At 35.5% G+C, this 139491-nt stretch overlaps 1 protein-coding gene and 1 pseudogene across 2 annotated transcripts; one reads left to right on the top strand and one right to left on the bottom strand.

The window, feature by feature from the left end:
* Positions 1-20963: 20963 nt before the first annotated feature.
* MROH2B (maestro heat like repeat family member 2B) lies at positions 20964-112777 on the bottom strand. 2 transcript variants are annotated; one of them, XM_074202545.1, is made up of 42 exons: positions 112207-112776; positions 109443-109504; positions 102663-102773; positions 102352-102511; positions 101217-101315; positions 98983-99134; positions 97413-97556; positions 96766-96858; positions 96604-96673; positions 88303-88416; positions 86721-86794; positions 83485-83607; positions 82502-82615; positions 75416-75569; positions 75212-75252; positions 72981-73122; positions 71505-71548; positions 68244-68351; positions 66423-66539; positions 64803-64910; positions 57932-58084; positions 55070-55096; positions 54550-54672; positions 53904-53983; positions 52983-53118; positions 52418-52513; positions 51572-51661; positions 51118-51238; positions 50161-50258; positions 46612-46764; positions 41570-41727; positions 35678-35804; positions 34894-35081; positions 32356-32496; positions 31248-31362; positions 30534-30680; positions 29510-29692; positions 26539-26694; positions 26053-26187; positions 25330-25432; positions 23213-23278; positions 20964-21851 (listed from the first exon to the last, which is right to left on the bottom strand). In XM_074202545.1, exons 1-42 carry the CDS (start codon positions 112220-112222, stop codon positions 21748-21750), a joined length of 4746 nt encoding a protein of 1581 aa, XP_074058646.1. In that variant the 5' UTR covers positions 112223-112776; the 3' UTR covers positions 20964-21747. The 2 variants fall into 2 exon arrangements, with proteins under 2 accessions (XP_074058646.1, XP_074058647.1); XM_074202546.1 differs by lacking the exons at positions 20964-21851; positions 23213-23278; positions 25330-25432 and having other exon boundaries at positions 26095-26187; positions 26544-26694; positions 112207-112777.
* Positions 112778-137440: 24663 nt separating this feature from the next.
* Positions 137441-139491, top strand: part of LOC141499039 (rho-related GTP-binding protein RhoC pseudogene) — a 3021-nt pseudogene continuing 970 nt past the window's right edge.

Here is a 139491-nt window from a genome sequence, read left to right as displayed (position 1 = left end):
AGTAAGTTCTGGGGGATACAAAGGCCAGTAAAAACACTCTTGTTGGGGGCAGCTGGGTGACGCACTGGATACAGCATCGGCCCTGGAGTCAGGAGTACCTGAGTTCAAATCCGGCCTCAGACACTTAATAATTGCCTAGCTATGTGAACTTGGGCAGGTCATTTAACCCCATTGCCTTAAATAAAAAAATTAACCCCCCAAACACTTTTTGTCCTTAAGGAGTTGGCATTTTATTAGGGGAGAAAAACCTTGTCTAGGTATATTCACAATACATACAGAATATATACAAAATAACATTAAAGCTACTAGCTCAGGGATTACTAAGGAAACTAGGAAAGACCTTTTTATAGAGGACTGATGAGTCTCAAAGGACACTAAGGATTCTAAAAGTTAGAGGGGAGGAGGGATGAACTCCAAAGGGATGTTGATATGAATGAATCAATCAAACAATAAATATTTATTAACAATCTGTTGTGGGCCTTACATTGTGAGCTAGGTACTGAGAATAAGAAGACAAAAATTCAGTATTTCTGGCCCTCAAGGAGTATACATTCTAAAAGAGAAAATAATATGTGAACATGTATATGTACAAAATATATATGAAGTAAATATAGTGTTATTTTTGTTGAGAAGACATTAGCTATTGATATGACTGCCAATAAATGAAATTGGACCTTGGACTTCATTAATACAAATAAGTCATCAAGGATGAGGGAGGTTATAATTGCACTCTATCTACTCTTTTACTTCTCCAAAGGAGATCATATCAACTTTGCTTGAATGCTATCAGTAACAAGGAACTCAGTTCTCATTAAAGCAGGCTTTCCCCCATTTTTTGGAAGACTAGCAATTAGAAAGTTCTGTCCTATAATGAAACTACAGACACCATTTTGTAACTCCTATCCCTTGGTCTTTTTCTGGAACCAAACAAAATAAGTATGATCTTTCTACCTCTTGTTTTTTTGTGTGAGTTTACACTGTGTCTGGAATTCTTTGCTCCCTTACTTCCTCCTTCTTGGTATCTCTATCTCTCTTTAAATTTCATCTCAGTTGTATTCTTCCTCCAGAATAATTTTCCTGGAATATTCCTCAAAAATTACTTTTTTGTTGTTTATTTTAGACCTATGATTTCTTGAACTCTGGGTTAGGAAACTATTAACTAGTACAAATCAATATATTTTTCCCTGCAATTTAAAATCTCATATGGTTGTCCAGGGTCACTGCAAAGTTATGTTGACTGGCACAGGGCTACATAACCAGTATATGTTAGAGATTGGGTTTGAATCTATATCTTCCTGATTTTTTTAGGTTTTTTGCAAGGCAAATGGGGTTTAAGTGGCTTGCCCAAGGCCACACAGCTAGGTAATTATTAAGTGTCTGAGACCGGATTTGAACCCAGGTACTCCTGACTCCAGGGCCAGTGCTTTATTCACTGCACCACCTAGCCGCCCCTGTCTTCCTAATTTTGAGGCCAACTTTCCATCCACTATGCTATGATTTAAAAATTTTTTTATATATTTTCAAATTATATATAAACATTTTTGACATTCTTTAAAAAAAATATGAATTCCAAATTTTCTTCCTCCCTCTCTTCATCCTTTTTTTGAGAAGGCAAGTAATTTGATAAGGATAATACATGTGCCGGCATACAAAATATATTTCCATATTAGCCATGTTGCAAAAGAAAATCCAGACAAACAAAAATAAAAACAAGAAAGCTAGACTAAAAAAAAAGAATTTGCATTTTGACTTTATCAGTTCTTTCTCTGGAGGTGGATCATATTGTGAATATTTTATATTTATCTATGTAAATATATTTAATAAATAAACATGTTGTATCTCCTTAGAATGTAGGTTCCTTGAAGGCAGGGAAAATTTCATTTTTAACTTTCTATCTCTAGCCCTTAGCTCAGTGACATACATACATAGAGTAAGAGCTTAATCAATACTTGTTGAATTGAAACAGATTGAACATCAGATTACAAGCCTTCATATATTTGCAGGTATTTGTCTCTTCCTTTTAAGGTGTATTCTTTTTTATGTAAATCATCTCTATCTTGGTTGCCTTCTACTACACAAGCTTCAGTTTGTACTGGTCACTCTAGGTTGTATGTCCAGACCAGAACATACTCCCCTGTTTTTATATACTGACCAGGGGAAGTTAGGTGGCACAGTGGATAGAGCCCTAGCCTTGGAATCAGGAGGATGGGAGTATGAATCCAATCTCTGACACTTACTGGATGTGTGACCTTGAACAAGTTACTTAATCTTGATTATCCTGCATCCAGGGCCATCTCCAGTCATCCCGATCCATACCTGGCCACTGGACCCAGATGGTTCTGGAGAAGAAAGTGAGGCTTGTGACTAAGCACCATCCCCCCCTCACTCAAATCTAATTCACATGCTTGTCCTTGCATTACCTCCTGATATAATGTTCTTCTTCAAAAATGGACAAACATTGTTGTTGTTATTATTATTATTATTATTATTATTATTATACTGACCTGAAATAAAGTCTAATTATTGTCTCACTTTAGATCCTCTATTTCTTTCTATCACAATTTCTTCCTATCCCACTTCTGTATCAACAGCAGACTTGAAAAAGCAAACATTTTAATCTAAATTATTCTTAGACAAAAATAACATTTACAATTTTTTTCTTTTCAAATATTCTTTTATTTTACTCCCACAGAAGCCCTTTAAGGTAGGTGCTATTATTATCTCCATTTTACAGATGAAGAAACTGAAGTAGAGAGAAATTAAGTGACTTATCCAAGGTCACACAGCTAGTAAGTGTCTGAAGCTTGAATTCACTTCTGTGAATAGAGCTCCTAAGCTCTATTCAGTGTATATCTCCATTTGATCACTTCTCCTTAATTTAATTTGCCCAGGTCAAAGCAGCAATAATCAGAACTGAGTATTCAAGAAACAGAATGGCAGGGTGTAATAAATGTAGTAAGGGACTTGGTCAATAAATTATTATTGTTCCATCATTTTCAACTTTTCTTGGCAAAGATACAGGAAACCAAGGTAAACAGTTAAGTGACTTGCCCAAGGTCACACAATGAATAACTGTCTGGGTTGGATTTGCACTCTATACTTTGCAGATATGCACTATGTTGCCACCTAGCTGCCCCTGAAGTCAGGAAGACCTAATTCCAAATCTCAATTCTGGCATTTACTAGTTGTGGAACTGCAGCTGTGTTATTTGATCTTTCTGAGCCCTTCTGTCCTCATTTGTCAAAATGATTGGGTTGGTCTAGATAACTTCAAGAGGTCCCTTTCAACTCTAGATCTGTGATTCCAGGACACTTGTTAGGATCTTCTATAATAATATCTAACATCTGATGATGATGATGATGTTTACCCTTCGTTCTTGAAGACCATGACATCAAGGAGGAGATGTCTCACATGCACATGAATTGGTTTTGAATGAGAGGGTGCTGTGCAACATCACCAGCCTCACTTTCTCCTCTGGTGCAATTTGGGTATAATGGGTAGATATCTGTAATCAAGATGACAGTAGATGGACCTGAATGTGAGACAATCAGGATTAAGTGACCCGTCCAAGGTTCAAAATAGTAAGTGTCAAATGTTTGAGGCTGGAATTGAACTTAGGTCTTCTCCATTCCAGGGATGATGCTCTACTCACTGTACTACCTAACTACCCACTTAATCTTTTTTTTTTTATTTTTGGCAAGGCAATGGGATTAAGTGACTTGCCCAAGGTCAGCTAGGTAATTATTAAGTGTCCAAGGACACATTTGAACTCAGGTCCTCCTGACCCCAGGGTCAGTGTTCTACCCACTGATTTACCTAGCCACCCACTCTAACATTTTTATAGCACATTAAATTTTGCAAAGCATTTTGCTCACATTATCTAATTTATTCCTCACACCAGCCCTGGGAAGTAGGCGTTAATATTATCTCCATTTTACAAATGACGAAGCTGAGAAAGACAGAACTTAAGTGATCTTCCCAGGGTCATATAGGCAAGATTCAAATTTAGGTCTTTTTGTCTCCATATCCAGTACACTGTTCCCTATGCTGTAGTCAGATATGCTTCCCACTTCTAGCCTGAACTGGATTATCATATATTTGACAAATATTTAAGAAAATAGATTAGAGAGACAGTGAATAAAGTGTCTGGCCTGGGGTTAGGAAGACATCTTCCTGAGTTCAAATACTTATTAGCTGTGTGACCCTGGTAAGTCATTCATCCTGTTTGCCTCAATTTCTTCATCTGTAAAATCAATTGACATAGAGAATGGCAAACACTCTAGTATTTTTGCCAAGAAAACCCCAAATAAGGTTGTGAAGAGTAAAGACAACTAAACAAATTATAAAATAAATAAACATACAATAAAGCAGAGATATTATATTTTAAGACTGTTAATAGATGACCAGCCAGGAATCTAGTATAGGGATTAGTGGATATAGAGCTGGATCTGGAGTCTTAAATTCAAATTTAGTCTCAGATGCATATTACCTATATATCCCTGGGTAAGTCACTTAATGGCTGTTTGCCTCAGTTTCCTCATCTGTAAAGTCTACATCCATGAGTCATTGTAAGGATCAAATGATTGTAAGTGGTATATAGTAGTATGATACTGGTATATAGTACTATAGTAAATAGGTATATGGTACTAAACTGATATAGTGTACTATAGGATATAGTTACATAGAACTATAGGGGAATATAGTTAGCTGCTATTATTGTTGTTGGTGATCCCAGCTTCTCTGACAGTGTTTCCTTATGCCACTTTTGCAGCCTATAAACACTAACTAATTTCTATCTTGACACCTGAGACTGTCAAGCTGCTTCCCAGGCTTGGGACCTTGATTTAAGGGAGGCTCCTTAGAGATAAAGGAGAGGCATCCCCATTAGAAAAGGACCAGAACAGAGACTAAGAATAGGATTCACTGTTAGTTCATTCATGTCTTAGTGGAAGAAAGAGGCAAGAAATTCCTAAGAGGTGTTGAAGACACTAAATTGCTTCAGTCAGGAGCTGCTGAGAAATTCCACTTGGACAGCAGCCTGTTGGGGAATGGATGAAAAAGTGGCAGATGAAACTTAGTTTGTATAAATGGCAAGTAATGCAAAGAGACTAAAATAAACCAGTTGAGCCTGATTCATTCCCCAAGTGCACTGGTGGGAGTTTTTCTCTTGAATTACAATGGAAATGAATCAGCTGCACTGAAAGCCATGATCAGCACGTGTTCAGAACTTTTCTGAGAATAGAGACTAAAATGTGAGCTTGTGATGAGGAAAGCAGTTGTCTGAACAGTAGTTATGTGTTGTTCAGTTGTATCTGATTCTTAGTGATCCCATTTGATATTTTCTTGGCAGATCTAATGATGCCCTTTTCTTTTCCAGCTCATTTTACAGATGAGGAAACTCAGGTAAACAGGTAAACAGTAAATTGCCCAGGGTCATACAATGAGTAAGGGTCTAATGCTTAATTTGAGTTCAAGTCTTTCTGACTCTAGGCCTAGCACTCAATCCACTGTGCCACCTAACTGGCCTGTGGTAAGGTGTATATAAGCATAGTTTTGGGGACACTTAAATCTTTTGTCTCATGTAGTTTTCATTTATGATTTCTTGAAATATAGTTCAAAAAATCAGACTTTGATACAGCCTATTAGGATTCAAAATGGAGCTACTTGATTATGCTTTAAACTCAAATCAATCTGGCTTTCACTGATTGGCCAATAATAGGTTCCAGCTCAAGTCTCACTTGCCCATTGTTCGGATTTTGATGGTTCAGAGCAATTTTTGACCATCAACTCTGAGGTTCTTCCCCTCCCAAAATGATTCTTTTGTGAAGGCAAACTAGGCCATCTTTTTTTTCAATTATTACCTAGCATTTAATTATTGAGTAGGAAATGTCAAGGTCTCTATATACAGGGTCATCTCTAGTTGTCCTGACCTATGTCATGTCACTGGATTTTGATAACTCTGGAGGGGAGTGGGGCTATTGATTTTGCACAACTCTGCCTCACTTAAAGCCAATTCACTTAAGTGCAAGTTAATACATCATACTTCTGATGCCTTTTGATCTCTTCCCAGAATGAAGTTTAAACAAACAAATAGCATGACTGCTCTTGGAACTTGTATACAAAATTATATTTTAAAGAAAGCCCTCACAACATCCTAATTTCAATACTTCGTCTGGGAATGAAGGTGACTTTGGATTCTCAGGATTATGTCAACAGAACTAAACTTTGATAAGGTCATAACACACTAGAAAGGTTTCAGAGATTGAGAATTAGAATTAGAAAGGATCTTAGACCATAAGACTCCATTGAATCTAACCCATTCATTTTACTGCTGAGGAAATTGAGACTCATATAAGTTAAGTGACTTGCCCACGGTTTCAAGTATCTAAGGCAAGGTTTGAAGCTAGGTTTTCCTGACTCTATGTGTAATGCTTTCTATTCACTATACCACATTGCCTTCAAGTAGGTGGTTAACAAAAAAAAACTATTTGCTTTCCTAGGAAAAACCTAGCTAAGTATGAAAAAGCTTGTTACATATAATTCATCATTTGGTTATGAATTCTTTGGCAAGTTATGAAACCAAAAAAATGCCAGATGGATTTGAGTTCTGTGATGCTTTTTTCCACTTTGCAGTGATGGTGGTAGAGTGACATATAAGTGGGAATAAGGTTTAAGGAATTGTTCAGTTTTTAGAACATAGCTTTTGTTATCCAGAATGTGAGTTCTTTGGCCAAGATCTCACCATGTTTATTGCTAGTGATTTTTTTTAAAAAAATACTTTGATATACTACTGAAACTACAGCCTTAAAGTATTTGCTTATGATTATGATTTATGATTTATATATATATATATATATATATAGTTGCATTTAATTTTATGATTTCTTGAAAGATAAAACAAAATATAAAGTTTGGTTCTATGGCCTCTGATATTTAAAATCAGGTAAGAAATAAAACAGGTATTTGTATCCTTGCCAAAACTACTATCATTGGTACTATAATGAAGTACATGGATCCTGATGGCAAATAGGGAATGACATTTCTTATTTAGTTAAGGGATCCTCTAGATGATCGTCTTTGAGGATACTATGCTGGTTGCAACATTATGCCATAGAGCCATCTAAGTGAAATCATTAATCATTCAAAAGAATTTGACCCAATCATCCACACTACAAAAATCCAATTAATGAATATTGATGATCTAGTCTATGATTTGCAGTTGAATGAACAACTCATTGGACTGATTCAGCAGCACATATATCTTGCATAGACTCTCGTATCATCAATAAAGTTGTTTCAGAATTTAATTGTATCAGGAAAGTAAAATGGATTGCTTTTGGAAAATTGTGCAGTTCTTTTAATGACCCTAGGATTTTCTCTTAAATAAAAATCCATTTTTTAATATTGCAGTGTTTTTCTAGTGATGTTTATACCTGTTAACCAAAAGTTATGGTAGGCATAAGCAGGCTGAAACATATTGCCAGAGAATAATTTTTCAGAAAAAGCTGTACAAATGATTCCATCAGACAAATTTATGACCTAAAAAGAGAGACAGTAAATTTATTTCCACTGGAAGTCTTCAAGATAGATAATCACTTGGCATCAATACTGGAGAAGGGATTAGGGTTTTTTAAGTTGTTGGTTTGTTGACTTAGGTGTCTTTTGAGATCCTAAGTCATAGATTTTTTGATTCTACGACACACAGATTTTTTATTTTTCCTAACTCTGTGACCTAGCTCTGTGACAATAGATAAAATAGTTAGCTATAGATTAAAAACTATGAAAACACATTTTCATCCAAGATACCCTAGATGCATGCATAGACAATTCTCATGAAGATTTTTAAAGAGATGAGAAAGTAGGCATTAATTGGATAATTAGTGTTTTATTTTCATTTTCTTTTTTGGTGCAGCAATACCTTAATGTTTTCCTTTCTTGTGTCATATTTTCCCTGTGGAGCTTGAAAAATCATTAATGAGTACCTTTAAGATTGTGCTCTCTTAAAACTTGGATTTTTTGGGGGGTGGCTAGGTGACAGGTGCAGTGGATAGAGCACTGGCCCTGGAGTCAGGAGTACCTGAGTTCAAATGTGGCCTCAGACACTTAATAATTACCTGTGTGGCCTTGGGCAAGCAACTTAACCACAATGCCTTGGAACCCCCCCCCCCAAAAAAAAACCTTGAATTTTTTTGCTTCCATTTTGTCAACTCCAATACCTCTATCTAATTTCAATTTTTTGCGTACCATTTCTACTTTCTCATATATAACAGATTTCATACTTGGATTTAGTATCTAAATATGTTTTCATCACCATCATTCTCAAGAATAGATCATCACTATAGGAAATGGTAGATCTGGTTTAATGTACATCTGTTTGCTATCCTTCTTGGATTACCTGTAATTTTGATTCTATGTAAGTCATGGTTCACCATACTGAGATTCATGCTAAGCTTCTTATAAGCTTTTTTCTTGTCAATTTTTACTGCTTCATGAAATGGATCATCTTAATCTTTTCTTTTGATAAAAAAAAGTTTTTGCTCTAACCAGTTAACTGATTCAAAGAGCTGATTCTGAAATAATTCACATCTTAGATATAAACTATTCCTTGATTATAAAGCTTTATTCAGCTTCTTTTTTGTGAGTGATTTTATTTTGCTCTTTTGCATTCTTTTCCTGAAGAAAATTTTCATAATACATAGACATGAGGTTTCTTAAAAAATTTGATTTTTTCTTCATTATGAATCATCTTTTTCAATATGTTTGCCCTTGCCTTTGTCTTCTAATTGATATCACTGAATATCCATCAAATTACATGTTGTATTAGTTTGAAGGGTGTTATCAAATTCCTTATAGGATTCTTCCATTAATTCATCTTCTGCAGCCCAATTTTGATATACTATAAATTATAGCTATGTTTGTGGTTCTTTTGGGTGTGCTCAGCGACACTGCTATAAAAAGTAAAATATTCCATATAGTGATATTGCTTATGGACTTCCTTGGCTCTCTGTAGAGAACTTGTGAGCCATCCTTCTATATGCATGCAGTTTCTTTATGTCTTCTAATTTGATTTATTGGAAATGTTTATGTAGGGATAGTAAATTGATAGGTTATTGTGTCTCACCTTTCAAGTACCAACTAATGTTTATAGGTGGTATAAAAGTTGCAGTTTTTATTATTTTATTAAATAATTACTACAATATTATAACCAAACAAACCTAGAAATTGCTCTTTTATACTTTTACCACTATTTATGGTCAAAGTACAAAGAAATCACATAAAACCAAAGGACATGTTTTTTACTATTTATTAGGTCCATAATGTCCATCAACTTGTTGAGGGTGAACATTGAAAATACAAAATATTTTTGGCTAAGATTGTGCTTAAAGCTTTTTCAGCTTGATTGAACCTGCCAAACCCAGAACATGCTTTCCTTTCCATTCCTTTCTCTTCTTTCCCTTCCCTTTATTTGATTTGGTGTCATTTGGTAAGTTGTTTCCACTATAACTAACATTTATATAGTGCTTTAAGGTTTTTTTTTAATACAATCTCTAATATTGACTTCCAAATAGGATTAGTCATGGAATTCTATAAATGGAAGTTCGAAAAGATCCTTAAGGGAGATCAGTGGCCAAGAAAACCCCAAATAGGGTCACAAAAGGTTGGACATGATTGAAAAGACTGAACAACAACAAGAAATAAATAAGCTCAGAAAAGTAAGAGCACAATCTTAAAGGTACTCATAAAAAGGACATGCAGCCTTTCAAATTCTAACTTGGCTCTAATTTTAGATGGAATTCTTTGTTCTTTACTAGACCTTGCTTCTGTATGTTTCCCTTCTCCATTTTCATTATAGATTAAAGATGTTAACAAAATAAAGTAAATTAATAGCAAAGGAAAAAAATCAAGAAGTGAGTACCCTCCATCAATAGTACACCTATCAGACTGATGCCCCTCTTTGGGACTTTCAGTGACTTTAAGAATCACATTTTGTACTTATTTTTTTTTTATATTCTAGAGAATTTATTTAAGGGATGTGAATCAGGTGGGTGTGGCTAGGCTTGAAAACTTCTTCCAAGAAGAAATGTCTTGCAGACTTAGTCTCCAATCCATATTTTAGTAAACAGAATAAACAGCTTCAAACAACTTTTCTGCATATCCAAAGATGCTTTTTTTTTTTTTTTAAAAAAGAGCTATATGCAGTGACAAAGACTGTAAATGACACACTGTAAATCTCCTGTAGCTTTCTGGTAAAAATCAAGACTTTTAAAACATATTGGTAAAAATGATGACTTATTTTGGCAAGAGAAAAAATTCAGACTTTCTATGTCACAATGGCAGTGAACTGCTGTGCTATCGTACTTCTATATTGGAGAAGGTTTCTAGATACCAACTGAAGGAGAAATGATTATAGTAGCTTCCAAAATGTAGGGTTCATGCACATTTAATACTGTCAAACCAGGTAACAATGACAGATGAATGAAGATTCAGATGCTGGAAGTCACATCTCAGCTAATCCTACAGGTCTTGCAAAGGGGTAAGAAGGACGATGAATGACTGAAAGGGAGAGGACAAAGTCACTTACCATATATATCCCAATTTTGAAACTCGAATTACAGTGGAAAAGCTTAACTTACAAAATTATATAGGTAATACTAAATTCTAGCTAATAAAAAGGATTTTTATTTTATTTTTAATTATGTTTTTGCTATTTAGTTTTTATTTTTAAGAAAAGGAGTTCTGTTAATATTTCTGTCACTGGTAGTTATGGAGGTTTCTTTCATCACCCATAGGTTCAGTATCTCCCAGCTTTATTACTAAAAACAGTTTGATATATATATATATTATATATATATATATATGTACTTCATGGTAGTTATGACTAGTTAGTGAAGTTAGTTACAGCAAGATCTGCTGTATCCTTTTTTAAATTTAAAATTTTTAAAATATTTATTCTTTTTGTACAAATAATTTATACATTAATAAAATATTCTTGTTTAAGAGTAAACAGGATACCTCTTCCCCCATAAAATATAGATTTGCTTGAGTGATAAAGTACAGGGGAGAGAAAAAAATTAAAATTAAAAAAATAATAGCAATAATTGTAGGTATGGCCAGGTGGCACAATGGACAGAGCCCCAGCCCTGGAGCCAGGAGCACCCAAGCCCATATGCAGCCCCATACACCCAACAATCACCCAGCCGTGTGACATACAAGCCACCCCAACCCCACTGCCCTGCAAAAAACCGAAAAAAGAAAAAAAACCCCAAAATAAAATAAAATAGTAATAATAGTAGGGGTGGCTGGGTGGTATATATCCCTAACCCAAGCATTTTGTACTTATCTTAAAAATTCTTTCTACTTGTAAGGATTGTAAAGATACAATAGAGCAAACTATGGGTTAAGTAATGTTATCTGGAAACCTCTGCCTGTAGACAGTTTCTGCCTGTTCCACTTAGTTTCTACTTGAAGAATAAGAAAAGGTTCATTTTCATGTGCTTTTATTTTTGGAAATGATGAAAAATGTATACAGAAAGACCAATTAAGCAATAGTTCTGATTTCTTTCTCTGGACCTTTGGTCTCTTTCCTGGTAGAGTTGCCTTTTGAGCTAGGTCAGCCAAACAAAATGCTTATGATTTACCAGAAGGCTCCTATCTTTCACTGTGGGGGTTAAAGGGGAGAGTGCAGAATTACAAAATACCATGAGGGCAGAGCTCTCTGGACTTGGAAGCTGTGTGAATATAGACAGCACAGCAAATCCAATCTAAACATTATTTATAAACTCATTAAAGAGCTAAATAAGATGACCAGCAATAATACAGACTGAAAAACATATGACTGCTCTTCAGGAGTAAATCAATATGGTAGCCTCTGTTTATAAATTTCAGCAAAATTCTTATGGAATTCTTATATTATGGACCTGGAGGACAAATAAATCTTGCTTTACAGATGTCTTTGACACAAAAGTCTCAGTTTTTTCTTGGGAGAAATGTCATTTTTTAAAAATTGTCCTTATAACCTTGGGAAAATTTTCCCATTGGGCTGCTCAGTAGGTTGTTACCAATTCCTGCTTATAAGGAGGTTGACTCTCAGATTTGGAAAGAACATTTTATTAAAAGGAAAGGGAAATCAACAAGTCATCTCTATTCAAGAGCACTGGAATTTGAGGCATAAGAACTTGAGTTTGAGTCCTGGCTCTGATATTTATTGTCTGTTACCCAAATGAGTTAATTAGGCTTTCTGTGTTTTACTTTTATCATCTGTAAAATGGGGATAAAAATATTTGCATCACCTGTCAACTATGAGGAAATGTGAAAATCTTAACATTACCTGAAGATATTATTTTAATCCTGAAAATAGTCTCATTTGAATTTATAGTCAGTATTTTCAGTATCACATATTATGTTTTTGTTATTTCTCTGAAATTCAGTACTCTGTGCTGATCCCATGGGATCTGTTGCCATCAGATGTCAAATCCACATTTGCTTTCCCTACTGCCTCTCTCAGGTATAGACATCTGGACACCCCAGGTACCAGTAGAAGAAGCTATGACTTTCTTTCCCAATTTTTTTCTGGAATTATAACTATTCCCTAAAAAAGTTCACTTTCACTATATGGTGCCTAATAGAGGTTTTATCTGCACCTCTTTACCCACTTATTTACAAGATTGCTTCCAAGACACCCATGAAAGATATACTAAACTCTCAGCATCACATCTAATTTGAGTATCATATCTAATTTTCTCTCTATGTAGATGTAAAAGGCTGTGGAAGTATTGAAGAAGTATCCTCATGGAAAGAAAGAGAGGAATTAAAGATGTTCTAATTTTCTGATCTTGTGACCTGGGAAAATAGTGGTATCATTTAAAGAAATAGATGGACAGCTAGATGGTGCAATGGATAGGCACCAGCTCTGGAGTCAGGAGGACTTGAGTTCAAATATGGTATCTGGTATTTGTCACTAGCTATGTGATCCTAAAGCCATTTAAACCCAAGTGTCTCTCAAAAAAAAGAAATAGAAAATTCAGGGAAGAATTGGACATCTCATTTGACTGTTATAACAACCCTGAGAAAAAGGTGATACTTATTACCTTCATTAAGGTAAGGAGACTGAATCCACAGAAGTGACTTACCATGACTCAAATAGCTAGTAAATATCTGAGGCCAGCTTAGAGCTGTCTTCCTAAAAGTTTTCCTGAATTTAGGTTCAGTGCTCTATCCATCGAGTCACTTAGCTGCTTCTAGGCAGTAGGATATTTAAGTAAAATGTTTAGCAGACTGTTAGAGATACAGCATGAAATGTGACAGGTCAGAGCCAGAGTCAGAGATTTAAAGTCACCCACATAGAAGTGATAGTTGAAATGGAGAGAAAAGTGAAAGTTTAAAGGAAATGAATCAAGATAGAGAAGAGGAGAGGATTTAAGACTTCAATTTCTCCTGTGGTCATCATGTGATTGATGGAGCTTCAATGCAATTCTTGCTCTTGTCAGTTGGCAAGAAAATTTAAAGAGGGAACCATGTGGCATGCTCATTTACATCCCTGATTCTCACATCTCATAGATTCCTGATCCTTATAGTGGCTGCTTCTGTAATTGAGAGTGTAGGAAAAGTTACCAGACACAAGTTCTTTCTCAGGCTTAACTAGAGCCAAGTATTCCAACGTTACTATAAAGAGTGCAACTATGATGGGATGGCCATGTTGTTCAAATGCCAAACTTATGCTTGCTAAAAAGACTATTTTATGGAGAACTCACACAGGGCAAATATTCACAAGGGGGTCAGAATATAAGGGTCCCCTTTGGAATTGATTGTGCAGCATGGGAGACATTTGCACAGGACTGCCCAGCCTTGGCATGTCCTCATCAAAGAGGGTGCTGTGCTTGATAAGCAAGACAGATTTGAAGCAGCTCAAAGCAAATGTGAGATGTGCAAGTATAGAGTACCCACCCAAGGTTTTCTCATGGACTATTTGTACCCAACCTGTAGAGCATTTAGAACCCATATTGGTTTGATCAGCCACAGTCAGACACCCATAACTTGTCTCTAACATAGTGATGTCATTCCAATATTCTTTGATAATGGACAAGAACCAACCAACTTCAAATCTGAGTTCATATATATATACTAGCCGTATAACCCTGGGAAAATTAATCTCTGTCTGCCTCTATTTCCTCAACTGTAAAATAGGATAATATGCTAGAACCTATTTCACATAATTATTGTGGGGTCCAAATGGGATAGTATTTGAAAGCATTTAACAAATGGGGAAGCTAGGTGGTGCAGTAGATAGAACACCAAGCCTAGAGTTCATCTTACTGAGTTCAAATCTATTCTCAGATGCTTACCAGCAGTATGATTCTGGACAAGTCACTGAACTCTGCATCACTTATAGTTTCTCAACTATAAAATGAGTTGGAGAAGGAAATGGCAAACTACTCCAGTTTCTTTGCCAAAAAAACCCCCTAAGAGTTGGACATGACTGAACCACAAAACAAGCATATAATAAATATTTTTTTATTGTCTTTTTCTCTCTTTGCATTAATGGTGTCAGCTCTCATCAATCCCCTCCTTTATCATTTCTCATTCTCAGACAAAGAATTCTCTTCCAAATGTTGTTTCAGATCTCTTAATTTTTATTTTGATGTTTCCCAGAGCATCACTTGGGTCCACGTGCTCTCATGTCTCTCAGATGACAGAGCATTGTCAGCATCACAGCTGGTCTTCTCCACCATTTTATTCTTCCTATTCTCAGGAAGATAACTTTGCTTTTCTGAGACTTTCTTTAAGTAGGAATTGAGAGATATGATCTCTAAGTTTCCTTCAAGTCCTAAATCAATTATCTTATGATCTATAAAGGTGGGAGATATGACTTTGATTTGTGTGTAATCAACCAACTGGATGATAGAAAAAAAGGGTTTTTTTCTATGACTGTTTTTTTTAGGTTTTTGCAAGGCAATGGGGTTAAGTGGCTTGCCCAAGGCCACACAGCTAGGTAAATTATTAAGTGTCTAAGACTGGATTTGAACCCAGGTACTCCTGACTCCAGGGCCGGTGCTTTATCCACTGCACCACCTAGCCACCCCTATGACTGGTTTTTAACACAACTACATTTTCTTACATCTCCCAATTATTCACTCCCTACTACCTCTGTGAAAGCTCCCAGTCTCCACCTTCCTAATATCCATAGCAGAAGTTTCCTGATTCCCAGCAGGTCAACCCATAACCTCCAGATCACCGTGTAGCTTTAGCAGGTACAACTCACAGGGAGACTTGTCCTATGGGAAGTGACAGGCATAAATTGAGCAAACTGGATAGAGATCTAAATTTCTCATCTCATTACATTATGCCATAAACCCACTTCTTTTTTGATCTTCCCTGTTTCTGTTGAGGACACTATTCTTCTAATCATTCAGATTCAAAAATCACAGTGTTATCTTCTTCCCCTCACTTTTCTTCACCACCTATATCTAACCATATGCCACATCTTCCTATCTATAACTTCATGTCTCACACTGCCCTTCCTTCTTCTACTCACACAGCCTCTCTACTAGTTCTGTCTTCTAACATTTCCTATCCTTGAGTCCCTCCCCATTCTAATCCATCCATCCTCCATACATCTGCCAGAGCAATTTTCCTAAATGACTGTTGCTTTCCTAACCCAGTCTTCTTCTGATGGCCACATGGTAGACAGTTTGTGCTCACTGTTGTTTTTCTGGCAGACCTTGGTACATTGAGGCTGCTGAGTATGGGGACATAAGTGGCAATGGGTGAGATTATCTCTTTCTTATAGCATCTATCACTAACTAAATGGGTGGCAGGACTTCATTATGCTGTGCAAAGATACTTGTTGGTAGCCCTGTTTGTAAGGAATTTAACTGTGGCAAGTTATACTGATGTGGGAAGTCCTTTGGATAGCTTTGTATGGTGGTGCCTCAAGATTGTCATGGATCAAAATCAAGGTCATCTCTAATTTTTTCCATCTACCAAACCTTGTTTGTCCTATACCCTGTATCCAGGGAACTTTGTGTCTAATGTTGCAACTAGATAATTTGTTACAGGAATATTTTTTGAACTTTGATTTTGTTTTACCTTTCGTCAAATTAAAAAAAACAATTTTAAACAAATTTAATAATTTTAATAAAAACATTTTCTCTCTGTTGGGGAAATGAAAAAAAGAAAGCTTTTGTAACATATTTGCATAGATAAGCAAAAGGAATTTCCACATTATCTAGACCTAAAAATATATATGTCTTATTTTGCAACTTGAATCCATAAATTGTGGATCATAGGTGGGTAATATGTATACTTCATTGTCATATGCCTTGAATTGTGAGTGATCATTAGATTTATCAGAGTTCTTAGGGCTTCATTTCAACTGAAGCCTAATTAATTTTGATTCAGTCCCTCATTTTAACTTTGTGGGAATCTTTCAAGAATGTTTCTTATAATCAACATGTTGAATTATGGTTTTTAATCCGGTCTGCTATCTTTATCTGTTTAATAGGTGGATTCATTCATTTTACATTTATAACCATGATTATTGTATAGTGCCCTCCAACTCTATTCTTTTATATCTTTTCTTCACATTGTTTTCCTCCCTCTTCTTTATAAATGAGAAGGTGGTAAGATGGAAGGAGTATGCTTAATGTCAGTGCTCTTTGATATAATCTGCTTCTGATTTCATTCCTTTTTATCTTTCTCTTGCCTAAATCCCAATCACAGATTACTAAACTTTTTTTCAGGTCATTCTTCAAGATCTACTGTCCTTAGAGTTAGCTCCCCTTTATTCTTTTCTCCATTCCTCCACCCATGTTTCCCCATTGGGTGAAATATATCTTTGTACTCTGTGTTCTGGGTATGTATGTACACATATATCTATCCTCCTTTTGGCCATTTTGGATGAGAGTGAAGTTTTATGGCTGATTTTTTTTCCTTTGAACTGAAATTCAGAATTTTATTTTTTATTTTATCTATAACATTCTTAGGTGTTCACATTTTGAGATTTCTTTCAGGAGGTGGTGGTAGGCCCTCTGTATTCTATTTTTCCAAGAGATATAAGTAGGTTTAAAAAAATTCTTGAAGTATCTCTTTTGAGGAGAGGAGGTCATGATGGTTCTTAAATGATTCCCTCTGCATCTTTTTTTCCAGGTTGTTTGGTTTTTTTTTTGTTTTTTTTTTTTAAGGTTTTTTTGCAAGGCAAATGGGGTTAAGTGGCTTGCCCAAGGCCACACAGCTGGATAATTATTGTCTGAGACTGGATTTGAACCCAGGTACTCTTGACTCCAGGGCCAGTGCTTTATCCACTGTGCCACCTAGCCACCAAGGTTGTTTTAGTTTCAAGACACCTTATGTTTTGTGTGTGTGTGTGTGTGTGTGTGTGTGTGTGTGTGCGCGCGCGCTTATTTTTTCTTTTGACATATTCTTAATGTCTTATTGAGGCATTGATTTCTATTTCTATTCTATTTCTATTTTCAGGGAATCTGTTCCTTGGATACACCTCATGTCAAGTTGCTAATTTTATTTTTTGAAGCTTAGTCTGTAGGTATTTTGCCATTACTCTATTTTTGGGTGTTTCTCTTAATCATCCCTATCAACATGATCTCTATGATGGTATTCCTTTGCTTGCTCATTCTTCTAGCCTATTTCCTGGTTTGGATTTTGTTAGGGATGAGCTAAGTGTACTTCTTGATTGGACATATGGCCTGAGTTTGTGTCCCCCAAGTTCTACTGCTGTGTTTCTGGTGTATTGAGTGTAGTGTTACTTCAGGATTTGAGAGATAGTTCAGGCTTGGGACTGCCAACTTTTAGTACTTCTAAATGATCTGATCATTGCCTTCCTGATCTGAACTCTGTACATTCCTGACCGGGCTTCGTTCTGAACAGCCCATCCATGGATGTGCTTATTTTAGGAGTTCCAGTAGACTGCTGCTGGAACCTGCCACTGTCAGCCAGGTGCAAAGTTCTGTTATTTCAGAATGACAGAACACTTTGGTTTCTTGAATTGCCTATTCCATCTGACTTCAGACTGGAACTGAAAGCCTTGTTCTGATTTGCTACCAGTATTAGAGTTTCATGGCTGATGCTTGCTTCAATTTACTTCTTAGTACATAGTTTAAGATCCACCATTGTACCTTACCCTGGAATGCCACTTCTAGACAAGACTTCCTTCTTCAGTTTCCCCTATTTCTCTGTCCCTGAACTGAATAATGAGCGACAAATTGGCAGCTGCCACCTGTTACTGTATTTTGCACAAGGTCAAGCTCTGAGTCTGGGATCTTTTCTTACCCTGCTTTATAACTTCAGTTTTCTTTCAGTTCTTGTACTAGAATAGTTCTGACTAGACTCTATTCCAAATATCTGAAGACCTATTGGTCCATCTTCTTATGCAAACCTATTGTAGAAAAATCACTCTCTGTATTTTTTCTTGGATTTCCTAATCAGGACTCAGTCTGATGGGTTTTCTTGATCTTTAGGGGTTGTTATGGAGGAAAGCTCAGCTGTTGGATAGCTCTTCCTGCTATTCTGCTATCTTCTGGCCCCCTAAAGGGTGAGAATGAGTTATTATCCACTGTAGGTCAAGACTTTGGATATATAATATAGTCATATTGTCTGCATCTGTGCCCTGTTAAGACCATAAAACTGAAAGCAAGACAAAAAATACAGAAATGTTGGATTGTGGGTGATGGGATGGAAATGAGAGATGTGGGTCAGCTCAATATTTGAAGACTTTGTGGGTCAAAGTTGGGAGGCATAATGGTCAAAGAAATTTCTCTTTGGGTTCTCACCTGTCCTAAAGTACATTATATGACATTACTAGTAATGAACAACTGTGGAGGCACTGGAGTACTGTACATTTAGTCCATGAGCATTTGGGCCAGGAAGCAGTCAGAGAGCAAGACCCACATATTTCTGGTAGACTGTCAGCTCCATGAGAAGTTGTTTCATTTTTTGTTTTTGTATTCCCTAATGCTTCACATAGTCTGGGATAGAGTAGGAAATATTATTGAATGATCGATACATTGATTATTAGTTGTTCAGAATACTGAAGGGAAAGCAGGACCACCAGGACCTGGTTTCTGAATTCCCAACTGACTTGACTGTGGAGTCCATGAATGGGAAAACTTTGGGAATATTGGCTAAATTCAGCAATGGAGACCTGGATCAAGGTATGTGAATTATGCCTAGGAACTCCTGGGTTTAGGGCATGTGTACATTGGCTGGCTATGAGAAGCCAGAAGGGAGCATGGGCATAGCCTCCAGAGTAGCTGTTTTAATAGCTTTAGATTATATGTATTTTTCTCCCTCGGCTATGAATAAAAACTACATACCATTTAAAAATATTTTAAAGAATACTTTTTAGCACTCCTCTCTGAAAGCCATGACAAGTTTGATTTTATCTCCAAGAACCTCTGGGGTCGAGTGCTCCAAGGCATCGGTGATATGGGTAAGTTAGGCAATCAGGAACAAAAACTTTAAATCTAGTGATCTTGCTTCTGATGCAATAATTTATTTTATTTCCACTCAACCTAAAGGTTTTGAGTGCTTGGGAAGATAGATATATATTGTATTATTTTTTCTGTGTTCAAATGTACAACCTGAGGCAAGTGATGTTTGTGATGGATCTGACCAAGAATTTGGATTTTTTGTTCTGGGTCTGTCATAAACGAGTTTTATGACTTTGGGGAAAAGTCTTGTAATCAATCTGAGCTTCAGGGTTTGTTTGTTTGTTTGCACATTTTGCTTTGATTTTTTTTTTTTTGCCTATAAAAGCAAAGACTGAAACAGGTGATCTTTAAAGTCTATTCCAACAGTAACACTCAGTGATTCCAATAGTTGATACTTCAGGCACTGGGTCAGACAGGGGCTTTTTTGGCTAAGGTTTAATTGTCTACATTGTGTTTGCCTGCTTCATGGGTTGTATGAGACCCCATAATGTACAGCAGTGGTATGAAACAAATAGAATAGGGTCACCAATCCATACATAAAGATCCCTTTGCTTGCATATTAATAGTTTTAAAATATAATATCTATGTCTTATTTTATTTTTATTTATTTTGTTAAGTATTTCTTGATTAAATTTTAATCTGATTCAGACCTCATTGGAGTGTTGTGGGCAGCCTTCATTCATGTCTTATGTTTGACATCTCTGGTTGAAAGTACTTTGTCTAGAAGAGTGATATCAAGTGGTATAATTATAGTCCAGGGCACCATAATCACATACAATAGCTGTGCAAAATAAAGCAAGCAGTTAATTGGTTAAAGTCCATTTTAATTCTATCATATCCCAAATGTCCTAAAGTCAAGTGAATGGTTTTGCAGCACAATGCTTTTTATTATCTAAATGGAATTGAAATCTGTAGGGAGAATATTTCTAGATCCTGGATTAGTGGAACAGTCTTTGACTAAAATAGACAGGCAGTAATTATTAATAGAGCAGTTCTTATGGGCTCATGACTATGCTTCACCATGGTGGGACTTACAGAAGAAACCCAAGTCATAGAACATGTCCTTGAGTTGCTTGCAGTCTTATGAGGATTTTTCTATTGTGTGATCCAGTATTCAGATGGCTCCCTACCTATGGAGTTTTACTTGGTCCACTGAAGGTTCTGGGAGGTCAAAATATTCCTAGATGCCCAATTAAGTGTGTACACTCTAGTAATACAAGTCTAAGAAGGACCTTAGGACAAAATAGGAAAGGAATCATCAATGATAAATGGTGAGGATTAGAGGAAAAATAATCTTGGAGGCATCAAAAAAGGTAAAAACAACACCCTCCAACCTACACCCCCCAAAAAATCCCTTACCAGGCTCTAGAATATAAAGAGGGCAGAAGTTTTGGGATGCAATTGAAAAGGAAGCCTATTAGACTGTCCTTGAGAACAGAGACTGTCTTTCCCTTGTGTGATACCCCCAATATTTAAAATGGCAATTGAAATGTGGTAGACGCTTAATAAATGCTTACTGAATGACTTTTAGATCAAAAAGTTTTTTTCATTGAAACAAGTGATAATTCTTAGCTTACAAATTACATCTGAGAAGAGAATGATGTGCCCAACTTGTTAGTCAGAAAGATGATGTGAGTTCAAATCCCATTACTTTACTAACCTTGGTCTAAAACAAATAAGCTTCACCTTGGAAAATTGCTTGATCTCTCTTGAGTCCCAGGCAAATCTGTTTTATTATGTCATAGTTTGTTGCTGTCTTAGAGGGAGCGTAGGGAGATCTCATGATGACAGAATCACAAATCCTTGAGCGACTGAAGAATTAGGGCAAATTAATGGTGATTGTAAGACTACTTGTTAAACGAGAGAGGTGTCCAGATTATGCTGCCTCCAGTGGGGACAAAGATGGAAGAGGAAAAGATAATGTATGGAGAATGATCACAACTTCCACTTGGGAGACTTAAGAACAATACTTTGATAATACAGAGTTTTCTGAAGTTTTCTGAAATTTGAACTTCCTGGGAGAAGGACAAATCTGACAAAAGCTTGTGGGAGAGGAGGTGTTACCAGGTGAGTCAAAGAAGTGACCCAGTAATGAAATGCTGGGGGGGGGGTGTGTGTGACACTAATCGTTCCAGACTTGGCATAGCTGTGCCTGAATCTGGAGAGAGAAATAGGCTCCCACTGGACAAAATCCCCAGTTCTGAAGTGCTAGTCCTTTCTTGGGCACAGCAAAATTATGAGGGATTGGGATGAAGATTAGATTCAGTCATATAAAAAGTCCAGTAGTTTATTTCCTGACAATTTATCAATGGTTGCCTTTTTCTCTACATCTTTTCAAGAAGGTCTGCATAGCAGCTTCAGCAGCTCTCTGGACACTGACACAGGGATCTTCCCTAAGTGCCTGGAGACCTGAAATAGAAGAAAAAGGAAAGGTCAATGAATGAGGAGACATTTAGAGGTCATAACTGTAGGGGCATCACAAAAGCAGATCCATCCAGTGCTGCCTTGCAGGGCCAACTCCCCTAACTCAGCTTATTAATGACAGTAATTCACATTTTTATAATTTTTTAAGCTTTGTGAAACATTTTTTCTCACAGCAACTCTTTTGAGGTAGGTATTGAAAGAGTGACCTCTATTTTATGGATGAGGAAACTAAAGCTCAAAAGTCATTCACCTATGGAGTATCAGAGATGAGATTCAAACTCAAATTCACAAACCCTTCCTTTCTCCTTTCAACTCTTCCTCCTTCCCTTCCTTTCTTCCTCCTCTACTTTGCCTTTTACCTTTCCTCCCTTCTTCCCTTCTTTTCACCCCCTTCCTTTTCTCTTTCTTTCCTCCCTCTTCTCACTTCCTCCCTTTCTTTTTCTTCTTCCTTCCTCTACCTCCTTTCCTTCTTTCCATTCCTCTCTTCCTCCCTTTTCTTCCCTCCTTTTCTCTCATTTTTTTCTATCTTCCCCTTTTTCCTCCCACCTTTATTTAAATTTTTTTTGCAGAAACATTTGCTAATGCTCCCTTCCTCCACCAACTAGAACCTTCCTTTAAAATAAAGAAGGTACAATGTAGCAAAATAAGCAAAACACTAAGAGTCTTAAGAAGACCTGCATTAATTGCATCATCGGTCTTGAGGAGTTAAGTTTTAACATTGTATTGATATGAGTTCAGATGCTTCAATATGGCTCTCCTTTACATTTTAGTGGTTACTATGTGATAGTCTTTCACATCATACTATCTCCCTGATAATTATTACAGTTCACAATGACTCACCACTTTTAGATTTGTAAAGCAGTAGTTATTTTATTTGTCCCTCACAGCTCTGAGAGATAGGTGTTCTTATTATCCCCATTCTACAGATGAGGAAAATAAGATCAGAGAGGTTAAGTGAATTGCTCAGAATCACAGAACTGTTAAATGTCCTACCTTTATGCATCACCTTATTTAAATTTGTAGGCTATGGTTGAAAGGATCCTCTGTTTATAGGTTTTGGGGAAGAGCCTTAGATCTCAGTAGTCTTATAGGAAATTAGAAAGTAGAAGTAGGTTGACAGTGACTCCTGGGAGCGGGGGTTGGGCGATTTACTCTTGGATTCTAATCTAAATTTAGAGTTCTTAAGAAACTTTACTCTCTAAGAATTCTCTAATTTTGATTCAAGTGCATCAAATATTACTATCTTTTACAGCTTCTATATTTACTCAGAGCTCAAGGAAGTATAATATTGCTTCCTTTTTTGAAAACAGCTTTGATCTAGGCAAAAAAGTATATTTGTTACATACATGCGTCCAATTGTTCTTGGTCCAGCATCTCCAAGAATTGAGGTGTCACATTCTGAATAATGGCATCTAAACTCAAGAGAAGGGAACATTAACTTCATTACAAGAGGAAACACATTTTAAAAGGGATAGTAACAGGGGAGGAAGAAGAAATGGATCTTATAAAAACCAGCTACAATACTGGTTATATGCATGGAAGGCAAATTTTCATTTTGTACTTCTCAAGGAGATGTGAGGATTAATGCTCTGGCTGTAATCACCCAAAAAATATTGAATGACTTCTTTATGTTCAGTTCTATGCTAGGTACCAGGGTGAATGGGGTGTGCTATCAAGAAGGGTAATAAAAGATCTCTGTTCTCAAAAGATGCCAGTTGAGTGAGGGAAGATTAGACTAATCCTTAGGAACAACCGAGTTTTAGCTAAAACCGTTATGGAAATTCAGATAAGGAAGAGATCAGTTTGAAGCAGTTTTTGTAAAGTTTTAGGTTTAATGGGGGAAAAAAACTAGAACTTGAATCCTAGAATTTTAGAACCATCAGAGACCTCCATAAAAGCATTCCCTACATCTCACAGAGAAGGAAGCTGAGATCAAAGTCATTTAAGCAATTTGTTCAAGATCAACAAATGGCAAGTGATTTTTAGAGAACCCAATCAGTTCATGAACTTTTATTAAGTGACTGTTATATGCCAGCACAGTGCTAAGAATACAGAGAAAGTTAAAAGATAGCTTCTGGTCCTGAGGAGCTCACATTCAAAAGGGTTGAAAGCATAAAGATGACTGCAAATTGTTTACAGGATAGAGATAATAAATAGGAGCATTTAGAAGAACCAGGAAAGCTTCTTACAGAACCTGGGACTTTCTGGGAAGTCTGGAAGTAAAGATGAAGAGAGAGAGCATTGCAGGCCTGGGTTTTTGCTGCTGAAAACACTAAGATTTGGGAATGAATTGTCTTGTTTGAGGAACAGCAAGGTGGTCAGTATCACTGGATCATAGAGTGTGTGCTATGAAGTAAGGTATAAGAAGATTAGAAGGGTTGAAAAGGGGGCAGGTTTTGATGAACTTTGAATGCCAGAGGATTTTATGTTGGATCCAGGAGGTGATAGGGATTGAATGATGCTTATTGGAATGGGGGTGACATGGTCAGACCTGTGCTTTGGGAAGATCAATTTTGACAGCTAAGTGAAGGATGGGCTAGAGTGGAGAGAGAGACTTGTGGTAAGGAGATCAATAGCAGACTATTTCAATAGTTCAGGTGTGAAGTGATGAGGATCTGTGCCAGGAGAGTGGCAATGTCAATGAAGAGAAGAGACTTCATAAGAAAGATGGACCTGGAAAAAATCAACAGGGCTTGGTAACAGATTGGATATGGGGGGTATGTGTGAATAGGTGAGGATGATACCTAGGTATCTTCCAGATACCCATTAGAGTGCTGTTGCCATAGTTAAGAGGGGGTGTCTTAAGAAGAAAGCCATTTTGGTTTGTAAGAGAGTTGAGTATGTGTGTACAACATGAATAAATTCAGAGAGATTGGAAGGAGTTTAGTATACCAGAAGAACAATGAAGAGATCAAGATTTAAGTTGAACTTGGAGTTCCCCACTTGGTAGAGAATAAGGACAAATATGTAAATTTGGGCTATTACATAAGAAACAAGACCCTTTGAGTAATAGCATTGTCAAATGATGGGTGGAAGGAACATTAGCACAGTCTTCATTTTGGTGTAGAAAAGCATTCCTAATCATTGGAACTGGTCCAAAGAGGAATGTTCTGCCTCATGGAGTTGTTCGTCATTGGGGATTTTCAAGCAAAGACAAGTCAACTGCTTGTCAGGTACATTGTGATAAAATGGCAATTCTTGTTTGAGGTTGGAGAAAGCTGTCTCTAGGTTTCCTTCCAAATTTAAGTTTCAGGGTTTCTCTGACAAATGGTACTTGCAAAGGGAAGCAGCCAGTATCACTTTATGGGGAAAGGAGATCTTGCCTATTTTTCTGGGGCAAGATCTCTTAATTACACTGGGGTTTTGCTAGGGCAGACAATGGGAAGGAAAGATTTAGAAAAGAAGGAAGAGAGGAAGGAGACATAAGTGGAGCATGAGAGTGACAGAGGAGACTTGACCTGACCTGTTAGTTTGGCTGCACCACTTCGGATACCTTCCCAGGAACTGCTGAAGTAGGCAAATGTGTGTGTGTGAAGGATCCACAGGAGGTCCTGGTTCTTCTTTGCCTAGAAGAAATAAATATTAAGCTGGTAGTATCTATAAGAGGAAGTAATTGACTCTCTTCCTCTCTCAAGTTCTACTAGCAAATATTTAAAGGGAATGAAAAAATAAGAGAACCCTTATATAGCCTTTATTTGTCACATCAAGTTCTTCACTACCTCTTGCCTCCCTGTCTTTCTAGTTTCCTTCCACTTTATTCCCCTCCACACATTCTAGGATGAGGCCGCATTCACATGGAGAATTATAAGACTATATGCTGCAGAGAAGGAAGTACCCTTCATTTGATATATATCTCCTCAGCTGGTAGTCTCCTCTAGCAGTGAAATCACAGGTGTTAGCCTATCCCTATACTGTCCTAAATTCAGTAGTGAAACCCTGGGGAGATAACATCCTAACTGAAGTTAGTATTCTTTAAGAGTGAAACAGTAGTGATGGCAAGGATGGAGAGAAGGGGATGACTATCTCTCATGACTGTTCTCATTGTAGTCAATGATTATCTATTTCATTTGCCATGCTGCAATTTTCCCAAATCATTCTGGAGAAGTATGTATCTTGTCCACCTAATGGGCCCTCTTTCCTTTCTTAGAACACAAATTATTTCTTGATAAACCTGCTCCTTACTCACCAACTTCATGCATAGATCTCTATAGAATTCCTTATTCTTTGGCATTTCCTGGCTGTCAACAAAACGATCTAATAGTGCATGTAAGTCTTGCACACCAAGAAATGGGATACAGGCAGTCAAGGCATCACGGCAGGCCTGGAAAACAAAGTTTCTCTCTTTATTCTTTGATTCCTAACAGAATATTTGAGCCCAACTGGGAGAGAATTTTGGGAAGCAATGGTTTCAGTAATAGGAAATCAGTGGCACCAGGAGTTTTATTGCCATTCATTGGTGCTTATACTAGTTGTAAAGATGGAAGAGGAAGCCCTGAACAAGATAGGGAGAGATCATAGATATTCGGGAAATGACTTTTAGATTCTGTGTCACTTGAGTGGCACCATCAGAGTTGGTTCTTCAGTTGAGCAGTGTAGGGGGGCCTGTGGGCTCTCTGTTCTTTCAGGGGAGAGGAGAATAAAGAGGGGTGAGTTTCTGTGCTATTTCACTTACCGTACCTATCTTTGGGTTGGGATCCCAGAGATGGAGAACAAATGAAATCATGCTCTTTTTAATTTCTTCAGTAAAAAACGTTTTCCACCTTTTTCCTGTTAGAGATGCCAGATCTTCAAATAAGGAGAATGCAGTCAGCCTCACATCATCCTGCTCCTGTAGCCACAAACACATCTAGGTAAGACTTTCAGCTCCTGGTCCCTCTTCATACCCATCTATACAATCTGCAAGGGAGGTACTAGTCTGGGGATTCTGACCCTTTTGTGTGAAGACCATAAATTCCCTTTCAGAATGTTTTCAAAAGCAAAAAAAAAGTACATAAGACTTACACATGAAGACAATTAGGTTGAAAAATACCTCCATTTTTTTTCTGTGTTTCTGTCTATCCTGTCCTGTCCTGATCTGTCCTGTTCTGTTCTGCCCTGTCTGTCTGCCTGTCTGCCTATCTATAGAAAATTCATGGACTCCAGGTTAAAAACTCCTGGAGTAGACAGGAATTGTTTCCTCCCCACATCCATAACTTTGCTTCATATGGATGTATAAAAACTGGATCTGGCTATTAGGGGTTGGGGAATGGTAGAAATGCGGGGTGGGAAGTGAGGTTTAAAAGGGAGATACAAGAGAAATAGGAAGCACAGTTTTTGCTTTTGAAGTACTAAGGAAAAACTTGATCATAATGATGGCATTCCATTGCCACAAGTGTAGCAAGATCTTGAACCTGAACTCTTGAATTCTCTGGGGTCTTTCTGATGTTGTGCTTGGTCCTGATTTAGCTGCTTTTACCATTACATTAAGGGGATCAAATGATCTAAACTGGTTGGCAAACAATCCTAAATAATCTTCAATAGGTGTCCAGAAACTCAGACAATGATTTGTGGGGGCTCAGTGAGAAAATAATTCATTCAATTAGACATCTGCTCCTTTCTAGAATGTGATTTTATGGATCTTCCTAAATTATAAATTATTCTTTGTTTTTTTGTGTAACATCACAGTCATTAGAACAATCTTTAACAGAATGAGGAATTTAGCAGAATAGGGGAAGGGCTTGTGTAGATCAAATTAGGATGCTTGTTTTGTTAGAAAAATTGTCTAGGTCAATCTACTGCACATAATTCTGCTTATTGTCTGCTTCCGTTGTCTGCTGATTTGCCTTCTTATTTATACCAAAATCAATTCCTGACTCAAGGTGATTTGCACAGCTGCCATTTTTGAGAAATCCTAGAGTACTAGGGCTATGGGTACTGGGGTAGGGACAGAGGGCATCATGTCTAGAAATTCAAAAAGAGTAATACAGTATCTATAATTTGAAAAGAAGGACAAATGATTCAAAATTACAGATCAATTTCAGAAGCTTAAGCAAGACAGTGCAAAATACAGGATGAAATAAATTTGGAAACTCTTTGAAGAAAGCAGCCTACCTGCATAACAAACAAAATGACTGTGAAAGCCCAAGGCCAATAAAAGAACTTAATTTTCTCGTATGGCAAATTGACAGCCTAGGGAGATCTAGGCTAAATGATAGGATATAATCTAGCTTGACTTCAATGAATCTTTAGATTCTTTCTCTTACAAGGATACTGAGGACATCTTTATTCTTGAGCACATAACTGCTTTGTAAATGCATGATTGACAGAAGGTCATACCCAGAGAATTATTATCAATGGATCAGTGTCAAATGAATGGGGAAGAGTATATAACAAGTAGTTCTCTGTAGGGGTCATTTCTGACCCTGGATTAAATTTGGTCATCAATTATATGTGTGAAAGAAGAAAAGAAGCATGCTCATTTATTTTGGAGAACACACTATCTTAGGTCTCTATTCTGGAGGATCTTGGTCAATTGGAGAGATAATTAAAAGCAAACAAAATGAAATTTATTGAGGCTACATAGTTTGGGGAAGAAAGTAGTTTCATGAATATAGACTGGAGGGCAGAACTGTGTAAGAACTGCAAATAATGATGGAAAGATCATAGATGGTTATGACTGATTGTAAATCAGGCTTAAAGAACACGAAATTAGGATGAAAAGGAATTCTTTCAATCTCTGTACAAGTAACCCTCTGATTGGCAGAGTGCTTGGAAGATGGCAGATACTTGCTGATTGATTGGAATTGTGAATTTTATCTTATGCATCGTTCAGTCCTACTCCATCTTTATCTAGATTATTTTGTCTATTTCTGGGCTACAGAACTAAAGACAGGCTTTGTGAATTTAGCAAGGGTTCAAAGGAGAACACTTGTTCTTCGGTATTTCCTGGCTGTCAACAAAATGATCTAATAGTGCATGTAAGTCTTGCACCAAGAAATGGGATACAGGCAATCAAGGCATCATGACAGGCCTGGAAAACAAAGTTTCTTGCTTTATTCTTTGATTCCTAACAATTAGAATATTTGAACCCAACTGGGAGAGAATTCTGGGATGCAATGGGATTCAGTAACAGGAAGGTTTGGTGCATGTAATGCTGGGGGAAACGAAAAGAATATGACACTTTTTAGCCTTTGAAGTAGGCAAATGATTTATACTTTTCAAATGCTTGTAATAAGGAGAGTGGTGATTAGCTGGTTTCCATTTCTACTGATACTAGCTAGGACAAGAGGAAGAAACAGGATTTGGGTAAGACAGATATATAATTTCCTGATGTTGGGAGAGGATAAACATTGGAATGGATTCCTGAGAGAAACTATTGAATCTTCTCCCCTGGTAGACTTTAAATATAGAAGGATTCTCGCCTGCCTGGGCTGATTCTGTGATATTGCCTGAAGGCAGGGACTTGGAGGAGTGAATATTTCTCCAGTGTTATGATCTGATGAAAACTTAGGAAGAGAAAGAGCTAGAATAAATTATAAGAAGGATGCCATTCATTACTCTGCCCTTCATCCTGCACTGAGCACCTCCAGGACCCTGTGTGAGGTGTCTCCACATTTGTCATCTCACTCTTTCTGGTAGAGGATTCCTGGATCTGAATCACTTACATCTTCAAAGAAGGTTCTTGTTTGGAGCACTATTTCTTTGAAGTAGAAGCTCACATCTCTGTCTGTGAGCAGTTCTAGGATTTTTTTCAATGCCTTCAAGCTTTCACAGATGACCTCTGTGCGAGTCAGATGGTAGAGACCCCTGATGACTGTTTCTAATAGCATCTGCTTATTCTTCTTTGCCTGTTGAGAAAAGAGGTCACTTAATGCTAACAACTGCCATAGAGTCAGGGACTATGGGGATTAGGGGGCAGGGGTCACATGGATTCACAAGCCTCCATTTCAGCATTTCATTAGCATTATCTTTACTTAATTTCTGGCAGCCAGCAGATGCATTTAAGAAAAACTAATAGTTTATTAAGCCATTCCTCAATTGATGGACATTCAAGTCAATTCCTAATTCTTTGCCATCACAGACAGAGCTGCTATGAATATTTTTGTACAGGTGATGTTTTTATCCTTTTGCATACTGCGGTATATATTATGTCATGGAACACTATTGTTCTATTAGAAACCAGGAGGGATGGGACTTCAGGGAAGCTTGGAAGGATTTGCACAAACTGATACTGAGCGAGATGAGCAGAACCAGAAGAACATTGTACACCCTAACAGCAATATGGGAGTGATGATCAAACCTTAATGGACGTGATCATACCAACAGGGCAACAGTCAAGCACAATTTTGGGATATCTGTGACAGAGAATGCCATCTGTATCCTGAGAAAGAATTGTGGAGTGAACAAAGACTAAAGACTATTACCTTTAATTTAAAAGAAAGTTATCTTATCATGTAATTCTACTATATCTCATATTTTCTAGTTCTTCCTTAAGGATATGATTTCTCTCTCACATCACGTTCAACTTAGATCAATGCATACCTGGAAACAATGTAAAGACTAAAATACTGCCTTCTGTGGGGATAGGGGGAGGGAAGCAAGATCAGGGGAAAAATTGTAAAATTCAAAATAAATAAAATCATTCAAAAATAATTAATAGTTCTCTTTAATTCTCATAGATTCTTTTACCTTTTGTGGTGATCCAATGGCCACATTCCCAAGCCCTCTGATTGCCATTTGTCTCAAGGTAGTATTGGTGTCCCAGGCACTTTGGTCTATTACAAATAGAGCTTCTTTTAGATTTCCCCGTTTCCAAAGAAGTGGCTCTTTCATGAGCTGAAATGAACATATTTATTATTAGTCTTAGAATTAGGTTTTATCTCCTTTTTTAGAAGAAAAGAAAGCAAAGGAGTCAACTAGCCCATAATTTAGAAATGGATTGTAATTACATTGGGGTATAGGAGAGAGAATAGTTGGGCCTGAGCGTATTGTCATGGGATTGAGGGTTCATATAGAATTCTTTCCAGAAACTTTTGTATTATGACAAGATTTACTAGTGTTAAAATCAGGAAGGCATGGCAGTAGATTTGCAGAACAGGAAGGCAACAAGAACTGCTGCCAAGAACTCCAATAAGGGCACCAACTTCTCTTCTCCTTCTGAGAGCATCTACTACACGGAAGAGATAAAAGCAGAAAAATCTAGATTTCTGGATTGGCAATAAGATGGCTCAAAATAGTTCAGCTTTGTGTTTTGGAGGGTGTAAAACCTGGAGAAGCAAGTGAGTTTTTTTTTTGTGACAGAAGAGCCCAACTTTGAAGAGTATGGATGTGTGTGTGTGTGTGTGTGTGTGTGTGTGTGTGTGTGTGTGTGTGAATGGCATGCTTTGAGTTGTGGGGTCTTGCCTCAGAGAAGAATGCTGTGCCTGTTATTCGGAAGGTCTCTGAGGATGAAGAAAGTGATGGAAACATGTACTCCATGATGTCGATCATAATCTCCTGTTGCCAGAAGGCTAAACTCCTAGAAAAGGCAAGGGCCACTTATTTACACAGAGAATGCATTTCTAAATAGCTAGGGCAGAACTTCTTAATTTAGGGTCCATGGATCCCTGAGAGGTTTGTGAATAGGCTTCAGGGGATGGTAATAAAGTGTATCTTTATTTTTTCCTAACTTCTGATGGAAATTTTTTATTTCCTTCAATTATTTAAAGACATTATTGTAAGGGTAGCTAGGTAGCACAGTGGATAGAACATTGGTCCTGGGGTCAGGAGGACCTGAATTTAAAATCTTGCCTCAGACACTTTACACTTACTAATTGTGTGACCTTAGACAAGACTTTTAATTCTGACTGCCTTGAAAAAAAACATTATTGTGAAGAAGAATCTATAAGGTGTCACCAGAATAGCAAGGGGACTTCGATTCAAAAATGGCTAAGGATCTCTGAGTTAGGGGAAGCATCAGATACCTTGGAATAGACAAACTTTCCATGAGAGTACCTTATGGAAAAGGAATTCCAGGCGTGGGATTTTTAAAAAGTTTTTGCAAGGCAGTGGGATTAAGTGACCTGCCCAAGGCCACACAGTTAGGTATATCAAATGTCTGAGATCGGATTTGAACTAAGGCCCTCCTGACTCCAGGGCTGGGGCTCTAGGTGTGGGTCTTCTAAATGACTTATCTTACAAAATTTAAACCAACTTTGTAAATAATTGCCCATAAGTAACAACTTTTTTTTTTCCTGGGTGGATAAATAGGTTTTTGACTATTAACTCTTAAGCTTTTCTGCTTCTTCCCACTCTTTCCATTAACCTACTGACATTTTTCTTTCTTGATCCTAAATGAGGCAACCAATTAAGAGTCCAAGTATAATAAGTTTTTCCTCCCTATTTTTATTCATTCATTTATTTAACATTTATCTAGCATCTAGTGCACATAAAGCAAAGTGGTGACAATAGAAATTTTATAATTGCTTCTTGTTTTTTCCCCAGCGCTAACCTTAGAGTATCTAACCATTACCTGGCCAGGGCACACACTCCTAGGTGGTTGGAATTGGGACTAGTCAGTAGATTCCATAAATTGTCTCCCTCTTCAGACTCTTTAGCCAGACCTTCTCTTATGGCTTGTTTCTGCACACATTTCAGAGTTATAGTTGCAAGCCTGAAGAAGACAGCCAGAAATAGAGAAATGAGTTGGCTTAGACTCAACTCTTTTCACAAATATAATTTATCATCCGGGATTAGGAAGTGATGTGTGGTAGAAAATACAACCAGACTGATCCAGATGGACCTGCTGAGATGAGAGGAGGCAGCAAATAACACCACAAGTTCTCACCAGCCTTAGAAGTCACCAAAGCTCCAAGGATGGAAAGAACAAAATATTATCTTTTTTTTTTTCCTTCCCTTGAAATTCTTGGTCAGTGAAATTTCGATGATCTGGAAAGTGGAAGAAAAACCAAATGCCAAGTGCTATTTCATGAAGAAAATCTTTTGTTGAATATTCCAAGTCCAAGTAAAAGAAAGGGCTGTGAGTGGGTAAGGGGAAAAGGAGAGAGAAGAGGTGAAAGCCAATTGTGATTTAATGATAATAAAGAGAAGAGGATGCTAAGCTCATCAAAACAAAAAAAAGGGAAACCAGCTGGATTTGCATTAAGCCTTGGGGGAGAGAAAGAAGGGAGACATTGTTCCATAGACTGGGTTGAGGAAAAAAAGGTCAGTGGTCATAGAAAAGGCAATTAAAAAGCAAATGGGTAGTTAAATGATTTGTAATTTATTATTTATCTCATATTATAGGTTACATTATTTTTTATTATATTTGGAGGCAACTAGGTAGTACTGTAGTTAGAATGCTAGGCATGGAGTCAGAAATACCTTAATTTACATCTGGTCTCAGACAATAGGTAGCTGTGTGACTCTAGGCAAATCCCTTAATCGCTGTTTGCTTCAGTTTCCTCATCTGTAAAATGGGGTTAATAAGAGCATACCTCTCCAGGTTGTTGTAAGGATCAGATGAAATATTATATGTAAAGTGCTTAGCATAGGGCTTAGCACAGAGAAGCTATTTTTGTTTATGTAGGATATAGTATTTCCTGTCAGTAATTAGTAAAGACAAATAATTACTAGAATTTATTCAATTAGAAGTATAAGGTAAAGAATGAAGCAAAATATCTTTATATATATACATATATACAAGCATATATGTGTTTATATATATTATATGCTATATATGTGTCATATATAATACATATTATATATATTACACAAGTTAGCATTATAATGAGGATAGAATGGTCATTAGGGCTTAACAGTGGAATGCAAACCTTGCTTGGGGATTATTCTCTCTTCCTGGGACACAATGAAATATCACAGTAAATCCTTGCAAGGAAATTTGAGCAGTATCAAATAACAGCGACTTCTGCAGACATGAAACAAATTCACTGGGTGATAGGGTTGTAGTATGATAGGTTTAGAGGTACAAAGGATCTTGGAGATCATCTAGTTTAACCTTGTTTTACAGATGAGAAAAAATGAAGGCCAAGAAATTTAAGGGACATACCCTGGAAACACATGGTAGCAAGTGGTAGAGATGGGATTTAAACTCAAGTGTTCTGATTCCATAACCAGTGCTATTACCATTTCTGGTCACAGAAGGAATGTACCACTGTCTCAAAAGGGTCAGACGCCTCTTAGTCTAGAAAGAACTGAGTCTTCTGGTGAATGAGCATTCCTGGGGGCGGGGTGGAATGGAAGGGAGCAATAACAGCCACTATCAAGGTTCCAGTTTATTGCAGAATCATATGCCTTATAGTCTTGGAGGAGAAACGAGGGTGCCCTGAGGAACAATGACTGTACTAGTTCATATGATCAGAGATAGTTATGCACTCTGTTTTCTTCCCCTTTAAAAATGCAGCACTTTTTAGTCATTTTCTCTTCTCTGCCAGGGTTCTACACAGCCAACCAGGTCTATGAAGAAAAATGATAGCCTGAGATCATCAAATCTGCATGAACTTAATACCAATTTATGAAGTGACTATTAGTACTAGACACTATGGAGACAAAGACATCCTAGCCTGAAAGCAGTCCCCAGGGTTACCATCTTGGTAGAGCTAGTGCAAACTATGCAGAGAATAGAATGGAGAAAGTAAATATGGAGTCAAGAAAACCAACTAGAAGATGACAACAGTTTAGGCAAGAGACAATGAGGTCCTGAATTCAACTGGTGGTTATGTGAGAGACCAGAGCGGGATAGATGGTAGAGATGGTGCATCATGCCTGCTAAATGAATAAACCCTTCTATTTGTTCTGTTCTCTGAGAGGGACAAGGCCATACCTTGGAAACAGCAGAGAACTTGTGTTTGAATCTAAGCTTTGCTATTTGTTGCCTATCTGACTTTGGGCCAGTCACTAAGCCTCTATTTCCTCATCCTTAAAATGAGGAGGTTGGATGAGCTAGATAATTCATATCTAAAATCCCTTCCAGCTCTTAATCTCATGGTTCTATGACAGCAATAACAGAAGCTCCCCCCCCCCCCCACCTTGCCACATATGTATTATTTACCTGCAGGGATTCCCTTCCTGAGGTCTCTGTTCCTCCTGTAAGACCCTTCTTCTCTCATTCAGGGTTGGAGTTGGTATCTTCTCACCTAATGTGTAGCTAATGAGCTTCAAGAGCAGATAGAAAATCTCAGCGTAGTAATCCTTGATAGAGATGCCTGTTGATACCACCTCAAATATAGCACAGGCAATCTAAGGGGAGAGAAAGAATCCCTTTGACAAGATGTGGGTGAGTTCTCCTGGGGAATTCTGAGGAAAGCAACAACAAATATTATTGAGGTTCCTACTTATCAAGTAGGACACTTGGACACTTTGGACACTTGGACACTTTCTGAATTAATCTTCAGACCTCCTAATATCCTTCATGATCATTTTGTGCTGAAAACACTTAATTTTGATTTTTTTCTTCTGAAAATGGTCTAATCAATACCAGGGGTTCTTCCCATTCCTTGAAATTTTGAAAAAGGAAGGAGTTTTGATGTTGCTATCCTTGTTATCATTGTTGGTTGGTTGGTTGGTTGTTTTTATAGTGTTCTAAACAAAGCAGAAATCACAAGTTTTTTTTTTTGTTCTGATGGAGAATTCGGCATCTCAATTTGAATTACAAGGGGCCTTTTCCCAAGTGAATCACTCACAGATAGTATTATTGCTACATTTGTTCCATAGATGCTGAAATTGGATCAGCACTCAAACAAGGGTATGAATAACAACAAACTTTAAGTAGACAAGTTTGAGGAGCTGATTGAACTTGGACACTAATTCAACTTAAAGGTGGTAATCTAACTTACTGCAGTGGTCTCTGAATCCGCTACATCATTCTCCAGTCCATTCTCCAGTTTTTCCATTAAGGTCTTTATAAGCTGGATGTTGGGGGAACTATCCTCAGCCAGTGCCTTCCACAGAGCTTTCATGTCCCTAGAATTGTGAGGAAATGGAAAATGCATAAGGTAACTCCTGAGTACCATAAAACCTACCATCAAGCTACTGATTACATTTTTAAATTAAATATTTTTAAATTATTAAGTTATTTTTCATTTTTTTATTTCCTTCCCTCTTTCCCCAGGGGAAGGGGAAGAAAAATCAAACACTTGAACATAACAAACATAATTCAATGTTGGTTAGCGTATGCCTTATTTCATATATTAGTTTATCACTTCTCTGTTAGCAGGTAGCTAGTACTCATCATTGGTCTTCTGACATTAGGATTAATTTTTGCATTAATTAGAATTCATAAGCCTTTAAAATATTTTGATTTTGTAGTAATTCTCCTGCTTCTGCTCACTTTACTTTGCTATACTTCATATAAAACTTTCCAGGTTCATCTTTAATTTCTTATAGATAATAGTATTCTGTCACATGCACACACACACACACACACACACACACACACATACATACAGAGTCAATCTTCAACTTTCTTAGGGGTAATATTCCTAAAAAATGGCACAAAAGAAAAAAAAATACAAATGTTGATTGAATCTATAGGAAATAGGGGGTTAAGTTCCTATAACCAGAAAGAACTATAATCTTTCACTATTCTTATAACAAAATATTAATTCTGGTAATATATAATTTTTCTTAACAAAGTAACCATGGACTAGCCATAAGATGCAGTATACAAAATAAAACTTGTAACATGCAAAGTATTTTTTCTTAAAAGTAATTCCCTAGAATTCTGTGACTTTTTGTGTGAAATTTTCAATATTCACTTTTCATTATACATGAAATCTATAGTATCATAAATACTGTACAACAAATAAAATTCTTAAAACTAAAGAAACCATTTTTAAACCTGAATCTTACCTTTTTTGGTGCCAGGTGAGGGCATTGTACTATATTTCTGTAAACTTCTCTACCTTGGTCACCTCTGAAAACCAAGGAAGAGGTTGCTGGGACTTTAATTGTTGCTTTTGGAAGATGTTGAGACTGGTGAGATCTTGACATTACCTTAGATACTAAAAGATTTATACTACACTTTGGGTACATGATTGCAACTCAAAATTTGAGTTTTAAAGCAAACAATGAAAATATGCAACAAATGTACAGGGAGCTCCTTACTCTAAAACAGTAAAGCATATCAGCCACTTAATAAACTTCCACACTTAACATTGCTCATATTTTTTCTGACTAGTCACAAATGTGCATAGTTGCCAACATAAAAATGAAAATGAGGTTACTAATGAAATCACATAAATGCTTAAAGTTACAAAAGTTAAATGTGTGAATGTTGAAGACTGATATCATAATTTGTTCAATCATTCCCCACTTTGACTGGCCCCCTCCTTCTTTTCCAGTTCTTTGACATAACAAAAAGAGCTTCTATAAGATGTTTTCATGAAGATAGTACCTTTTCTTCTTTGATTTTCTTATGTGCCAGCCCAGTCATTTTATCACCCAGGCAAAGGGTATATATAATTTATTAGTGAGGAAGAGATGGAACATGCTTTTCACATAGGAGATATTGAGGATTTTTATTTAACCACCCAGAGTGTTCCCAAGGATTATCATTTATTAACAAGAGATGATTAGGTTTATATGTCCATCCTTGAGGAACAATTATCAGTTATTAACCGCTTACTGCAAATCTTTAACTGGATTTCCCTTAGGTATCTTAAAATTAACATGTCAAAAATAGAATGAACTGTTTTTCTCCTCAGACCTTCATCTCTTCCTTACTTTCCTCTCAGTCTCTGGGCTATCTTTGATTTCATCTCTTACCTCATAGACCTAATGTTCCCCAATTTTTTCATTTCTATCTTTGCAACATCTCTCATATATGTCCCCTTCTTTCCACTCATGTGGCCACCTCCATAATTTAGGCCCTCATTACCCTTCAAGATTATTGCAATAGATTTTTAACTTTTAATTACTGATATAATAATTGTAGGATGATCTTTTCCCATTCTGAATCTATCTTCCACTAAGTTATCAAGGTGATTTTTTAAAAAGAGTATCATTTAACCATTTTGGCCATGTCACTACCCATTCAATGAACTCCAGTGACTACTTTTCAATAACTTCAAAATCAAATATAAACTCCTCTATTTGATATTTAAAGATCTTTATAAACTGGATCCTCCCTCTTTCCAGTCCTCTTACTTCTCTTATGAACTTATGATATAGTTATATTGATCTGCTATTTTTTAGCCTTTTAACATTTTATTTGTTTTTATATACAACAGTAATATGTACCTATCAGTTTTTAATAAGGTTTTGAATTTTAAAATTCCCCCTCCCTTCCCCCCCAGAAGGCTGTCTGATAGTCTCTACATTGTTTCCATGCTATACATTGATGTAAAATAAATGTGTTATAAGAGAAAACATAAGAATAAACATGCCCCCTCTCCCAGAAGATGAGAAACCTCAAGAATAGAGAGAGAAAAAAATTGTACTTTAGTCTTTATTCAGATTCAAATGGCTCTGTCTCTGGGGTGAGTTGATTTCTTTATCATAAGTCCACCAGAGAAGTTGCTTCAATATTTTTCTCACAGTTGGTATTACTAGCTGTCCCTCCACTCTATTCCTCCCCATGCTCATTTATTCTATTTTTCTCTCTCCTTTCATCCTGGCCCTGTCCAAAAGTGTGTTGAAACTGAGTACCCTCTCCCTTGATCTTCCCTTTCTTCTATCACCTTTTTCCCCTTTCCCTCCCCCCATTCCTACTTATCCCATCTCTTTCTTCTCATTTTTCTCTAGGGTAAGATAGATTTCCTCACCCTATTAAGTGTGTATGTTATTTCCTGTCTGAGCCATTTCCGATGAGAATGAAGGCTCACTCATTACCCCTTGCCTTCACCCTTTTCCATTCCATTGAAAAAGCTTCTTCTTGACTCATGTGAAATTTCGTAGTTTCTTCTTCATCTCCTTTTTCTTCCTCCCAGTACTTTCTTTTATTACTCCATCACTCCATCACTTCCATTTATGACTCCATCATTTTACTATATGATACCATTATATTCCACTCCTTCCTATGCCCTATCTATTTATGCTCCTTCTAACAGCTCTTATAAATGAGAAAGTTCATATGAGTCACCAGTATCTTCTTCCCATGCAGGAATACAAACAGTTCAACATCATTAAGTTCCTCATATTTAGTCCTTCTCTTCCACTCCCTCTATGGTTCACTAGAGTCCTGTACTTGGAGATCAAACTTTCTTTTCAGCTCTGGTTGTTTCAGTAGGAAAGTTTGAAAGTCCCCTGTTTCATCGAAAGTCCATTTTTTCCCCTGAAAGAGGATGTTCAGTTTGCTGAGTAGTTCATTCTCAGTTGTAAACCAAGATGTTTTGCCTTCTGGACTATCATATTCCAATCCCTACAAGCCCTTAATGTAGATGCTGCCAGATCCTGTGTAATCCTGACTATGGAACCTTGGTAGTTGACTTGTTTGTTTCTGGCAGTTTTTAGAATTTTCTCTTTGATTTGGGAGTTTTGGAATTTGGCTATAATATTTCTGGAAGTTTTTCTTTTGGGATCTCTTTCAGGAGGTGACCAGTGAATTCTCTTGATTTCTATTTTACCCTCTGCTTCTAGGATCTCAGGGCAATTTTGCTGTATTATTTCTTGAAAAATGAAGTCTAGGCTCTTTTCCTGGTTGTGACTTTCAGGTAGCCCAATAATTTTTAAATTATTTCTTCTGGATCTGTTTTCAAGGTCAGTTGTTTTCCCAAAGAGATATTTCACATTTTCTTCTAATTTTTGCCTTTTTTTTTGGGAGAGTCTTCTTTCTTCTTGATTTCTTGCAAAATCATCATCTTTTAACACATTATTTTCTTTAGTATTTTTTTTTAGGTTTTTGCAAGGCAAAGGGGGTTAAGTGACTTGCCCAAGGCCACACAGCTAGGTAATTATTAAGTGTCTGAGACCAGATTTAAACCCAGGAACTCCTGACTCCAGGGCCGGTGCTTTATCCACCATGCCACCTAGCCACCCCCTTAATTGCTTTTCAAAGTCTTTTTTGAGCTCATCTATAGTCTGAACCCATTTTCTATTTCTCTTCAGGTTTTGGATACAGAAGCTTCGATTTTGTCATCATTTCAGTATGTGTTTTGATCTTCCATGGGACTAAAATGATTCTCTATGGTCAGATTCTTCTTTTTCCTGTTGTTTACTCATTTCCTCAACCCAAGGCTAATTTGCAGCACTTCCAAGATTTGGGTCTTTTTTTGGGGGGGGGACACCCCACTGGGACCTTTATTTCTCCAAGGTCTTATGCTCTCTTGCCTGTGCTTTGATATGTAGATGTCCCTGTACTTCCCTCTGCCCTAGGGCTATAAGGAGGGATCCAGCTAGCTTAGTATGGAAGCCCAAACTGCAACCTGGATCTGAGTGTAGTCTTGCAGCAGAGTTCTACCCCGAGAGAGAGCAGAGAAATCTCTGCAGACTTCCCTTACTGTCTCTGGGGGGGTGCAGGCTGCTTTCTCCAGATTCTCACTGCAGATTCTGCAGCAGGTTCTCCTCACTTCACACTCATTCGGGTATAGCAGTGTTCTCTACCCACCCCTTCAAGCTGTTGCCGGTGATCTCTAGGCTGTGCTGTGCTGTGCTCTGCTATGCTGCACTGCAGCTGTAGCTTTTTTCCAACCCCTGGTCCTGGTGAAACACACATTTCCCATGGAATTTCTAACTTATCTTGGACTGGGAAAAATGTATCACTCAGTCTTTCTGTGGGTTCTGCCCCTCTAAATTTTGGCTAGAGTTATCATTTATTTGTTTTTTGGACTTTGTGGGGGGAAGGAGTTCCCAGGAAATGCAGCCTTCAATCCTCTATCTTGACTTTGCTCCTCCCCCACCTCTGCTTTTTCTCAAGCATAATTCTCCTTTTCTTATCTTCCTGCTTTTATATTAGTTATCTATAAAATTTTTGGAATATTTTGCCCCATCTTGTCTGTCTCCTGGTTTCCTGCCTTCCTCCCCCCACCCAGCTGCAGGAAGCCTTTTTCCTAACTGCTAGTGCCTTTCCTTTCTGATTACCTTTCATTTACTTTCTTTTTAGCTTTTATATAATTACCTATTTAGATGCTCTCCACTTCAGTTTTTGTTTTTGTTTTCATTTATGTCTTAGCCATTTAGTATAATCACTGGCACATAGTGAACTCTTTAATAGATTCTTGATTATATTTTTGGGGTGGCAAGGATGCCACCCACAGTTCAAGGTATAGAAATACAAATCCATCTCAAAACAAGAACTTCCTAACAATTAAAAATTCACTCAGTTCCCAACTGTTCAAAAGTGGCATGGACTGCCTTAGGAGGCAGTCAGTTCTCCATCATTGGAAGTCTTCAGGAGGCGGCTGGATGGTCATCTGTTTGACCATGTTGTGGAAGACTTCAGGAAGGAGTTGGACTAGATGAATCATGAGGTCACTCCTAACCTTAAGATTTTATGACAAAAATCTTTATCAAATATGGCACTAAGAAAGAGAAGGAACACATACTGCTAATGATCAATCTCAGCATGCATTTTTTACATTAAATCATATCTCATCTTATAAGAATATATATGAATTCTCTCAGAAAAGTATTATCTGCTGCAAATAATTTAGATGAAATATTTTAATAACTGAAAAGATTCCCCATATTTTGTCTATTGTTGTTTGTCTTTTCTCAAATTTTTTTTTTTTATCCTGGGGAGATAGATGTCCCTTATTAGGTCAGAAGACCAGATGTTAATTAGGACCTACCTGTCAAAGGGTAGAGGCTTTTTCAGGAGACTGCAAACAACTGTGTCAAGGTGGAAATTTGCTATCTGAGTGATAGCCTGTAGAATAAAATTGAAGTTTTGTTCCTTAAGTCTGAGGATGGGCATGTGTTGATAAATTAAGCTCAAGATATTCACCAACTGCAAGGAAAACAAATTAAAATATTTACCACTTTTTATAGGTGTAATTTTTACATCTGAACAATGAAAAATTTCTGGGCTTCTGAAGGAACCATCCTAATGAATAATAATTATTCATACATATGGTAGGTTTATTTTTCAGTCGTGGACCTTCTTCCTGAATCAACAGTGTGCATATCAAAGATACCTGAAATAATAGTCACTGAGATTATGACCCACCCCAAACTCCACCATTCTTTCCAAGATTCTTGAATATAAACTCACTTTACTGTAACATTCTTGTTGAATCATCTCTGCTGCATGTGATTTATAGTTGGCTTTGGAAGATAGCCATTATGCCATGCTTATCATTGGTTTTTTTTTTTTTTTGGTCATTTCCATCTCCAAACTGGATGTGAGATAATAATCTTAGGGGGCTTGTCTACCCCCCAGTTTCTTACCTTTTTACTTTACCTCTTCAACATTTCTTTTTAGTTCCAACTAAGGGAAACATCTTTAAGGATCTTAAAGCTTGAGATTGATTTGCAGATTATGCCTTATCTTTAAATAATAATTATTGCTTATTTTATGTATGCATATAGCTGGGAATTGGAGATAGTTTCTATTTAATTTTTCCAATTAAATGTTATTAAAGGTTTTCAACCTCCATCCACATACATAAGCATATTTATAAGTTACATAATTTCCTTCCACCCTCCCTTCCCAGACCCACCCCTTAATGGCGAACTGTCTGTTGAATATTTTACATATACATATGTGTTTAACATGTTAACAGATTAGTCATCTTCTGTATGAGGAATTAGAACTAAGAGAAAAGAAAGAACACCATGAGATAGGAAAGAAAAACATAAGAGAAAATTTTAACAAGTGAAAGTAGTATTCATTCAGATTCTGTAGGTATTTGTTTTGTTTTGTTATTCTTCCTTTGAATGTGGAAAGCATTGTCCATAACAGGTTTCCCAGGGTTCATCAAATCACAATGTTATTAATGTGTGTAATGTCCTCTTGGTTCTCTTCCCTTCATTCAGTATCAGTTCTTGTAGTTCTTTCCATGCTTCTCTAGAAGCATGGTTTCTTACAGAACATCTGTACTCCAAACATTCATGTACCATATTTTTTTCAGCCATTCCCCAACTGATGCTATGAATATTTTGGAACATGTGAGACTTTTCCCATTTTTTTATGATTTCTTCTGGATATAGGCCTAATATATGTATTGCTGGGCCAAAGGGTATGATCAATTTTATTGCTGTTTGGGCATAGGTTCATATTGCTCTCTAGAAAGTTCACAATTCCACCAATAGTGCATTAATGTCCCAATCCAGCCATAACCTCTCCAACGATTATCATTTTCACTTTTTATCATCTTAGCCAATCTGATAGTTGTGAGATAGTACTTCATAGTTGTTTTAATTTGCATTTATCTAATTAGTAATGATTTGGAGCATTTTTTCATATGATTATGTATAGCTTGAATTTCTTCATTTGAAAACTGCCTGGTCATATCCTTTGGCCATTTTATCAATTGGAGAATGACTTGTAACCTTTTAAATTTGATTCTCTATATATTTTAGAAATGAGAGTTTTATTAGAACCCCTAGCTGTGAAAATTGTTTCTCAGCTTTCCATTTTCCTTCTAATCTTGGCAGCATTGTTTTATTAGTGTAAAACTTTTTAAATTTAATATAGTCAAAATCATACATTTTGCAATTTAGAGTGTACTCTACTTCTTGTTTAGTCATAAATTTCTCCCCTTTCCATGTATTTTTTGATCTATAAATTGATCTATGATATCACCTTTTATGCCTTAAATCCTGTACCCATTTTAACCTTATTTGGTATAGGGTATGAGATATGGGTCTATGCCTATTTTTTCCATGCTCTTTCCCAGTTTTTCCAACAATTTTCTCAAATAGTGAGTTCTTATCCCAGAAACTAATGTCTGGGTTTGTCAGAGAGTAGATTACTGTAGCCATTTACTATTGTTTCTTTTAAATCTATCCTAATCCATTGATCCATACTTTATTTCTTAACCAGTACCAGGCAGTTTTGATAACTACTGCTTTATAGTATGGTTTTGGTTCTGGTAGAGTAAGATCACCTTCCTTCACATTTTTTTCATCAGTTCCTGTGATATTCTTGACCATTGTTGCTCCATATGAATTTTGTTAACTATTTTACCAAGCAAGGAAAAATAGCATTTGTAGTTTGTTGAAATGTCACTGAATAAATAATTTAATTTGGGTATAATTGTCATTTTTTTTTTTATTAAATTGACTTGACATAATCATAAGCAACTGACATATTTTGGAGATAGTTTCTACTGTCAAGAAAAAGTCCTCAGTGTCTGGTATTATGAGCTTCTGAAGGATGTCAAAATCACATCTCTTAAATAGTGTTATTTTCTCTTTGACATGGAGGAAAGGAACTCATGAGAAGTAGGTTGTACATAGAGCTATAAGGGTGAGAAGAGCTGGTTCACAATTTGAGTGAATTACTGAGAGAGATAGAGGAAGTTGCCACCACTGCCATGAATCACTAGAAGAAATATGATAGCTTTCTGGTTTGCCAGTTCTTGGAATTCTCTGTCCTGTTCCAGACTCATTCTCCAGCTGTAAACAGACTTCTGTTATTTCTTTTAGGTCAACAAGTAGCTGCTTTGGTATTCTGAATAAGGAGTACCAATCACCACCACTCTTCATTCTCTGCCTTTATTGAATGACCTTTCACTTGATGACAGAGAATAAGATACTGCTTCTTCCAAAAAGATCTAGCTCCTTGGAAGGTATATAGTAGCCTCCCTAACCCATTCTGTGTCTACGTTTTTCTCCTCTTCTTGATTTTCCTTTGAAACCTCAGGAAAACTCAGAATTTCTTGACTGGGAAACTGAGTTATCCTGTCAGAAGAAGACCAGCAGTGATGACCCAAAACATCTTCCTGTGTGCCCATTCCCCCCTTAGCTTCCAGTTTCCTGGGGGTAGGGTGCAAGTCTTCTGTTTCTATCCCTAATATAAATCAATGCAAGGCTCCTTGTTCCCTTCTCCCAGTGCCTGGTACTAGTAGATCCAGGTTAAGAACCCCCTAAAACTTTACCAGACTACTGATTTGGGGAAGGGTGTTTAATCCTTCCAAGGTTCCATTAAGGTATCTAATTCTATCCAGGACTCCAGAGAACCTAATCTGTCTCTTTCTCCTCATCTGTCCTTCATTTTATATTTTTATTTAATCAAGTTAACTTTCTTTACTATCTTGTGAGTTCTGTATTTCCTTGTATTGGACATTGGTGTTCCGAACCTTTATAAATCTGCATTAAGACATTCTTCATGAAAGTACAAAGTAAAAACTAGGCATATCTCAAAAGGTTACACTGCATAGCAAGATAAACTCAAAATGATTTAGATAGGTATTTAGACATAAAAGGGTTACAGAAGAAGCAGGTCAGAGGAAATTTTCTTTTAGAAACATAGAAAGGGGAAAAGCTCATGACTAGATATAAGGAAGTTCATAAGAAGCCAAAAGGATAATTTTGATACATCAAAAAAGGTTTTCCACAAGAAAAACCAATGAAGATAAAATCCAAAGAAAATCAGAAAACTGGGGAAAAAAATTAAAGCAAGTTTTTCTGATAAAGTCTTATTTCTCCAATACAGAGGGAATTGAGTCAAATTTTCAAGAATAAGTCACTTCCAATTAATAAATGGTCAAAGGATATAAATAGGTATTTTTTGGTTAAAAAAACTATCAATAGTTATATTTAAAAAAGGTGTAAATCACTAATAATTTGAGGTCTGCAGATTAAAACAACTCCGAGCCACTACTTTACTAGATTAACTAGCCAACACCTAGGTTAACTAAATTGACAAAAAAGAAAAATGACAAGTATTGGTTAGGGATATGGGAAATCAGGTATGCTGTTGTACTCTTCATGGGGCTGTGAATTAGTTACACCACTCTGGAGAGCTATTTGGAACTATTTCCCAAAAGGTATGAAATTGTACATATCCTTTTTTTTTTAGGGTTTTTTTTTGCAAAGCAAATGGGGTTAAGTGGCTTGCCCAAGGACACACAGCTAGGTAATTATTAAGTGTCTGAGACTGGATTTGAACCCAGGTACTCCTGACTCCAAGGCCGGTTCTTTATCCACTACGCCACCTAGCCACCCCTGTACATATCCTTTAATCCAGTGATATGACTACTAGGTCTATACCCCAAAGAAATCAAAGAAAGAGAGCAGCTCTTTCTATGATGGCAAAGAATTGGTAACCAAGCAGTTGTCCACTGATTGGAGAAATAGTTGAATGAATTATGGAATATGAATATGAGAAAATATATAGTGCTGTAAGAAATGATAAAGGTAGGGGCAGCTAGGTGGTATAGTGCATAGAGCACTAGCCCTGTAGTCAGGAGGACTTGAGTTAAAACCCAGCCTCAAACACTTAATAATTGCCTACTGTCATTTAACCTGATTATCTTGCCAAAAAAAGAAAGAAAGGAAATAATGAAGGTGATAGTTTCAAAAGAAACCTGGGAACACTAGTATGAACTGATACAAAGTGAAGTGTGCAGAACCAGGAAGAACAATTTATATAGTAACTTTGTGCCCATGCAAAAATTGCAGTACTGTAAGTTTATTCCTTAAAGAGATCATGGAGTTAAAGTTCAAATCTCTCATTTTACAGAAGAGGAAAGAGAGGCACAGACAGATGAAGTGACTTCTTCAGGATTAAACAATTACTAAGTATAAAAGATGGACTTTGAATCCAGGTTGATTTCTCTAATGCTTCTCTTTCTGACTCTGTCTCTAACTCTCCTCCTCCTCCCTCTCCTCCTCTTCTTACCATCACTCTCCCCTACCCTTCTCCCAAAACAGCTTTCAGGCTTACCTCATTTTCCAAGGCAGGTCCTTGTTCCTTTAGGACAGCAACTACCCACACAGCACTTGCCTTTGAACACTCAGGGTTGAGGTTCTCCATACCATTGAGAGATTCTTCTAGGAATCCCTGGATTTCTTCATTGGGGATATATTTGCTAATAATCTAAGATTTTAGTCAGAAAGATTGATTGGTGTTATTAATGTAGCTTTCTTCCTAGATTAAATCTTACATTGCTTGTTTTAGTACCTTAACATTAATTTATTTTTCTAAGTCTATGTGTATTATATACATATATGTGTATATTTACACACACACATAATTACTATGCAGTTTAAGAATTATTTTGCACACAGTTTTTCCTTTATCATTAAAGGGATGGAAAAAAAAACCCTGGGGTATTATTACATTCATTTACAGTTGACAAAACTGAGACTCAAGGTAGTTGGTCTCTGGCTCAGGGTCAGGAGCAGTGAAAGGAGTGGCTGATATCTTTAAATTACAAGAGATTTTTCTAAGTAGTTTTTCATAGAATCAGAGAGTTAGGTCTGGAAGGGAACTTTTATGTCATTTAGCCTATCCCTTTTTTTAGAGATGGGGAAAGTGAGATCCGGAATGTTAAGTAATATATCCAAGGCAACACAGTAGTACATAGAAATAATTGGTTACAAGGCACAGGTCTTCAGCCTCCAAATCCCAGATATAAGCTCACATTTATTGAAGTCTGAGAACATATTTAGACTGGACAAGGTAGTAACAAAGAGACTGTTTAGAAGAGGGAACTCAAAAAGAACTCAAATGCTTGGTAGCTTTAATTCTAAGCAGAATTCAGAGATTAATGGAGAAATAAGTATAATGAAAATAAAAAATTAAAAAGAGAGAGAGCATTGACAGAAAGAGAAGAAAAATAATTGAGAGAATGAGAGAAAATGAATACTTTTTTATCTTTCAGAAAACAACTCCAAAATTAAAAAAAAATAAACTAAGTAAGTTAAAGGGGAGGAGAGGGAGTGGGGTTTACTTGGCAACTTAACTGAGGAAACAAAGGGAAATAAATGGCCAGAATAGAGGAAAAAGTAAATGGAATTTTAAAAAATACTTCAAATAGGGAAACAGGAGAAAAACAAGAGTGGAGCCTGAAGGTAAAGGAGAAGCCAATGAGAACAAGTTTCATTTAAAGTTGATTAAGCAAAAAAAAAAGTATCATTCTTATAAAATAAAGAGGAGGAAAAATAAATTATAATTTTGAAAAAATCAACACAAATGGGAGGGAAAAATCTTATTCTCAAGACTTTAATTGTGTATAGATCAAACAATTTAATTAAATGGAAAAGTAACAGATTGGAAAAGGTATATTCCATATAGACTGGAGGCATAGATATATGGGTTCTTTAGTCTAAGCTCTTGCCTTTGGCAGATGAAAGCAGAATCCTGTGAACCTTTTAGGAGTCATTTTCAAATAGGCAATACTAGAGATAAGATAACAATTTCTTTAGGAGAACTGAGAACCTGTTAGAATATGAGGTTTGATTACTCAAGATTATTAATTTTAGTTATACCCTATCTAATAACAAAAATCAAGGCTAGTGTTGGGGTGGTTTTTACTCTACTTATGTATTAGCATTTACACAGCTCTTTATGGTTTGGAAAACAACTTATCTCATATGGACTCACAACAACCCTGGGAGTTAGATATTATTTTCATTTCAGAGAAACCTGAGGCTAAGAAAAATGAATTAATTGGGCTAGTGCCTGAGACAAAATTTGAATACAGGGTTTCCTGACTCCACTATGCCACCTAGATCTCTACTTCAGTGTTTATGATAATCATTAACAAATCAAGGACAAAGCAGCTACAATGTTGGATTGTGTGCACAAAGGACATTAAAGAATACTTGTTCCCCAAGTAGGAGTGTAGTGTTCTACTTCTTGGAAAGCTTTATAGATGAGAAAACAATTTCAAAGCACTTGGCATCTAAACACTAAGTCAGGAGTAGGGACAGAGAAAGAATTCATCAATATAACTCCAAGCAGCCTTCTAGAGGATAGGAGAATCATAGATTTAGAGCTGGAAGAGACATTGGCTCTGATTCTTGAATTTTATAGATGGAGGGGATGTGGGGAAATTAGTGCACTATTGCACTATTGGTGGAGCTGTGTATTGTCTAACCATTCTGGAATGCAATTTAAAACTATGCCTCCAAAGGTATGAAATTGTACATACCCTTTAAACCAGTGATATTGCTAATATCAAAGAAAGAGGAAAAGGATCCATTGTACAAAAATATTTGTAGCAGCTCTTTTTATTTGTGGTAGTAAAGAGTTGGAAACTAAGGGGCCATCATCAACTAGGGAATTGCTGAACAATTTATGTCATAGGTATGTGATGGAATGCCAATAAGCTTTAAGTAATGATGAAAGTTTCAGAAAAATCTGAGAAGAATTGCATGAATTGATGTAAAGTGAATTAAGTAGAATCAGGAGAGATTATGCAGTTATGGCAATATCAAAGAAAATCAACTCTGAAAGGTTTAGTGACTGATCCATACCACACACAAAATTCAGAAAAGCTTCTGATGAAACAAGCTATCCAGTTGAAATAGAGAGCTGATAGGACTCAGAATGCAGTTTGAAATGAATTTTTCTTTCTTTTTTTCTTCCTTTTTTTTCAAGGGGGGGGGAAATGGCTAATGTGGAATATTTTTGCAGAATTACACATATTTATATTGGGTTTTTGTTTTTCTTGCTTTCTCAATGGGTGGAGAATAATGTGGAGGGGAAGGGAGAGATTTGGAACTGAAAATAATTTTTAAAGAAGTATTCCTTTGTATTCAATAGTTAGGAAGTATTATACCTTCCATACTTTATCATTTTTTACTGTTTATCATGATTATTTGCTCACTGGTTCTGGCATGTACATCAACTTTGTATAGCCCTTAACCCTTGGGTGCCATCTAATCTTTATGTTTATCTTCTTTGTAATTTTCTAGTTGTTCCCTATAAATAATATCTCATCCTCTCCCTTTATGCCTTTGTACAGATGGTGCCCACTATAGGGGCTCCTGTGCTTTTTTATCTATAACTTTATTCAAAGCACAGATCAGAATTTATATTATATATAAAGTCTTTCATTGTCATTCTAGTTATTAGGATTATTTCCTTCTTAAAATTACTTTATCTCTATTATTTTGTCTTTATAGTTTTTTTTGTCTTTTAGTTTTATAGAGAATCCCCTCTCACTGGCTCCCTTGGTAGAATATAGGTAGACCTTTTGAAGTCAGAGACTATTTTGATGTCCATAGCATTTTGTCCTGCACACAATAGGCACATAATAAATATTTGTAGAAAGAATTAATTTTGCTTGCATGTGCTGGTGGGCAACCCAGTGCTTCCTCTTAAACCAATGGATCATCTGGAATTGGGGAATGATTACTAATAAAGCTGTGCTCTAGGTCACTTAGGGGTCCAATTTAAAAATGACTGTAGGTGAAAGAAATATCTTATGAGCTAAGGAAGACTTTGTTCCCTTAGTTCTCTAGCTCCATTCTTCCCCAAAATTACCTTAGCCATATTAGATACAGTCCAGAACTGGATTTGCCTATTAGTAGATTGCAGTCCTTCCTGCAGCTGCCTGAGTTTCTCTAATTCCTGGGGCAGATCTAAAATCACCAAAGGAAAAAACTGGATCAGAATCCAATCTGTTAAGAGTAAGTTAGAGTTCTTAACCTTTTTTTGTGTGTGTCATGGACACTCTGGCAGCAGACTCCTTCTCAGAGTCATGTTTTCAAATGCATAAAATAAAATACCTTGGACTCAAGCAACATGACTGTAAGGGAAACAACTTCTATTGTAATAGTTATTAGAATAAAAAAAAACAAACCAAAAACTAGGTACATGGATCCCAGGATAACAACCCATGGGGCTAGATGGACTATTCATAATGTGATTTCCCAGCTGTAGCAAGACTTTGGCATCTTGACTTAGGGCTATTTTTTCTGCTTATAATCTCTATTGGACACAATGGTACATATGAGACTTGTTTCAAAAGCATTAGATAAGTAGGCAAAGGTCATTCTGAGAACTGTTTTTCCAGGATATCTATCTATCTATCTATCTATCTATCTATCTATCTATCTATCTATCTATCTATCTATCTATAATTATACCTAGCTGTGTGACCTTGAGAAAGTCACTTAAGCCCATTGCCTTGCAAAAAAAACTGTGGAGAAAGAAATGTTTTCATATTCTCCTCTGAAATACATTTAACCTTTGAAAAAATAGTATCATTTTCTATTAAAGAAAACAATGTAGTAAAGAAAGTTATGAAAATATGACCAACTGTACTGTGCTTTAATTTGAAAGTCATAATATTTAATACATATTAATAGATATTTAGAATGCTTGGTTAGGAAGAGAAAGGAGGAGATGAGAAGAGAGAAAGAGAAAAGGAACATTTGAAAAGGAAGAAAGGGCACAGTCTTTTTTCATCAAGTGGTTCCTTCATGTCTTTCCTCTCACCTTTAAGAAAGAACAGACCAATAACAGCATCAGCAGCCCATAGACGTATGGTAGGTAGGGTATCACAGCAGTGAGGTGCAATAAGTCCAAGAAGAGGACCAATTCTAAATCTCTCTGGTGACTATAGAGAAAGAACAAAGATAACCTCAAAATTCTTCACATAGGAGAAATGACTTCAACCCAACTCCAAGGACTAAATAGGATTAAAATTTTCCCTTAAAAAGAAGTTTGTAGTTCCCTCTCACAGCAGAAACCACTTAAGGTCTATGGGAGAGTCATCTCATTATGACTTTGAGTTTGTCATTCTTGGGCTTATGAGTTTGGGGAAATCCTGTGTTCAGTAAAGACATTATTTCCTTTGCGGATAGAGATTTTAAAAAATCATTTTCTAAAAACAGACCTTTCATTATGTTTTCTTCAGATTTATTCATTTAAAATAGATTAGAATACTTACTTCAAAACTATTATTCAATGCCTTTGAACAGATGTGTAAGGCTCTTTCTCTTTCCCATTCTTTTGATGAAGTAAGCCAGATTCGCAGAAGCTATTGGTAATTTAAAAAAATAACATATATTTTAGTTTTAACTTTTTTCATCTAAGAACTGTTTCTTTTTCACTTTTTCTCTGGGTGTCTGTCTGTGTCTCTGTATTTCTCCTGTCTTCCCTGGCCTTGTCCTCTAACTGTAGTGAACAGAAAAGGCTCAGCATTGTAAAGTCCTGAGTATTCTTAATGTTCTTTGTATATGTGGAAGGAATCATCTGTCCTTCTATCACTGAAGGGAGAGGGTTGAGGCTGACAGCAATTGTTCTTTATATGAATGTATTATCTCTTCGTCTAAGTAGTGAGAATTGTCTTCTTCTAAGTAGTGAGAATTGAGGACAAGAACTGTGTTGTTTACTTTCTCTTTATTATTCATTATATGTAACGAGTAATATCAGGTTGAGCACAGAATAAAGGCTTAATAAATTTGTTTGTTGGACAGATGAGTGAGTGGCAAGGGCAGTGACATAATATGAAAGGAGGAGGATGCTATTTCTTCATTTTCCTACTAATCAGGGAAGCCTGTGAAATAGATGGAATAGGAAGAGATGAAAGAGAATTGAACAGAGGAGGACCATAAGGGAAATAGATTAGATTAGTTTCAACACCTTTTGTTTACCTAAAAAAAGCAAACTAGTATAACTTTTTATCATTCTTTACATACACATATTCATTAATTACATAGTTTTGCATAGTGGGTGGAAAGTCAGAAGGCATACTGAAAGAGAATATCCATCAACTTCAATGGAGCCAACTTACATGAAACATTTCTTGACATTCTTCTGGGTCTTGGCTATTCCACACCAGAACTCTCATAAGTTTCCCAAGGGCATCCATGGATCTTCCATAGAGAAACTGAAACCAGAAATGAGTCTATGAGCTGTCTTACCATGATTTCTCAGAGAATTCTAAAGAATATTATAAAAGCTAGGCTGCTGGACTTATAGTTGGAAGACTTGGGCTGAAATCCCAGTTCTTCAGTTTACTATCCATATGACTTTACTAAGTCACCTAACCTCTCTGGTCTCAGTTTTCTCTTTTGTAAGACAATGGGGCTGAATTAGAAATAGAAGGTTCATAATCTGTGGTCCATGAATTTTTAAAATAATTTTGATAATAGTTTAATGTAATCTTATGTATTTTATTTCATGAATTTAAAAACATCATTCTGAGCAGAGGTTCATAATCTTCCCCAGTTTGACAAAGGAGTTGATGACACAAAAAATAAGAATTCCCAAACTATAAGATTTCTAAGGTCCCTTCCAGGATTAATCCTATGATACTATTATCCTGGTTTGGGATCCCAGACCTCCTTCCTTCATACTTGGATGTGGGCTTTGTCCTCATCAGTCTGTCCATCTTCTATGATTTGAGTTAAATGAGGAAGAAGAATGAGACTCTGAAGACTCTCTTCGAGGATATTTAGGTTGTCATTTATAGGTAACTGAGGTTTCAGTTTGCTGAAATGAGAAAGATGTAGGGGGATGCTTGTTAGATGAGGAAGTACTGAAAGCAGGAAGGTGAGGCAAAATGGTTTTATAAGAGTCACTGCTCTGATCCAAAGGAAAAAGGATGTATTTTCTTATAGGTAGGGATGGGGAAGGAAGTTATAAGAAAAGGAATAAATATATAAATTGGATGATGTTTATGGAGAGAGACCTCAGATGATATTGAAGAGAACAACTGAATCCTTCTGCATTCCTCAACACATTTTTGTTACAGTTTATAGTTCTTTGAAGATAATTTTCTCATCATTGTACATTTTTTCTTGTATAAACAGATTATATAATTTAAGCAACAAGGATCCCTATTTGTTTTGTGTCACCAACTGTGCTTAAATCAATGTAATATACATTGTCAGTAATTAATGAATATGTGAATGTAAAGAATGATAAAAAGTTATAGTAGTTTTCTTTTTTAGGTAAACAAAAGTTGTTGAGACTAATCTAAAGGCACAAGAACAGGGCAAACATCTTTTAACCTAGAAGATTAAAGTTTGCTCCCAATTAAACCCCATAATGTGTATTTGTACTCTGTACTTTATTAAAACTGACTCTTCTGCCTGACTGTTTGCTTCTTAATAGTTATCCTATACATTTAATTTGTTCCCCTTTTGGATAGAGAAGCAATTTCTAATGCAAATGCCATTTATGGGATTCTGGTTGTTTTTTGACAAGGCTAAAAAACAAACCCATTGATCTGGGATGAGGAAGGTGGACAAAAGCAGTACTAGTAGGTTCCATACCTTAGCCATCGAATAGCAACTAATACTCTCCATCGGATAGGATTAGCTAAGGAATCCAGGGGTTCTTCTCTGATTAAATCCTGAAACACAAAAAAAACCAGGTGAAATGGATAAAGAATGTTTTTTATGAGTGGGTTCATCCCCTTGACTCTTACTTCAACCATCTCTGTTTTCCAGGTAGTACTGCTTCCTTGCAGCCTCAAGGAGGAGATATTAATGGGAACTGAGTAATGGGATTATAATTATAAGGTTCTTAGTCATGCTTGCAGCATAGTATTTGTGGGGATTTTTTGTTTGTTTGTTTTTTAGGTTTTTGCAAGGCAAATGGGGTAAAGTGGCTTGCCCAAGGCCACACAACTAGTTAATTATAAAATGTCTGAGGCCGGATTTGAACTCAGGTCCTCCTGACTCCAGGGCCGGTGCTCTATCCACTGTGCCACCTTGCTGCCTCGCAACATAGCATTTAACAAATGCTTATTCCCTTCCCCCTTTCCTCCCTTGACGCTGATCAGTGTATCATGTGTTATTTTTAAAATTTTTTATATTTGTTATTTTTAGAAGGAAAACCCAGAACTCATTAAACAAAAATGGCAGTTACAACAAACAAAAATCTAAGAGGTTTTCTAGTACACCTTTGTATACTTACCAGCATGTGTCCAAGGAGCACTTCTTTACTGGTAAAATTAAAATTCGATAGTTCTTCAGTGTCCCTAATGGCAACACAAATTTCGGTGATGCTTTTTGTAAAGGTCATTTGTAGATCCATATTCTAAAGGAAATGAAGCATCATGTATGTTCAATAAGACACTCTTGAATATAAATATATAACATATATATTTATATCTATGTACATATATATACACACAATATAAAATATATATTTCATGTCTCTTCCAAGAAAATCCAACTCATTCCTTTAACATATTGGGTTTGCTGCCTTGCTTCCACATAGAAGAATCTAATTCAAACTCTACTGAATGTTAAGGTTTGAAACCCCTTGCATTCTTTTAGAGTAGAATCAGATTCCATGACTCCAGAATAGGAGTCATCCCTAATCAGCTGATCCTATTGTTGGGAACCAAATCAAGATGATATATAATTTTGAATGATTTTTTGAATAGATCTTAACATAGATAGACCAACAAAAACAATGAAATAAAACTCACTTTGTTTAAAACAGCCACTCCCAAGATCTGAAAAGTCAAAAATGAAAACAAGTATTCAATGAATGATTATGAAATAATTAAGTCTTCTTGAATCTAGCTCATTTGCCTGAAGGGTACCCTGAAGAATAATTTACATCCTATCAATGGCTTTTCTCAGTCCTCTCAAATTTGGAAGTTTGAAAGTCAAAGAATCAGGGGCTAAGTACACTTCTTAGAGTAATCCTTGACTAACTAACTAGAGAATTGTAATTTTGAGAACTATTCTAGAACCCCAGAGATAAGAATCAGTTTATAAGTGTGAGTCTTTTGGAGTTTGGTACCATATGATTGGCCTAAAAAGCTATTTCTGATAAGGGGAGGAAAATAAAGGGTGTTCTTCTGTGGGAGGAAAAATGGAGTTGGAAGTTTATGAAATCTAATGTAATTGGGCAACTGAACAAAAGTAAACAAAACTGAAGTTATAGAATTATAGTGACCAAGCATGACCCCAAAGAAGAGACATGAGAATGTACTTCTAGGCCTTCTTTGCAAAAGTGGTGGCCTATAGTTATAGAATGATGTATGTGAAGTTAGACTTAGTTGCTGGGTTGGTTTTCTTCAAATTTTTTTCTTTTTTCTCTTTTTTGTTATAAAAGATGACCCTAGTAATTTTTGTTTTGTTTTGTTTTTTTGGAAGGCAACGGCCAAGATCATACAGCTAGTAAGTATTAAGTGTTTGAGTCTGAATTTGGATATAGGTCCTGCTGACTCCAGGGCTCCAGGGCATGTGCTCTATCCACTGTACCACCTAGCCTCCCCCTAGTAATTATTTTTTAAAAAAGCTGTAGGAATTGGGGCATCTAGGTAGTGAGTGGATAGAGCACTGGCCCTGGAGTCAGGAGGACGAGTTCAAATCTGATCTCAGACACTTAATAATTACCTAGCTGTGTGGCCTTGGACAAGTCACTTAATTCCACTGACCTGCAAAAAATAAACAAAAATTTTATTTTTTTTAAAAAGCTATAGGAATGTAGACTGTGGTAGAGGAATGACTTTTTTTTTGGAAACAGTTTTTGGAAACAGTTAAGGTTAAGTGACTTGTCCAGCATCATGTAGCTATTTTTCTTTTTTCTTTCTTTTTTTATTATTTTTATCATTTTATTATTTTTATTATTTATTATTTATTATTTATTATTTTTATTATTTAAGGCATTGGGGTTAAGCCCAAGGTCACACAGCTAGGCAATTATTAAGTGTCTGAGGTCAAATTTGAACTCAAGTCCTCCTGACTCCAGGGCCAGTGCTCTCTCTACTTTCCCATCTAAGCTGCCCCAACTTTAGCATTTTTGATGCCATAAAATTTACAGTGAAATTTCTCGTTCTCTCTCACTCTCTCTCTCTCTCTCTCTCTCTCTCTCTCTCTGTATGTGGTAGAGCATGATTTCTTCAGGGCTAAATTTCATTTAACATTAACTTTTTTTCTTTCATACTTTTCAAGTAATATAAATATTATATTTTTATATTTATATTTATATTTATATTTTTCACTTTTTTTTATCATGCACCAGAAATATCAACACACAAATGTAATTAGTGCACTGTGGTTATGTTTTGGAGGGGTAAGATTCAGTTTTTGTCCTCAGGAGTTTACAGTAGACTTGGGTGGACAAGACATGGATGATTAAAGTGATAAGTTAAACTTTCTGGAGAGCAATTTGGAATTATGCCCAAAGTGAAATAAAAATGTGCATACCCTTTGATCCATCAATACTACTACTACATCTGTTTCCTGAAGAGATCATGAAAAAAGGGTAAAAAACATCACTTGTACAAAAATATTCACAGCAGCTCAGTTTGTGGTGGCAAAGAACTGGAAATCGAACGAATGTCCATCAACGGGAATGGCTGCACAAATTATGGTATAAGTATGTTATGGAACACTAATGTTCTATTAGAAACCAGGAGGGATGAATTCAGAGAAGCCTGGAAAGACTTGCATGAACTGATGCTGATCGAGATGAGCAGAACCAGAAAAACATTCTACACCATAACAGCAACATGGGGGTGATGATCAACCTTAATGGACTTATTTCATTAGTGTGATAATCAGGGACAATTTTAGGGTATCTATGATTGAGAATACCATCTGTATCCAGAGAAAGAATTGTGGAGTTTAAACAAGGACCAAAGACTATATTACCTTCAATTTTTTTAAAAAGTTGTCTTATGTACTACATAATTTTACTATCTTTTATATTTTATTTTTTACTGAAGGATATGATTTTTCTCTTGATGCATTCAATTTTGAATGATGTATAGCATGGAAAAATGTAAAGATCATCAGAGTGCCTTCTGTGGGGGGTGGGGGGAGGAAAGGGAAGTTTTGGGGAAAATTGTAAAATTCAAAACATAACAAAAACAATAGGTAGAAACCACTATTGCATATAATTGGAAAACAAATACAATATTTATTTTAAAAAGATAAAAAATATGTTAACCCCCCCCAAAATTTAAGATATGTCAGGAAAAGATTCATTGCTATAGGAATTTATATATACACATTAAGTGCTGAGAGCAGAGTAAGACTAGATCAATATGAGCCAAATATCTTTGAGATAGCTTCATAGGGAAACTTGGGTTTTGAAAAACTTGAGTAAATCTCCAACCATTCTTATAGAGTGTTTTCTGATTTTTTTTCCTAGTTCTCATAGGTTCTTTATTACAATTTTCTTGAGGCTGAGTTATTGAGACTCACAGCCAAAGCAATCCTCCTTTGATTCCAAGAAATGCCTATGAACTGAAGACCCACATGGATACTTGAACATCTCTTGGGAAAATCCTGATTTTGATCCCATAAGTATTCTGTTGTTGTAAGATTGATACCTGACAGCTGGAAGTATAGAGATACAGAACTGGGGTCACAATGTCTTTTTCCACAATAGGGAGAAGCTGTCTTTTAGGAGAATGGAGAGCCACACATCCATAAATTGCCACAAGGTCAGTCTTGGTCAACATCTTCTTTCCATACAAGATAGCCTAAACATTTGGAAGAGGAATTAAGAAAAAAGATTACTGAGTCAATTTCTTTGTTCTTAGGCCATTTTCTAATTTAAAAATTCCCTAATTTAGAAATTTCCTACTAACTATAAAAGGGTTCCCCCCAAAAGAGCTGAGTTGATAACAATATCATCTCTTATTTATAGTACTTATTCAGGGTTAAATATCTTGTATACACTTAATACCTGGTAATTAGTAATGATAAATATACTTGGGACATTTGAACCCCTTTATACCAGAGACCAGCCCTGAAAGTGTTAGTTATATTTAATTGGCTGTATGGTTCTGAGATGCTAAGAGAAAGACAGACACATATCAATTTCATTTGGACTTTATTTATTAGTATCAGTATTAGAGATGAATCGAAAAATTGTTGTCATATAATTCCATATAATATCACTGGAAGAATATCAGTATTTGTAACCCTAGGGAGAAAAAGGTCAAATAATTCACTGGACAATAGAATGATGAATGGGGAAGTCATAAATAGGCTACAACATATCACCAACCATTTTTATAAGGGGGGAGTCACCTTAATAATATAATTATGAAATATAGGATTGGAAGAGAGATTAAGTCTCATAGAGCGACTGAGAGAATTCAACCCAACAGATCTTTGTGTAAGTATGCTAGGCAGTGGATGGGAAGCAACATTTAGATAAGAAGCAGTCCCTGACTGCTAAGGTCTTACAGTCTGGCAGGAGAATAAGAAACATAGAAAAGGGGTAGTTATATGGTATAGTGGATAGAGCTTTATCCACTGACTCTGGAGACAGGAGGACCTGAGTTCAAATTTAACCTCAGTCACTTAATAATTACCTAGCTATCTGACTTTGGACAAGTCACTTAACCCCCTTGCCTTGCAAAAGCAATACAGAAAGAAGCATAGAAAAGAAACCCTATAATATGAAACTTTTAAAGAAAGTTATCTGTACATTAATCAAGTTCATACCAAAATACTACATTGAGGCCCAAGTGAGATACTCATTCCCCAATAAAGATATCTAGGAAGATGGTGAAAAATATGAAGGCTTTTGAATTGGATTTTAAAGGACAAAGAAGAGTTTTAGGGAGGACATTCTTGGAAATAAGACAAAAAGAAGACAGCATAAACCATGAGACTAGAACATAGAGAATAGGATATTTTCACTTAAGTGTTCAATTCATGGATGTCAAAAGACAAAGAGAAAAGTCTCCAGCAGATTAGGTAGACTCTCTCTGGAATGATATGGACAAGTATAGCATAAGAAGGGAAGATATGGAGGGCTTTGATCTGCATTGGTAGAGAGAGTACCCATTTTGGTGAAATTATGGCTATACCAAAACACTATGGTGCCATCATCCAAAAATTATTAGAATTATTAGAAGTTATTTATTACCTGATTCAGTTTTCCTCTATATTTATCCATAAGTAGCCTTCCATTCCCTATCAATACCTTTGGTGGTAAAGAACACACTACTGGTTCCTAAGGCCATCTGTGTCATAGTGGCTGCACTTGCATTAGGAAATTCTTCCTTGTAATAATAAACCTAGAGTTGCCTCTCTTGTATTTTCAGACCATTTAGCCTCATTAACTGCCATTTAGATCCTATTTTACATTCCACTCTTCTTAATCCTCTGCAATCTGGCTTCAGAGTCCACCACTCAATTTAAACTGCTCTCTTTAATGACAATCTCTTTATTCCTAAACCTATAATCTTTTCTCTGATCTCTGCAAGTTCATTCACTGATAATTATCTTCCTTTCCTGGTGAATGCTTTCTTTCTTTTTTTTTTTTTGGATATTTATGACATTACTTTGTCCTGGTTCTCCTCTTATCTATTTTATTTTTGTTTTTGATTTATTATTATTATTATTATTATTATTATTTTTCTGGATAATCACTTTGTGCTTCCTCCTATGCATTGAACCTCAAAGTTCTATCCTTCATCAGTCAACAAGTCAAGTCAATCAACATGTATTTATTAAATACTTGCTATGTGCCAGATATCATGTTAAGGAGTATTACAAAGAGGGGCTAAAAAGGTTCTTACCTTTAAGGAGCTATATTTTAATGGGAGAGATTTTAAAAAACAAAAAAAAATTGTTTTGTTTTTATGTTACAAACATTTATAGACATATTCTTGTACATTACTTTTTTTTGTCATTTCTTTGTTCTCTTTTGAACATAGAACTAACAAGTGATATGGTTGTCTCAAAGGGCATGCACTACTTAGTAACATTTTGAGTATAGTGCCAAATTGCTTTCAGAATGATTACATCCATTCATAGGTCCACCCAACAGTGCATCAATACACCTATTTGTAGCCTCTCAAGTGTGTTAATTTCCTTTATTGTAGTCTTTGCTCAAAATTGCTTTCATTTTCACTTTTAGAATTAATAATAATTTGGAACATTTTTTGATATGATTATAAATAACTTGGTTTCTTTTCTTGAGAGCTGCCTGTACCTTGTATCCTTGTACCATTTATTAATTGATAATGGGCTTTATTCTAATAAAATGATTCAGTTCTCTACATATTTTAGAAACAGAAACTTTTATCAGAGATATTTGCTGCAAGTATTTTCCTAGTTGGTTTCCTTTTTAATTTTAATTTAATTTTCTATAACTTTACTATTGAATTTTTTTTGTTAAAAGTTTTTTAAAAAATTATCTGTTTTATCTTCTATGACCTTTTCTTTCTGTTGTTTGGTCATGAACTTTTTCCTTATCTAGCGATAGAATAGGCAATTTTCTGCCATGTTTTTCTAATTTGTTATGTGACCTTTTATGTTAGGTTATGTATCCAAATGGAGTTTGTCTTGCTATATGGTCTGAAACTTAATTTTAATTCTAATTTCTTAAATGCTGCTGTCCAATTTCCCAGGAGTCTTTGCCCTTGCCAAAAAAGTAAGCCCTTACCCCAGTAGCTGATTTTTGTGATTTATAAATCTAAGTACATTTGCTTCTGCATGTTATCTTTCCTTCTAAAACTTTTTTTCTAATTTCCCTATTACTGTTGAGTTACACTATCCTGTCACTTAGGTTCTCAATAGATATTGATTCATCCTCAACTTTTCACTCTGCCCTTTTCCAATCTGTTGCCAAGTCCTGTTAATTTTAACTCCATAACAGCTGTCATCTATCTCCTTCTCTCCTCTGATACTCTCAGTCATGCTGGTATGGGCCCTCATCATCTCAAGCAGAGACTATTATAATGACTTGATAAATTTTTTTTCGTGTCATATGAGTCTCCACTCTAATCCATCCTCTGCTCTGCTGTCAGTGATCTTCCTAAAGCATAGGTTTGACCATGCCACCTTGCACCTTATTGCTTGAGGGTGGAGCTGGGGAGGACTTGGGAAAGGAAAGACCTTGATCTTCTAGTTTCTGGCATCTAAAGAGATGACCCAGTTCCAGATAGGGACAGAGAGACAGAGATAGACAGAGAGGAACAGAGACAGAGGAAAGCAGATAGACAGACTCTAGGAAAAAGCTGACATGTAGAGGAGCCTGTACCTTGAACATGTGCAGTGTACTACAGTGGTGACTTCAGGGCATTTATCCCTGTGAGGCAAAATCTTATACTCATTCTGTTGGGCTTATTGTTATTTGTATATATATATAATATATATATATATATATATATATATCTTATGATTTCTAATTGTTATTGACTTGGATAGCTAGATTAATTTGCTATTTTCTCTGTGAAAGAACCGGAATTTCATATCAAGGGAGTTTGGTATTGGGTATGTCACTTAGGGTATCCCTTCCTCTTTAAGTGAGAATGATCAGGAACTCAGTTTGAACTGAAAAAAATCACTTTTCCTAGGATAACAATAATTAGAAGTCAAAATAGATATAATTCAAGCCCAGTATTCCCTCACACCGAGGAAATCAAAGTAGCCGGCCTTTGGTACCAACCTCTTCCTTCCTCTCCTGACAGGAAACAGCTTCCCCCAAAGAAGGGGTAAATATGCTAAAGTGATCTACTCAAGGTCTCCCTCCAAATCACTTTTAGAAAGATTGACCCATGTTAAGTACATAAAAGCTATATGGGCAATACATCACAAAATATCCATTACATTTTATATCCAGTAAGTTTGCTAAAGTTAGTTTGTTAATTTTTAGAATTTTTAGAATTTTTTAAAATACACTATCATGTCTTTTGGGAAAAAAAGATAATTTAACTTCTTTAATAATGCTTATTCCCTCAATTTCATTTTCTTGTCTTATTGCTATTGCAGCCATTTCTAGTGTTATGTCAGATAGGGGTGATAAAAATGGACATTATTGTTTTACCCCTGATTTTATTGAAAAAGCTTCTTGTTTTATTTTATTTCAGCAAAATTCACTATTTCTCTTTTTCCCACTCCCTATATTCCAACTAGAAAAATTAAAATAAAAATAAAAACTGAACTCTTGTAGCAAATATGCATAGTTAAACAAAACACAACATTGGTCATGTAAAAAAAATCTATCTTGTTTTGTATATTAAATTTGTACTCTTCCTATCAGGAATAAATCAATATTCTCTCTTATTGGTACTCTGGAACTGTGGTTGGTTATTGCATTGATCAAAGTTTTTAAACCTTTCAAAGTTCTCTTTACAAAACTGTGATTGTATATATTGTTTAAGTAGTTATATGAAGTTACTTACATCACAACAGATGGAAGGGTTTTTTTTTTTATGAGGGGAGGCTTTTGCAAATGAAAAGCCTAGGAAAATTCTTCTACAGAATGTAGTATTTGAATGGAGCCTTGAAGAAAGTCAAGGCTGCTAAGAGGTGGCATTGAGGAGGGAGAGCATTCCTGAAAAGGGGAATGGAATATCATGTGCAAGAAATAACACCAGTATAACTGGAACATAGCTTGTGGAAAGAAGTAAACTCTAAATCTGGATATGTAGGAAGGATCCAGACTTTCAAGGACTTTAAAAATTAAAAAGAGGATCTTATATTTGATCCTGGATCTGATTATTTCTCTTCAGTTGCACTGCTCCCCCAGGATATAATCTGTACTTGCATTTGATTGGAGGTTTGGAGCATGGAGAAAACAAAACAAAACAAAACTCTTCCCCACAGGGAACCTGTTCCCTATTCCTTTTCCATCTGCCTTTTGCCTGTTACCTTTCTCCATTAGTCTGCAGGCTCCTTGAGGGGAGAAATTATTTTTTAAGTTGTAATCCCAGCACTTAAAACATAGTAAGAATTTAATGTATTCTATTATATTGTAATATGGAATCACTAGAATTTATTAAATAAGGGAGTGTGACATGATAATACCCACATTTTCAGAAAATCACTATGACAACTGTTCAGAAGAGGGATTGGAAAATTAGCAAGAAGGTTATCTCAATAATGGATTATAAATCAGAGCTTGTCCAGTTCCACTGACCTATAATTCCTTTTCTCTAATCACCACAAGCCTAGTTCAGGCTCTTATCACTTTTCCCCTAGACTAATGAAGTACACTTTTAATTGGTCTCTCTGCCTTAAACTTTTCTCCACTTCAATCCCTTTTCTGGTCAACTTCCACAGGGATTTTCTATTATACTATCCCAAAATTTTCTGCTTTGTGGTTATTGTTTTCATATTACCATCCTTCAACTAATAAGACAACTCTAGATTACCATTTAAGTCTTCTCTTGGATAAACATCCTCAGTTCTTAGGAAATCATAGTGTTCCACTATACAGGCTTTTTAGTCCACATGTTTCCTTTTCCAAGTAAGGAAATTTGAAATCCAGGGATGTTGATCATCATGGTCAAAGTTACACTGATACAATCTCATCCCTAATCCCCCATTTCTGGGCCCTGAACTATGGGCTCAGAAATGAATGCAATTCTAAAGAGATTTATACTAAGATCATATTAATTTCACAATGCTAATTCCTACTAATTTTCAGTCAGTTCAAACCCCAAAGTCCTTTTTGTCTTGAACTCTGATGTAGTCATATCTCCTTTATTCTCTATTCACACTTTGGTTATTTGAAGTACAGTAATTAAGTAATTAATTTTTTCATTTGTTATGGTTCATGTTTCTAACTTATTGAGGAATTTGGGATACTTATTCTGTCATTCAATGAATTAAGCCTCCAGCTTTACATTATCCACAAGTACCTTTTTGCAACCTTCTACCTTCTTGTAAACTAAAAAAAAAAAATTAAATGAGATAGGACAAAGAACAGAGTCTTACAATAAGTTCTTAGAAGCTTCTGTCCAGATCAGGGATTCTTAACATTTTTAGTCTTTTTGCATCATGGACCTCTCTGGCAATCTTTGGAACCATCTCAGAATGATTTTTAAATGCATAAAAATAAAATACATAGAATTACTAAGGAAATAAATTATATTGAAATATATTTATCAGAATAATTTTTTTTAAAGTTACTAGTTTACAGATTCCAGATTAAGAATTCCTATTCTAGGTAACATTGATTCATCAGTCAACACACTTTGATTTAGATCATTTGGACTGGTTACCAATCTACCGGACTGTATCATTTTACATTCTTGTATTTGACCACAAGTGTATAAATGAGAGATGCTAAAAAAAAATGCATAGCTTTCCACTTCCCAATCTTATTTTCAAAAGACCCTATTTTTGGTCATCTCTCTGACATGGTGTAAGTACTTAGGTGTTAGCCTAAGAAACAGTTATGATTTTTGCTTGATATTACAAAGTAGTTTAGGGAAAATTATATATTTTTACCTTACAGCGACTTGAGAAGGACTTCTGATCTTCTTGGAAATCTTTAAGAACTTTTAAAACAATATCCATATGATTCTTGGCACAATATCCCAGAATGGAAACAGTCCCCTAAGAATTTAGAGTCAAAGAATATTTATTTTAACCTAATGCACAGTTTATTTTATACTTTGGGGGCTGGTAGTTTTCTTCTTATACTTGTTAAGTTTTTTTCTCTACTTACCTCTGAATTTCTTTGGACCTTGCTGCCTCATCTTCATCCTGGCCATTTTCTGCCCTGCTGCTGCAATTCCACCCTCTAAATAGGGCCTCTAAAAACCATACCAAAGGGACCTAATATAGAGTTATGAACTCCCTGGGACTAAGAAATCTCCTATTTACTCTGACCCTTTTCTTTCTCAGTTCTCACCAAAGATACAACCAGGTCAACATTACCATGTCAATGGACTGCCCTCTCATTCCACTCTAGCCATCACTTGCTTATATATATCCTCTCTATTAGAATTCAAGTTCTTTCAACTATGAATCCAAAGGATTGTTGATGAAGCATGTTAACTAGATCTTGACAAAGAGGTAATGCATTCAGGGGCCAGAATAAGACAGAAATGTTCAGATACAGTTGATATGAATATGTGATTGTTTTCCTATCTATGTTTGATATGAGCGTTTTTGTTTTTGTTGTTTTTTTCTATTGGGGTTGGAGTAGGTGGGAGGACAAGGAAGAATAGGAATAGTTCTGCAAAAAAGAGGAAAGGAAAGAAAAAGAAAAAAGAAAGAAAACAGGGTCACTGAAGTATAGATATTTAAAGCAGAAACAAGAAGAAAGATTAGAAAGAAACAGATAAGCACGACAGCTTTGAAATCTTTTATATACTTTAAATAAAAAAGCAAACTGTACATACTAGAAATTTACATTTTCATGTACAACTTTCATACTATTCTACTGTTTGGAGAAATATTAATTTTATTTGATGTTTAAGTTCAGAACTCAAAAAAAGAAATTAAATTGATGTTTAAGATCAAAATAAAAAAAAAGAAATTAAAAGTCATTAGTATAAAAATGAGTGCAAGATCCTTGAGAGCAGATACATTTTTTTTACTTTACAATTTAACAAACTGAGTTATCTGGTTTCCCAACTCTGCAATTAGCATTAGCAAATTATGAGGGGTTCTGCTTTAGAGAGGTATACTAACAACACTAAAAAGAACTGGCAATCTTAGTAAAGAAGCAGAAGGAAAAGTCTATGAAAACGTAGTTATAACCCAAAAAGCATTACAGCTGGTGGTAAGGGGGCATTTCATGGAGAAGAATTTTCTCCAACACTTCACCAGTACTTGAAGGTGTCATTATATTATATTAAAGGACAAAATTATTTTCATAAGGATTGATTGATCAAGATACTATTCATCATATACTTTATGAAGGCAGAAGGATGTCAAATGCCTTTTTAGAATGTTTGCTATGAAAAATTAGGTACAAAGTGGTATGCTTCAAGTTTTCTGGAAAATTTCCTATTGTATGATAAGCAGAGGCATGAAATTTTTTGTCATTTCAGCAGATTTGGCAGATATGACTTAAACTCAAAAAAATAAGGTGGGGGAAGAGATCAAAGGTTCCTCTACCTCTCTTTGGTCCCCGAGCTGACTGGCATTGACTAGGGTCTCCTTCAGCTGTACAGCTACAAAGTTCACATCCTGGCAGCATGCTAACGTGGTCCCCAGAGCCTTCCAAAGGAATTTCTGGGGGGGGGGGGAGAAAAAGGAAAGACAAGTATCAAGATGTCAAATGTTTCTGCTCCATAACTGTTGTCATGTTCTCCTTATGCCTTTAGTTGCATTGTTTTAACTCTTTAACCACCTATAACTTATTTTTGGATAAAGGTGAGGGATATATATGAAATAATCATTTTTGAATATACAAAAGGTTGTATGAAGTGAAGAGTTGGAATTATCATGGGAGAGAAGGCTGTAGTTTAACATAATAAATGTTCCATGATAGTATTATTTTAAGCAGAATTTTGTTTTACAATTGCTATCCATCTTTACTGAAGAGAAGTTAAAATAGTCTAATTTGGGACAGGAGAGATTTTTGTTACCCTAGCCTTTATGATAATATCACACTATAGATAATTACACCTCCATCTCTATCCCAGGAAGGGGAATAAGGCAGTTGGAAATGCCAGTAAGTGGTGGTACCAGAGTATAGCATGTGTCTCAAGGAACACTCTCTCTCTGGTTTCCTGTTTCCCTTTTTTTAGTAATGATAGATATTGTTGAAGGAAAGGTACTTGGCAGAGGAACAATTGAGGGTAAGGAAATGATGTGAAATATTACATTGGTTCTACTGCCTTTAGAAATGATTACAACTTTGAAGATAATGGTTTCATCTACCCCAAGTGCTTCAGCCTCTTTCTTGCTTTGTGTCTCATCTGCTTCTGCAAGTTTCTAAAGGTAGTGTAGCCAAGTTTTCCTTTTCTACCAGAGGTCATGAAGTATTCAGAGTTAGGGCATAGGAAACCAAAGAAAGACTTGTCTTTTGTTAATATGGGCCTGCCACAGGTTAAAAAGTTATTTTCTTGATGAGATTAGAGATGTAGAAGAACTACATAGGATCAGATTTAGAACTGAAATGGAACTTAGGGTTCAACTCTCTCAGTTTTTAGAAAAGGAAACCAAGGCAAGGAAAGTCAAATGATTTGTTCAGCATTAAATAACTAATAAGTCTCAAAAGCAAGGTTGGACACCTAGGACTTCTTGACTTGGTCTCCTTAATTCTCAGTTCAGCCCTATCTATTCAATTATCATGTCATCTCACAAAAAATCTTAGCAGAGGATGGTTTCTCAAAGGAATGGATTTTAGGAAATATTTAGGAAATATTTTAGGAAGTATTCTTTGATAGAATTTTTCAGGAACACATTGGATAAAGAACTTAAGATAATTTAGACAGAATTTAGACACAGGTGTTCTTGGATACCCAGGGCTCAACTTGTTGGCTTCTTATTTTTATCTTATGTCTAAGAGCATTTGAATTTATTTCAATTATACTAAAAAATATTCTTCGTTAGGAACTGACCCACCTGAATCTGAGAATGAGCCTTTTAAACTAGAATGATGAAGAACAGAAGTTGTCATCAAAAAGAGTTTTTTTCCTGGTTTGATAGAAAATGATTCAAACAATAATTTAATATTCCAAAGAAAATGCTGGGTCCCACTGCAACTGCTTTTTTGACCATGAATTTGCTAATATTTGGAGCTAATTTGGGAATTTTTTTTAGTTTTTGCAAGTCAATGGGGTTAAGTGGCTTGCCCAAGGTCACACAGCTAGGTAATTATTAAGTGTCTGAGGTCAGATTTGAACTCATGTACTCCTGACTCCAGGGCTGGTGCTCTATCCACTGCACCACCTAACCGCCCCTAATTTGGAATTTTCATTGAGAACTGACCTTCTCAAGTGAGGTATTGTCATAGGCCCCCATCTGCTGCATGAATTCCTGGGTCAGTTGAATAATCCAATTTTTGTCATTGATCTTCCATAAAGATTCCCTTAAAATCTATTAAAGAAAGTCAAAGTTGGAAACAAGATAAAGTTTATTGGCTTGGGCCATTTTCATCTTTCTGATACCTTTGGTTTTAAAAATTACAGATATAAGGAATGAGAAATATAAATAATCCTAGAGAAATAAAACTCTCACTTTGGAACTCTTTTCTGCTCATTTCCCAGACATTCCTTCTAGGATTTAATTTCCCATAAAGTTGGGGAAAATGAAAAGGAGACCTTATTCATTGAATGTGCTTCTTTTGGGAAAAGTTGGCAGATAGATTTGAAAAACTATCTACCTTAATTTCAAAATCAAGGTGAAATTTTTTAAAGTTGAAAATGAGTTTGTATTTATAAAGATCAGGTTTTTTTTTTAAAACATTGATACATGAAAGAAAAATCTGAATATAATAGAATAACATTTGTATAGTACTCCAAAGTTTTACCAAGTACTTTATATAAATAACTTTACTCATCAGAACCATCATTATTCATCTTTTTAAATATATTTTGTTAAATTTTTTATTTCAAAATTACATGTAAAATTTTTCATTCATTTAAAAAAAATTTGAGTTAACAAATACTCTCTCTTGTTCTTTCCCCCAGTCCAATCCTTTGATAAGACAAGTGATATGATGTGAAGTCACGTACAGACTCTATTTTCCTATTATCCATGTAGCAAAAGAAGGGATATACACACATAAAAACTTAAGAAAAATAAAGTAAAAAGTCTTCATTTCTCAGTTAATGATGACTTCCTTGTTCTACTGATCATCTTTGTGACTTCCCAGACTATACCAGCTTTCCCTAGCTACTTCTCTGCTATGTGGATTGGTCCTCTTTTCCATTAGGAAATAACAACCTCTAAAGTGGTAGTTTTACATTTTTATCCCCAGTGCTTAGCACAATATTCAATACATAGTAAGGGATAAGTAAATGCTATCAATTCATTCATGACATAATTTCATTCAATGATCCATGCATTTGGTATGAACAGTATGAGGTATTAGGTATAAAAAGGCAAAAGCAAAACAGTTCTCAAAGGAGTTTACCTCATCACATTGAAGGACAACAAAAATTCATTTACATTTTCCAAAGTATGTGATTTTTCCTTTTTTTTAAAAATTCAATCTAAACTCAGAAAAAAAGGAACCCATTATAAAACAAAAGGTTGTGAGCCTATTTCCAAATTAAACCCTTTATGGATCTTCCAAGGCAGGGAGAGGACGGATAGTCTACAGAGATTGTTCATGAATAGTTTAGGATGATAATTTACTAAGGAAATTATTTAGGCTGTTAAGGAAAAGAAAAGTTATTTACTAAGAAGATTAAAAAAGAAAATGCTTGGCAATAAATGGCACAATATCTATATTTAGAAAAAGTAATGCAGGAATTTTGCAGAAAGGGAGAAATAGAATAGAAATGAAGAATACATTAACAAAATAGTCATATATCTGGTCATGGAGGCTATAGGACCATTTTCAAATGCCATAGGCTGAAAAGAAGAAAGTTAAAGGTGAGAATCCTCTCTTGGTCTACAACAGAATCATCAAATCTTTTTTTTAGATACAGCATCCTCTTCTTGTTAGCACTCAAGCACCCTCTCATGAGCTGGGTGTCATGTTTTATTATCTTTTTCTAAAATACCATTTTGATGAATATGATTGAGGGAGTTTGGATTTTGATTCTCTGTGAGTCTTGATTTTTGGTTACAAGCTAAGAATTGGTTAAAAATAAGAATTTAAGCTCCTCTAAGAAAAGGACTGCCAGGGGTGGATAGGTGCTGTAGTGGATAGAATACTGACCCTAGAGTCAGGTGTACCTGAGTTCAAATCTGATCTCAGACAATTAATAATTACCTAGCTGTGTGGCCTTGGGCAAGCCACTTAACCCCGTTGCCTTGTAAAAACTAAAAAAAAAAGAAAAGGAGTGCCACATTTTCATCTTTGCATTCCCTATTTTACACACACACACACACACACACACACACACACACACGCGCGCGCGCGCAATTTGTTGCTGTTCAGTTGTTTTCAGTCATATCCAATTCTTTGTGAGCCAAATTTGTAATTTTCTTGGCAAAGATACTAGCATGTTTTAACATTTCCTTTTCCAGCTCTTTTTACAGATGAGAAAGAGATAAATAGTGTTAAGTGACTGGCCCAGGGTCACACAGTAAGTGTCTAAGACTTGTATAGCATAAAAGTGCTTGTACCTATTTCCTTGTGGGTGTAGATGAAGAATATGTATGTGAGGAGAAACCTAGAAAATGAAGAGACAGTGGATATAACAAAAGAACAGAGAGAGAGTGAATTAACATTTAACTTCAAAATTCACACCTATTTTATAAACATGAAGTTTATAGATTGATGTACTAGTTGTATAACTTTTATTTTTTAGTTTTTTTGCAAGGCAAATGGAGTTAAGTGGCTTGCCCAAGGCCACACAGCTAGGTAATTATTAAGTGTCTGAGACTGGATTTGAACTCAGGTACTCCTGACTCCAGGGCTGGTGCTCTATCCACTGTGCCACTTAGCTTCCCCTAGTTGTGTAACTCTTTGTCAACTGAGAGAACCCTTAAGTAAGCACATAGACCCCAAAGTCAATATGAACTGCCAAGTAGCACACTAGAATGATGTGAAGTTGTTTTCAGAGAAGCAGAGTTCTAGGCTTAAGAAGGAGGTTGTCTCTTAGTACTCTGCCTTGATCATATGTGGAACAAAGACTCTGTTCATTTTTAAATATCACATTTTAGGAAGGAAAAAGTAGATCACTCAAAAGAGAACAATTAGTGCCAAAAATGACTGGGATCATGCCATGCAAGACCAAAAAATCTGGTTATGTTTAACCTAGAGAAGAAATTACTTATGTGGGCATGAAGGCTTTTTTCCCCCAGGTATTTTATAAGACTTGTAGGCAACAGTGATTAAACTTGTTCTGCTTTGATACTGTATAGAGACAAGACTCTTGAATCTACATATTCTTTTGGGGTACTTTCAAATATGAAATTCTGTGAAAGATGATGTCATATCCTATGGAATTACATCTTTTTAAGAAGAGAGTTTATCTACTTTTTTCCCTTTAGATTTGAATTCTGTTTAAATATTAGTTTCTACCTGATTTCACTTGAAGAATCTCTGGCATTCTAGTTCAAAATCCCCCTTACCTCCAGTAGAGTATCTTCCCATAGTGAGACTTTATAGCAGTTTCCTAGAAAAAGAAGTTGATTCAGTGACTGAAAGGTAATCACAATTAGCACAGATTCAAATCTCCAATTTCCCACCTTGATGGATCATTTATATCTAACAAAGAAAGTTTATGCTTAGAGGAAACTTAGATATGATTTTGTTGATGTCAGAACAAAGACTAAAGGAAGAACATGGATTTTGGCATGGTTTGTGACTTAACATAGATCTCCCTTTGTACTGTTCTGGACCAAACCATAGTATCCAGGGAAATCAATGAGGATCTGCCCAGTTTTGTCAGGATTCCTTATTAACTTGGGTTACATTTGAATGTTGTTATAATTGGGGGCATGAAAAATTCATGTGTTTTGCAGTACTTATGATTCTTTTTTAAAAATTCAATCTAATCTCAGTGGGGAAAAGAGCCTATCATAATGTTGCTTTGTTTTGTTAGTTCTTCATTCTGGAAGACCATGACATCAGGAAGGTAATGGCATGACAAGTACATGAATTGGATTTGGAGTGTTTTGTGTGTGTGTGGGAGGTCTGTACTGAGTCACCAACTTCACTTTCTTCTCTGAAGCCTTCTGGGTCCAGTGACCAGATATGGATCAGATTGATTGGAGGTGTCAGTGAAAGTCAGTGGGGTTATTTCTAGATTAAAATTCATGCCCTATATGGGGAATTATTTGACAAAGATTGGATTCCTTTTCTCTAGGGCTAGAGTATCTACCTTTTGTAGAAAAATTCTTCTAAATTAAGTTGATTTTAGGGCAACTTTGAATACATCTATCATGAGTAAGTTTATTATAGATATAAATAGTGGTTTGTAAAATTCCTTTGGTGCTCAGGAGTACTGGTGCTTATGGAATCCTCAGCCACTGTCTTGTCCTGCCTCTGGGTCCTCAGTCTTCTTTCTGGTGGAAGGGTTCACAACTTGCCAGCCAGCTTCACCCAAAGAGTACAATTCATTTTAAACTTTCCTTCTTGTTTAAGAACAATTTCTCAAATAATATCAATTTGGAAAATTTTGAGATGTTGGTCAAGTGGAAAGGAAACCTCTATCCATATCACAATCATGGTTTCTTATTTTCTCTTGGAGACCCTAAAAATGATTGTTACCTGAATCATGATATGAGTGCTTTATTTAAGCTATGTTTTTTTACTTGGCTCCTTTATTTACAACTTCCTGGAAGGCTGAAATCAAAACTCTCTAAAATCAAGAAGAAAGCAATAAAAATATGGTCCATTCTTTACCTGAAAAATAGGCAAACTGTCCCAGGGAGATGAGATATGTTAAACTATTAATAGAAGCCATTGGATTCATCCAACTCACATAAAAATACAGTGATATTACTGTGTAAAAATCATGATTATTTTAGTATTTAGAACATGATGTTGAATTCCTTTGCATTCTTTTTTCTTTGAATGAAAATCTGACCCTACTTCCTTTGTACCTTCCAAAGGGAGAAGAAGCTGAGGGAAGAGTTCTTTCCATAGTTCTATCAGATTTGGGTGGATTATACTAGACAGGTGCTTTAGAAGACCCACTGCTCCAGTCCCACATGGTAGTTCCTCACTGGCCAGGACAGCTATCACCTGCAGATAGGAAAAGAAAATGGTTACAATGGTGCTCTATTAGCATGTCCATCTCTTTTTCATCATAAATTCAAATTTGAATTATCCTAAAAATTCTAATATCTATAATTCCTCTTACTAAGGAATTAATCAAAGGATAAGTTTCAACTAATTCACAGTCTATTTTCTTCTTCCTTTTTTTCCTTCCCAAAAGAATTATGAAAATTTTCAATAAGATATAAGCAATTTGAAGGCAGGGGCAGTTTTCCCCCCCTTTTTTATATTTCTTTTGCCTAGAACAGTTTTCCTTTAAAAATATTGTTGAATTAATTTGGATTGCTAATATCCAAAAAAGGAAAAAATGCAAATATAAATTACTCTGACAGTCATCATCACATAAATACTTTTATACTTGAAAAAGTGCATCTGAAATTGATGCTATAAAACAGAAAACAATCTTCATTGGGAATGCTAGTCAACAGCTTGTATAGATACTGATTTATTTTATTTTTGGAATTTTTAATTGTATATTTTTCAATTTTCTTTCTCTTTTACTCTTCACCCCTTTACCCCCACTTTAGGCCTGGAGTCAGGAATACCTGAGTACAAATCCAATCTCAGAAACTTTTTAACTTTGGGACCTGGGCAAGTTCCTTAATCATTGTCTTCCTCAGTGACCTTAATTGTAAAATGGGAATAAGAATAACATCTCTCTCAGAAGGTTCTTGTGTGGATAAAATGAGATCTGTAAAGCACTTGGCATAGTGCTTTATAGATGCATATTCCCTTTCTCTGTCATTTCCTTTTCACAACTACATTGAAAAAAACTTGCAATAAATATGTAGAGTTTGGCAGAGCAAATTCCCACATTGATTATATCCCAAAATGTGTCTCATCCTTCATCTTGAGAATGTTACTGGCCAGTAGGCGGGTTTCATTTTTCACTATGAATCATATGGAGACATGATTAGCCATTGCATGATAAGAGTCCTTAACTAATTTATTTAAATAGTCATTCTACAACTGTTCACTAAAATTTTATAACTTTATGGATCTTATGATTTCACATCCATATCTGGATCCTCTTTCCATAGATTCAAATCTATGCCTTAGGAGAAAGTCTTCATGAGCTACCATGATTGACCCATTCCATTCTTCCTGGTCAAGCCTCTGGTGATAAATCTAGATTATCTAGGCTTAGTTAGCTGGGTACAAGGATGTCAGGCTCATACTCTGTCACAAGACTGAGACCCACAGTCTTTCATGTTTGGTGGTTTCTATTGGGGTTTGCATCCCACTGCACTCCACCCCAGGGTCATCAAGGATAAGACCCTGAAGTAAGATTTATGTAACACAACTTAAATTTAATATAGGTGAGACTAAGTAAATGAGAGAAAGATTCCATCACTTTTGACTAGGCTATAAATAAAACAATTTTTAATCTGTGTTATTGGTACACAACTAATTTGGTACAGATTCCCATGCCTAAATCAATGTAGGATAGTGAGGTCATGGATTTAAAAATGGAAGAGATGTTAAGAGATCATCTGTGAGAAATAATTCATTTGGGCCCCTACTCTATTCCAACCAATATTAATCAGTTTGATAGTCTTCATAAATCATATAGGGATAAATAGTTTCGTAAAGTAGGTGTCAAACTTTAATATAATATTCAATATTTTTTTATACCAAGTTATGAGGTTCACTTGTGCAATCACAAGAATGTTGAAAAATATATCTCCATTGTGTTTTAATCAAATTTCATATCCAAATCCAGTATGGGTGGGATTCCTTGTGTGGGGGGACTTTCCTTGGGCAAGTCACTTAGTCCCATTACCTTAAATAATTTTTTTAGTTTTTGCTGGGCAATGGGATTAAGCAGCTTGCCCAATGCCACACAGCTAGGTAATTATTAACTGTCTGAGATCAGATTTGAACTCAGGTACTCCTGACTCCAGGGTCGGTGCTCAATCCACTGCCCCACCTAGCTGCCCTAAATAAAAAAAAATTATAAAAAGATCTCAGGCCTGGGATTTAAATCCACTTCCTCTAACTTCATCCCAGAGTTTTTCCCACATGTTCCTCCCCTGCTTTGTTAAACTGCACTCACCAGAAGTCTGGCCAGTAACTGTTGGGCTGAAGGAAGTTTCACTAAAAAAAAAGTTAAATAGTAGTATTAGTGGGACTAGAATGATTCTGATTAGATTCAGAGCATCTTGAATCTTTGGATAACATGAAAGAACCATACTCTTTCTGGGAATGCATCAATGACATGAGAAACAAGAGGTAGATTTTGTTTTTTTAAAGTACAAACCTGGTCCAGCAGAGATGACAAGAGCTGTTGATTCGTATGTATTCTGCTTCTTCTCTTCTGCCATTAGCAGAATCCTAAGAATATTAAACAGATAGGGAAGAACTCCAGTATATTCCACTGGTACCACAAAAGTCAAGAGTTTTGGCCATAGCACCTGTAGAAAAAGACAATTCAAGAGATCAGAGCTTCACTATACCTTTCTATTTGTCTCTGTTATGGTTTTCTTCCTTTTCTGTTAGAAGTTTCATTAGCATTTATTTTTTCCTCTGTCTATATCTCTGTCTGTATTTTTCTGTGTGTATCTCTGACTCTCTCTCAGATTTATAAGGTATTTAGGGCATGAAGTATAGCTCAACAGCTATCTGTGACTTATAGCTTTGGAGAGTTGCCATGGGGAAAGGAGAGTTTAACTGACTTGGCCCCAAGTCCATAGGCAGGGTGTATTAGAGGTGGACTTAGAACCCAGGTCTTTCTGATTCCAAGTCCAGTCTCTATTATGCAATTACTGCATTCAGTTTTGGTTATACAAGTCAAATCCTGTTACCAATAAATACCATTGTAATAAAATCCCTATTTCATTAACAAATTTGTTTTAAACAGAGAATTCCTGTATGGAAGCTAGGAAGATGGAATCATTAATAGAGGTCTTAGTGTTATTTTATTCTTGATGGCTCCAAGATTAGGAACCTTAAACCTAGGTCTGGAAAAACTATAGTAGTCCAAATTCACAACTTTTTCTATCTAGAAAACTTTGTATTCATTTGAACTTTCTTTGTTTCCTTATTTTCCATATCTGATAAATAATTTTCTAGACAATTTTGTCTTCTGTTGTCTCTTTCCCTTCTAACTTCCCCATGGTGCCATCATTGTAGTACAGTATCTCATAATTTCACACTGAACTTTGCATTTGGATTACAACAATTGGAGTACCTAGCATCCTTGCTTCTAGACTGTCTCTCTCCATCCCTTCCATTTAATAAAATAATCCTTCTAACACATAGATTTGGATAGAGCAAAGTAAAAACTAAGAATTGTTTTAATTTGCATTTTTTAACTTTTAGTGATTTAGAACATTTTTTAATATGGTCATTTATAGGTTTGAAATATTTGGAAAGCTGTTCCTATCACTTGACTGCTTACAATTTGAAGATGTATAGATAACAGTCACTTTTATTTGTATTTCTTCAAAATTGAAATCTAGAACAGTTAAGCTACTTCACCAGAGCTACATCAATATTCTTACCATGTTCTGGTCCAATCTGTTTTTTAATCTTTGACAATTAGTGAGAATAGAATTAGAAAAGAAGCATGAGAATAGCAAAATCACCAACAAAAAGTCCATTATCCAAAATATGAATGTTTTAAACTGAACCGTTTTAAAAATTCATAGGGAATTGAAATAAATATATAACACTGTCCTCAAGAAGTGATCATTAATTGAATTGACCTTTTGAGCTTATTCATTTTTCCAATTCTTTCACTGATATAGTATCTTACACATTAGGTTCATATTAACTTATTGTTTCAAGCATAAAGTATAATAGACACACTCCTTATTCCTACAGAATTGTGTACTTAATGGGGAGTCCTTATGAAATGTTTCAAAGCAAAGGGTGGAGACAGGATAGTGGAATAAAGAAGGAACTAACCTGAACTCTCCCAAATTTCCCTCCAAACAACTATAAAATAACACCTCAAAATGAATTCTGGAGCTGCAGAACCAACAAAAGGATGGGGTGAAAAACATTTCTACCCCAAGAAAATTTAGAAGGTCAACATGAAAAGTCTATTTCACTTGGGTAAAAGGGTATTGCAGTACAGTGTAGGTGGTGTTCTGGCAAGTCAACAACAGACTGTGTTCCATCAAGTCAGCTGTGAAGACTCAAGCCTGACACAGGTTAGGTCAAGACCCTGTGTCCTTGACATAGCAGACCAGTGGCAAGGTCCCAATGCCCTCAGCACAGGAGCAGAACCCAACTTTGACATAAAATTAAAAGTCATGAAATAGGCTGAAAAAATAAGCAAAGAAAAAGAGAAATGATCATAGAAAGTTACTGCTGTGACAGAGGAAGATAAAAACACATCCTCTGAAGAAAACAGTGTCAAAACAGCTACTTGTAAAATCTCAAAGAGTAATGTGAATTGGTCTCAGGCACAAAAATATTTTCAAAATAAAATAAAAGAGGTAGACAAAAAATTGGGAAAAGAAATGAATATGATGCAAGAGAATCAATAAATCCAGTGATACTGCAAATATATTATTTAAAATAATCCATTTTGTAAATTGTCATTATATATGAAGCATATGTATGAACCATATTGAAAATGATAGGTATAAATGATCTTAAAATATTGTAATCTTCTATCAGATCCTCCTCCCCAAAACACACACACACACACACACACACACACACACACACACACACACACACAGAGACAACTGGATGTTTTTGTAACAGTGTTAAAAAGTATTAAAAAATTGGAAGAGTTTTGTTTTTTTTAAGAGAAAAAAATGTATTTAATGATAAAAAAAAAGAAAACTTGGATTTTACAAAAATTTTATTTAGAAGATTTGTTCCAGATTCTGCCAAGTACAGTTATAACAAATTTCAAGAGAATATGAAAATGCCTATTTCCTTCTTTTTGGAACAGGAGTTGTGCTTTATGGAATATTTCAGTAATCTAATGGAAATGATCTCATCAACAATCTATCCATACCTTCATATTCTATGGAATTACTATCCACAAATATATGCCTTGTGATCTTAGACTATTCTTCACTGTTCATGCAATCCTTCACTTTCTTTCTAGAGATCCTTGGCAGTATCTTTCATGTCACTATTTTATTTATTTATTTATTTACTTATTCATTCATTCATTCAGTCATTTATTTGTTTGTTTTATTTATTTACCTATTTATCTATCTAGTCATCTATCTGTTTATTTGTTTATCTGTTTATTTATCTATTTTATCTATTTACTCATTTATTTACTTATTTATTTACTCATTCACTTACTCATTCACTTATTCATTTATTCATTTATTTATTTATTTATTTATTTATTTATAGGTTTTTACAAGGCAGTGGGGTTAAGTGGATTGCCTAAGGCCACACAGTTAGATAATTATTAAGTGTCTGAGGCCAGATTTGAACTCAGGTATTCCTTATTCCAGAGCCAGTGCTCTATCCACTGCATCACCTAGCTGCCACCTCACATCACATTTTAAACAGAAATCATCATTGTTATATATTGCAGCCTACATATACCCTATTTTCTTATACTTAGGTTACTTTCAATTTTTGATTCATGAATTTGAGCCATCTAAAATATCACCAGGAAAATGTTCATATCATGAAAGTGAACTTTGCTCCTCTTGGAGTAGGAATTGTGTTTATCTACTCACTAATCTTTTATCAGTTATTAAAAAATAGTGATATTCTTTGATTAGATTTCTGCAAGAGGTCCTACATAACTGGCAAATTTTTGGATCAAAATATGGATTGGTCCCAGCTGCAGAGATACCAATTTTCTCTTAGGATTGTTTTTTTTTCCCTCTGTGGGCCTAAAACTTCTAAAGGCAAGGGGCAGAATTCTGACAATACCATCACAAATATTTAGAGTTAAATTAAGTCATAGTTCAGAGGAAGGAGATTTATTTTTGGCCTGGGTGATTTGAGACAATTTCATAGAAAAGAAGGGACTTAGGTCTTTAAATTTGAAATTTTGCAGTTTTTAAGAAAATTTCTACCTTTCCCTTTTCGCTTATTATTCAGTTAGTAGCAACAATCCTATTGATCTTACTCCTGCAGTATTTCAATTTGTCCATCCTTTTCTTGTCTCACTGTTTTATTTTTTTTTTTTTTGGGAGGTGAATGTGAGAGAAGTACTAATAATATTGGTGCCCAAGAGATAAAATCATTGAAGTTTTCCTTTTTTCTTACTTTCTTTTCTTGAGAACAGAAGAGAACTGGAGGACCAAGAAGAGACAGACAAATATGGAGCTTTGAAATTAGCATATTGAATTTGTAAAGGTTTTTTCTTTTACTTTTTTTTTTTTTGCTAGGCAATGGGGTTAAGTGGCTTGTCCAAGGCCACACAGCTAGGTAATTATTAAGTGTCAGAGGTCAGTTAGGTAATTATTGAGTGTCTGAGACTAGATTTGAACCCAGGTACTCTTGACTCCAGGGCCAGTGCTTTATCCACTACGCCACCTAGCCACCCCTGTAAAGAAGTTTTAAAATTAAAATGTATGCTTTCTTAATAGAGATTCATGATTTTATGGGGGGAAAAAACTCATATTTATCCAGGTCAGAACAATAAAAAATAAACATTTTTTTAAAGAGAGAGGTACTACAAACTCTAAAAAAGGAAAATGCCTCATTTTTTTTAAAGAAGTGAAGAAAATGAAACTTGTACATGTTATATCAGTGGGTATTACTTGAATTCTTAGTAAAATTCTAAGATGTATTATTAAACAGATGGTTAGTGGACATCTAGAGAAGGGAACTGTGAACAAAAAGGATCAGTACGGATTCAGCAAGAACAATTCATACTAGACTAGTTTAATTTTCTTTTTCTTTTTTTTGACAGGCTTATTAAACTTGTAGAGAGGTAGAATTCTGTCATAATTTCAGTCAGGGATTTTAAAAAATTCTCTCATAATGTGGACAATATGGAGGCATGTGGGCTAGCTGATAAATTACACTTATGTAGATTCAGATTTCATTGAATAATTGAACCAAAAGATTATTAATTATTATTAATGACTTGAAGTTTACATCAAACAATATCTGGAGGGAAACAATCTAAAAATCAGTTCCTTCCTCCATGGTATTTACTTTAATAATATTTGAGTGAAGATAAGAATGGTGTATTAATCAAGTTTGCAAATTATATGAGCTCTAAGGAACATATTGGATGCCAGAGTAAGATTCTAAAAAATATTTTGACAGACTAGAACCTTGGGTCAAATTATAATTATATTAAATTTGAGAGGGGTGAATTTTTGATTTTGGTTTTGGTTTCATAATGTCAAAGTCCTAAGTACCTATGAACAAAGAGGGGCTAGACAACTGTTCATCTAAGAAAAAAAATTCCTTCAGTGTTAGTGGACCCAAGATCATAATGTCCTTCCAGTGTGATAAGGCAGGGAGAAATGTCAAAGAGACATGGTATCCCAAATGAGGGAAAGGTAGGCCTATAATATTTGCCCTCATTTAACTATGTTCAGTTCTATTGATAAGGTAGAGATGGCTTAGAAGCTGGAGAAAAGAGAAGAGCCTCAGAGTCATGCAATATGAGAATCATTTGATGGAACTTAGGATGCTTAGCCTGCATAATAGAGGACTCAGGGGAGGTCTAATAACTTCTTGAAGTGGTGGGAGGGAACAATGGATGAAAGTTTCAGAAAGGCAAATTATATTTCAGATATGGAGAAAAAAATATACTAATAATTAAAGTTATTTCCAGGTGGAATAGGATGTCTTGGGAGTGGGTTTCCCTTAACTCCACATCTGTTAAGGAAGGCTGAGTGACCAACTGATTGGGGTAATGTTGAAGGGATTTTCTTTTAATCTATTTTTAAATTTTTTTTAATTTAAGGCAATGGGTTTAAGTGACTTGCCCAAGGTCACAAAAGAAGGCAATTATGAAGTGTCTGAGGCTGGATTTGAACTCAGTTCCTCCTGACTCCAGCACTGGTGTTCTATCTACTGTGCCACCTAGCTGCCCCTATGTTGAAGGTATTTTTGATTAGGTACAGATAGTAATATTTTTTAAAAACAAAACTTTAGGGAGTATCAAAAATCCAGGAAGAGGAAGAAGAGGAAGAAGTCAGTGGGAGGGGAGTGGAGGGGGATAGAGAAAGAACAGATAAAATAGTAGAAGAATTTGGAGAATACACTGATATTGAAGCCAGAGAGGACAGGGAGTGAGGAAGGAGGACTGCATAGTCCAAGGATTATTGATGTCATTATGTAGATAGTGCATTAATTTCTGACTGTCAGGTACTAAGAGCTGGGAATATGAATGAATGTTAACAAGACATCTTATGATATCAAGGAATTTATTATTATTATCATTAATTTTAGGTTTTTGCAAGGCAAATGGGCTTAAGTGGCTTGCTTAAGGCCACACAGCTAGGTCATTATTACTAAGTGTCTGAGGCCAGATCTGAACTCAGGTACTCCTGATTCCAGGGCTGGTGCTCTATCCACTGCACCACTTAGCCACCCCAGGAATTTATTTTTTAAAGAAGGAAGACAATACATAAAAGGAAGATGGGAAGGGGTGGGGCTACAGTAGGCACACAGGAACATGATTGTTAGAAAACAAGATGGGGACCTGACTTCAAGGAAGATAAGGTGAGAGTTCAACAATTTGAGCCCAGGGTGGTTCTTGGTCCCAGTAGGAAAGAAGAAGAAGAGATTATGTGGTCTAAGTAGAGGAGATATGGGCTAAAGGTAACTGGGATGTGCTCTAAGAGAGAACAGTCTTAATGGAGTATGGAAAGGAAAGATAGATTAGAGCAAGCTGAAGAAAGGTGAGAAAGTGGAGACATTTGGTATTGGTCTACTTTTTTTCAAGAAGTTTGAGGCCAAAAGACAGAAGAGACTCAAAGAATTCCTAAGAGTATTATATACATAAAAAGAAACAATGACAGATTGAATGGATGAATCATTTACTGCCAATTAATACCTATTTTGATAAATGAGTAACGTCAGTTTGTCAAAATATTAGATCAGTTATCTATAATCAATAATGAGAAGGATCTAGATGAGGTAAGAAATGGAAAAAGACAAGCTGGGAGTGGGTAGGAATCAAGGGGGACCTTGAGACAAATGGTAATTTAGGTGATTAAACTGTTTTTATTTATTTTAAAATCAAATCCAAGATCCCAACATCAATGTGACCTTTTATATAATGATAGGGGGTCATATTATGGCTCACCAAATAGGAGATGAAAATGGTTCTATTTTCCAGGTGAGCTGAATTTTACATAACATCTCAGTCCACACAAAAAGGGTATGCCCATACACAAAAAAGTTTAATCCTAACGCAAGGACAAATGATAAGATTACTTACTTGAGGCATTCCATTAATCAGTGGGTTCAATCTCGGTAGGATTTCGAGGACCATTTCTAGGACAGAATATTCTGCCATTAAATTCTCATGGATGATGGGCTTTATTGGATTCATCTTTAAGAAAGACAAAAATGATCACTTTCTAAGAATAACATCCCTTTAACTCTTTTACTTTGGCAAATCTTTGGAGGACATACTTGGTCAAGAATTTTAACTAAGTTTAAAAGGGTTGGAGATTCATGGATAGATTTTTAGATAGAGAACTTTGTCCCCAGTGCCTAAAAAGTGCTAACATTATTTGACCCTTTTCCCCCTATGTTGATTCTACTATAATTGGAAATTTTGTGACATTTCTCGGTAGAATCAGAGTTCAGTCTCAAAATTGGCAGGGAATTTGGATGTTATCTATTCCAAATGGAAGAATGAATTCCTTGTACAATATCCCTGACAGATCATTAGTCTTAGGATATTTACAACATGACCAAAAATTGGGCATAGAGAAGTGATTAAATTATATATAAACCATTCTCTATGTTGCTTAAACTGAACAGAATTTTCAGATAATTTAATGAGGTCAGTGGAAGTGGGTGATACCCACTCAGCAAGTTTAGCTATGTCTGATCTTTTTCTCATAAAAGCCTAGAAGATTGTATCAATCTGTCCACTCAAGGGCAAGATGGATTTCTTGATTTTTTTGTATGCTGAAAAAATTCTAGAGAATAAAATGTTTTTATTGAAAGAGGGAAAAAACCTGAAAATAAACTATTTTGACTTTAATCTTTCTTAGACAGCATTAGACCAGGGAATCATCAGTCAGCCAGGGCACATTTGTAATCTCAGATAGTTTATAGTAAGCTTCACTTATTTTTATCGAAATGTTTCTTGTTTGTAGGTAAAGGAGATTGATATATAAATGATGAATCATTTACTGAATTAAACTAAAGCCCATTCATAGACAGAAAATGCAGCATTCAGAATCCTACCAAATTCCTTCTGGAAAATGCAAACTGGAAGAAGATGTATTCAATCAGTTCCCACCCTTCACTTGCTTCTAGATATCCCTTGTCACACATGCTCTGGATGAGGCGAAGAGTAGCAATCCTCACCTAGAGTAATGGAAACATGTATATAATTTTTTTCCAATAATCTATTTTTCCAATTATATATTATCAAAGTTTTTCAACATCCATCCATATGCATGTTACATAATTTCCTTCCTCCCCTCCCTTCTCTCCCTCCCCTCAGTGGCAAACAAACAGTAAGATGAATGTTGTACATATACATTTGTGTTTAACATGTTTACAGATTAGTCAGTTTTGGTATGAGGTATTATTAGGACTAAGAGAAAAGAAAGAAAACCATGAGATAGAAAGGAAAAAACATAAAAGAAATTTTTAGAAAGTGAACATAGTGTTCATTCAGATTCTGTAGTTTTTTCCTTATTTTGTTTTATTTTTCTTCCTCTAAATGTGGATAGCTTTGTACATAACACGTCTCCAAGGGTTGTCCTGGGCTTTCTGAACTGCTGAGAGAAATTTCATCCATCAAAGTTGATCAATTCATAATGTTGTTGTTAAAATGTCCAATGTTCTCTAGGTTCTTCTTCCTTAGCTCAGCATCAGTTCTTGTCATGCTTTTTTCAAGTTTGACCATTCATGGTTTCTTATACAACAATAGTTCTCCATAATATTCATATACCATAAATTGTTCAATCATCCCCCCATTGATGGGCATCCACTCATTTTCCAATGCTTTGCCACTACATGAAAGACTGTTATGAATATTTTGGAACATGTGCGATTTTTCCCAATTTTTATGATTTCTTTTGGATATATATAGGTCTAATATTTGTATTACTGGGTCAAAGGATATGATCAGTTTTATTGCTCTTTGGGCATAGTTTCATTTAGGGCATAATTTCATATTGCTCTCCAGAACAATTATATCAGTTCACAACTCACCAAAAGTGCATCCATGTCCCAATCCCCTCACAAGCTCTCCAACATTGATCATTTTCCCTTTTTGTCATCTTAATTGTTTTAGTTTGCATTTTTCTAATCAGTAATGATTTGGAACAGTTTTCAAATAATTATATACAGTTTTAATTTCTTCATTTGAAAGCTGCCTAGTCATATTCTTTGACATTAGATGGGGAAATGAATTATAACCTTAAAATTTTGATTCAATTCTCTACATATTTTAGAAATGAGGCCTTTAACAAATCCCTAGCTGTGAAAATTGTTTCCTATCTTTCTATCTTATTTTAATATGCATTTTGCATTTTTATAATGTACTCTATTTTTTTGGTCATAAATTCCTCCCCTTTCCATAGATCTGACAATATTTCTTGATTTATTACTTGGTACATGTTATTGGATGGAACAAAACTTGATTTCCTAAGTCATTCAAATAAGCTGTTCTTCAAAAATTATTATGTTTGTCTTTTTTTTTTTTGAAGAAGACCATGACATCAGAGAGGTGATGCCATGGCAAGCATATGAATTGGATTTGATTAAGTGGATGCTGTATTTAGTTACCAGCCTCACTTTTTTCCTCCAGATCCATTTGGGTTCAGTGGCCAAGTATGGATTGGGATGACTGGAGATGGCTCCAGATGTGAGGCAATGAGGGTTAAGTGACTTGCCCAAGGTAACAAGCTAGTAAACCTCAAGTGTCTGAGGTTGAATTCAAACTCCTGTGCTCTGACTACAAGGCCAATGCTCTATCCACTGGGCTATCTAGCTGCCCATCAAAAAAATAATATACATAGTGAGGAAATGCTACTTGCCATTCCTTGAACATGGTGACCTTCTGTATCTCATCTCAGTCTCTTTTTAGCTTGTCCTTCATACTTGAAATGCTCTTTCTCCACTCATTTCTACCTTTTGCCTTCTCTGAATTCCATCAAGATCTAGTTCAAAGCCTGTTTTCCATGGAAGATTTTTTTCCTAGTATTTTACTTCCATCTACTTTGTGCATACTGTGCATTCCCATCATTAAAATGCTGTTTGAGAGCAGAGCCTCTGTATGCCTCCTGCCATATCATTTGGAATTTGATGACCAGAAAATATTGAGGTTTTTGTTTGGCTTTTGTTTTGACTTGCCCAAGGTCACACAGCTAGGTAATTATTAAGTGTCTGAGGCTGGATTTGAACTCAGGTACTGCTGACCCCAGGGCCAGTGCTCTCTATACTGCACCACCTAGCTAGCCTGAAAATATCTTTTTTTTTTAAAGTTAAAATGTTACCATTCTTTACAAATATTCAGAATTTGTCATTCATTTGCTACATGATAATGAATTAGTTTATCTGGTTGCTTTCCTCTCAACCAGTTGAAAATCCAAGGAGGATTTTCTTGTTAGCAGGAGAATATCTGAGCATAGGGCTTTGATAAGGGAGGGCAAGACTAGGCAGGATACTGCACTAGGTAGCATAAGAATGCTAGACACAGAAAGAGGTGCAGGAATAGTATCCTATATTTTGCAATTTTTCCTTGCATCACTTCTGCCTTTAAGAATTTAATGAATGTTCCTGTGGTCTCAAATTCTCCACAGAAACTCTTTGATCTTTATTCCATGAAACAAACAAGACTATTCACTACTCCTGACCATTGTGAAGAGTAAATGAAGCAAAAACTATTATTAGAGCATCTATGATTATCTATGATAATCTAGGTATTTAATGTACTTCTTTCACCCAAGGTATCCTAGAATAAGGCTTATATAGTTGAGCCCTTCATCCATCAATCAACTATCTTACAACTATGTGAGTACTTCCTATCTGCAAGGTATTTTATTTATGATAAAAACATAGAATAATAGTTTCTTCACTAACTATTAAGGAGAAAACATTAATGTCTCACTCTTAAGAGGTTTATTCAATACTTCCATGCCATATTCTGAACATGTTAGGAAAAATAGTAGGCAATTTATTAACAACTGAAATGATTCAGTGACATGATTAATCCAAATATATCACATCATAATTCCTTTTGTAATCTCTTTTCTCCATAAAATTTCAGTTTTGTGCAGGATATATACATATATATATATACACACACACACACAAATATTTGTGTATTAGAAAAAAGTGAATTGGATTTTGGTCATTTTGTTTCTGATATGGTTCTTTGTGTCAATCTCATTTACAATTCGAAATCTCATAACCATTTCTTACATGCCTCTTCTGATAAACAAGGGAGATTCTATCCAACCTCTTACTTTTATACTGTGATCTTCCATGGTGAGTTTGACTGTCCTTTCAATTATAATACTATAATTTCTCAAATTGGGCTCTGAAAAACACAAAGACAGAGAGGTATTATTAAGTAGAAACCTAAACTATTCTGAGACTTAAGAGAATGCTTCAGAGATTTGATGATAATCACAGTCTTCTTTTCTAAAACAAAAATCAATTATTTGTTATTATTGTCTTCTCTAACTTTAGTTCTCCAATTATTCATTTATTTTGGTTGCTCTCTTTTGAACCCATTCTCAGTTTCTCTTAATCCTTTAAGGTGAGATGTCATTGATGCATGTTAGAAGGTGTTCCTGGGCAATAAAAATGTGACTGTGGTTAATTCCCCCCCCCCATAATTGTAGCTTCAAATATATGATTTGTGGCTAATTTGGCAGTAATAAATAGGTTGCACCTGGAAGAACTTTTAGCCCCCCACCAAATATACAGTTCCCTAACGCCATCTAATTCAGCTATTTTTTTGGGGGGGGGGTGGTTCTTTATAATCTGTACATGATCTATTTACTTGAATATAATCTGTTGCTTATTTAATTCTTTGAAAAATAACACTATTATCCCTGACTTTGGTCATTAATTATTTGCTCTACCTTTGTAGTAAATGCCTAAAGTTTTTTTCCCCTTCTTATATATGATTTGATCATATTTTATTCTACCTTTCTCTCCTGTGAATTCAGTCCTTCTTCATACCAATTTTATACTTAAATGCATAATGTTTGTCAGCAGACCTCACTAATAATCGTGAATTCAGGATTAAACAAAGTATTTTGTTTGATATGGTCTTTCCTTATCTGAACCCTTTCCTATTTTTCCAGATCTTACTAGATGAGGAATCTTGGGAAAGTCTCTTAAACTCTCTGAGTCTCAATTTCATCATCTAGGAAAAATAGATAACAATACCTGTGCACCTTCCTCAAAGGGTCATTATGATACTCCAACAAGCTTTATGTAAAAATGTTTTGAAAACAGTTATAGAACAGTTATTTAATGACTTGTAATTTAGTGGTAGCTGTAGCAGTGGCAGAAACTTTTATTTTTCAACTGCTCCATGCCAGTAGGAATGTCAGCAATCAATTGATGTTCACAGATGAGTGAAAATCTCACATCTGCAAACTATTCTAAACAAATGCAAATATATCATATAGATCAGCAGAGGAATGGTTGGATCTAGGTATGGTGGGGTGGTCAGCAGGTGCTAGGTAACAGGGCACCTGATTCCAAAGTCAATTTTTTTTTTTTGCTTTCAAAATAACTGTCACCTAAAAGGAAGTGGATGAGAGAGATAGGATTTCTAAAAAAAACATAGGTCTTTAGGGAGGAAAAAGAAAAGCTCTGGCTAGCTATCCAAACTGACAATTTTCTATGAACATGAAAGAAGAAAAAGAGAAATGAAATTGTATGTTTTGAAGAAGCTAAGAATTAGAAGCTTAATAAAACTAGAGTCATGAAATGATAAAAAAAAATAAGTCCATGTCTTAATGGAGGAGAATTGTGGCAAGCTTCAGGATCTAAAAGAAGTCTCTCAGATTTCGGTTTTCACTTACTTACCATCAGCGTAGATGGCAGATTTTAATAAAGAGAATGTTCCCACTCGGGTGTTCTCATCATTGATTTTCACTTTTTCTTCAAAAAATTCCAGTAGTTCTGCTGTGCTGGAATGCACTGTAGGAGTGGAGGAATCCTGGGGTCAGTGAGGACTTAACTTCATATCAAGTTATCCATATGAAGAAAACAGAAAATTACCAAGGCAAATTCCAAATTGTGGCATTATGCTGAGCAAAAATTCCAGAATTGGAAATTACCTCTGAAATAAAGGAATTTACAGCTTGAAAGGAATATATGGGATATTTAAATTTAGAAATCAAGGGGTTCTTAGGACTAGCGACACATAACTATTGAGAGTCCAAGGCTGAACTTGCTCTCAGGAGTTTGACTCCATTTTTTGGGAAGAGGAAACAAAATAAGAGTGGTGTAGTGATAAGTTTACAAAGTAAACAGCAGAAATGGGTTTCAAATACAGGGCACCTAATTCTAGTCAGTTTTTTTTTTTATTTTGCCTTCATAATAACTGTCATCTAACAGGACCCAAGGCAGAAATCTGCCATCAACATCTCCAAACACTGTCAACCCAGTCCCTTCTAGGCAACTGCCAGAATCTTCAAGGCAGACTATTATTCCATTTTAGGACAATCTGGATTTTAAGAGACTGTTTTATGTTCAGCCCACATTTTTCTCTATTCTCCCAGTTTTTCCATTTATGGCTACATAGAATCAACATTATTCTTTTCTCAGTAATTTTGTCACATTGGATCAAAGTTGCTTCAGAGTCACAGAGTCATTGAAACTATGTTTGATGTCTGTTCCTATCTCCAACTTCTGCTTAGTGGTAGCTAGAGGTTATAACGAACACAATCAAAAAAACATTTTTCTCATAGTGAGCACAGTTTCATCCTTTCACTGACTAGTGGAAGAACCAGAGAGGAAGGTAGAAATTTACTGATTTGAACTGATTCTATGCAAGCATGGCCTTCAGCCCTAGACTGTCAAAATAGTCACCAGGACTCCTTTCTCCTGCCTGTGTCAATGGCCAAAGATTTAAAGACAAAAATGAAAAATTGTGGAGATATCTATGAAAAATAACAATGTACAATTAATTCACTGGGTCCTTAGGGAGTTATTGGAGTGTTTTTAAGGGTACAAAGCATGTTTAAAAAGGATGTAGGAACTATAGTAAAAGCTATATGTCTATGATTGTGTATCTATAACTTATATCAGATTACTCATTGTAATGGGGAGGAGGAGGGAAGGGAGAGAGGGAAAAATGTGGAACTCAAAAGCTTACAAAAAGATGAATGTTGAAAACTATCTTTGCATGTAATTGAAAAAATAACATTCAAAAAAAGTTGGATATGTTGTGGGGCAGGATTCAATTCAACTGAATTTGAAAAGTACATTTAGCACTTTTATAGGGCCAGTCTTAACTAGTTATGTGACTAAGACAAGTCATTTAATCTCTAAAGTAAATAGCTTGATTTAGATTATTTCTTTCACCTCTAAAATTGTATGCTTTTATTATTTTCTATACTTGCCCAAATTAGCTCCTGACACAAGATTGTACACTCTGAAGAAACAAGATCTTAACTCCAGAACAAAGTGATGAATCTTGGTGAATGATGATTTCCTACTCAAGGAGTATTGGATAGGAAAAGTAGAGAGGAAATGTCTTGTTTCTAGCAAATGTAATTTTTAAGACCTAAGCTACACACTTATTCCAAAACATGTAAAATCTTTGATACTTACAATTACTATTATCATCAATATCATTGTCATCATCATATCACCATCCTCATCCTCATTCTCTTCACCTTTATATCACATTTTTAAAAACTGGAAACTATTCCTAGTGACTTAACTTCTGGGAGGAAAACTGAAGGTTTATTACGCTTCCTATCTCTTATTAAAATTTCATATGGAAACTTTGAAAGAGAAGGGCATACCTGGGACAGTAGCACTTCCTGTATAGATGACACTGGAGAAGAGGATTTATTTAAAATACCATGGCTTAAGATATTGCTTTCTAGCTAGGGACAGTGCACATTTAATAAAAACTGAGAAGAATATTTTTGGTTAGAGACATTTTAATTTGATTAGAGAAATTTAAAGTGAGCAGATGAAAGGAGACAAATATAGGCAAAGCTGTCAAATAAATATCGAGCCACTAGATATGATGAGGAAGAATGAGAGAATTCATGAGGAACTCATAATATAGATTAAAAATGGGAAGAAAGTAACTATATATACTGAAGACCTCCTTCAAGAAGAGAATTAGAAGGTATTGAACATGGCAAGTGCCAAATAAAACTAAACAAAAAGAAATTGATTATATTCTCACAGAAAAACGACTGATGTCAGAATCAATCACAGTCAGATTACTAACAAATTAGACAAAAGGGTAAAAAACTTTATCAAATGAGAAGAGAGAACTAAAACATTTCATGCATCTGTAGATTTCTTTCATTAATGCATTCCTATTAATACCTGCCTCTCCTTTATCCTGCCATAAGGCTGAAATAACACTGAATGTTCAGGAGGCCTTTTCACTTTCTCCTGCTATCTGAGCGTACCAGATACATGCTGGCTATCCACCTATCATGCATGGTGCACTCTTATTATATATTTTTTCCATGAAACAGAAAAATAAGATGTGGTGTAGTGTTCAATCAATGCAATACCAACCAATTTAACCAATTTTTTGAGGGTGGGGCCTTGCTTATTCCAGTCATTCCATCCCCTTCCTGTCACTTTCTCCTTCCATAACTCCACACTGGTTGCTTTGCTCTTATGTGAGTACTCTCCCCACAGTGTCCCCACCCTCCCCTTTTAGACTAGTTGCCTGATGCTTTGGGACTACTTCACTCTGAGTTTGACTTAATGATTAAGGAAAGCCCAGTCTGGATCCTCTCTCTCTCTCTCTATCCTAAGTGAGCTTCACATTCACTCTGCACAATCAACTTAGTCTACCTCCATAGCTACTCCTTCAAGGGTGATGGATGATATCTTCTTAAAATCCATTCTTTTGTAATGTCCATACTCCCACCCCATCATATCCTATGCATCCACTGAATCTTAACCTCTGAAATTACATTATCTATATACTATCTATGCTTCTTCCACTGCCCACTCCTTAATAAAGTTATTTCCCCACCTATTCTCCCAAGCTCCATTCTAAATCTAACTACCTGTTCCTTCCACTGTGCTCTCTGGAATGCCTGCATCATAGTTAAAAAACTTCCTTCTAGGGGCAGCTAGGTGATGCAGTGGATAGAGCACCAGCCCTGGAGTCAGGAGGACCTGAGTTCAAATCTAGCCTCAGACACTTCATAATTACCTAGTGGTGTGACCTTGGACAAGTCACTTAAACCCATTGCCTTGCAAAAAACCAAATACAAAGAAAAAAGAAGCTTCCTTCTATCTTAAAAATTTTCCTTTCTTCTTCTTATAGTTACTAAGATCTAATTCCCCTTGACTAATACAGTTTCTCTGACCACTCTTTCTAGGAATTGTTGCAACTCATACTCTTTTATGTATATTCCATACTGCTTTTCCTAGCAGATTACTTAGAATCAAATAAACATCCTTATGCTTTTGGAAAAGAAATTTCAAAAAGTTCAGAGAAGAGGCATGATTTCATAACTTCAGACTCTAAAAATAAAATAGTTGAAAAGGGGATGAGAGGCTTTCTGAAACAAAATCCTCATAATGTAATTACTATCTATTGTAATGAGGAAGAAAAGGAAGGGAAAACTATTAGTTTTTAATGGTACCAGAGACCACCAAAGAGCTTATATTTTAAAAAAAGGACAAATTAAAAATCTAGGGCTGATATTGTAAGACTAGTTTGCAGAAGACTAAAGCCTAGAACAAGCTGAGGCCTGAAAAAGAAACAATAGGGGTTTTTAAGTTTATTTTCAGAGGAAGAGGGAAAAAAGAAAGCATAGTTTAGGTGGTATAATGTTTGACTTAAAGTACAACTCTTCAACTTTTATATTTCTGTTTTATCTATTAAGAAAAGACCTTAAGTTTGAAAGGGGTAAAAACAAATATGGTTAAGAGGAAATTAATGTCTGGAAGACAAGTTAAGAGAAGCAAGACTGAGCTTAAGTACCCTGAGTATAGATGAATATGTTTACACATCTTTTATTTCATTGAGTCTGACATGATTCACTATATAACACTGTTTTAGAATGGAATGATAGCCCAAACTAAGAAGATAATTTGTGGATATAATGATTAACTGCTCTTGATCATCACTGAGGAATTTTGAAAAATTTATGAGGTATTAGAGATGAACAAATATTGTCTCAAAGGTAGGAAAAAATACAGAATAAATCAATGAGTTCGACAAATACCTAGAAATGTTCCATAATAGATCATGAAATGGGTTATCTGCAAACTCAAAAAGGGGACAAGAATACTAAGAATTAAATGAATCTACAAAAAAAGTTATAGCAATTAATCTCAATTTGTTTTTGTATAGAGCCAACAGACTGGGAGACTGAGAGGATTATCACTGATAAAACATCTGGATTTCAGCAAGGTATTTGATAACTTATTTTCTGATATTCTATGTACAAGATGAAGAAATGTAGATTGGATGAGAGTACAATTGAGGGGACTTCTTCCTTGTTGGACAATCATTCATTTAGACTCAGGGTGTAGCTTTAATGGACTGATGCCAACCTGGAAGGGTATCTCTAGTGGTACACATCAGAACTCTTTTCTTTATTTGGTCCTACTTATCAATTTTTATCAATGATTTAGAATATGTGACAATGCTTATCAAATTTGCATATGACACAAAGCTGGGAGGGATACTAATTAAGTGGAATTCAGAATCCAGATCCCAAAAGATTTCAACAGGCTGAAAGAATGTGTCAAATCTAATAAGATGAAATTTAATAAAGACAGATGTAAAGGCCTATATATCATTTTAGAAGATACTGCACAGGATGGGGTGACCTGGTTTAAAGCCATTTCATGTGAGCAAAATCTTAGGGATTAGATGTGATTGCAAACTCATTATCACTCAACAGTGTGATGCATGACTGTCAAAAATGCTAATGCATCCTTAGGCTACATTAACAGAATTATGGTATACAAAGCAGAGGAGGCATGATTTCGTAGTACTCTCCACTAATCAAACCACATTTGGAATATTGTTTTCATTCAGTTCTGGGTGCCACATTTTAAAGTAGATGTTAACTAACTGGAACACATTCAGAGGAAGCCAACCATAATGATAAAGGGACTCAAAACCATGTTAAAAGAAGATAATCCTGGGAAGTGTTTATTGAGGAAAAGGACGTACATAGGACATAATTGCCTCCCTTTAATATTTGAAAGAATGTCTTGTGGAGGGAGGAGGACTGACTTTTTCTGCAAAAAGGGGAAAAGACAAAAGATCAGTGAGCAGATGTTATGAGGGGGAAGAGATTTATGGCACAGATGAGAAAAAAGTTCCTTACAACAACAAAAAAATGAAGTGTTTCATAAAATAGGGAGTGCCATATTCCTGATAGTGTTTAAATGAGAGTTTTGTGACCATTTGTCAATTATATTATATGTGAAATTATTTATGAATTAGAAGGTTGGATCACATGACCCCTAATATTCTTTCCTATAGAAAGCATACAGTAGTCTTTGTAGAGAATAAGAAAAATGGTATGAGAGTTATTCTCAGCTCTCCAGGGATGCTGCATTACTAATTTATTGGGGAGATATAATTATGTCATTCAATGGCCAAAGCATAAGATAGGTTCCTACTGGAATTCAGAGAAAAAACAATGTGTATATCAAAGTATCTGGAGTCCTGCTTCAAGCAATAGGTTAATATTTCAACTTCGGTTTGAAGTGGCAGAATTTCAAAAGGTAGGAAAAAAAGAGGGAAGGGAATGTAATTTAGGATGGGACATTATGACAAAAGTGAAGAAGTAGGAGTGTTCAAGGAAGAGTGAAGTGACTGCTTTATCTGGAATGTGAGTTTCATCTTGATAATTGGAGGATTGAATAGTAAATGATAGGTAGTTTTTCTTCTTTCTGGGAGTTATTCCCATCCCCCCATAAATCAGCACACAGTATTTCAGATCCGTGAGGGTTAACTGTTGTTTCAGATTACTACTTCCTCATAGAGTCTCTCTGGATCTAGATCCCTGAAACTATAGTTCACAAGCACTGACCAGTGTGCTGACCCTTATTAGTCAGACTCTAGATAACTATTAATACAAAGTGAAAACCTTTCCTAAGATGTTCCTACATATGCACACAATGTCACTGGGAAAAGCAGGACTATAAATTACTCAGGTACAAATATTGGGAATACATGTGGTCAAAGCAAGTCACCCTTCTGTCACTTCAGCACCCCCCAAATCTTTATATTTCTCATGTTTTCCATAGTTATTTCTCTACTGCCATGAGTTGTCTCCACTCTCTATCTCTTGCTGTATTTAGTGATTCCTATTGGTTGAATAGTTCTTTTGCAAGATGCTATTAACTGATGGGTTAGAGAGAAGAAGAAGAAAAGACTGAACTCCTGCTGCTGCCTGATGATAGACACATAAGGATTGAGCTTCATAAAGCTGTTTTCCATTTCAACTACCTTGACTGCCTCTAAAGATAGCAAGTTTGATAGGCACCAGGCAAAAAATATGAGCCTAGTGCTTTTCTAGCAAGATATCTAAGCTAACATTACCAAAGTTGAGAATAAAGGAAAATAATAAATTTTAGAAGAACAAGAACATCAATTCATTATAATGACATTCTTTCTGGAAAGCAATTTTCACCTACATTTAAGAAGTTACTAAATGGTGCATGCCTTTTGACTCAGAGATGCTGCTTCTAGACTTGTGTATTAATGTAAAAGAAAAAGGAAAACTATATATGTACAAAACCATGCAAAACAGCTCTTTTTGTAATGATGAAGAACTGGAAACTAAAAGAGTCCAAGTTAACTGAGGAATGGCTGAACAAATTGTAGCAAAGGACTATGTGAACAGAGCAAATGTAGGAGTTTGTTTCACTTAACTATCCTCATTTGTTACAAATTTCCTTCTCTCTCTCTCTCCTTCCCCCCATGTTAGACAAGTGAGGGAGAAAAGTTAGATTATTTTATTTGGGAAAAAAGTTAAAGGTTATTAGGGGCTTGGATATACTTTAATAGATAATGGGAAGCTATTTTTCCAATTCCCTCAGAGAAATGTCTTTATGCTTCATCGAAAAATTACAAAATAGATTTTTTTCAATGATTTGAATATTGCCTGGATGGTATGCTTTACCAAGAATGAATATTACAAGAAACTAAGAAATGCTGATTTGTACATCAGAATTAGAATGAAAAAAAATCTTAATTATGTTGGAACAATGGGCTGATTTCAATAATGTGAAATATAATTGGAATAAATATAAGGTTCTACACTTTAATTCAAAGATTTGTCTGTAGAAGAATGCGATGTGGGAAGGATGTCTAGACAAAAGTTACTCTGAAAAAATTTTATGCTTTTAGTGGGTTGAAAACTCAGTTTTGATCAACAGTCTTGACTAATAGCAATCAAAAATTCAAATAAGAACTTAGTTTGTATTATAGAAACAGGGAATTCAGAAAAAGAGAAACAATAATACATCTTTACTCTGCTCTTAGTTCAGTTCTTAGTTCTACATTTTAAGAAGGATACTAACAAACATGAGTATTCAATAAAGGTATCCAAGCTGATGAGATGATTGCAATCTATATTAAATGAGTTCTATTTTAAACTGGTAAATAGAAGACTCAGGGGGATTGTGTTAATATTAAATATCTGAAAGACTGTCAGATGGAAGGCCAAAACTTGTTTTATGTGGCCTCAAAATACAGAACCAGGAACAGTGGGAGGAAGTCACTGAGGGACAGATTTCCTATTAGTGTAAATAAAAATTTAATCTCCCTTAGAACTGTTCAAATATAGAATGAATTGACTTGACAGGTAGTGAGCTCACATAAAAGAAAGTCTTCCAGCAGAGGTTGGGTGAACATTTTTCAGGAATGTTGTAGAAGGCCTGTTTAAGTTGATTATGAAGCTCTGAAGTAAGGATTAGAGTAAATAAGTTGCTACTTTGGAGAGAACTGTTGATAGCATGAAAGAATATAAGAAGGAATCTAAAGGAGGAAGGACAGTATTAAGTGAAAAAAACAGTAATATGTCTGTCAGTGTATTCTTCATCCCTGTCAATCAACATTTTTATTGAGAATGCACTGGAGTCTCATTGATACCAAGATCTCTGCTAAGTTTTAGGTTTCTTACCAGATATTCTTCTTACCCAAAATGAGGAAACACTGTACAGCTTCATTTTCATTTTCCTTAACTTTAGAATCTGAGGTTTCACAGATCTGCAGAAAGGAGATAGACAATTGTGAAATGGAAGTGAGGGATAAAAAAAGCATCATTGTTAGAAAAATAGAGACACAAGTTTTCTTTTTACCTGTTGGTGTAAGGCAGTAAAGATGAGACTTTTAATGTTCTTTGGAATGTAGACTTCATAAAGGTCAGCTGCAGTCAGTAATTGTTTTAGACTCTGAAATAGTAATGACTCATATTTACCTAGCACTTCTAAGTTTAAAGTGGAAGCTGCTCAGACAGGTTATCTGGTGGATGTATGTGGAATAGGAATATATCATGTGACAAAAATATCATTTTGGGGTACAGCAGAACACAACTTTCTTGGGGAGCAGAGCCTAAGCTTACTGCTTCTGGTCATTTCTGAAATACTTCCCTGCCTTAACAACCTTAGATAGAGACCTCAAAGGGAATTGAGATTCTTTGTTCCCTAACTTCACCTTTTTTTTTCCTTTAATAATCATCAACTGTCTGAACTGTGTGAAGGGGCCTTAGAGAACTATAGTCCAGTGTCCTCATTTTACCACTGAGAAAACAAGCCTGGCTAAGGTGACTTGTCCAAGGTCACGCAGAAAGTGGTGGAACCAGAATTTAGATGCAGTCCATTTGCCTTCAAATTTAGTGTGATTTCTCCAAAATTGCACCATCCCAAGAATGACACTTTTTACTCCTCAGTATGGTCTATGGGTGGGTCTTAGAATTTATTCCTTCAGTGACTGACTCCTGACCTACCTGAGTGACACAGAAATCTGTTTCAACATCCTTATATTGGTCTAAGAGCCAAGGTACATGATTCAAAGCAAACTCCTGGAAGTCTTTCCGGTGCAGTAGAAGGGCCACTGCTGGGCCATGAGCCCTGATGATTGCTTGGTTAATCTACAAAGATAGGAATAAGAAAAAAAAATCTCTAATGCTCAGTTTTTTTTGTTTCTCTCTAAATGGAAGCAACTTTATTTAGGATCCATTCCTCCCCCCGCCCCATAATACTCCATGACCTCCTAAATTCATCCTTTATCAACTTCCTTGGCAACTGTGGCCAAGAGAAATCAGAGGTTATTCTCCTTACCCAGTCAGAGAAGAGTATATGCTTTTTAAAATACTGCTTAAGTTTTTCAAAATAAGGCTGAAAAGGTAATTTGGAATCAGATTTCAGAAAACTTTTGATATTTAGATAAGGACTTTATATTCAATTTTGTGTGTGATGGGGAACCACTTGGGAGTGCATGCAATTCAACTTACAATATAAAAATTTATTTTTATTTTTTTTAGGTTTTTGAAAGGCAAATGGGGTTAGTGGCTTGCCCAAGGCCACACAGCTAGGCAATTATAAAGTGTCTGAGATCAGATTTGAACCCCGGTACTCCTGACTCCAGGGTCAGTGCTTTATCTACTGCACCACCTAGCCACCCACTACAGGATAAAAATTTAGGACCTTTACATCATTGGAGATAGAGTAAAGGATTTAGGAAAGGATGAAAATGTTGCCTTAAACCCAGAATAAAAATATTATCTATAAAATAATTTATAAATGACTTTTTTGGTATTTTTTTTGCAATGCAATGGGGTTAAGTGACTTACCCAAGGTCACACAGGTAATTATTAAATGTCTGAGGTCGAATTTGAACTCAGGTCCCTCTGACTCCAAGACTGGTACTCTATCCACTGCACCACCTAGCTGTCTCACAAATGAATATTTTTGACCCTAATCTCTGACATTACATAAAGTCAGGATTGAGAAAACAAGGCATTCTATTTTTTATAGTTACACTTTAGAAATAATTTTTTCTTTATGCTCCAAGGGAAAATAAAACCAAAGGGAATGCTTCCATTCATTTGTAAAAGGTGCCCAAGATGTTCTAATGAACTTATTTGATGAGTTAAAGTGTGAAAATTGGATGGAGACAACACTCCCATATACCCCCCTCCCTTATTTCTGATGTAAAAGGAGAGAAAGTATAGATGCTGCTGTAACTAGACTTCATAGGATATAAATACACTTTCTTGTTAAGTGTTACAGTAATTAAAGTTAAGCATGCATAGGTAGAACAGATCTTCTCAAACCCAGGTTCAAGCTTCCTTTAACTGATTGATGTATTTTAATACCATTCACATTATTTCTTTAGTCTACTACCCTACATCAAAAGTTTATCAAAAACAACAGAGAGAAGAATGAAGAAATTGATATAATAAAGCAAACCCTCTGGCTTTAGAATTGGATGTTGAAAGAACATCACAGAAGGTCAAGAACTCTGACTCATGTTGCAGAAAAAGAAAGTTAAATCTACTAACAGCTTCTACTTACTTCATAGGTCATGTCTGTTGTCCACTTGTCCATTATGAACCGAAATAGCATGTAGACTTTATCAGAGAGTCGGTTGGCACTCATTTTAGGGCAAGGAAATTCTTCCCAGTGGTTGATATATTTGAAAATGGCTTTACTGAATTTTTCAAGGGCTTCATTTCAAAGACAGAAATTAGAGACAGGAAATCAGAAAGGGATTAAAGAAAAAAATGGATGGAGAGAGAAAGAGCACTTATCTTAAATCATTGTAACAAATGGCTTTAAAAAGTCCATGTTCAGCAAAAGTACCATTAGGGCCACCAATTTGCATTTGGTATCATCTGTATTTACTGATAACCATTATCTCCAGCCAATAGCACATATAAAAAACAATTTATACTTGGCATATGCATATTCACCTCCAAATATAGATTCCCATGAAATACTTAGGAAAAGTGAGGCAAGGCAGAGAATAGTAACTGTCCTGGCTGATTTTTCCTTCAGTCTGAAATCTAATTTCTTAGAATTGAAAAATTTATGAGGTATTAGAGATGAACAAATATTGTCTCAAAAGTTGGAAAAAAATACAGAATAGATCAATGAGTTCGACAAATACCTAGAAATATTCCATAATAGATCATGAAATAGATTATCTGCAAACACTAAAAGGTAAAAAAAGTAAATACTAAGAAATAAATGAATCTACAAAAAAAAGTTATAGGAATTAATCTCAATTTGTTTTTGGATAGAGCCAGCAGACTGGGAGATTGAGACGATTATCACTGATAAAACATCTGGATTTCAGCAAGGTATTTGACAAATTATTTTCTGACATTCTAGTGTACAAGATAAAGAAATGTAGACTGTATCAGAGTACCATTGAGGGGACTTCTTCCTTGTTGAACAACCATTCATTTAGACTCAGGCTGTAGCTTTAATGGACTGATGCCAGCCTGGAGGGACATCTCTAATGTTCTGTTCTTTATTTGGTCCTGCTCATCATTTTTTTTTCAATGATTTAGAAGACATGACATGCTTATCAAATTTGCATATGACATAAAGCTTTTGTTTTTTTGATCACCCAAGTCAATATTTTCATAGCTCAATAACAATGTTTCAACAGTAGCAACTCAATGCAAAGTTATGTGCTTCCAAAAAAGTTCAATCTCTCCTTGCCTTCATGATCTCCAGAAACTCATTTCATCTGCAAGATGCCTCTCTGCAATTCATTCTTCCTCAGATCATTTTCTACCCCAGCAGCTGGCCTTCATCAAGCATCAGCTCCAGGTATTCTTGATGCTCCCTTATTCTTATTTGCATTATCTTTCCTTCATTAGATTGTGAACTCCCTGAGGGCAAGGACTGTCTCATCCTTTTCTTTATATCCTCTGTGCTTAACACAACGACTTCCACACAATAAGCCCTTGAAAATGTTTATTGACTATGACTAACTCCTGTTAGGATTAGAATTCACTGTGGAAAATTTCCTATATTAAAATCAGAAAATATCTTTGTGAAACCTTTTGTGCCACCTTAGCTATTATAATGGCAATTGAATCTGGCCATTTGGCAAAAATAATTAACTCACACAGATTTGATATTCAAGCCAAAATTTTATTTTGGCTCCTTTCTTTAGCTGTGGCCAAAAATAGCATTTCTGGATGCTTGAATAGTAAGTGTTAATATAAGGAAAATCTTAACTATCTTCAAAGCTAGAAAAGGTCATTCTCCAACTGTACAATTCTACTAAGAATAAGACAGGCAATAGACCTAAATTTAGAAGAGTATATGTAGTTTCTTGAGTATTAATATGGATTCTGAAAAAAAAGTAACTTCCTTTCCCTCTAGGACTTTAATCATAAAATATATATCTACCTTCCTGGAAAAGAAAAATGAATGAGATGATTTTTGGATGCTTCAAGCTGTTTTTTTCCCCCTATGATCTTATGATACTTTTTCTTTAGGTGAGACTCTTAGTTTATGACTAGTATAACATTGAATTCTGAGCTGGATACAGAGTTTGGGCTAATTTTTGAAAGCAACTTGATTCCTGTAACTATGAAAATAGAATGATTTATGGCCAAACCAAAGAATGTGGGATAGCAGAGAATATAAAAAAGATGAGTAGTAGAAAAATATAATTTTCACTAAAAATAAATATAAACTCTGTAGTTACTTTTACTCAGAAGTAGCAAAACAAACCCTGGAGCTTTTGAAATTTTATTGAATCAGAAGGAAGCTGAGAAAATACTTACCAATGCAGAATGCCCTCTTTATCTTTTCGTCTTCAGCTAACTTTACCATGGTTTGCATAGTGAGTAAGGTCATAGTCATGAATGGTATGCTCTGGGATACTGCAGAGAAGAGTGGAAGAGAGCAAAGGTATTACCTTCTTCCACTGGATGATTTTTCACATTATTCTCCCTGGATTTGAGCCTCCTATTAATATCAGGAAGATGTTAGCAACATAGTGCAACATGGTTTCTGGCACAGGAGGGACTAGTGAAGAATGGATTGACAGAGAGGGCAGAAAAGTGTAACCCCTAAACTCCCTTGGATTTTCTATCTGACCCTCTTCATGCCAGACTAGAATTAGTGAATGAATTGGACCTTAGCTACATCTGGTCTGCCACATATCCACTTTGTGAAGATACAAAAAAATACTAAATAGGGACCCAGACTTTGTAGGTGTGCATGAGAACCATTTCTCTGCCCCTCCTTGGATAGACTCGTCTTGATTCTATGAAGTAAGGATTGTTGGTTGGTAGCTAATTAGCTCTATTGTTCAGTGGGAAACATTAATAAGGGTTAAGTTGTTAGCTTAATCATAGCATATCATAGTTATCTTTGTTTAGTTCTATGTAGTAATGATAATTGGCATTGATAAAGCACTTTAAAATCCAGTGTTTGAGCTTCAGGAAGGTGCTATAGGTATCTTTATCCCTTTCTTACAAATGAAGATACTGAGGCTTGGGTCCATAACTTGGTTGTTTCAGAGGCAGTATTTTAATCTGGACTTCTGGTTTAGCGCTATGACATGCAGGTTCTCCCAGCCCTCCCAGATACTTTGCAAATACTTGCCACTGGAACTTCAGAAAAATATATCCCCAACATTTTCCAGCGAAAATATGCATAGTTTATTGATGATATATCAGTACTGTCATTTTTATAAGCAGAGGACAACATGGAACATATCTATCATAACATCTAATTCTATAATATAGAAGCAGAGTTTTCTCTTTTTATATTGATTACTATCCCTATTAGGGGTATATGGAAAGGTACCTGAATCACTGGTAATTAGTTTAGTTTGGGTTATTTCCTAGAGAAAATATCATTTCCTCATCTTTTACCAACAATCAGATGGCAAGACTGGCAGAAGGACTATACCATAGCTGGTTGCCAGTTCAGCCAGAGCAAGGATAGTGAATTCATTGGGAAGCTCCAGGATCTTGAAGTGTCTTTGTATTTCATCCATCACAGAGTTGAAATCATGGTCAGCAAGAGACACTAAAACTTCCCCGGCTAACATTCTGATTTCTCTTGGGACCTGTAAAATAATCATAATGATGGTCATGATGAGAGAGATAGTACCTTAAAGTTCCACTATGATTTACAGAGACTTCAAATATTTTATCTGAATGGATCCTTCCAAAATCCTTAGGAGGTATAGGGATCACACGGACAAAAATTTTACTCACGGCATTGTTCCTCATGTCCTTTGAGGCATGAAAAATCATTCTTTGAATAGCTGAGTTATTCAAGTTGCTATTAGTCTGGATAATGGTAGCAAGACTACTGTAAATGTCTTCCTGTGAACACACAAGTAGGAAAACAGAAATGTTGCAAAATCATAGTAATCAGATGATATTCAGAGCTATGTTGTTAATAACAATGCTCATTGATCTCCATCAGAAAGAATGCTAGTAGGTTTCTACATTGCTTCCTGACATATTCTTAGGAACCAATAGCTTATATCTGTAGATCATATATAAAGATGACTTTAATATTTGTTGCTGTTTAGACAGTTTTCAGTTGTCTGACTCTTGAAGACCCCATCTGAGGTTTTCTTGGAAGAGATATTAGAGTAGTTTGCCATTTTCTACTCCAGCTCATTTTACAGGAGAGGAAACTGAGACAAATTGGCCTAAGTGACTTGCCCAGGGTCGCATAGTAAATGATTGGGGTCAGATTTGAACTTACAAATTTGAGTCTTTCTGGCAATATATTCCTGGCACTATTATCAAGCTGCTTCTGAGTTTAGAATAGAGAGTTTTGAAAAATAGCATAAATTTTTCATCGTGTTGAGAAAGTTTAGACCTAAGAAGGAGCTAGATCAATTCTCAAAGTCTCTTTAATATTTTAAAGGACCTAATTATCTTCATTATTTGTTGTGGTTCATCCTTTGTTTTAAAGAGGACCAATGACATCAAAGCCATAATGGCTTGACTCACGTATGATTTAGATTCATTCATTCATTCATTCATTTATTAGGTTTTTTTTTGCAAGGCAGATGGGGTTAAGTGGCTTGCCCAAGGACACACAGCTAGGTAATTATTAAATGTCTGAGACCGGATTTGAACCCAGGTACTCCTGACTCCAGGGCTGGTGCTTTATCTACTGCGCCACCTAGCCGCCCCATGATTTAGATTTAAATGAAGCAGAATTGTGTAATCATCAGCCTTACTCTCTCTTCCATTCATAGAAGTCTAATGGCAAGACAAAAGTCAGGGCAATTGGCCATGGTCTAGCATATAGTGGATCATCTTGGCATTTTTGATGTATGAGAAATCTGTAAGCATTCTACAGTATCAGTTTCAATGGCCTTCATGGTCATTGTTATCTTCTATTCCACTGGGGAAAATCTTCACATGCTTGGGGTAGACATCTCCTTAACTTTCAAAAGAGCTTGAGAACTGATGGTTACACAAAACCAGTTTGAGAGAAATCTCATTTCGCCTGTGGAGAAGTACAGTAAATCTTTTAGATCTCATCTCTATTGCAGAGCAAGGATCAAAACACTGTGGCATCTAATTGTGGATTTGGAGTCAGAGGATCTGGATTTAGATTCTGATTCTGCCTGCTTAACGATGTGACCTCAAGCAAGTTATAAGATGGAAAAGATTTTCAGGAGCAAATGACCTTTGAACTCCTTTCTTAGATTCTTTGGTTTCATCATCTGTAAACTGTAAACTCCTTATTTTATTCTTTACATTTGTATCCCTAACACAGTATTCCTGGTCAATTATTGTTTTTCAGTTATATCTGACTCTTTGTGACCTCATTTGGGGTTTTGTTGGCAAAGATACTGGAAGGGTTTGCCATTTCTTTTTCCAATTCATTTTATAGATGAGGAAACGGTTCAGTGACTTGTCCAGGGTCAGGCCCATCACCATCACTGCATCACCTAGCTGTGGATTAGTAAGAGCTTAATAATGTTTGTGGATAGATGTACCTATAGATAATCTATACATGATAATATGATGTATCTATAGATATATCAATATCTATAGATATTGATGTATCTGTAGATCTAATTTCCATTATTGTTCCTCATCTTAGGATCTTAAATGTCTTCCAAGTTGGCTGCTAGAGTGATCATGTTCCCTCTCTCACAAACCGAAGACCCAACAGAGAAAATATTCGATGCTTAATAAATTTATTTTAGAGCTTAGTTGTTGCCACCCAAAGAAACTAGCTAATGTCTCAGAATGTAACTCTGGTGCTAGTGAGCAAGTGAGGTACTGAAAACATAAAAATGGCAAATTTTAGATTTACTATAAAATAGAAAACAGATGAAAATCTTCTGATTAGTCAGCATTCTCCACATTAAATTCAATTTTATATTCAATCAATAACCTTTTATCAGCAATGTGGAAATCTAGAAGTTCCTTAGAGAAATGTTAATAAATTTAAAATAGAATGAGATTATATGTAAACAAGTCAGAAAGGCTTAAGAATTACTGGTCCAGGAGAGAGATTTGAAGGAGCAGAACAGAAGTTTGGGGTATTATACCATATGACTAAGGGAATTTAACACTTTTATTAATAAAAGTAGTACTGATAAAGTAAAACTTTTATACTTTCAAGATATCAACTGACCTGAGGTATGAATAAGCTTACTAGTTTAGGTATCAATTCACTTCAATTTAATTAAATTCAATGAACAATTATTAAGTACACATGAGGAACCAGTTACTATTTTAGGTCACAAAACTGAAAATAAAACAGAATCTATCCTTTAGGTATTTACTTTCTACTGAGGAGAAGAGTAAGCTTTTTTCAACTAAGAAATAAGACTGATTAATGAGATTATAACATAATAACAATGAATGTGAATATCCATAGACAACCTGACTCATGCTCTTTGCACCAATGTTAATGCAAAGTTTCTGTTTATTAAACTTTCTTTGATGGGTCAGTTTGATTGAATAGGCTGATGCATGCTACTAAGTACACTAGGGTATACTAAGTATACAAGTATACTAAGGATTACATTTCTCAGACATCTTTCAGGCTAGGGTGACTTCAGATGTGTACTGCTTTGAAGTAGTACTCTTAGTTTTATTCTCATCCACAAGCTATTTAGTTTTTCCAGAGGGGTAAAGAAGACATGTTGAATAAACAATTAACTGATGCTCTTGATTGTACTTTCAGTATAAAGGCTGTTGGGTAAAGTCTGCATAAGACTGGTCCCTTTCACTATGATCATACATACTAGCAGAATCACTTTTCTTTCTATTTGGTCTCTCAAATCATAACTCCATCTCCCAGTTTATTTATTTGAGGCAAACTTGTGAAATAAGCAAAGTCCATTTTTTCGTGGAAAAGTCCATTTTTTCCCACTCAGGGACATTAATATTTAACAGGGAGGCTTCTTTCATGATAGTGTAGAAGTGAGCTGGAATCACTAAGATGTTCAGTGATGTTGAAGCTCTGGCTAGTTTCACCACATTAGAAAGGTTTCCAGTCAGTCCTAATGCTACAACCCTGAGTCTCAAGTCTGAGGACTAATACAGTAAAGATAAAGAGGCTCATCGACAATAGATTGGTCACAGGGTGATGAATTTTTCAACCATTAAAAACCAGAGAATGAAAAAGAAAGGAATGTCATGATCTCATGTGCCTCTCTAATGAAAATGGAGCAGTGGAAATAGGGCAGAAGGAACTAAGAATGAGTCTCTTAGAGAGAGACTAGAGCAGCTAGTTGGCCCTATGGATAGAGTGTTGGGACTGAAGTCAGGCAGACTCATCTTCCAGACTTCAAATCTGATGTCAGATACTTACTATCTGTGTGACACTAAGCAAGTTATTTACCTCTGTATGCCTTAATTTCCTCATCTGTAAAATGAGGTGGAGAAGGAAATGACAAATCACTCAGTATCTTTCTTTGCCATGAAAACCCTAACTGGGATCACAGTAAGTCATACATGACTGAAAACAACTGTCTTTATTATGTATCCAAAGACATTAAGAAATATCATTTCATGGTACACTGGATCACCTTGCATAAGGAAGTTCACCTTGAAGAGAATTAAAGTTTTGGTTCTGACATTTTTGTTAGAGTTTTAAGAAGTAGAAATGCTGCAAAATGTAATAAGATCCCTTAGATGAAGTCAAAATATAGCTTGACACTTAGGGTGAAAATAGGAACAGGGGAGAATAGTGAAAAATACGCTGAAAAATATGTGTAGCTTAAGAAAGGAACCTAATCAAAGACTTGTAGAGAAGTCAGAAGTTTTAAACCTTTGTATCACAATTACTCTCTTTAAGAAAAACATCAGGACATGGCAAGCAACAAATGATAACACAAAAAATGAAAGTAACTGTATCTTAATAAAATGAGATACAATTAAGTTTCTTTTTCTTTTTTTCTTTTTAGGTTTTTGCAAGGCAAACGGGGTTAAATGCCTTGCCCAAGGCCGCACAGCTAGGTAATTATTATTAAGTGTCTGAGACTGGATTTGAACCCAGGTACTTCTGACTTCAGGGCCCGTCTGTGCTTTATCCACTACGCTACCTAACTGCCCCTACAATTAATTTCTGATGTGGGAATTGTATCATATTTAGTTATTGTCAAGTCATCACCTAGAACAAAAGTAATTATTAATATCAAAATAAAAGTACAGAAGAAAATATTTCATAGAATTGCAGTAATTTAAATATAAAGTATACACCACATGCAATGTGGCAAAAAAGAGATAATTATCTGAATTTCACCACTTCCTGCATAGATTTAACAGAAATGAAACACTTTCCATAAAAGAAGGTCAAAATAGCTTAGAAATCACCTTAGTCAGCAGACACTCTTATCCCCTAATTAGGGAAATATGAAGCCCAGCCAAGATGCTGGAATAGGAGGAAATACTGCAGTCCAGTTCTCCCAATAACTACTTGAACAAAGGTAGGAACCATGAGAAAAGGGTGGATCCTTGGGATCATGGAGATAGGGAAAGGAAGAGGATGCAAATAAAGGGGATTGGATTTTCAGACAGCCATTGATGGGGGCCTTAGCTCTGTCACTCTGACCCAAGAATGAGACCATGGACTCAGGGGAAGTATGGCAGTCAAACACAAAATTAGTTTTGCATACAAACTTAATTATTAACTATCACTGAAGAGATTAGTGGAAGATTTTAAGCAATATTACCTTGTGAAACAGTGCAGGTCAATGGTGGCAAAGACAAGCCATCAGAACGCTTTACCTGAGAACCAGTTAAGCTATACTATTTCAAGAGGAGCATTCATAGAGGAAACAGTAGGACAAACAGATGACAAAATAGAACATAGTTGTCAATGATCCTATAATGATATGTTTTCAAAATTAATGACAGTGAAATACCTGCATTTTAACCTTAGAACATCAGAGGGAAAAGAAAAAATATAAAAAAGTAAAATTTGTCTAAAAATATTCTTCTTATGGTGTTATATAGTTATAGGTCTTGTAATACCACCAGCTCAGAAGATGCAAACTTGCAGGTTACTCAAAGAACATTGGAGAAATGATTTGCATAATGAATTTAAGTGGGTTAGAGCATTTTTGATACATTTTACATGAGAAATAGTTGAGATTTGGGATTTCAGTAATGCAAGGTTCTGTCCTACAACTGAAGGCCTTAGTTTCCTGGAGGACTGAAATATTAAATGACATTTCCAAGATGATATAGCCAGTAGGTATCAGAGTTGTACCTGGGGCACCCTCTTAGTTGAGGTTTCTACCAACTATGCAGTGAAGACTCTGGTTTAAGAGAAATCATACTGGACTAGGAAGAGAAATGGGCTTGTTAAGAGTGAGAGAAAACAAATGGACAGTCTGGGTGATACATTAATATTCATGAAATATAGAAAGAAATAGTAGGAACCAGTATGTTCAAATACTTTGTACCTATAGCAGAACATGGTACAGAATCACTTGGGATAGAAGGGCACAAATGACTTGTAATCTGTACTAAAGGAGATAGGGAATGTTTTTGCATCAATGAATGAAATCATGAATCCATTGAAGAACTGAAGGCAGTCTCTAAGAGCCTGGACTGACTGACTTGGAGAACAAAAAGAACAAATGTCTATTGGTGAGATCAATGTAGGAAGATATTTTTGAACCTTCCCAGGAACCCTTTAAATTGTAAAATTTAAGAGGCTTCCTATTTAACTTATTTGTAATAGGAATCTTAGTTTTATGAATGATTACATTTAATTATATTTTAATCATCACAGAATAGAAGTGTCATATATATATATATACATATATATATGTATATATATATATACTTCAGTGCTTCAACAGTTCATATACTTCTATGTCTCAAAATATATGGGATTTCTAAAGTTTCTCTATTAATAGTTTCATGAATAACAGTAAAAATATAATAAATAAAGATAACTACCATCTATGGGTAGTTTTTTGCTGGTGCATCTGTAACGAAAATTAGCCATTGCTAGTTGCATATTCAATCTTTTTTTCACCTTGGTAAGACATACTAGAGCTTATCTTTCATCGGCCTCACTTTTAAGAACACAAGGGCACTTCAACACTGTGATGAAGGATCAATCACAGCATGAATTTAGTAGTTTGAAAGAGGACATCAAACAGTAGCTCTGAAAAGGATGCCCTTTGCACCAATTCTGAAACTAGATTCTGTGATTGTTAAAATATCACTAAATGCAACCATTTAAGTATCATCAAGGTTTCTATTAAAGATGTTATTTCATGGAAAAGACAGTACCATGTGAAATATAACTAATCTAGAGATAAATGGAAGTTGGAAAGAAATTACAGTGTCTAGGCAAAAAAGGAATAGTGTGAAATTCTGCAGCAGATCTGAAAACTGTGAACAGATATATTTCTCTGTAAATTTCCATTCCTTTATCTGTAAAATGAAGGGACTTTTTTTCTATTTTTAAACAAAATATCTTTAAGGTCTCTTTCCAGTTCTAAGTCTATTATTCTATAATTGTATGATTTTGTAAATTTACTGTACCTTGCCTTCATTTTCCTTCTTGTCCAGCATACTAAGAGTGACATGAATATCTCTGGAAATTTCTGCAATACAAAAGGAGACACTGGTATCTCCCTCTACTAAAATATCAAAGGAATAATCATTATGAAGTTTTTAATTAACTTTGAGAAACATTTTGACAAATATTATTACATTTATGATGTGTGATAGGCGTGCCAGGAAAACTTTTTCCTGACATAGTCCTAGCTTTCAAAGAGCTCACAACATAATAAAGAGATATATTACAGATTTATACATTTATATTTATATATTATTACATATTATCTAAATGTTGGTATAGATCTTTGATTTCATTATTGCAGGGTACTCTTGGTTCTGAAACTCTCTTTAACAATTCAAATTAGAAGCACATCTTTGAAAGTTTAAATGACAGATATGTGCCAGAGACAAGACTTGAAGCAAACTTTCTTTCTAAGGTCAAGAACTGCTTTCAAAGTACTATATCACAAGATCACTTGAGGGATATGCACTGCCTAAATCAAGATATCCAGAATAAGAATAGATAAGGTATGGACAAATTAGGTGGCACAGGGGGCAGAGCACCAGCCCTAGAGTCAGGAGTTCAAATTCGTCCTCAGACATTTAGATATGTGACCCTGGGCAAGTAACAATTATAATTGCCTCCCCCCCAAAAAAAGAATAGACAGGGTCCTTCATTTCTATCCATTGGGCAAATGAGTGGTTATTTATTTCTCTTTTCCTACATTCAAATCTGTCATCCCATGGGAGCTTTGCTTTTTCCATTCATAGCTTTATCCTTGATTGACTTCTTTAGTCTTAGTCATGGTTATCCTTAGGAAAACTGAGTAAAATTATCTCTGTCAAATTCTCACCTCCCCCTTTTAATATAGTTCCTTCATCCTCTCTCTCCCACCCTCAACTTCTGTCCAGGTACCTCTTCTATGTCTTTCTTCCATAGCATCATGATCTTAGCTGACTATCAATCAATTCATCATTGATGTTAGTTGATAATAGCTTAACACATAAACTCTCTCTGGATATTACTATCTTTTATTTTATTTTTTTTTAGTTTTTGCAAGGCAATGGGGTTAAGTGGCTTGCCCAAGGCCACACAGCTAGGTAATTATTAAATGTTTGAGGCCGTATTTGAACCCAGGTACTCCTGACTCCAGGGCTGGTGCTCTATCCACTGCACCACCTAGCTGCCCCTGGATATTACTATCTTAATAAGATATTCTGGGAGACTATAAAACCTTCAATGACCAAAGAAATAAATTTCTACTGTTAGAATTTCAGGATGCCTCTTAGGTAAAGTATTTGGGGACAATACAGTCCCTCAAAGAAACATCAGCATCAGACCTACTCTATCTACCTTTAAGGCTGATCCTTATTGGTCCCAAAGGAAGGTAGATTAATCAATGCAGACAATAAAATATGCCAATAAGTTTTTTCACTCAAACTTGAGATACAAAATTCATGCCTGCCTTTGCACAAAGTCCATTGGGGACTTGCATCTATACAATAATTTTGTGCCTTGAATCTAATCATTTGTTTTGTGGAAAGCAAATAATCATTTCCCAATTTGTTTTCTGAATCTGGAATTTTCTATACAACATTGGATTTCTTAAAGAGACATACACTTAGGCTTAGCAATTATGTAAATAACATGGAAATAGTTTTATCAGTTGGAAACCATGAGAGGTTGTTGAGACTAATTAATACACTATAAAACAGAAATATTTTTCTTACAACTTCAATTCAAGTGTGACGAAGTAAGGTGCTTGGTAATGATGAAGAGTTAAAATTATTATGAACTTCTCAGATCATTCTTGGGGGAAATTTTTTTTTAACAAAAACAACTGTTGATTAAATCTAGAATCAGACATTATTTTGAGGAAGAAGTAGAGAATGGGTAGATCTTTTTTCAGCCAAGAAGCATGGAAGACTGAAATTAGGAAATTTACTTTTTCTTAAAATGTTGCTTGTAAATTCACCATTCCTGAAGTCCTACATAGATCTTATTAAGAAGGACACTTTCCTTTGAGAGAAAAGAAGCTGCTTTTTGGCTATTAAGATAGGTCTCTAATTTTCCTTTAGTTTCCACAGCTACTTAAACCAGGACAAACACACTTCCTCAAGGTGAACCAGTGTTTTCTTTTTTTCAGATTCTCCTCTAACAATGTACTAACTGAAAGGTTGTTTTCTCTTTTGGGGTACTGTATACTTCAAGAAGGAAGGTGGAAACTGATGCAATGCTTTGGAACATTCATAATTATATTGACTGAACCATTTCTTTTTTTCAAATCTCTGCTTGCTACTTGAGAATCTCCTGAATACTTCCTCCTTTGTGCATTTCTCTCCAGGGGAGTCTTGAATAGTTAACATTGAATCAGAAATTTTCCTTAAAAAAATTAACCTCCCGATACTCTGGTAGGCTACAAGCATTTAAAGAGGTAATGCTGGAAGAAAGCCCCAAACAGTGCCTGAGAAATTAAGATTGCATACAAATCAACATTAGTCTAGGTATACTAGAGCAAAAAACCCCAAACAGTTGTGTACTCAGGCTCCCTTTTTAACATAATCTATTAAAACATTTAAGGCTCAGGATCTCCTTTTTTCTCTCTTGTCTCTCTCCCCCCCTATTTTTTTCCTTTCTTTGCCTTTGATTCTCTTCATTTCTATCTCTTTCTCACATCTATGCACAGACACACATGCACACACACACACACAGAAGAAATATGTCACTGAAGATGAGGTTCCTCACCTCCAGTTTCCTCCATGATGCAGGCTGGTTGTCCCTTTTTTACTTGAATCCAGAGGCAGCTTTTTAAACACAAATGATTAGGTTAAGGAATCCAAAATAGCAGGTTTACAAGATTCTCACAAATTGCTCACGATATTTTCTAAAACTAAGCCCTGTCTCCACTCGGTTGACACTAAGGTTGAGCGCCATCTGGGATGTGGTTGCTGGTGAAGAGAGTGTTACTGGATGGCACTGCTAAGACATCTTGATTCTGAGCTGCTGACCAGCAAAATGGGTGCATTTCATCTGTGCTGTCCCTTTAGTGGAGACCACAGCATCCAGAGAAGATGATAGAAGTATAGAAAGTGGGGCTCAGGCCTAAGGCACAGGATAAAGGAGCTCTTCTCCTTGGGCTTGGGTCCATTAATCAATTGAAAGCAGAGAGAGATTAGACACAATTTAGTTTGGGAATCATTTTCCGTGATTGTTTTTCCTGGCTTGAGTGTTAGGGAAGCCTTTCCGGTGGTCTTGTAGGTTGTTCTACTTGGTGACTGTCCCACAATCTGCTCGTACTCAGTGGGAATAGAATTTCTAGGGTGGGCAGTTGAGAGGAATGTGTAACTGACAGCACAGTGGAAAGTCCACTCCTCAGACCTCAGAGTGACCATCCCTTGGCCTTCTTTCTAATCTTACATAATAACCCCCTAATACCTTAGCCCTTTAGCCTTAACTCTACTCTTAGCTCTTATTCCCTGCCAACTTCTTCATTTCTCTCTATCCTAGTCTTTTGTTCTTTGCCTCTTTCATTTGTTGACAATAAAGGTGGAGCACTGCATCTGGCCCCAACATTTGCCCATCCATAATTTACTCCAATGATTGAATTGCATGTCTGAAATAATAAGGTTTGGAAGGGAGTAGTAGAAGGTCATCCACAGGACTGTATTTGGAAGACGTCTTGAGATAATTTTATTGGGGGGGGTGGTTCACTCTCATGCTACTATTTCCATGGACCTCAATTGCCCTTGAGGGTAATTTTTCTGGTGGACAAAGGGACAGTATACTATTCATTAACTATTATACACTGGTATTATGAAAATCAATTATATGATAATATCTAGTTTAGAAGATAGGTCAGATTCTCTGACATTGTGTCTACTTTCTTACCTCAAACCATCTAGTGAAGAATTAAGGATTGAGAAATTAGCTAAAGGATTATTGGAAAGCAACTTCCCTTTGCCTTTCTCTATTCAACATACTTATTTTTTTTTTTTATCATTGACTCAACTGTGAAATTCATATGTCAGGGGATCTGGAAATAAATTTAGAGGACTCTATGCTGCTTAAGCCCCTAAGGAAGTAATATTTCCTTAGAAATTTTAGGACTTCTGAATCAATGTATATAAAAGAATAATAAAAAGAAAGTTACTAATTTATGTACTTATTATAATGTATTTCATATTAACTTTGGAAATGTTGGCAAATGATTATTTTTACCTGACTGTTCATATAGAGTTCATTTACTTTAGAGAGCAGAAAGGCAACTATTTGGTTTAGGACATCCTTAATTACACTGACAACTTTAGTTCATCAATGGATTAAAACTTCATCATTGGGAGTATCCCTTTTATAGATGCAGGCTATGATCTGTCCTCACCTACTTATTCAGTTAGAATCTTGTCCATGTCCTTATATAAACCCTCCACTGGTTATTTACCCAAAATGTCAGAGATTTCCCTCTAGGTCTCTCCAGTTTGTGTACTGACTAGGTTTGTTCCTCCCTTGCTTTTACTGCATGACTAGTCTACTTCTTTTCCATTCTGTCTAATTGAATGACCTCTTTTGAGGTCACTTTTTGTGTGTGCAAGTCATTCTTTTTAATATTACTGCATCTCAATTCTGTCTACCATATTTTTATTATATTTTTATTGACTATATTTAGAAAAAATGTTTAGTTATCCTGAAAAATTATATATATATATATATATAAATTTTGAAATAGTTACATTTACAGTAAAATGTAACACATTAAAATATACTATGAAATGAACATATTAATTTTGTTATTGTGGTGATGGTTATTATTATTATTTATTTGGACAGAGGCAGGAACTGTAATTTCACTTGTAAGGGAAGTCTTGATGAAGAAGCTTTTCTACCAATGTAGGTCAAAATTTATTTTGCAGTTTAGTCTTAGAGAGTTATCTAGACAACTAAGACATAAAATGACTTGCCAGTATTATATAGTCAATAGATATAAAGGCAAGATTTGAACAAATTTTCCTGACTCTGTGCCAATTCTCTATCTATTACACCTCTCCTAAATTATATAAATAAATAAATAAATAAATATATATATATATATAATTTATTTATCAAGACAACTAAAATCTATCTTTCAAAATGTATTCATCCATTTCACTTTTCAAAGTTTAATTTTGTACATGAACCTTTCACCCATTTCTGAACTGTCAGCATTATTAGAACCTTATCAAAGCTTTTTGCCTTATTTACCACATTCATTTCCTACTGTTTACCATGTCTCCAGCCTAGAAGAATAAAGGTTCTAGTTTGTGGCAAATATCAAATTCTAAGACTCACAAAATGAAATCTTATTAATGAAAGATTATTTCTCAAAAGTTTTTAATGAAGCAAATAGTTATGTTGCTTTAGAGAAAAAAAGCAGGAAGAATTTTATTGTTTCAATATATAGTACTAATGACAATATCAATTCCTGGGGTTCTGATTTTATCATTTTGTATGTTTAACAGACACCAGAATATTAAAAATAAGTAAAAAAGCAACCATAAATCAATAAAGGTAGAAATTAAGCTAGACATTCCCCCAAATTTTCACAAGATATTTTACACACTTTAAAACCAGAGAACTGGCCAGATAGGTTCATTAAAATGACTTTTTTCCTATAAATCTCTTCATGAACCTATTAGATAAAAAACAAAGAAATGGAAAAAAAATGTTAAGGAAATGTTCAATTCAGCAAAAATTTAGCCTGAATCCTCAAGTAGAAGAGATTCTTTCTCCCTTATACTTGTATTTGAAGAAAAAAGAGGCATTTAACCCAGAATTCTGCTGGCATCACTTTTTTTTCCTACTCTTTTAAATGCCAGGATATGAGCAGAGGAGGTATTCTGCCTTAACTCTGCTTTAGCCATACCTCACTGTGAGCTACCTAAAGTACAATGAAAACTAATATTCAGTGGTGACCCTGTTGTCCTGCTTCTTCAGTTTACTCTACTTTCCAAGGCAGAAAAATATACTGTGCACTGGTACCTATTTAGAATGATATTCAAAGGAGGTTGAATAAAAGTAAGGGCTTTCTTCTACCTTTTAATATTTATTAGTAATATCTCTATGTTCTAATAAGTACTCATATTTATAGAAATTCTATGAGGTGTAAAAAATAATTATATTAACTAGCAATTTCATTCAGGAGATTACTTAAGTCTTTTAGCTTTACTTTCTCTACCATTTTGTCCAAGTCTATATTTTCTTTTTTTATTTAGCTTCCTGTTTGATTAGTCTAAAAGAGAGAGAGAGGAGAATATTAAAATCTCCTGCTACTCCTATGTCTTCTTATAATTCATTTAATTTTTCATTTATGAGTTTAGATGCATGTGGAGCATATATGCTTAATTCAATATAATGAAGTTTCCTTGTTTATATTTTTTGTCATTTCTTTAAAAAAAGATGCAGAAAATGGAAAAAAAACACCCTTAACAAAAGATGTTAGAGAAAAGAAGAAGGTGAGATTTCATTAAGCTATGAAACAACTGGCTAATTAGATGACATAAAAAGAAATTAATATTAGGTAAAAATCCCATGATAGGGGGAAAGTAAGAATGTGGGAAGGACTTGAATATTTGCTGTCTTATTGCAACTTCTGCTTCTTTGGATTCACTGGATACATAATAATTTTGTCCATTCCCTCATTTTTATTCTATTTATGTTTTTTGCTTTTTCTACATATTTCTTGTGAGCAACATGTTTTATTTTCATATCCAATTTTTCATTCTTTTTTGTTATAGTTTCATTGGATTGTTTAATCCATTCACATTTATAGATATGTTAGGTTTAAGTATTCTTCCCATGTGTAATTTTTTTTCTGACTTTGATTTTTTTGCTCCTTTTTTTCTGCAGTTAGTACTTTTTTTCTTTTTTGTTGATTTTAGCTTTACTACTTTAAGGCAACCCTATACCTACCAGTTACCTTCCTTTAACCTCCAAGTCCTCCCTAGTTTGTTACCTTTCCCCAACTTTAAAGTTTTATTTAACTTATTAATTTCTTATTTCCTTATTTTATCTAGTTGTCAATTCTTCCCTTCTTTCCCCCCTTCTGTTTCAGTTAAGTAAAATTCCTCTTCCTATTTCCTGTTTTTGTTAGTTTTTTTTTTTAATTTTCTCTTTTTCAAAAAAAAGAAGGAAGGAAACAAACATTTTAGAAGCACTTACTAACAGACAGACACTAGGCTATGTGACTATAAGTATTATCTTATTTGATCCTCACAGCAACAGGGAGGTAGGAGCTGTTACCCATTAATAGTAGAAGAAACTGATCTAGAGTCACATAGCCAGTTAATTAATAGAATAACACAAAAAAGTCTTTTTTATTATTGATTAAGTGCAGTTTTGTAGGATATATTGCTTTCTCTTGATTTATTTGTTTTTTAATACATGTTTCTGTTCCCTTAGTTTTTTTTAGGTTTTTGCAAGGCAATGGGGTTAAGTGACTTGCCCAAGGCCACACAGCTAGGTAATTATTAAGTGTTTGAGGCTGGATTTGAACTCAGGTATTCCTGACTCCAGGGTCTCTGATCTATACACTGTTCCACCTAGCCACCCTTCCTTCCACAGTTTTTGATAAGTACAATATATTCTTGAATTATTCAAATTTCTTTTCCTTTATTTTTGAAGGCTTTTTCCTTGGCTACTTATATAATTTGTCATTAGAATTGTTAAATTTCACTACAATTTGTGTTGGACTTTATTTAGAATAAAGTTTTTTTAAACTGGTGATTTGTGGGTTCTTTTATCATTTTGTATTTTGTGTTCAGAAATTCTGGGGTTTTTTATATTTCTTTCATTATAGTGTTTTGGATTTTTGACTTATATTCTAGGAAACATGATTCTTACATTGTGTCTTTATTTTCTTTATTTGAATAAATATGTTTTGCTTTAATAGAGATCATGCCATCTTTTAGTATTATTGCTTTTTGCTTCCTTTCTTCTAGACTATCCTTTACTGCTATATATTTCTAAGGAAAGATTCATTATCAGTGTCTAAGTATTTCTATTTTACCAATTATTTCTGCTGTGTAGAAATTTAATTATATTTTCATAATTGTACTCTCATATTTTTATCTCTCTTCCTTGAACAATTTGGGAATAACTTTTTGAGATTTCATCCTCTCTTGGGAAATCAACAGTGTTTTTTTCTTCATCAGGAAGTGATTTATTTTCCTTTGACTTGCAATATTTATTCAGAGAAGTTTTGGTACATTTACATGTCTCAGGGTTCATCTTCCCTTTTATTATCTTCTTTGTTGATTTATTTGCTTATCATCAAGGCTTTTAACCAAACTTTCTTCCTCCTGAGATCTTTGGTAATTCATCTTCCATCCTTATATTGTCCTATTGCATTCTTTCTTAATCCTTCACTTTTGATGACTAATCTCCAGAGGCCTGGATTTCACAGTTATCTCAGTCTCCTCCAAAACTAGAGAATGCACTTTTCACTTAACTCAGTATCTGTCCTTAGTACATCTAAAAGTGAGATGGGGAACAGAATTGACCCCAGAGAGATACCAGTCCCATTTATTTCAGACCTGATAGAATTCTCTATACATGTTGGCACTCTCTTCCAGTTTCATCTGTTTTTAGTTCTCTTACTGCTGCTGAGTAGTGTTCTGCCATAGCCAGGAACTCTCCACAAAGTGTTGGGGACTAAATTGAGTTCTTTGACTTATTTTGAATGGAATAGTGGAGTGAGAACAGGGGGTTGTGCTGATGCCCCAAACAAAGTGAATAAATAAATCCCAGAGTACAGGTTCACATGTTCCATTGTGTACCTTTGCCACATAAGCTGCCACTGTAGGATATAAGCTTAAGGTTTGACCTTCTCTGCTATTAATTGATTAGATTCTTAAATTATAGGATCTTGCATCTTAGCTTATAGAAGTTGTTACAAAAACTTATACATAATTCTTTCTTTCAAAGAGTTTAACAGTTCTAAGAATTGAAGAAAATAGGGATGGAAAAGAGGTAGATGCTGTTGCAATTCATTAAATACATGTACATATATATATATATATATGTGCCTATATATACACACATACATGAATACGTGTGTGTGTGTGTGTGAGAGAGAGAGAGAGAGAGAGAGAGAGAGAGAGAGAGAGAGAGAGTGTGTGTGTGTGTGTGTGTGTGCATATACACAATTATATCTCGGAGATTGTGTGGTCCAAAAGTCTCTCAAATCTAATTTACTAGAGCAATCTACTCTCCCAATATTGCACTGATAAGAGTTTGACTGATGAAGCTTTCTAGTTTTAAGGTAAAAAGTGCATTTAAAGTGGGTATTATGTAATCATCTTCACAGTGTAATAAAATACACTTTTGACCTTCATTGGTGAATTTTTTAAAAAAAATTTTCCTTCTGAAAAATATGTTCTGTAAGCAACTTTAATGATACTGAACTAAGCATTCCAAATTGAAGTGACTATTTACAAATAAGAGAGTAGTTTGTAGTTTTTTTTTTAGGTTTTTGCAAGGCAAATGGGGCTAAGTGGCTTGCCCAAGGCCACACAGCTAGGTAATTATGAAGTGTCTGAGACTGGATTTGAACTTGGGTACTCCTGACTCCAAGGCCTGTGCTTTATCCACTACTCCACCTAGTCGCCCCAAGAGAATAGTTTTTGCAAACTTAGTTTATTCCAAAAGTGAAAAAACCTAGAAAATTTATAGTGAGTCATCTTCTCTTAAGCTTATAGATTATGTGTTGGAAGGAAACATTAAAGGTAAAAGAATTTAAAAGGGCTTGAGAAGGATGGCCAGTGGAAAAGGGCTGTCCCATTCTTTTGCTTGGTGATGAGGACAGTAATTGTCCTTTGCTTTTATTTGAATCTCTAGCTCTTATCTAATACATAAGTTGGAACTTAAATACTAATTGACTTACTGATTTATGATGGGAAAGTTAACTAGGATAATTTTTTCCCCCACTATCTAGAAGAATCATCTCTTTTCTCACTGACTACTTCAAGTCACACCACTATGGGGAGAGTATCCCAAAGGACTCTGGATTAATCAACCCAATTTTGTATGTTCCAAGTGAATCTGTACAAACCTCTTACCCACTGCCAAGATTCTGCTCCAGTCTTTGGATTACTCCCTCTCCAGGAATCATTGCTATGTCTTTTCTTCAATTATAATATTTCTCCTAAAAAGTAACATTTAAGTCCAGAAAACATACACACAGTCTGCACCTGGGAGATAGGTAGCATTTACTTAGACAAGAAATGGCTATGGACCTGTACTTGTGAGCATGAGCATGAATCTTGGTTTCTTAGAATCTCTATATAGTCTTTTCCCAGAATACCTTCTTTTCTCATCTCTGTCTCTTTGAATCTCTAGTTTCCTTCAAGGATCATCTCAGGTGTTTTCTTCTATGGGAAACTTTTCTTGATTACCTGCTGTAATTTAGTGCTTTCTCCTATTGTAAAGATAATTTGTTATTATCAGACATGTAACATTTTCTGGATAGGGGGTAAGCAACCCTATATAAAATATGCATGTGAACACTTCTTGAAGCTGTTTATACAAATAGTAACTACATTTCACAAATCTATTCAAATATTAACTATAGAGTGTAAGTACCTTGAGGGCAAGGGCTACTTCATTCTTGTCTTTGAATTATTATTAAATTTTTATAATACCTCTATTCTATAAGCAAGACAATTATTATTAACCCATTTTTACAGATAATAATAATAATAATAGTAAATAGCTAGTAATTATATAGTACCTTAAGGTTTATAAAGCCCTTTACATGTTATCTCACTAGATTCTCATAACAACTCACAGAGGGACATTCTATTAGTATTTCTATTTTATTGATTGGAAAACAGAGGCTGAGAGTGTTAACTGACTTGATTAGAGTGATATAGCTATTAAATGAGTGAGGTTTTGAATTCAGGTCTTCCAATTCCAAGTTCTGGGTGTCAGTCCACTAAACCACTTAGCTATGGCAAGATGAAGTAACTGAATCTCAAAGAAGTGAAATGATTTGTCCAAAGTTACACAATTAGCTAGTAGCAAAGTTAATGACTGCACTCCACCTTTCCTCTAGGGATCTATCCATCACATCTTGTCGATGATGGTAACCAACAGCTTTTAGACAATTGTGCTTTTAAATGATTTCATGATTAGAGTTTTCAAATAGAGCCTCTTTTAAACATTTTGACTTGAAGAGTGGGGAGTTTCTGAAAACTAATATGAGGAGATAAAAGGAAAACAAAGGAAAGTTTATTTAGGTGGCAAAGAAAAAGTAAAGGAGACAGTAAATGGTAAAAGAGCAGATTGCTGTGAGAGATGGGAACAATAAACAGCAACCAGATGATGAAACCTTATCTTACTTATATGAATAACTGAACAATTAAAAAACAAACAAATTTCTATGTTTAAATTTTTAAACCCTACAAAACATAAATATACAAACAGGAAAAACACCTAATCCCTAAAAGTTTTTCTAATTTTGAGTTAAAAGGGGCTATATTTATTTAGCTTTGCACCCCTACCAAGAAATCATTGGTCCTTTTTATGGATGCTTTTTGGCAAAACAACGGCAGTTTTCCAGCATCCTCCTCAGTTCCTGCTGGGCAATGACTGCTGGGACACTCTTAATGAAGTTCATTATTATTTCAGCAGCCCTGTGAGATGTACGTGGGAGAAGCAGAAGAAAAAATTTGGAAAAATCATATTATTGAGCCCTTTCCTCTTATTTATGCATACTACTTAGCTAGTTTCATAGAGAACCCAGTTAGAGCAAAATTAATTGTAATATCACTTTATATCCCTAAGAGGTTGAACTAAAGTACTTGGAAACTGCTTGGCTGACTGCCTGGCTGGGAATTCTTCAGGGAATGCTCTAGTTGCACACCCAAACTGAAAATTGAAATCAGACCTGGGGAGTTTGGAAATTACTTGAGAGAATGACAGCACAGAGTCAACAGAGTCTTTGCTACCCAACCTAGTAATATGTAATATTCTCCTTTGAGAAAAGAATGCATACTACTCTAAACATGAGGTAATTAAGAACCCCTCTGATCAAGAGACAGAACTTTGGGGGAAAGAGAGGAGAGAGAGAGAGAGGGGAGAGGAGGGAGGAGGGAGGAGGGAGAGAGAGAGGAGAGAATAGGGGAGGGAACAAGGATCATTGTGTTAAAAAATAATGATACACAGGTTCATTTCAATTCAAATACTCATTAAGTGAACTTTCTGAACACTGAAGACATGACTCTTGCATTAAATATCCTCAAAATGTGTCTGTGTAACTTAGGTTATTATTTCATGGAATCATTTTGGACTAGAAACTCCATCTATGCTGATGGACACCTACTATGTAACTTACAGTTTTAAAGTCACCTGAGTTAAGTGGTCATACAATTAATATGTGTCAGAATCCAGGTCTTCCTGACTCAAAAGTTGATGCTCTGTTTATTACTGAAACACACACACACACACACACACACACACACACACACACACACACACACACACACAAACAGACCACACACAATCACATCCTTTCCCCACAAATCAGTCCCTTCTATATTCAGTGAAGACTGCCTACTCCCCTCCCACTACACACACACCCAAAAGCCCACTTAGAGAGTAGATTTCTGTTAGTGCAATGCCAGAATGGAGAGATCAGGGAGAAGAACAAGTTAAAGGTCCAAGAAATCTTCATGGAGAAGGCATATTTGTTCTTGAAGGAAATATCCTAAGAAGATACAAAGATTTCCCTTCTTTAAGTCTCTCCTCACTCTAGTACATCCTCCATCAGTTGCCTGTCACCTCTAGGATCATATAAATTATGCTATATTTTGTGTTCATCTGTCACTCATCAGCCTGCTTTTCACTCCCTTTCTACCCTGTGACCTCTTTGATGTTACTTGTGCAAAAATGCTCCATCTCAGCTCTGGGCATTTTTGAAGGTCTGGTAAGCTTTCCCTTCTCATCTTTGTTTGGCTTCCTTCAAGCTCCAAATAAAAAAAAAAGGTTTCTACAAGAAACCTTTCACAATCCCCTTAAATTCAAGTGCCTATCCTATGTTGAAAATGTCCAATTTTTCCTTTATAGAACTTGTTTGTACATATTTTTTACAAGGCGTGTTTCCCATTAAGCTGTGAGCTCTTTGAAAATAGGGATTGTTTTTTGTCCTTCTTTATCTTCCAGTTCTTAACACAGTATCTGGGACATAACAGATGTTCAGTAATGCTTATTGTATTTCTAACTGAGAAACCTATATTGTGAATTTTGTTTACAAAAATCAGAGATGGTTGTTCTGTAGTATCCAACTCCATGTGACTCCATTTGTTTGATTTTTGGCAATTTAGTTTGCTATTTCCTCCTTCAGCTCATTTTATAGATGGGGAAACTGAGACAAATAGGGTTAAGTGACTTGTCCAGGATCACACAGAAGTGTCTGAAGCCATGTTCAGACCTATAAAGATGAACCTTTTTGGTTTCAAACCTGTGCTTTATTTGCTATACCACATAGCTGCTTTCCTACATCAAGAATAATGGATAAGAATCAGGCTCCATTGGTGAGAAAAGGCTAGAAAAGTTAAAACACCCTGTAAAGATGAGTTGGAATTATTTATAAGATGTAAATTTAAGGAGAGAAACTGTTTATTGGAGTGTGAAAACTGCTCAAAATATTTGTAATAGGGATTTTAATGTTCAAATAATCATAAAATCATATCATGGGGAAGAGGGCTAACGCTTGTTCTGTCTCTCTCTCCTGAGGGGAAATCAGTGGATGAAAGTTATAGGAAAGTAGATTTTTACTCAGTATAAAGAAAAATTTTCAAATAATGAACTTCCTCATCACAGATATTTAAATGGAGAATGGATGATTCAAGGAACTTTAGAGGTCATTTGATCAAGTTTCCCTCTCTTTTTACAGATGAGAAAACTAAGGCCCAGAGAGGTTAAGAAATTTGACTAAGTCACCTAGCTAGGAGGTAACAGAGATATGGGTGACCCCAAAGCTTACATTCTGCCTTTTTTGATGTCCCTATGAGCTCTAGGAAAAAATGATTCTAGGAGTCATCTTCAAATCATCCCATCTGTGAGAAGGTAATGTATTTTGCTATTTTTAGTGATGTTTTGCTCCATAAACATAGCACTAAATCTAATTATTTAGATACTGCACACAGATTGGGTTCTCTTTTTCTTCTAACCTATTTTTTCCCCATCTTCTTGTATACTCTACTCCTAGATGAAAGACCTCTTCTGTGTTATTATATTTTGAAGTCCTTTTATCTCTTTGTTTTTGAAGTAGCCTGACTGGATCATTTGCTTCTGTTTTGCTTGTGTTGGTTTGTTTTTTGAAGTCTCTTAGAGGTAGAATTATTATTAGTGACTCTCAGAAAATCTTTTCTCTCTGAAGACCCTGAAAAAGCCTGCCCTAGATGTACTTGTAATGGTTTTTGATAAATGTTTCCTTTCCATTTAGGAATTCTCTTCTTTCCTTCTCTCCCCCTCTTCTTCCACCTCCAGGTCCAATCTAATGCAATCAACATTTATTGAACCTTTATCATGTGCCAGTTACTCTGCTAAGCATTGTAGATTCACTTAATAAAAAGACAGTTTCTACTCTCTGGGGACTGGGAGTGGTGGTGGAGACAACACACAAAGTAGGAAATTGGGAGGAAATAGAGGGTACCTGGCAAGGGGAGAGCTTGTTACATGTAATTGAAACCAGATGGAGCAGCAGGTGCAGAGTGAAGTGAATTCAGGTGCCAAGCCTAGGTATCTATTCTCATAGGCTTGGTCTAATAGATGCCTGTGTAATCTTTGTTGTGGATCTATCCCCTGCCTCCCCAGAGTTTGCTGCTGCTATAATTCTCCAATATTGCTTGCAATATAGACCATCCTATTGTCAAGTAACTAATCTTAAGAACTCATTTGGTTTTTGTTTGTTTTTGTTCTGATTTTATTATTAGAGGGAACTCCTGGTAAAGAAATTCATTCTTCCAATGCAAACTGGCAACTAGTCTGCAACTTGAAGGCTTAGGGACTTCACTGGACCTCTGAAAGAGTAAATGAGGTTTCAGGGTGATACAGTATATATCAGAGATAAGATATGAACTCAAGTGTTCTTGTTACTAAAAACCATCTAGATAGTAGAGTGGCTAGAGCCTGGGTCTTGAAGTCTGGAAGACTCATCTTCTTGGGTTCAAATTTGATCTCACTTAGTGGCTGGAGACACTGAGCAATTCACTCCACCCTGCTTGCCTCAGTTTCTTCATCTGTAAAATGAGCTGGAGAAGGAATGACAAATCACTCCAGTATTTTTGCCAAAATGGGGTACAGAGTTGGTCATGGCTGAAAATGACTAAAGAAGAACAAACATTTTTTGAAACTGAGTTCAACATAAAATTATTCCAGTCATCTTGTCTTATAGGCAAGGCAACTTAAGCACATTATAACTGTGGCTTCCAGAAGGCAATTACTTTGACATTATCACCTAAGCATTAATGTCTCTAATTAAAGGAATTTCAAATTACAGGTAATGGCCATGTGAAAGTTAGGAAATCAATAGTTAGGTGTCCATAACTAGCCCTGGGTAAATTTAATAAGTTCTTGCTTTGCTGTCATAGTAAACTTCTTTGGGGCCTAAAGAGTTAATGCTTAAACTCCTAATTAATAACTGTTAGTTTATTCAGGAAAGTGTTATTCTCTGTGCTTTTCTGACTTTTGATAATATTATCATTTTTTCATTGCACCATGATCACTTTAGATTGAAGAATTTTCCTCTCTCCAAATTTTGGTTTATGAGTTGTGTCTACCACTATATCAGACTAATCTTTGCTTCTTTTAAAGAATGTGTAAATTTGGCTCTGCAGGAATTACATGGGGAAAAATTCCCATACATACATGCTATACATCTTAGTATGGTGATAGTTACATTTTATTGTTATACATTTTTTTCAAAACTTTTATTCATCCTCTTCTTTGATCCTCTTGATAGCTTTGTGAAATTTTGGTTGATATTTTACAGATGAGGAAACTGAGATACAAGGAGATTAAGTGAATTAAAATATTAAAAGCAAATCAACCACAGAAAGGGGTCAAGAATTGGTATCTTCTAACTCCTGTGTAGAAGATGGCTCAGGAGATGGAAATGCCAGGTCCAGAGGTAGGAAGACATATCTTGGTGTGTTCAAATGTGCTGTTATACACCTCTTAGCTGTGTGAACCTGGGCAAGTCACTTAACCCTGTTTGCCTCAGTTTCCCCAAAAGGAGTCACTAAGAGTTGAATATGACAGAACAACAACAACAAAATTACTCCTATGCATTAGGAAAGCATGTATTTTTCATGTATTTAAGAATCCTTTTAACATCAAACAACTTTGCGGACATGATATCCTGCATTCATTTATTGATTAAGAAAATGCATAATGATTAAATATAATGTGCTTGGTGGGAATGTGAATTCACAATCACCTCATAACTCGAGGTCAAAATGACTATATGAGACAATATTGATGGATTTTTCCTCCAAGATCATATATGATGGCATTTATAATGCCTTCTCATGAGATATTTTGTTCTCTTGTGTTGCTTTGCAATAACAATTAGTGGAAAAGGCATATAAATGAACATTTATCACATATTTGTCATATTTGAAACTAAAACATAAGAGTAAGAGGCCTGTACTAGCAGGATGAGCATTGAGACCAATATCTGAAGGAAAGAAGGGATTACTCAGTGAATTGAGTTTAACATATATTTAAGGGGCAGCTAGGTGGGGCAGTGGATAGAATACTTATCCTGGAGTCAGAGGACCTGAATTCAAATATGGCCTCAGACACTTAATAATTACCTAATTGTGTGACCTTGGTCAAGTCTCTTAATTGCAAAAAACCAAACAAATAAAAAGAGTTTTAATCCTTCAGTGGGTATCTGTGGTAACTACATTAAAGGGTTATTTATTAGTATCAAATAAATCATGCATGTAAAAAACCATTTAGTATATTAGAAATGTCCATTATAACTACACTTTTTGTTTTATGTCATATTCTACTCCTTTCTCATCTACTCCTGGACTTTCTCCCCGACTTTTCCTTTAGACTCACATCTATGTGCATGGCCATGGAACAAGGTGGCTGTGGTAGTACCAAGTTTGAATTGTCTTGTGTGTCACTGTAGTTTGAAGATGATTTCTTCTGAAAGTGAAGATGGCGGAATAGATGAATTTTTCCATCATGCTGCTGTTGGTTTTACTGATTGTATCCTTTGCAGACTTGGTCTTGTAATCCCAGTTTTCAGAAAATGGATTTGACCTAGTGACAGCCACTTGCTTCATTAGACACTCAAAAGTTCCTTTATTAGGGAGAGACGCCTGGGGGCAATAGAAGCGTTGTTGATTATTCTTGATCTAATCATTGCCATATTTCAGGTTCTTCCTTTGGGTGTAATGAGAATGAATTTCCTCTCTGGAAAGTGGCATACAGAAGTACAGCTGTAGTAATAAAAAATTTAAAAACAAATCAGGATTATATCAGCTATTAAAAAGTGTGTTTCCCCTGGGTTTTTGACTTTTTATTTTGAGTTCCACTTTTATTAGGTCCTATAAAACTTTTCCAATTTTAAGTTTCATAAGAAAGAGAGGTGAAGCTGCCTGATATCTTTTAAAATATATATGTATATATACATATGTATATATACTTGGATTCCCCAGAGCTCAACTGTATTCTATATGGTAGAAGATTGCTGAGTTGGGCAACTTAGATTTTTATCCCTATGAAACAGAATAGCATGGATAAGTAGTTTCATCAGTCATGAACTAGAAGAACTCTTGGAGAAAAATAGCTTGATACTGAACTTGAAGGCTTTCCCCTCTACTATGAAAGTAATTATTTTCAAGACTTGGGGGTCTGCAGAACTCTTTTGAAGGATCTCCTCCTTGCCTCTGACCACAGTCTCCAGTGTTACATTAGGGGAGGATATGGCAGTGATGAAACAGAGTCACACTGCTGCACATTTCCAAAAGGATCCTGTTTCCATGTTGGGTGTTTTATTTTTTATAAAATAACTAGTGAAGAGATTTTATAGAATCATAAAAGTGCAGAACTCATGACTTCTAATATCTTTCAAACAAAAATAATTTTATTTAAAATGATCCTAGTACAGTCTGGAAATTCTTGTTTTTTTCTTATTCTTCCCCATTTATTAACTCTTTTTTTTTGGCTGGGGGAAGAAAAGGACTCTTTTGGTTGGATGATGAAAATTATGGACACCTCAGAATAATTGCTTTAAATGCATTGAATTAAGTACATAGTATTACAAGAAAAGTAATATGAAATAGCTATAGAAATATTTTAAAAATCAAGTTAATGTGCTCCAGATTAAAAATACTTGACCTTAGTTCTAGTCATGTTCTTATTGCTTTGTAACTTTCTCCTGTTCTTCTTTTGTACCACTGTCCTATTATATGACTTCCCTTCTCCGGCACACTCTATATCTCCGGTACTCTTCTAACTCTAGAACGCTTTAGGCTGGATATTTCTAGTTTTCTGGTTGATTTGCCTCTCTATGCTTATGCCTTCAGAAAAGGAAAATCAATTAAAGTCACTTTAGTAGAATCCTTTCTTTACCATAAAATAACTGAGCAGCCTCACTTTCATGGAATAAAGATGGGCTGCCAGGAATTCCAAAGAGAGTTTGGTGTAATGAAGTATTGCATCCTGGAAGCAACCATTTAGCTGAAAGACTATTGTGCATTTCCTGCTCCACCATGGCTTGAAGCCCATTACGCTGAAGCTATTTGATAATATCTCTAAGTGTGTTCCTTCCTTGTCCTCCCTAACCTCCACTTTGGAAGGGACAAGTTATGTTTTTTGTGCGTGTGTGTGTGTGTGTGTGTGTGTGTGAGATATGTTGGGCAAGGGCATCCCTAGGTCCTGCACTTTGTTTCTTCATCCTCCTTCCCTATGTTCATTTATTCAATTAAACCTTGATTTCCCCTTAAACATGCCATATCCCTATCAGCATTGATTGGCTAGTTTAATTTGAAACCCATTAGTCACAACAATAAAGATGAACAAGTCCTCTAGTTTTTAGTCACCCAACTCAGTAATAAATCAGTAATCAGAAACTGTCTCTTAGAACCTTTCATGATGAAGTCTATTAGTTTCATATCACTCTAGAAAAAAAATAAATTCTTCAATTATTATCCCAAATTCACTTACTGACAATTTTCTGATTTGTATAGTTTTTTTTTTTTTTGGTCAGAAAATATAAGACTCTAGAAAGAATTGTGATTTCTAATGAAAGTCATAAACCTCTAAAAATAAATATGCATTCTAGACAAACTGTTCACTTTCCTCTTAACTGTCAGCAAACTGAAGACTAAAATAAAAAGAGACATTGCATCCTAGGGTCATATTAGGTAATAATCTGCAACCAAATTGACATAGCAGATTTGAATATAAAAGCTGGAGAAACAAATCTGTCATCTTTGTAGAGTTGTCAAGAGTTATGTCAAATTCCCATCCACACATAAAATCAGTGTTTAGAGGGAATGTTTCAAAAGCTGAGAAAGGTCATTTTTAGCAATGAAAGGATGCTAGACAAGACCCTATGTTAGGGAAGGAGCCAAATGAAAACTTAATTCTTTTATAAAAAGTAAAGAAAATTGGCCTTATGGAGACACATCTATTTCTAGTGTTATCAAGATTGTTTAGCATCTTTTCATTTTCTGGACCTCTGCATTTTTTAAAAATTTTCTTCATAATTTAACCAAAGGGATAGAGATGAGGGGGCAGATTACAGATTAAAAATCTGATGTCTTGCCTAGAGAAACTGAAGAAAGTTTATGAGAACAGAATGGAGGCCACAAGTTCCACTTTGGTCCTGTCACTTAATTTTATAGTAGACCATAGTTGGCTATAACCAGGCCAATTTACATTATAAAGGAGGAAGTAGCTTAGATGGAATACCTAGGATTTCATGGGAGTGTTCCTAGGCTGAATTGAAGATAGAATATCACAAGTCTATAGAACAGATAGGATTACAAGTCTTTAAGAGTTAGTGATGGATTGGTAGAAACTTAAAAAAAAAGTTAGCTATGGAACAGCTAGAGCGGCAGTGGATCGAGCCCTGGAGTCAGAAGGATCTGAGTTCAAGGTTGGTATTAACATTGTTTACTAGCAGTGTGATCTTGGGCAAGTCACTTAACCCCACTGCCTCATTAGAAAAAAAGAATTCCATTGGACAGTAGCCTTATTTCCCACATAGTCAGCCTGGAGGATGCTTCATTTAGTGTGCAATTGAAGGCTTTGCACCGATGACATATCTGTTAGTCCTCAGGATATATAAAACTGTGGTCCCAATGTCTTATTAGACTTTATGGTTTCCCTGTTCTGGGCAGGCTGACACTGACCATTAACTACTCAAACACTCTCAGGGGAAGAAATGAAGACAGGAATCCTTGGCATTCAACTGGCCCAGAATCTGAATGAGCAACAGAACCTGAAATATCTATTGAAATTTATCTGTATTCTCTACTCAGTACTTGTATCTTGATAAGCTAAGTAAACCTGTTTTCTTATCAACCCTCTGCTTATATAGAATCATTCATCTACACCATCGAAATACCTAGGTTTTAAAGCTGCCTTGCAGAGGGATAAAAGAATACTTATTCAGTAGGTTCAGCAGTGGCAAAGAACACCTAAAGAAAAAACAAACATTCATTCAGGGGCTCCTGGGCTTTCAAGTTCTATTCATATGGAGCAAGAGAAGGCTCTTTACCTTCTCTTCTGAGAGAAATGAATTTTTTTGACCATCTGAATGCTCCATTCCATACTAAAAATACATTGCTAAGTAATTGACCACTACCTGAGTTGAAAAATGTTTGTGTGTGTGTGTGTCCAAGACAGAAAAGTTTAGCCTCCAGACAAATTGTTTTTCAAACAGAAGAAAATGGGGGAAATTCTGAAGAGCATAAATTTATACATGTTACATAAATTTATAGGACTAGGGATCAGAAATTGAATGAGATATTGAATTAATAGCTAGTGTTTTACAAATATTGATTTACTTAATTCTCACAATAATCCTGTAAGGCAGGTATTTTTATTCCCATTTGATAGTTGAAGAAACTAAGGCAGAGAGATTGTGACTTGATAAGGGTCACACAGTATCTGATGCAGGATTTGAACTCAGGTTTTTCCTGACTCCAAGGTCAATATTCTATCCACTGAATCACTTGGCAGCCTATACATGTCACTACATAAGGTAAAATTCACACCTGGCCTCAAGGCACTGAAGGGCCTCCTTTGCTTTCAGTGACCTCCCTCATCAACCACTTAAAGGACCTGAAATTCCACTTACCCACTTAAGGGCCTTCTAGGTTTTATATGTTTTAATTGAGAGAGTTTAAATGGGAATGGTAGTACATAAGCAACCGTAGCTTCCACTTTTTATCATATTTTGATTCTATACCTATCAGAAATCATATGATTATATCAATAGATGCTGAAAAAGCTTTTGACAAAATATAACACCCATTCCTACTAAAAACACTAGAGAGTGTAGGAATAAATGGGCTGTTCCTTAGAATAACAAGCAGTATCTATCTGAAACCATCAATAAGCATTATGTGCAACAGGGATAGGCTTGAGGCATTCCAATAAAATCAGGGGTGAAACACCACTACCATTCAATATTGTATTAGAAATGTTAGCTTCAGGGCAGCTAGGTGGCGCAGTGGATAGAGCACTGGCCCTGGAGTCAGGAGTACTTGAGTTCAAATCCGGCCTCAGACACTTAATAATTACTTAGCTATGTGGCCTTGAGCAAGCCACTTAACCCTATTTCCTTGAAAAAAAAAACAACTTAAAAAAATATTAGCTTCAGCAATAAGAGAAGAAAAAGAAATTGAAGGAATTAGAATTGGGAAGGAAGAGACAAAATACTCTTTGCAGATGTCATGATGGTATACATAGAGAATCCCCAAAAGTCATCTAAAAAAACTACTAGAAATAATTAGCAACTTTAGCAAAGAAGCAGAATATAAAATAAGCCCTCATAAATCCTCAACATTTCTATATATGACTAGCAAGATACAGTAGAAAGAGCTAGAAAGAGAAATTCCATTCAGAGTAACCTCAGATAAAATAAAATACTTGGAATTCTACCTGCCAAGGCAGACTCAAAAACTTTTTGAAAACAATTACAAAATTCTTCTCATGCAAATAAAGTCAGATTTAAATACCTGGGCAAACGTCAACTATTCATGGATAGGTCAAACTAATATAATAAAAATGACAATTCTACCAAAACTAAACTACTTGTTTAGCACCCTACCAATCAAAATTCCAAAACATTACTTTAATGAGTGAGAAAAAAGTTGTAAGAAAATTTATGTGGAGAAATAAAAAGTCAAGAATTTCCAGGGATTCAATGAAAGAAAAGTACAAAAGAAGGAGGCTTAACCTTACCAGATCTCAAATTATATTATAAAGCATCAGTCTTCAAAACTGTCTGGTATTGGCTAAGAAATAGAGTTGTGGATCAGTGGAACAGATTAGGTACAATAGCAGGAAATGATTATAGTAATCTGTTGTTTGATAAACCCAAAGAGTCCAGCTAAAATAAAACTCTCTCTTCAATGGAAAATTGGAAGTTAATATGGAAGAAACTTAGATTAGACCAAGACCTAACACACTATACCAAGATAAGATTCAAATGGATACAGGATTTAGATATAAAAAACAATATTATAAGCAAACTAGAAGATCAAGGAGTAGTTTACCTGTCATATCTATGGAAATGGAAACAGTTTATGACCAAGGAAGAGATAGAGAACATCATTCAAAACAAACTAGGTAATTTTGACTACATTAAATTAAAAAGATTTTGCACAGATAAAGCCACTGTAACCAAGATCAAAAGAAATGTAGTAAATTGGGAAACAATTTTTGCAACTAGTATTTCTGACAAAGGACTCATTTCTAAAATATGCAGAGAACTGAATCAAGTTTTCAAAAAACAAGCTATTCCCCAATTAACAAATGGTCAAAGGATATGCAAAGGCAATTTACAGATGAGGAGATCAAAGCAATCCATAGTCATATGAAAAATTGCTCCATATCATTACTTATTAGAGAAATGCAAATTAAAGCATCTCTGAGATACTACCTCATACCTCTCAGACTGGCCAATATGACCAGAAAGGATAATGATCAATGTTGGAAGGGTTATGGGAAGTCTGGGACAGTAATACATTATTGGTGGAGCTGTGAACTCATCCAACCTTTCTGGAGAGCAATTTGGGATTATGGCCAAAGGGCAATAAAAAATGTGCATACCATTTGACCCAGCAATACCACTACTGGGTCTATACCCTGAAGAGATGATGAAAAAGGGTAAAAACATCACTTGTACAAAAATATTTATAGCAGCCCTGTTTGTGGTGGCAAAAAATTGGAAATTAAGTGACTTTTCTTCAATTGGGGAATGGCTTAACTGTGGTATATGTATGTCATGGGACATTGTTGTTCTATTAGAAACCAGGTGCGATGGGAATTCAGAGAAGCCTGGAAAGATTTGCATGAACTGATGTTGATCTAGATGAGCAGAACCTGAAAAATATACACCCTAACAGCAACATGGGGGGTGATAATCAACCTTGATTGACTTGCTCATCCCTTCAGTGTAACAACCAGGGAAAATTTTGGACTATCTGCAATGGAGAATATCATCTGTATCCAGAGAAAGAATTATGGAACTTGAACAAAGACCAAAGATTATTACCATCAAATTAGGGAAAAAAACCTGTTATATTATTATGTAATTTTACTATCTCACACTTTATTTTTCTTCCTTAATGATGTGATTTCTCTGTCATCACATTCAACTGAGATCAATGTATAACATGGAACCAATGTAAAGACTAACAGACTGCCTTCTGTGGGGGTGGGGGGAAGGAAGCAAGAATGGGGGACAACTGTAAAACTCAAAATAAATAAAATATTTCTTTAAAAAAAGAAATGAACTACTCATAAAAAACCAACTGTTCAGAATCTGACAAACACTTTATAAAAATTATCTCATGTAACTCCCTTCATCCTAATTCCTCAAACCAAAAATTACTAATCTGTAAACATGCTTATCAAAATATGTATGTACAATGCTAACCTGACCATTTGCCACCGAGGGGAGAGGGGTGGGAAGGGAGGGTGGAAAGAAACTTTGTAACTTAAAAATATACATCTCATATCAATGAAAATAATAAATCTTAAAAAAGAAAAAAAAACACAACTGACCTGGTAACCGATTAAGGAAAGAACATTTAAGAATGATTGTAATTTTATTTAATGATTGTTATTTTGTTTAATGATTGTCATTAAACAATTGTCAATTTATTTTAAGTGGATACCACAGTTGAAAAAAATATATAAAATATTGTTCAGAAATCTTAGTATGAGGGCCAGGTAAAAATAGAAAGATTCCACTGGTCACCTGTTGTGTTCTGGCCAGCTAATCTATCCTTACTCATAACCTATGACTTGACTTAGTCCAGCTGTAGTCAAGTTCTCAGGCAAATGCCGAAGAGACAGGAGACAATGATGGCAAGTTCTCCACTTATTCAACCCCAAGCAAGTGCTTAAATATGTTTTTTTTTACTCCTATTTCTGAGAAATTCTCTAAATACAAGTCAAACAATAATATTGTGCTCATGGACAGTATGTGTTAAAGGTTTACTTCCTCAGGCTAGTACTCTCATAAACAACAGTCTCTTACATATCCCCCTTTTTGTTTTTGAGGAAGTGTTTTAATAATTCTATGTTTTCCAATATAACACAGATTCATTGATGGATGCCACATAAGCTGTAAACAAAAGTTCAAAAATAGTATAAACAAATGTACTTGAAAAGCATTTTTAAAACTGCGTGTGTGTCCAAAAAAAGTAATTTGTAACGAAATTTTCTATGGCTTTGGCCATGTTTAGAATGAACAAAAATTCCAGTTGAAGAATGGATCTTTCCTTAAAAGTTGTTAAATATGGCAATAGGCATTATCCTTATCCACTGGTTCACTCTCATACTTAATTATGATGCACCTGGAATGTCATGGCAATTTACTATTACATAGCAGAGGGGGACATGAGGACATTTTCCCTTGTGAAGTCGTATAGACAATATTTTTCAATGAATCAGGTTAAATGAGGGGTTCTTTTAAAAGAATCCTACCCCAGTTGAAGCTAGGGTTGTCCTTTCAAAGGTCATTTTCTCCATCTGCAGCATTTAGCATCAAACCCCATAGGGCAAAATGGCTTCGGCATATAGTCTTTCTATTTTAACACACCTGATGTCAGGCAGATCAATTATCAATATGTTGTAATATAGCAATTACCTATAACCAGAGCTTCAGTTGGCTTGGGCACTAAGGAGAACCAAGAGTGTGCCAGGCTGCAATTTGGTATAAGAGATCCAGGAAAAAAAGTCATGATTCAGTTGTTATTCAAAACTGAGGACAAGTGCTATAAATGAAATGCAATAAACAGATTTTGAGATTTAAAAAATACAATAATCCTAATTCCTATTTTTTTAAATAAAATGTTTAAAGTAACTAAACATCTCCTTCTGGCTAGGAGGTTGCCCATCATCTCCATACTTCTCACATAACAACTGGCTAGAAATTGCCACAGAGAAATCTCAAATCATCATCATTATTTTATCTTCCTCATGTTACATAGGTACTTTTCCTTCAAAGCAAATAATAAGTTTATAAAATGTAGTACAATATTTATTTTTTCCCAAAAGATATCAGCAAATATATTATGATTCAATATTTCCAATTTCCTTGACATACAATTCAGTCTAATTATATTTTCCTTCTTAATAACACATATAAATACTTTCAAATGGTATAAGTGGATAAGTGCAGATCCCAACTTCATTAAATCTTTAAAAGTAGACTCTTTCAAGCAATTACATTCAAAGCTCAAACTAAAAGGAGTAACATTTAACTGTATCTATTTCAGATCTGAATTACACACATACACACACACACACACACACACACACACACACACATACACAGACAGACATAGACACAAACAACAGAAAGAACTTTCTTGTATCACATTTACAAAGCTGAGATTGATACCCTGGCCAGTACCAGATCTCAGAATATAGCAACATTTTCCCATGTCTCCAGGCCAGTAGAGACATGTAAAATGTCCTATTGATGTTTAAATACACACACACACACACACACACACACACATATTTTGTATTTTGACCAGTAAAGAAAAATAACTTTTAGAATCAATCAGAATTTCTTGAGGAACCTCGTATATATATTCATTAATATCTTGAAATAGTCAAAAAATTGAATGCATTCTTAAACAACTTCATAAAATTCAAAGTTAGCTACTCTATTACAGAGATATTAGCCATAAGCACAGGCTTCATTCAAAAGAGGAAATCTAGATGCCCTGTACTTCTTCATCCTCATGTTGGCTCTCTCTCTCTCTCAGTGATAATGTGGACATTTCTTTCAGGGACCCAGATTTTTCCATTTCCTGTGGAAATACAAAGATATTCTGGCCCTTGAACTATTACCTGGTCAGGTTCTTTCCATTTCAAGTATTTAGAGTATGCTTTTTCTGGTGGGATGTGAACTGTGTTAGGAGGATGAAGCCCTTTCTACATTCAGCACATATAAAAGATTTCTCTCTGGTATGAATTTTCTGATGGTAAAGAAAGGATGAATTGTGTCTAAAAGATTTTGCACATTCATTTTCATAAGGCTTCTCTCCAGTATGAATTCTTTGGTGATAAGTAAGATGTCTGCTCTGGGAGAAAGCCTTCCCATATACATTGGTACTCCATTTGAAGGTTTTCCCACATTTACCACATTCATAAGGTGTGAATTCTTTGATGGAAATTCAGCTGTATATTTGTCCTGAAGGCCATCCCACATTCATGACATTTGTAAGGTTTCTCACCAGTATAAATTTTCTGATGGTAAGTAAAGGATGAGTTGCAGTTAAAAGTTTTTCCACAAACATTACATTTATAAGGTTTCCCCCTGTATGAATTCTCTGCTGGGAGTTGAGCTGTTTTCAAAGAATGAAAGCTTTTCTACATTCATTGCATTCATGAGACTTCTCTCCAGTATGAGTTTTGTGATAGTACTGAAGGGATGAACTGAAGTCAAAAGTTTTGCCACATTCCTTACATTCAAATGGCTTCTCTATAGGACAGATTTTTTGATGATCAGGATGGATGGAGTGTTTTCCAAACTCATGATACCCATGCCTATGATTTATATTATACATCTTATGACCCTTAAAAAGATTTGAAGCACTCTTGAAGGATTCCCTACATTCATTATCCTTAGAAGGTTTCTCAATATCATAATTCTTTCTTTCTCCCCATGTTGCATATGGCTGAATATCTTTTGGGGATGATTTGTTGACAACAATATTAGTCTTTTTCTTTTCTTCAGTAAGGGGCCACTGTTCCACCCATATAGGTTGGGAATTCTTCCGTTCTAATTTAACAATAGGTACATTAATCCTTCCCAACTCAACAGCAGCCCCAATCAAAGAATCCATGATATTTTTTACCCCTAATTGACACAATATATCCCTTCCCCATAAGACTGTAGGGAGTCCTTCAACTATGAAAAGAGTGACAGTCCCTGCTTTATCTTCTTTTCTCCATTTCAAAGGTTGACAAGAAATTTCTGTTTCCTGTTGACCTCCATTGCCAACTAGGGTAGTATAGACAGCTTGTTTAGATCAAGCTTGTGACCAGTTCTATATGGGGAACACAGTCTTATCTGCCCCAATGTCAATCAAGCCTAGGAAAGCAATTCATTGTACTTGGATAACACAAAGAGATTTTTCTGAAGAAATTGTAGTAGTAAACATAGTTTCATAGTTGTTTCTCAGTTTTGGCCCCTTTATCAGCTCCTTTTCCTTCCAATTTACACATGACCCTGAGAAAACATGTAACTAAGCTAAACATTGGTTCTCATCATCATTAGTATTCACTATTGCAATAGATAAAATTTCCTCATTCATGTGCTTTACTAAAGGTATAATGTGAGTATATTCTGGATTTGGTGGAGCCAAAATGATTGCAAACTCTGCATCCATTAATCATAAAGGGTGAATAGGCACTTCAGTAAAAGCATGTGGAGGTACCCTAAATTTTCCAGCACTTCTAACCATCAATAGTTTTGTATGAGTCAGCTTCCTGCCAAAGCTGCAATGATTTTTCCATTTCCATCCCCTGCTGGTCCTGAACTTGTTATACCTCATGATTATTTTTAAGGGGCCCCTGGGAGAGGGCCCCTTTCTCCATTTAAATTTCCTTGTTTACATTCTGATGACTAATATCCTACCTTTTTACACTTTGGGCACTGATTTTTTAGGAAGATGAGCCCTGACCTTTCTGGGTTAGCTCCTTGAGCACTCCAAAAATTTTTCTTTAAATGTCCAGGCTTTCCACAAACAAAGAAAGTCCGTTTCTCTTTATTTCCCATGCATGCATTAGCAAATGCCTCTTCCATTTTCTGCATGATACACCTGAGACCCTACTCTGTCACATCTTTGAATAATTTCCTCAATGGCAGCATACTTTCTTAAGTCAATCATTGCTTTCTGACAATCAGCATTTGTATAGCCCATGCTAATTGTTTTATTAATATATCTATTCCTGCTACATCTCCTAAAGTTCTTCCTACTACCTCCTGCAATTGGGCAAAGAAAATCTACAAAAGCCTCATCATTTCTTTGTCTGATAAGTGAAAATGGTTCTTTCTTTTCATTTTGTATTGGAATACATCTCCAAGCATTCTTTATGCAGGTAGCAATTCTCTTGTATGTTTATAACCTATAATTTAGTTGGTCTGTATTGTTGAGAAATTGACCTGTGCCACTTAATTGTTCATAATATATGGTAGCATTGGGACCTTGTGCATGCCTCAAAGCTATCTGTCTACAGTGTTCTACAAATTCCATCATCCAAAAGATAGATTGGGTGACAAACATGCCCTATCTGCTTCCAATCATTAGGTATTAATATAGAGTATGCAAGAGTATCTAATTATAACTGGAGAAAAGGTGACCTTGCACCGTATTCTCCCACCACCTTTTTAAAATCTCTGATTGTTTTTATATTTACTGGCTCATGTCTTCACCTAAGGTTTTTAGATTAAAAGGATCTGGTTCCTCAATAGCAGGATATGACTGAAACTCAGCTCCTAAATCCCCCAAACTTTTCCCCAAATCCCTGGCCCTTTCAATGGTCTTTTTGTAATGCTGAAGGTTCTTCACTTGGTGGTGCTGTAGGACTAATCTTAGACTTTTCTTGATGATACTTATTTGTTTCTTTCTTCTCCCTTTATCCATACCTCCTTGTTCCAACTTCCTTTCAAATACCCCTAATATCTGCCCCATGATAACAACTAACTTGTTACTTCTCTGACATCTTTTGCTTTGGGATGTCACCTGGAAATGTTTTTCCTTGCTTGTATGACAGCCCAAAATCTTGGTGCTTTGATGCTTGGTCCTTATGTTGGACTCCAATCAGATGGCCTTGAAATCAGCTTTTTTCCCTTGCCTTCAAACCCCACACTGAGCATCATATATTGTGTTCTGGCCAGCTAACTTATCCTTACTCATAACCTATGACTTGACTCAGTCCAGCTGAAGTCAAGTTCTCAGGTGAATATTGAAGAGACAGGAGACAAAGATAGCAAATTCTCAGTTTATTCAACCCCAAGCAAGTGCTCAAATGTGCTTTTTTACTCCCAATCCCAAGGCATTCTCTAATTACAAGTCAAACAACAATATGGTGCTTGTGGACAGCAGGTGTTAAAGGTTCACTTCCTCAGGCTAGTATTCTCATACATAACAGTCTCTTACAGTTATCTGCTGAAAGAAAACTCAAAATGAAAATTCCCAGTATCATTTCCCCAAACTTAGAAATTCTAGGCCAAAGAAAAAATCATTATGAACAGTCTAAAAGGAAGAAGTC

Source organism: Macrotis lagotis, chromosome X (assembly GCF_037893015.1).
Source record: "Macrotis lagotis isolate mMagLag1 chromosome X, bilby.v1.9.chrom.fasta, whole genome shotgun sequence".
In the NCBI taxonomy this organism is placed as follows: domain Eukaryota; kingdom Metazoa; phylum Chordata; class Mammalia; order Peramelemorphia; family Peramelidae; genus Macrotis; species Macrotis lagotis.
This window is presented reverse-complemented; position numbering and strand designations above follow the sequence as displayed.

Excerpts from the sequence above, each read along its gene's own strand:
- MROH2B (XM_074202545.1), bottom strand. Across the intron at positions 82,616-83,484 it reads CATTTTCCAGAAGGAATTTG|ATGAATCCAATAAAGCCCAT; the intron begins GTAGGATTCTGA and ends TCTTTCTTAAAG. Across the intron at positions 64,911-66,422 it reads AGCTCGGGGACCAAAGAGAG|GGGACTGTTTCCATTCTGGG; the intron begins GTAGAGGAACCT and ends CTAAATTCTTAG.